At 39.5% G+C, this 144,179-nt stretch overlaps 3 protein-coding genes and 1 long non-coding RNA gene across 5 annotated transcripts; 3 read left to right on the top strand and 1 right to left on the bottom strand.

Moving 5' to 3' along the window:
- Nucleotides 1–308: 308 nt before the first annotated feature.
- Nucleotides 309–59,330, top strand: LOC131686011 (tyrosine-protein phosphatase 69D-like). Of its 2 annotated transcripts, none has more exons than XM_058970110.1 (12): nt 309–736; nt 1,414–1,522; nt 36,615–38,509; nt 38,569–38,811; nt 55,532–55,799; nt 55,867–56,452; nt 56,516–56,836; nt 56,900–57,052; nt 57,118–57,408; nt 57,471–57,769; nt 57,827–57,962; nt 58,035–59,330. In XM_058970110.1, exons 1-12 carry the CDS (start codon nt 625–627, stop codon nt 58,116–58,118), a joined length of 4,497 nt encoding a protein of 1,498 aa, XP_058826093.1. In that variant the 5' UTR covers nt 309–624; the 3' UTR covers nt 58,119–59,330. The 2 variants fall into 2 exon arrangements, with proteins under 2 accessions (XP_058826093.1, XP_058826094.1); XM_058970111.1 differs by having other exon boundaries at nt 310–736; nt 55,541–55,799.
- On the bottom strand, nt 10,940–11,548 carry LOC131686021 (uncharacterized). The gene is made up of 3 exons (XR_009304906.1): nt 11,201–11,548; nt 11,070–11,134; nt 10,940–11,009 (listed from the first exon to the last, which is right to left on the bottom strand). It is a non-coding gene; the product is annotated as an uncharacterized LOC131686021 (long non-coding RNA).
- A 4,374-nt stretch (nt 59,331–63,704) lies between the features above and the next one.
- Nucleotides 63,705–64,871, top strand: LOC131681181 (uncharacterized). The gene has a single exon (XM_058961892.1). It carries the CDS (start codon nt 63,705–63,707, stop codon nt 64,869–64,871), a length of 1,167 nt encoding a protein of 388 aa, XP_058817875.1.
- Nucleotides 64,872–65,241: 370 nt separating this feature from the next.
- Nucleotides 65,242–66,108, top strand: LOC131681182 (uncharacterized). Its single transcript, XM_058961893.1, has one exon. It carries the CDS (start codon nt 65,242–65,244, stop codon nt 66,106–66,108), a length of 867 nt encoding a protein of 288 aa, XP_058817876.1.
- Nucleotides 66,109–144,179: the final 78,071 nt, after the last annotated feature.

Genomic DNA, 144,179 nt, shown 5'->3' on the forward strand with positions numbered 1-144,179 from the left:
GACAGACAGTCGCGATACATGACATTTTGAAACATTGCTAATGAAACGTGACGTTTTCTTGATTTTTCTTACCATCTGCTGTAGGACGCACACAGAAAGACTTTTCTATCTATAGTCTACTATCTACAGAAAATCTATAAAAATTTTGGAGTATTTTTTCGATGATAGTAAAATTCATCTTTGCATCATTTCCGTTCTGATCAATCAGGTGCCTTTGATGTCAGTCTCTTTCTGACAGTACAACAAACGTCAACCAAAAGGCCTTTTCCTTTTGTCAGCAGCACTTTCCGACAGGGTCGCCGTTTGCCGTCGTACGAAGAGTATCCCGAAGAAAGACTGAAAAAGTGTACCCAGCAGCAGAACTGCGAGAGAGTGTCCATTATTCTTTTCGACAAACCTCCTTCGTTTTTGTTTTCCATTATTTTGTCGCGCAAATAGTTCGATTAGATTCGATCCGGCATGAGTGGAAGTGTGTAGTTCCGGTGCGGTACAAGTGCGAGAATGATGTAAACTAGCGAAACCGGCTTTTTTCGGCTTTGCAATCGGTGCAAAACGCAATCTTATAATCGTCAAAAGGGAGGGTAGCCCTTCGCGAAAAGACGGGACAGGATCTTCACACTTCTTATGGCAAGAGGGAGAGCAATGTGGAAGAACCAAGCCCACTTGTGCTTTCTGGTTGTTTGTGTTTACTTGCTGAGCCATCGAATCAGCGAAATCGACGCTGCCGTTAGTAAAGGTACGTTTTCCGGTGAAAATTGCTGGTTTGACAACGAAAATCTCTGGAAAAATCGAGCAACTACTCGCTATCGGAATCCCATTTTTCACCCATCCTGTACCTACATGCTCCTCCCGCAACATCAACATGATACAGTGTCGTTTGCCTCTCTTTCTCGCGCTCATTCATGACCTGCTGTCTATATGCACACGGGCATTCAAGCTGGTAGTAGGTATTTATATATGCACAGAAAGCATCGAAGGCGGCGACGTCGTCGTCGCTGGCGACTCCAGACGAGACGGGTCAGTCGTACTACTGTTCTCATGTTCGTTTTGCTAACTGCATTCATAGCGGTGTGCGCGATGCTCTAATGACGATAGTATAATTTCTCCGTTGGCTAGCCAATCTTCTACCGGTCACTAGCCTTCGGATTAATTAAATTTATGACACTACCCACTTTGGCTGGTCAATTTATCCTGGCGAGTCGTTCAGTTTAGAGTCGATCAGTATGCTCGATCCGCCGGTTTGAAAAGACTGCCAAATGTTTTTGTTTATTTAACCCTTTTGGTCAGGCTACCTAGAAATCCTGTATCATTCACCGCTCCCAATCGTCCTAGCATACCATAGTTAGTATTGTTATGTCTAAGTTAGTATTGCCTCATCGTTTGGTTGATCTAACGTTTTGCTTTTGTTTTTAGTTGAGCCGCGATATTTCCTGGCAGGCCGCAATGGAACACTGGCATGTAAATTTACCGGTGCGGAGAATCCAACGTGGCGAAAGAATGGGAAAAACCTAACCGACAGCAGGTGAGTCATCGTCAGGAATAAATACTCCCATCCCACTACGCTCGGGACAGAGAAATCGATATTTAAACGTCTTGTTAAAGTTAAGAAAGTTCCCACCGAAACCCTTTGGCACTCGATAGATTTTGTTACATGCTTTTCCATGGTCGTGGGAAGTTTCAATATTGTCTTAATTGCAACATGTTTTCCTAACAAGATTTTAACAAAATGTAAAACATCTGTTCAGTGGTGTTAATCAATGAAGTTGAACTCTTAGTTTGAGCTCATGCTATTTAACGGTCCAATGAATAGCTTTTTTCACAGGACACTGGACATAACAGAAAAGGACACCACGTATTCCTAAAACTGTAGTAATCAATAGGTTGCTTATGGATCTTATTTCGTCGGCTCCTCTTCACATTTTGTCTAAGTTGCATTAAGCTTTTTGGTTCCAGACAGCGTGATTGTTATAGTCCGTTTATTTTAGCATTTTAGAACATTCACGAACAATAAGAAGTATGTTCAGACTGGTTTTGCTTGATAAACCTAGTCAATACCCCAGTAGAGAGATATTCACAGAGTCAATGAAATTGAAAATACATGGAAACTGTTCGAGCAACTCAACTGTTTGAATGAATGATGCAACTAACAACTGCGAATTGAACAGTAGGGCATGATTTGAGATTTGTTCATCTTTCAAGTTTAAACAAACTTGTTGAAAAAGATTTTGAACTTCCAACAATATTACGTACAAAACTGAGAGGAAACGTCGCAAACAAGAATAATGGTGTTATCTACTTTATTCAGAGTTGTTATGATCAGCTATGGACTGATACATTGGACACACGCAAAAGCAGCATTGCCATAAGTTGATTTAATTATTTTAAAAAGAATGTGCGAATTAGTGTTCGGTCTGTGCTGAAAATGTCTTCTTGGCTAGATGGTGGATCAGGGTCGCCAACCCTCTGGGTTTGATCCGGAGACTCCGGTTTTTGGGGGCGACCTCCGGTCCTCCGGGTTTCACCTCAATTTATCCGGGTCTGGTGAGACGGCAAATTTTCAAAACTTTTATAGTATTGAATGTATTTGTTTCAAACAAATACTTCTGGTCTGATGCTGCCCGGTCCTGCAGCGGTCCTGACCTGTTGATCAGTAAGGAGAGATTCACCTATTTGTTGGAACAACCCGCAAAGAATTCGGGAAGACGCTGCAGTGTCTTTCACGCTTCCCTTCCGTTGTGGCGAAGAGCAACGCTCGGTTTATCCACCACAGCGAGTGTGGCTGATGTTCTAGGGTTCTTTGCTGTTAGCCGGGGAAGTGAAATTCTACACCCATCTAAACCATCAGAATTGTGTACTAACGCAAAAAAAAATGAGTGTTAACAAAGCTTAATGTGAATGGAACAGAACAGTGGTACGCATTATTTATTTATTTATTATTATTTTCATCTGACCGACACGGTCTATATGAAATAGAATGTGGAAAAGCCCATTTGAAGTTCATGTTAAAAACGCCCTCCAAATGCGCGTAAAAACTTCATCATCTTTTCGCATATACATATTATACATTTTTTCAGATTACATTGGGTTTAACTTAATTGTATATCTTACCAATTAAAACAATTATCTACATCACATCTTAAGCACTAAGTAATTGTTTAAGTCTATTTCTAAAAACATCACACGGTACAGAGAAATAAAAAAAACTCGTAGACACTATTAAAAACACTACACATCGCCCTAATGGGTTCGTTCTGTCCATATTAAGTACACTAAGGTTTTTTTTACACGGTTTTTTTTGTACGGTTTTTACACGGCTTTTTTTTACAAGGTTTTCGCAATTAGCACGGTTTTTTTTGCACGGTTTTCGCAATTAACACGGTTTTTCGCAAAAATATTCTAAGTCCTTTTAAAGGCAAAAGACTTAGACGATTTCTCAACAACTTTTTTTGCACGGGTTTCGCAAAAATGTTCTAAGTCCTTTTGGAGGCAAAAAACTTAGACGATTTTTGATCAATTTTTTTTTGCGCGGATTTCGCAATTAACACGGTTTTAGCAAAAATCCTTATGAAGGCAAAGGACTTAGACGGTTTTTGACCAAGTTTTTTTGCACGGATTTTGAAATTTACACGGTTTCTGCTTTTCCATTTTGAATGCAAAGAATTTCGAAGATCTTTGGAAAAGTGGAAGTGATTGCTTTTGGAACAGCATTAACGAGTAGATGCCAAATGTTCATATCTGAGGCCATTTAGAAAACCAAGATGGCGACTTCCGGTTCAGTGGAATTCTCTGAAACCCCATCAATATGGGTATTTTTGGAACAAAATTGATGAGTGAACGTCAGATATCGATGTTTAAGGCCATTTTGAAAACCAAGATGGCGATTTCCGGTCCGGTGGAAGTCTCTGAAACCCCATCAATATGGGTATTTTTGGAACGAGATTGATGAGTGGACGTCAGATATCGATGGCCATATTGAAAACCAAGATGGCGACTTCTGATTCGGTGGAATTCTCTGAAACCCCATCAACATGGATATTTTTGGAACGGGATTGATGAGTGGACGTCAGATATCGATGTTTAAGGCCATTTTGAAAACCAAGATGGCGATTTCCGGTCCGGTGGAAGTCTCTGAAACCCCATCAATATGGGTATTTTTGGAACGGGATTGATGAGTGGACGTCAGATATCGATGTTTAAGGCCATTTTGAAAACCAAGATGGCGACTTCTGATTCGGTGGAATTCTCTGAAACCCCATCAACATGGATATTTTTGGAACGGGATTGATGAGTGGACGTCAGATATCGATGTTTAAGGCCATTTTGAAAACCAAGAAGGCGACTTCCGGTTCAGTGGAATTCTCTATAACCCAATCAGCATGCATATTTTCAGAGCGGGCCTAATAGAGCGCATGATAGAGATCAGTGTCAGAGGCCATTTGGAAAACCAAGATGGCGACTTCAGGTTCATTGGAATTCTCTAAAATCGAATCAATATGGGTATTTTTGGAATGGAATTGAGGAATAGACGCTAGATATCGATGTCTGGTGCCATATTGAAATTCAAGATGGCGACTTCCGGTTCTGTGGAATTCTCCAAAGCCCAATCAATATGAGTATTTTTGGAACGGGATTGACGAGTAGGTGCCAAATATCAATGTCTGAGACCATTTCGAAAATCAAGATGGCTACTTCGGTTTAGTAAAATTTTCAATTACCACAATAATGTGAGAATTTTTGTAATAGTGTTAATGAATAGATACCGGATGTCAATTCCGGAAGTCATGTTTTCATCTAAGATGGTGACTTCTATTTTAGTGCCAAGACGATGTTTTAAATATAAAGACACGCGGCGAGAAAAACAGTAAATTTGGCTGCACGGTTTTACAAATTATTTGTCTGCTAGTTTTGGCAACCAGGAATATTGTGTAAACAGCGAGTGACTTGTAGTTTTAATGAATGCTTGGCGTATTCCTTTTTTGAAATATTACCCACAATACTCAATCATGTAACTTGGAAACGCATTGATTTACGTTACTGAGCCTGTCTACATGTTTTTCGTTGCACTAGAAAAAATGTGTCGAGGATGCAGGATGCAGACATGCATTTCTCGATACTCCCCACGCATTACTTCCTAAATCCGCCATATTTGTTTACATTGCTAGTTTGGAACCGTTGCTTTGGGTTCGATTGGAACTTTTGGCTTCAGTCTTCGCGCATCTCTATAAGCATCATCTCTGCTTTAGTGTACATCTCATTCATCTTAAGGGGGCGTCTCGTGTAGTGGGCACAAAAATCGACTTCTTTTTTATCCGCTTAATTGTTAGTATTGAGCCTCTAGAATAGTCTCCCGCAATCTCGGTGACCACGCTGAACTTCTTTTGTTTTAAACAGCCATGCATTCCTCGCGCGTATTTGCTGTGACACACGCAGATTTCAATCTATCGGTAACAATTTTCTTAAGACTGACAGCGATAAAAATACAGTGTGAACAATACACTTTAAACTACTTCCACCCAAATTTTTAAGAGAAAATACCAAATGGATTGTTTTCTACGTCATTTTTTCCGTGATGCAATTTGATATGGAGTATCCTTTAATAGCGTTTTTTCGAAACCGCGTTTTTCAAATTGGTGAACACGATAACTCAAAAACTAATCAATGAATTGACTTGATTTTTTTTTATGAAAATGCACAATATGTGTAGCCTGTCGGTGAACCACAGAAAACAGAATGAAAAAATTGTTCTCTCTATTATTTTGAAGAAAAGTGCACGAATTTTACAGAAAAATATGAGATTTTTCGGTTTACATGAAGCCATTTTCCTAAACTCGAACTTTTTTTTTGGTTCATCGAGTAACTACAAGTCTAAGCTTTACAAATTTTACTTAATTTCCTGTGTCAAACAATTTTATCAAGAGTCATCGTGTTAGCCGCGGCGCTCCTCGACGTGGAAATGGTTGGACGTCTACTCTTGGAACGCTCGTATGTGTGGCTCTGCGTGGCTGCCGACCCTATTCTGCGCGGCGTGTGACGTGAGACGACTAATCTCACCTCACTCTACGTGACTTCACCCAATTCTGAAGAGTCACTTCGGATGACGTGAGACTCCCATTTAACCGCAATGAGGAATCACCACCTTTGTTCCATGGCTAGTGACGTTCACCCAAAGTTGTTCGAGACCATTGTTGTGACTTATTTTGTGCTTAGACGATAGCCGATTTGAAACAGCGATCAGAACACCACCACCCCTTGTTTTGCCGGAAGTAATTTTATCGCGATCGTTGCGATATACCGTGTACCTAGGACCGAATAACTGTAGCGAGTTTGTATCGTCGTTCAGCCATGTTTCTGTTAGCACAATAATATCCTGATCCGCATCATATGTAGCCACAAACAGCTCGTCGATCTTCGTGTGCAGTCCTCTCACATTTTGGTAATATATTCCTAGCTGTTGAGATAAGTCACCAACGGACAGTCGGGCAGTCGAAACAGTCATGGTGACATCAGGGTTTGAGTTGCCGATTGCTAAACGAGTGGCATTGGTAGAACCGGAGCTTTATCGTACATTGGATAACTGGAAGCGAAGATTTCTTTGAGGGGGAGCAGTATCGAGTGTAGCTTCGGGGGACTATACCCTCCTTGGCATTACCTGGAGAAGCAGTCGTGGTGTCATCAGGATTTCGGTTGCTCATCGCTAGACGAGGGACGATAGTGGAACTGAAATTCGCTGTCAATCCATCACAATTGAGAGAGAATATTGGGGACTCCTGATCAGACAAATGTAATTGCTATAGACCTTGATGTTGCCGTCTTCTATCTACCATTTGTTTGTATACTGTGCACTCGCTACTATAAGCACAGTGACTCGTAACAAGGCCCACCCCACGAGTCTTGTTCATTCTGTCACAGTTGATACAGCACATAAAGGCAGAATCACATTCATATGCCCTATGATTTCCTGCACATTTGGAACATGTCTGGTCTTTTTTACATTCAGTGCTTTTGTGGCCATAATTGCAGCACTTGAAGCAGCGTATAATACCGAAGCATTCCGCAATCCTACATCTTTCCCAATCAATATTTACCCAACCATCTTCCACGAAGGCATCATGTGCGTTTTGGTCAACTTCCACAATGAAGTTGTGTGAGGTAAATTCTGTGCGCTTATTTGTAAAACAGGTAATCATTTTGAATTCATTCACTTTCACACTATTTTGTTCTACTAGGCGCTCTAAAAGTTCTTTCTCTTCCAGTTTTTCAGCTACACCCAGAATTTACAATCGCGGTCGATTCGATTTCGGAACAGCAACTTCATAGCCCTCCCCACACTTTTCCTTCACTGACTCCATCACAGATTGAATTGCTTCAACATTTTTCAGCCCCAGAATCACCGAACCTCCGTTTCCGTTTCGCACTGTTTGAATTTGGCTGGCAACGCGGTCAAGCTTTGCCTTTAGAATGTCTTTAGTTTCCCTTGCAGATTTGCCACTTTCTTTTGGACGAACAATTAAAACTGACTTCGTTTCCTTTCTCGGCAAGTCACTTTTTTTCCTCTTTTCAGTATATCGGCAAACGTTTCACGCTCAGAAGCGAGAGTTTCGAGGCACAATTTCTTCTGTTTCACATTCATCACTTCTAACATCAATACTTTCCAATTTACGTTTTTTCCTCGACCGTGTATTAGGGCCATCGGTGGTCGGTACTAGACTACATTTCTTTCCAATACAAAATACTCAACGGTGAATGTGAGTTAAATTGGTAGTTTTCCAGCCAACCAATTCTGATCAGTTACTGATGGAATGAATAAGTTTGTACTTGTTTCTTTTCATCTCAGTAGGTAATAATAGTCTGATTCATATTTCTGTCTGATTTCAGCCTAGACTCATGTTTTTGCAGCCTATTCTAGGTTGGCAAAAATCTCCGGCTGAAAGCCTCACTGGAGATGGCAAACCTAGGTGGATGTGTTTTTTCAATGACAAATGAATTGATCAGTTCGTTTGAGTGTTTGGGGCCTGTTAGTTGTCGACTCTTAAGCTTGGGTTCAGATGGATATATTTATTGTACGTTGTGACACCTATTGCTAAAAACGTGTGTTAGTTATCTTTTTCGTATGATTGTGTACGCTATAGATGTCATCGAATAAGGTTCCGTAACGGACATCAAACCACATCGATGGTAGAGCAGTGACTGTTGCTGCATCATTTGTTTTCCCAACGCTCTGATTGTCCCTTCCTTTTGCATCTCCCACGAACAACATTTTCTCTGATTTAATGGAGTTATCAAATTAATAGCCAAACGCAAGTCGACATATCCAATGCTCTTCGGTTTAAGCAATATCCACCGTTCAACTGGTCCATTCATGGTCTTTCTGCTTCAAAACAAGCAGTACACGACCATAACCGATACGACAAATGTTCGGTTAGATAAACTGAGAGTGATTGTGAGTGATCTTGCGCAGACAGATTAATGTTGCTTGTTTTTTACGCAGGACTATCATGTCTACGTTCCCGCGTCGGTAGTTGAAATCGATGCTGTAATCACCAATGCGGTCCAAAATCCGATGATTTTCGGATGCAAAGAATTGTGTTCAGTTAAATTCGTTTACGTCAAAGAAATATTTTATTCTTCGTTGATCTGGTTTCTGGTGAGCTACTGTTGGTCAGCTCTGCCGAACTTTTTTGGACCGGACTCGTTGACCTTTTGGGCCGGCTTCATCTACCTGGTCGCCTTTTTGTGTTGCAGGTCATGCACTGATTCTTTTTTTTTCAATTCGTTTATTTGATAAGGCAGGTTTGCGTTAGCTTAAAGGTGCCAATTTTGTTTTGTTTTACATTTGAAATTACTTAAAACTAGGGGCTTACATATTGATTTTTGAAATTAAACTAAGGCTAATTTATAGCTATACATATACACAAGGGGGTAGTATATTTTCGTAAGATTAGAGGGGTCATTTAGTTTTTATGGCAATATGGTTTGACATTTTTAGCAATGAGATTATTGGAGCAAATAATGTTTAACTAAGGGGGAAAATTTTGACGACTATCTTAAAGGTAGAAATAATTAGAGGGCGTGATTAAATTTTGTAAAGATTCGGAGACATTAATTAGAGTTATTTTATGTGGTAGTAGAGTTGGGCATTTTCAACGAGATCATATAATATAATAGTTAAAACTAGAAAAGGCAAGAAGAGCTAAATGCTTCATGAAGATATTTGGTGGGGGGGAAGGGGTGTTACTTCTGTGTATAAGAGTCAGGGGAAGTAGGGTGGACAAACATGGCAGGGGGAGAACATTATTTCAGTTTCAGACTTCGGGAGATCAACGGATGGATTACAGAATCAGGGTGGTCTTCATCAGGAAGAATCATGTACTGGGACGCCGGGTGGTCGTTCTCGAGATGGCAGGGGTTTCTCCAGACGATTTCGTAGTGCGGCTCAGATGTTGATCGGCTACATTTCGAGTTGTGCGTGTGATGTTCGTGCTTTAGGTCCCGTGTTTGTTGGCTCATTCGACAGGGATGTTTTGTGTCGCCTTGGAGTCGCATCAAACCATCGTGGGTGTATGGTACAGGTGGAAGAGAGCGCTTCTGAGAATGATAAGGAAAAAGGGGCAGTTAAAGTTGGATATTGATGGTTTTTATGAAGGTGTATATAAGGGACATATAGAGGACATCGCGGCTTGCCAACACATCTCGAACCGGGACGTTGGGTGGTCTTCCTCGGGCCCGGAGGGTGTCCATAAGCCGAGACCTGGCGGAACTGTACTCGGTGCACGCCCAGACTATGTGCTCTATATCGTGATAACCGTCGCCACAAGCGCAGATACCACTCTCCACGAGCCCAATACGTCGGAGATGTGCATCCAGCGTGTAATGGTTCGCCATGAGTCGGGACATCACACGAATGAAGTCACGACCCACATCCATCCCCTTGAACCAAGGTTTCGTCGATACCTTAGGGACTATCGAATGTAGCCACCTTCCTAGCTCCCCATTGCTCCACGAGGTTTGCCAACTTTCGAGGGTTCTCTGATGAGTAATACTGAAAAATTCGTGGAAGCAAATTGGTCTTTCAAAAACGTCACCTTCAATGGCACCCACCTTAGCTAAGGAGTCCGCCTTCTCATTGCCCGGAATGGAGCAATGAGAAGGGACCCACACCAAGGTAATCTGGAAAGAATTGTCAGATAAAGCACTCAGTAGCTCCCGTATTTTCCCCAAAAAATACGAGGAATGCTTTCCATGTTTCATCGAGCGAATAGCGTCAATAGAACTCAGACTATCCGAGACGATGAAGTAATGGTCTGCGGGTAATGTGTCAATGACTCCAAGGGTATACTGAATAGCAGCTAGTTCTGCGGCGTAAACTGAAGCAGGGTCACTGAGTTTGTAGGAGGCGGTGAACTTTTGATTGAAAATACCGAAGCCAGTGGACCCTTCGAGGTTTGATCCGTCAGTATAAAACATCTTAGAACAGTCGACTTCTCGGAATTTATTATAAAAAATATTTGGAACCACTTGTGGGCGTATGTGGTCCGGAATTCCAATAATCTCATCTTTCATGGATGTGTCGAAGAAAACAGTAGATTCAGAAGTATTTATGAAATGCACACGGTTGGGATTGTAAGAAGAAGGATTAATATTTTGCGCCATGTAGTCAAAGTACAGGGACATAAAACGGGTCTGAGAATTGAGCTCAACAAGCCTTTCGAAATTTTCAATCACCAACGGGTTCAAGATATCGCATCGAATGAGCAATCGATATGAGAGTTCCCAAAATCGATTTTTCAACGGGAGAACGCCCGACAGCACTTCGAGACTCATCGTATGGGTCGACTGCATGCACCCTAAGGCGATACGCAAACAACGATACTGAATTCTTTCGAGTTTGATGAAATGTATGTTCGCGGCGGATCGAAAGCAGAAGCATCCGTGTTGCCGGACAGCAGTGAAAACTAGCAAATCTATGAATCTTCTTTATTCGTTGTGAATCAAGGTTGGATTATAAATTCCTGCATGGAGGATAATCTTGTGTTAGGATTAAGTTTTAGGGTATAAGTACAAATTCTTACTGTTAATGTTTTCGCTGCCGTACAGAGCTGTCTAAATCGTACCCGTACAGTAATCAGTCTGTGTCCTAGCATTTAAGTATAATAGTATTAGAGATTCACGGTAATCAAATAAGCTAGGTTGGACTACTAACCTTAATGACCTGTTCGGTTTCGAAGTCTATTTAAATTGTAATTTAAATGTGCTCCTAATGGTATTGTTCGCACAGTCTTCGATCCGTACTGTTTCTCCGTATAAATTGTATCCGTACTGTTTCCTACCCGCACTAACTCTGTCCGTACCGTAGCTTTAATTCCTGTTAGGTTCAATTTTAGGTATTTATAAACATCTAATATAATTAAACTTACCACAGTACAGTTAGGGTAGATTTAGTTAGAAATGGGAACAATTATTTAACTTGAGAATTGGGTTAATTTATAACAATTGTGAAAATGTGTTCTAGCTTACGCTACTTTTTACCGAATGACTTGACTTTTTTTCTTTCTTCCTATCTGTCTGTCTTGTCCGTGACCGATATTCGTGCCAATCCCTCGAGAAGGCGAAGGGCGCGGTTTGTTGATGTTGATTTGCTGTATGGGCGCCGAGGGGCTCGCTGAACTGTATGGCGCTATTAACACTCCCCCCGGAATGCGGTTAGGGTCTTCCTGAAGAGCATTCTTCTCAACGCCTACGTCCAGGATAGCGAGTTTAACGGCAGGTCTCTCGTAGATTCCGTTGGCTGTCTGCACCGTCGCCCATCTCACTTGTCCATCTGCACCAGGTTTGACACAGATAACTCGACCCTTCGGCCAGCAGTTCCGCCGTAGGTTTGGGTCCACGATGACGACGACGTCGCCGACTGCAATGGGTTTTACTGGTGTGAGCCACTTCGGTTTCCGAGTTAGTGTTGGAAGATAGTCTCTAACCCACAGCTTCCAGAACCGGTTAGCCATGGTCTGCGAACGTTGCCAGCTGTTTCGTAGAGCTGCAGAGCTGTCATCGAACGGCACCCATGGTTGTAGGCCATTTTGACTACCCAGCAGAAAGTGGTTGGGCGTCAGCACTGGAGATTCGTCATCCTCCAGCGGGACGCTAGTGAGTGGCCGCGAGTTGAGAACGTTCTCAACTTCCACCAACGCGTTCTGGAGCACCTCGTGAGTTGGCGTAGCATTCGATTGCAGCACAGTTAGGTTCCGTTTCACGGACTGAACCAGACGCTCCCAAGCTCCCCCCATGTGGGGAGAGGCTGGCGGATTGAAAGTCCATTCCGTTCGAGCCGTAGTGAACTCCCGCATCAGCCGGTCGTCGTCGAGTTCCTGTAGCGCTAGCTGCAGCTCCTTACTGGCGCCCTGGATGTTTGTGCCACGGTCGCTGTAGATCACTGCCGGAACTCCCCTTCTAGCAAAGATGTTCCGTATAGCCATCATACAGGAATCTGTCGTCAGTGTGTGAGCGAGTTCTAAGTGTACGGCGCGAATGGTAAGACATGTTGCCAGTACCCCCCAACGTTTCTCTGTGCGTCGTCCGACGGATACCGTCATTGGGCCAAAATAGTCTATCCCCATGTACGTAAATGGTCGAGCAAAGGCAGCCAGGCGAGCGAGTGGTAGATCGGCCATCGCAGGTGGTTGCGGGGCAGCCTGGTTATTTTTACACTGTTGGCACTCTTTCCGGATCGCACGGTACGTTGCCTTCAGACGTGGACTGCGGAATCGCTGGCGAAGCTCGTTGATGATCGTCTCATGGTTCTGGTGGTTAAACTGCTTGTGTGCGTTGGACACGATAAGCCTAGTGATGTGGTGATTCCGTGGAAGAATAACCGGATTAGCGGCGTCGTAATCTGTGAATTTACATTCTTGGGTTCGGCCGCGGGCCCTTAGAACGCCGTTCTTGTCAAGAAAGGCGCACATCTTGCTTAGCGAACTGTTGTTTTTTATAAACTTGCGTTGCTGGGTGGTTGATAACGGTTCATTCAGGACTGCTATCTCATCGGGATACGCACTGCGCTGTGCAAGACGAAACAGGTAATTTTCCGCTTTTCTTAGCTCGTCACGAGTCAGAGGGCCACTCTGCCTTGGTTTTTTCATCTTAGCTTGCCTCAGGTTGTCCACGAAACGGGTCACATAAGCCATTCGGCGCAGTAGAGAAGACCATTCCGAGAAATCATGTGGCTGAACCACTGGGTCCAACGGCATGGTATGAAGCAGAAGATGAGGCCGTAACTCCTCTTTAGTCGATCCAAATGAGTGCGGGGAAACAGGCCATGCTTTCTTCGGTTGCCAGAGAAAATTGGGACCGCAAAACCATCGACTAGAGGCAGTCATATCTGGAGCTCGTGTCCATTTTGTTCCCTCGTCTGCCACGTTCAGCTTCGTTGGCACCCACTGCCATTCGTTGACGTTCGTCGTTTCCAGGATCTCGCTAACACGGAAGGCCACGAATTGGCTATACCGACGGTGATCCGAGTTGAGCCAGCAGAGGACATCTCTGGAGTCAGTCCAGAAGAAACGTTGATTGATTTTGACGGATAGCGATTTGGCAATGGTTCCCGCTAATCTCACGCCTATCACGGGGGCTTGCAGTTCGGACTTCGGAATGGAGAGAAACTTTAGCGGCGCGACTCTCGTCTTTGCTCCGGCCAGTCTGCATTCGATGGTTTCTCCTTCCTGAAAACGCAAATACACTGCAGCTGCGAAACCGTTCTCGCTTGCGTCGACGAACGTGTGCAGTTGTACCACCGTTCCGTCTGTCGCGGATGTGAGTGTTCGGTAGCATCGAGGTATTTCGATAGACGATACCTGCGGCAACACTGTCAGCCATGACAACCACTTTTGAAACAACGACTCATCGATGGGGTCATCCCAGCCGACTGAATTTCTCCAGATTTCTTGCAGCAAGGATTTTAGTTGCATTAGGAAGTGTGCTATGAGTCCTAAGGGATCGAATATCATCATTAACGTACGAAGCACTTCGCGTTTTGTCGGTCGTCGCTGCCCACTGATCAGTAGCTGCTCGTACCGCGGTGACATTTTATATGTGAAGCAGTCTGTTGAGGTGTTCCACCACATTCCGAGAACCCGTTCTGACACGTGTTTGTCGCCGATACTGAGGCTTTTCTCATCGGAGCCTGTTTCGCTCATAGCTGCCACAACTCTGGGTGAGTTGGAGATCCAGTTCCGCATTTCGAAGCCTGCTGACCTGTGCACTGTCTGTACTTCTCGAACCACTTGTATTGCTTCCTCCTCAGATTCCACACTCAGAAGCATATCGTCAACGTAGTGTTGCTTTACGATTGCGTGAACTGCTTCTGGGTGTTCTTGTTCGAATCTCTTTGCATTGTCATTTTTTACGTATTGTGCCGTACTCGGCGAGCAGCATGCGCCGAACGTCATTACCTGCACTACGTAGACGCTAGGGTCGATATCTGTCTCGCAGGCCTTCCAGAAGAAGCGTTGGCAATGTTGGTCGTCCTCCCGCATCCTTACTTGGTGGTACATCTCACGGATGTCGCCGCATACCGCTGTCCGAAACTCCCGGAACTGGATCAGAACAGATAGAAGAGATGTCAGTTGGTCTGGGCCTTTTAACAGAACTGAGTTGAGTGAAACTCCAAAGGCGGTGGCAGCTGCATCCCATACGAGTCTCGTTTTGCCCGGCTTGTTCGGATTGACGATTGGAAATATCGGAAGGTACCAAACTCGTGGGCGGTTTACTTCCAGCTCTTCCGCGGACAACTTGCGAATGTAGCCTTTGTTGATATGATCCTGAATTTTCGCGTTCAATTCGCCCGCCAGAAGTGGATCCTTCTTCATGCGGTTATCTAGGCATCGCCATCTTCGCAGTGCCATCGCTGCACTATCCGGAAGTCGGACCGAATCGTACTTCCATAGAAGCCCGGATTCAAAACGGCTGTCTACGGGCCGAGTGAGTGATTCCAGCATTGACTGTGCTCGTTGGTCCTCGTGTGACAGAAGTAGTTTACTTTGCTTAGATATGCCCAAGCTGTCGAGGGCAAAATAACCTTTGACGAGTTCGTGAAGATCTTCACTGGTCTCTCTGTTGCACTGGCAAATCTGTAGCGCATGATAGTTTACGTAGTGCCCTGCATTCTTCTCTCCCACACAACTGCCGAAAACAATCCAGCCGAGACGTGTTTTGATTGCAATCGGCTCATTTAACTGTCCTTCGCGACTTTTCATTGCATATCCGAGACTGGCATTATCCAGACCGATTAAGATTCGCGGATTGGCCTCGTTATACGACTCAATCGGTAGTCCCATGAGGTGCTGGTATCTCTGCTTCAACTCCGCGGTAAGGAGAGTCTGTGGTCGGATCTGCAAGTTTCCAATCGTTCGCACGCTGGATAGGTCATACCTTTTGATCGGGTTCGTTACGCTGGAGATTTGAAGACTAACGTTTTGTGATTTGTTTTCGATCTTGGTGGTTTCGCCTGTCCACTTCAGGCACAGTGGATTCTTTGGTCCCTTCAACCCGAGCTCGTCTGCTAAACTCTGTTCTAGAAGCGTGAGTTCCGAGCCGTCGTCCAGGAATGCGTAGGTCCGAACTGCCTTCGATGGACCGTATAAAGTGACCGGAACTACTCTGAACAAGATCTCCGACTGCACTTGGTGCACGTTGCAGCTTTTCCCGTAAACGGCGGCTGCGGTAGGAGATTCACCAGATCGAGGGTTTTCGTAACCGTGAAGCAGAGGATGGTGCAGATATGTACAGCCGTTCGTTCCGCATGGTTTTTCTTGTTTACATGACCCGTTGTGCTTACGCAGGCATTTGCGACAAAGTTTGTAAGTTCTTACTGTCGCCCACTTCGAATCGTAGCTTAAGGCCACGAACTGTTTGCATTTGGCCAGCATTGTACAATCCCCTTTGCACGCCACGCACTTCTTGATGTCAACGATGGTTGGTTTCTGTGGAGAGTTGGCTGTTTTCGAACCCTTAGAGTCTATTTCCGAGTGAACATTCAAGAAACCATCCCGCTTAGTACCGCGAAACCGTTGATCGCAGTATACGGTATCTACGACCGCACTTGCATCCTCTGCTGTCTCGTACAGCCACGTACTGAAATCCAATAGGTTCGGTGTAGGGTTATTCCTTGAGAACCTGGCCCAGCTCAGCTTCAACGTTGGTGGCAACCTCCCTACTAACTCGTATCGGAGCGATGCATTGTAGACGAAGTCGCTAACCTCACACGCTTGAATGGTAGCGACCAAATTCTCAACTGTCAGCGCGAAGTTCACCACTGTCTCCAACTTCTCTATGCTCGGTGACGGCAATGATCGTATCTTCTTGATAACCGCCTGCACGATTGCTTCCGGTCGTCCATAGAGCATCTTGAGAGTTGAAAGGACTCCCGCAACGTTCGATGGGTGGAGCAGGCGACATCTTACTGCTTCCAATGCTCTTCCTTTCAAGCACTTACGCAACCGTAACATATTTTCCTCATTGGAGAATCCGCACATCTGAGTCGACGAGTTAAACATCGAGAAGAACAGCGGCCAATCTTCCGGATTACCACTGAAGTCCGGTAAATCCTTCGAAACTGCCTGGCGTGCGGCGATTTGACTTCGATTCAACACACAAGCCGTGTCGTCACTGAGCCCATGCGCTGGGAGGGATGGTCGTCCAACGGGGGTGGAACGCTGACCTGGTACAAACGCATTCGCTTCGACCCATGATCCAGCCTCCGGTGCGAGAGCGACTGATTGTCGCATATGGGAGCTGCCGAAGATTGGCCGAGTCTCTTGTTGGCCGAAAACACGTTGTGGGGGTCGTCGGAGTTGGATATTAACTTGAGTCGCACGCTGCTGATCTGGAACTGGAGCATGGTGCTCTATAGACGCAGTCGAGTTCCTCGGTGGACGTTTCTCTAGTTCCTCGGCTTCAGATCCGCAGTCAACCTTCTCGCCGTATCCATCCGTGTCGTCTATCCACTTCTTCACCTTCGACATTGATACTGATTGGGGTTCACTAACAATCGACGAGCAGTCGCTACCGCCCTCTAACAGAATCTTGTACTTGAGTTCTAAATATCGTCGTTCCAACTCCTTTTCCTCCTCTAACCATTGTAGTTCCAAAGCTTGTCTCCGTTTGGCCTGACTTCCGATGCTGCTTGCCTTGCTCTTTGACCGTACAGTGGATGTGGTACTGCTTACGTTGGGGGTATGCAGAGGGGAAGGGGTTAGATCCTTTGCGTGTTCGCAGTTCATGCAGATCCAGCTCACGTCAGCAATCCCTTCTGACACTTCTACACACGAGAAATGATACCACTCATTGCAACCGTCACACTGAACCATTCGACTATTATCACGCTCATCACACACTTGACAATGACCGACCCGATTCTTTCGTACGCGGCGGAACGGATTACGTTTAACTACGTTCGTTTTATTTTTCTCGGCGGTATCCTTTTCCTTAGGATTTGCTCCCGGCCGGTTGGATTCATTGATAACTTTATCATTTACCTGTTCGCTAGGGGGAGGATGGACAAACACTTTAATCGCCGAATCCTTAGCGTTCGTTTCGTCCTTCTGCAGCTCAGTCGTAGTCGCTTGGACGTTGTGACCGTCAACTGCCGCGTCACCACCTGGGGTGACCTTATCGACCGTCTTCTTGCTGGATCCGGATTTGGCTTTCCTGGATGACATCCTTCCTCCGTGAAGCAATTCTCGTAACAGAATTTATAAGATGTTGCCGGACAGCAGTGAAAACTAGCAAATCTATGAATCTTCTTTATTCGTTGTGAATCAAGGTTGGATTATAAATTCCTGCATGGAGGATAATCTTGTGTTAGGATTAAGTTTTAGGGTATAAGTACAAATTCTTACTGTTAATGTTTTCGCTGCCGTACAGAGCTGTCTAAATCGTACCCGTACAGTAATCAGTCTGTGTCCTAGCATTTAAGTATAATAGTATTAGAGATTCACGGTAATCAAATAAGCTAGGTTGGACTACTAACCTTAATGACCTGTTCGGTTTCGAAGTCTATTTAAATTGTAATTTAAATGTGCTCCTAATGGTATTGTTCGCACAGTCTTCGATCCGTACTGTTTCTCCGTATAAATTGTATCCGTACTGTTTCCTACCCGCACTAACTCTGTCCGTACCGTAGCTTTAATTCCTGTTAGGTTCAATTTTAGGTATTTATAAACATCTAATATAATTAAACTTACCACAGTACAGTTAGGGTAGATTTAGTTAGAAATGGGAACAATTATTTAACTTGAGAATTGGGTTAATTTATAACAATTGTGAAAATGTGTTCTAGCTTACGCTACTTTTTACCGAATGACTTGACTTTTTTTCTTTCTTCCTATCTGTCTGTCTTGTCCGTGACCGATATTCGTGCCAATCCCTCGAGAAGGCGAAGGGCGCGGTTTGTTGATGTTGATTTGCTGTATGGGCGCCGAGGGGCTCGCTGAACTGTATGGCGCTATTAACAATCCGTATTCCAGTGCCGACAGTATCGTTGTTTGATACAACCTAATTAGGTCTCCTGGGTGGGCACCCCACCACGTTCCGGTTATTGTACGAAGAAAGTTGATCCTTTGCTGGCATTTCTGTTTCAGATACCGAATATGGCATCCCCAAGTACCTTTCGAGTCGAACCAGACCCCTAGATATTTTACTGTGAAGACCTGAGCTATAGTTTGACCCATTAATAGAAGCTGTAGTTGTGCTGGTTCACGCTTCCTAGAAAATACAACCAACTCAGTTTTCTCCGTGGAGAATTCGATACCCAGCTTAATAGCCCATGCAGACAAATTGTCCAAGGTATTCTGTAATGGTCCTTGTAGATCGACAGCTTTGGGTCCCGTAACAGACACCACGCCATCGTCTGCAAGTTGCCTTAACGTGCAGGAATTGTCAAGACATTCATCAATGTCGTTGACGTAGAAATTGTATAACAGGGGGCTTAGACATGATCCCTGGGGAAGGCCCATGTAGCTAAATCGTGATGTCGATAAGTCACCATGCGAAAAATGCATGTGCTTTTCCGACAACAAGTTTAGTAAAAAGTTGTTTAAAGTCGCTGAAAGACCATGCTGGTGCAGCTTCTCTGAAAGAATGTTGATAGAAACTGAATCAAAAGCCCCCTTTATATCTAGGAACACTGATGCCATCTGCTCTTTACTAGCATAGGCCATTTGAATTTCGGTTGAGAGCAACGCAAGACAATCATTCGTCCCTTTGCCTTTGCGAAAGCCAAATTGTGTATCTGACAGTAAGCCATTTGCTTCGACCCAATTGTCGAGGCGGGATAGGATCATTTTCTCGAACAACTTCCGGATACAAGATAGCATTGCAATCGGTCGATACGAATTGTGGTCGGAGGCTGGTTTTCCTGGTTTTTGGATGGCGATGACCTTCACTTGCCTCCAATCGTGTGGGACAATGTTAGCCTCAAGAAACTTATTAAATAAGTTCAACAAGCGTCTCTTGGCAGAGTCTGGCAGATTCTTCAACAAGTTGAATTTGATTCTGTCTGGCCCCGGAGCTTTATTGTTACACGACAAGAGAGCAAGTGAGAACTCCACCATCGAAAAAGGTGTTTCGTTCGCGCTATCGTGAGGAGACGCGGCGCGGTAAATCTTCTGTGCCGGGGCGGAATCCGGACAAACCTTCTTGGCGAAATCGAATATCCAACGGTTTGAATATTCCACGCTCTCATTAGTACTGTTTCGATTTCGCATACGTCGGGCTGTTCCCCAAAGAGTGCTCATCGATGTTTCTCTCGTTAATCCGTCGACGAACCGGCGCCAATAACCGCGTTTTTTGGCTTTCATCAAACTCTTCATTCGCTTGTCTAACGTCGCGTACTGTCAAAAACTAGCGGGTAACCCGTCGTTCCGGAAGGTCTTAAACGCGGCGGCCTTCTCTGCGTACACGTCTGAGCACTCTTTATCCCACCAGGGATTGGGAGAACGTTTTTGTATGTTCGCGCCGGGTACTGGCTTAGTCTGAGCTTGATTCGCGCTGTCGAGAATCAAGCCAGCCAAAAAGCTGTACTCTTCCTCCGGAGGAAGTTCTTGAGTAGATTCGATGTTGTGGATATCGCGGCAGCATAGCTCTTCCAATCGATATTTCGTGTGAGGTCATACGAAATATTGATTGTTTCCAATGGCCTTGAACCGTTATTGATTGAGACTACGATCGGCAGATGGTCGCTACCGTGGGGATCAGGGATTACCTTCCACGCGCATTCTAACTTTAGCGAGGTCGAGCAAAGGGATAAATCTAATGCGCTTGGGCGCGCTGGTGGGGGAGGAATCCGTGTCATTTCACCCGTGTTTAGAATTGTCATGTTGAAGTTGTCGCAAATATTGTGAATTAAAGAGGAACGGTTATCATCATAAAGGCAACCCCATTCCGTACCGTGAGAGTTAAAGTCGCCTAAAACTAGTCGCGGTGCAGGCAGGGATTCTATGATGTCATGTAGCCGGCGATGCCCAATCGCGGTGTTGGGGGGAATATATATGGAAGCTATGCAAAGATCTTTGCCTTTGATTGTTACTTGACAAGCGACAACTTCAATACCTGTTATCGAGGGAAGGTTACTTCTGTAGAAGGAATAACGCTTTTTGATCCCCAAAAGCACTCCTCCATAGGGGGTGTCTCGATCCAGGCGAATAATATTAAAGTCGTGGAAGTTGAGATCTATGTCGGAAGTTAACCAAGTTTCACATAATGCAAATGCATCGCAACTCAAATTATTTATTAAAATTTTGAAGGAATCGATTTTCGGGATGATACTTCTGCAATTCCACTGTAGAACAGTGATCAAATCCGTGACCTCGTTCGATGAGTTAGCCATCGAAGGATACAATCGCTGAAAGGAGGGGCCATTTAGCAGTCAACTGCTTCAAAAATGTTCTTACTGTAGGGAGAAAAGCTAACAACAGACTTTTAATAGGATCAGTTATATTGAAAGTTTTTATTATCCAGTCCACAATGTCCGAGAGTTTGATAATTCCAGTGCCGCGATTATTCTCGAACTGAAACAGAGGAACACTTGGGATTTTTGATGTTCCGGGAAGTGCTGGGAACTCCTTCTCTGAGTTTAATCCTCCGAGACCAGGAGCTAATTGCTTCGGTTTGGTTGCAACACTTCCAATAGATGTGACTTTCTGAGTCCCGTCAAGGGATACCTTCTGGCCTTTACAACGAACTTTAGGAGAGGAAATGTTCCTCCTCTTCCTATAACTTCTAGGCGCCCTAGTAGATGTTCCCTCTTGTGGGTCATCAGCCTCGCCCTCGTTAGGAGGCAAGTGAGCATAGATGTTTGTTGAGGTTGGTGGTGTAGCTTTCTTTAGCATTTCTGCAAAAGAACGTTCGGATCGTCCAGCAAGGGAACGTTTTAGTTTATCCCCGCGTAGTTTGTACGCGGGACATGCCGAGATATCATGCAGATTCTCTGCACAGTAAGGACACTTCTCAGCATTCTTACTGCACGAATCATCTAGATGATTCTCCCCGCATTTTCCACAGCGGGCCTTATTGCTACAATGGGTGGCTGTGTGACCCAATTGTTTACACTTTGTGCAATTCATGACCCGCGGCACAAACAGACGCACAGGCAGACGAACCTTGTGCAAGAGGACGTAATTTGGCAAAGCGGTACCAGCGAAGGTCAACCGATAAGAGTTTGATTGGGGGTACGTTTTTGAACCATCCCCCGCAACTACTACTGAGTGCAAACGCTTGCACTCGAGTATTTTCACTGGCTGAAGTAAGCGGTCTCTGAAACGGCCAACCCCGTACTGCAGCAGATCCTCGCATGTCAAACTGTCATCGGTGACAACGCCTTCAGACTGTACTTTCACAGCTGGAATATACACGTGATAGTCCTTCGTAAAGTGCTCGCAGCAAGCAATATCGTTTGCCTGCTTTGAGTTAGTCAGCACGACCCTCAGCCTGTCTGAGCGGACCTTTTTTATTTCGATCACAGCCGAGAACCGTTCCGTCAGGTCTTTTGAAATCTGTAATAGATTCAGCGATTTTGTTTTGGGCCGAAAGAAGACCACAAAGGGACCGGTCGAGAGCTCTGGATATTGTTTGGGTCGGGGGAGAGCCTTAGGAGTCGACTCGATCTCCATTTGGCCATCCGGGGAGGAAGCCATCGACACCGTCAACGCACGGGGTCAGCACCCGCGCAGACGGGAAAAAGCCGTAAATGTATCAAAAAGGTAGATTTCACTTATCTGTATACTCGTTTCCCACGACGCACCAGTCCAGCTTAAATAGCTGGTTATTGTTCAATCCTCGCTTTACGAACAAAAGGTTGAGGAATGTGGCCTAACGGTTAACACACGCACAAAAGAAAATAAAAGTCCAAACCTCGAAGAGGCAGAGAATGGCAAAATAACCTTGAACGCGGATTACTGCACTGTTCTTTTTCCAACAGACCGAAAACAAAACACTTCTATCTCGATCGAGCGATGCGTAGAGACTGATGATGCACTGATTCTTGTAGTAGGACAACTGAAAATTACTGAAACCGATTAAGAGAACATGTACTGTGATCAGAAGTTTTCTAAAGAGGAAAATTATTTTTCTATTCTAAGTTTTCTCATGAAGCCCCTAGGATGTCCATTGACAGTTTACCAAATATTTGACACAAGAAAGTGCTGTTACAAATCCGTAGGCTTTTGGTCTCGGAAATCTTAAAAACAAAGGTCGTATCATTCGATGATTATTTTATCGAATGAGAATTTCAACTTTTTCGACATAGTGTGATTCATTGTACAGCAATAAAGCCTCGGTTACGAACAGAATGTAATTCATTGTGTTGGACAATACCTGACTGCGAAAAGGTACCTTTCGAATTTATTGAACAAGTTCCTCGAAGATAACGTTATCTTTCAAGATTGAAGACAAGTTAAGGGTCAAAACTTTCTCAAATCCTGGAAAACCAGCATCCGATCATAACCCGTATCGGCCGATTGAAATGATGTTCTGTCCAAAATTGTTCGAGAAAATGATTCTGGTTCGTCTCGACAATCGGGTCGAGGAAAATAGCTTTCTCTCAGATACAAAATTTACCTTCCGCAACGTTCGGAAGGACGGACGTTTGCCATGGATTGCTTCGAACAGAAATTCAAATGGCATACGGTTGCAATCAGATTTCTTGGCTTGGACCTTTGTCTGAAAAGTATATGCCCCTCCTCTAGGTTGACGGATTTGACGGTATTGCAAACATCGTCAAGCATATTTGTGCATCAGTTTTGAAGAACCTCTGACAGTCGCTCCGATAGTGGTGCATCGAAGGGACCGAGAGGGCTTATGTGCTTTTTTGATGCTTTGTGTTTTTTTTCGTACTATGCCCAAACTAACAATCAATCTTTAACCTGTGCGCAATGGCGTGACCGACTGTCGGGTCGATTGGACTTCTGTTGTGGACCGTGTTTGCAAATATTCTTTCACAGCCTAATGGCAGTGTTGGTGAATAGGGCTCGCAGTGGGGTCAATTGAGTGTTGACTTGTCGGTCGACTTCGGCATCGTGCACAGGCTAATTAAAGAAATGTAAAAGTAGAAGCCTATTAGTGTTAGTGTAGTAATAATTGTAGTTTTAGGTACTAGCGTACAATTGTTATGTGCTGGTTGTATGTTCATCAATGTATGTGTCTGAGTATTTGTGAAAGTTCGGCCAGGGAATGGATTCAGAACTGGCGTATATGACAGAATAGAATTCCTAGGATTCGTTGATCACTTTTTCCCGATGCTCAATTTGTACAAATAAAATTACGCTTATATCAACTAAACAAGACGTTCCATGGCATGACATGACCGGGAATTGTAGTCACATGGGAGAGCTCACTCTCTTCTAGTATCTGAGCCGCACACTGAAAATGAAGTATTAGATTCACGGTCCGCGCAATTATCTAAAAACACGCGAATATATGAATGGCCACACAGTTACAAGAGCGAATTTATACACACGAAGTTGCATACACGCGATAAACACGTTAACATACGAACGCTTAAGCCATTCGCGATCATTCACGTCACCACTAAGATCCATACATTCGGGTTCTGATGAGACGATGCCGAAACGCAAATTCCATAACTAATTTAGTTATAGGTCTTGCGTCCCTAATTGAAGAAATTTTCTCCTTAGTGAAGAATTTTTTTCTCCACTAAGGAGAAATATAGCATAGTGCAAAATATTCACCGAATCGGCACTTTCGAACTATACACTGTAAGATGAGGTGAGAAATCAGACCTGGAGAACCTACAGATTTTTGGCACCACTCTGCTTTGGAATCGAGACATGGATTAGGAGGAGTTTGTGTCTATGTAGATGAATTCGATATGGGACATAATACATTTGCACATTGATCGAAAGCTGGATGTTTACGGACTTTCTAGAAGAAACTGAACAATCTATACTTTATTTAAAAAAGTTATCATCAAACCCTTGAATAAAGTACAGCGCAAATTCGTTAGTTCGGTGTTTGCTAGTTAGGCAGTGTTCCAACAAGATGCCAAAATCGAACATTCAAGTAAACCTTTGGTGTGTTGGCTGGTTCAGAAAGGGATATAGAGGGGGCACCTAAGAGAATGTTGATTAATGTGGGATTTTTCTAATCCTAAAAAAGAGGCTGATGACGCTAAGGTTAAATACTCCTGGAGATCTACGATGACGAGAAGAAAGAATTTCAAAAAAACGGCGGGATGCAAAGCAAATGACTTTCAATGGCCGCACAGTTACCCAATCCCAAGATATGTGCAGACATTTTTCGGAGAAATTCGCGAATGTGTTCACAGATGAGGCCTTAACAGTAGATCAAATTGAAATCGCTGTTAGTCCAGTTCCGGTTGTGAGCCAAACTCTAATCGCTATCGATGTTAATGAAACGACGATTACCAGAGCTTGTTTTCGGTTAAAATCGTCTTTCAATCCGGGACCCGATGGCTTCCCTTCAGTACTTTTGAAAAGGCAAATCGACGTTTTAGCGACTCCACTTCTTCGCATCTTTAGAGCATCTATTGCCAGTCGCATCTTTCCATCCTGCTGGAAGTCCGCGAATATGTTCCCAGTCCATAAAAAAGGTAATAAGCGAATCGTCAATGATTACCGGGGAATTACTTCATTGAGTGCTGTCTCGAAGTTGTTCGAGCTGGTGATTATGGAACCTCTTCAGGCTCACTGCAAGCAGTACCTAAGTGACGATCAACATGGTTTCACGTCTGGGCGTTCGACAACGAATAATCTGCTTTGCCTAACATACCACAGAGAAAGATGGAACGTCGCGCTTAAACCGATGTTATCTATACAGACCTATCTGCCGCTTTTGACAAAGTTAACCACGGGATAACAATCGCTGAAATGGAGAGATTTGGAATTAGCGGTAGTCTGTTGCAGTTGTTTCGATCCTACCTTTCAGGTCGAGAAATAGTGGTTGTCATAGGAGATTGTCAGACACCCACATTTACTTCTACGTCAGGAGCACCCCAGGGAAGTCACTTGGGATCGTTGATGTTTCTGCTTTACTTCAACGACGTTCATCTAGTTCTGAAGATTTCGCGCCTGTTCTTTGCAGACGATCTCAAGATGTTTCTTCTCATCCGCTCTACTGAAGATTGTAGATTACTCCAACGACAGTTTGAAAACTTCGCGGACTGGTGTAACACGAACCGTATGTGTGTAAATCCAAAGAAGTGCTCGGTGATATCGTTTTCACGAAAAAAAGAACCGGTTTGTTTTAACTGCGAGAAGCCGAAAATATGAAGGTTCTATTTTTGAGAATTAAGTGACTTTAGGAAGAACTCACATCAGCATATTTACGATCTTTCGAAAATAATAGATCAGAAACATGAACGGCAGATCCCGGCTGGCCAAGATATCACGAATATGGACACTGAGTAAAGGGTGAACACAAAATTATTGCGACACATTAAACAGGGCATAACTTTTTTACCATTGGGTAAAAATCAATCAAATTTTGCACACTTTCTCAATGATGTGTATTGCTTACATGCTGTCAAACTCGAAGTCGTGTTTTTCGATTCAACGAAAATGGAGGTGAACCAACGCAAGTCGAGAAAACAAATTCTTTCCAAACACCTGGAATTTCCTGACCTGTCGCACCGGCAGTTGGGAAAAATGTTGAACATTCACCATTCAACCGTCTCCAGAGTGTTGAAGCGGTTCCAGGAGCGGTTGACGTTGGACCACGGCAAAGGAGCTGGAAGAAAACCGGGACCGGAGAACAAAAAGACGGAGGGAAAGGTGAAGCGGATGATTAAAGCAAAACCCAACGTCTCAAGCCGTGATTTGTCTAAAAAGATCGTCCAGAATGCAGAGAAAAGAGCTGGACTACATACATACAAGGTACAGAACTTCCCAAACCGCGATGAGCGGCAACAATCGACGGCTAAAACTCGGGCACAGAAGCTCTACGAGAAGATGCTGACAAAATATGGCTGCTGTGTGATGGACGACGAAACGTATATAAAAGCCGATTTTAAGCAAATTCCGGGGTTGGAGTTTTTCACCGGCAAGAGCAAGTTCTATGTGGACGACAAATTTAAGAAGAAGAAAATGTCGAAGTTCGCCTCCAAATATCTCGTTTGGCAGGCCATCTGCTCTTGCGGACTGAGGAGGGAGCCTTTCGGGACAAAGGGCACAGTAAATGGCGAGATCTACAAATCTGAGTGCCTCGAGAAGCGCCTTTTGCCGGTCTTGCAGCAGCACGACGAAGCTCCGGTATTTTGGCCAGATTTGGCATCATGCCACTATTCTAAAAGTGTCCTGGAGTGGTATGAGGCCAATTCTGTCCATTTTGTTCCAAAGGACATGAATCCGCCAAACTGTCCGGAGCTGCGCCCGGTGGAGCAGTACTGGGCAATGATGAAGCGGGAACTTCGGAAGAGCAACAAAACAGTCAAAGACGAGAAGGACATGTTAAGAAAATGGAAAAAAACTGAGAAACTGGTACCGGATGACACTGTAAAGACTTTGATCGAGGGCATCAAGCGAAAATGCGTTCAATTTTGCACTCAAAACTCCATCGATTAACTTTTTTTTTTATTTTTGAAGTAAATATATGTATAAAACTACCCTAAAACTTTGGTTTGATTTTAAACATTATAAGAAAATTGGCATGACATTTTCGGTGTCGCAATAATTTCGTGTTCGCCCTTTAATCTAGCTCGTCTTTTAAGAAATCTTCTGACCAAACAACATACTTGATGTCTTGGTAACCCTTGCCCACGAATTTGAACCCGGAGTGCAAACATATTCAAAGATACCTTGCATTGATTTTTGCAAATCTGTAGCTCTGTGACAGAAACCGCTATCGAAAGCTATTGAAAACATCAAATTATACGAATAATTATTTAAAATTATATTAATGTATACGAATAGTTGCTTAGAATGAACGGTGAAGTTTATTTGAGAAAACAATTGCTACAGAATCGTGTGTTCCTTTATTGGCCACGAATACACCAGTTGCTCTTAAGAGCGTATGCCAGGTGAATTTTCGCCGAAAACAGCGTAGGAAAATCATTCGTACCCTTCGCCTTGCGAAAGGCAAATTGAAGTTTGATAACAAGCCGTTAACCTTCATCAAATTGGTGTTGTGTAATTCTATCGACCGATACGAATTGTGGTCGAAAGCTGGTTATATATGAATAACAATCAATGTTACTTGTCTCCAGCCCCATGGACCAATGCTCTTCTGCAGAAATAAGTTGTATGAATTCAACTATCGATTCTTTGTTGGATCAGCTGATAGTTTGATTGAGTTTGATTCTGTCTGTGCCAAGGGTATTGTTTTCGCATGACACTAGCACATCAACGAATTCGTCGTTAAATGTGAGTAAATTATGTACTTTCTCGATGACATGTCACGCGCAATTTTCTGCATATTGCCTTACATATTTTTGGGCCTTTACTTTTGGTGAATATACGCGAGTATATAATAGTGCCACCGCATTGGTGATCGTTTACAAAAATTTGAATCTGGGAACCAGTGATACCAAGCGATGCCAACCTTCCAGTTTAAACTGGATTCTTTCAGTTTTTTTACAACATCCAGTCAAACAGACAATCGGAAAAATCTTCCAGTTTTTTTAAATTTGAGCCAGTTTTCCAGTTTTTTTTAAATAAATGTTTATTTAGTTTTTTTCTCACAAATTGTAACTTGATTCATAGAATTTTCAAGCAAGCGAAGGGATGATGCCGAGTGCCCCAGAATAAGATTTTAATCCATGTCGTGGCAATATGTTTATGTTTATCTTTCTCCTTTGACTTCGGAAACCGAACGCCGCGCGTAGTTAGCTTGCAAGATCGCAATTTATTTTGCTTTTCGGCGCGTCTATCATAAAATTTCAGAAATGTGAATTTGCCGATATATTCGGGTACGGAAACATCATAATAAACGTCAGTCAGTGATGTCTCCGGCAAAAATCCTACTTATATAGACGTTGTTTTCATTCACTCACACGATTTACTCTAAAATGTCACAAATTGTTTATTCTTGATATTGCTTCTCGATCATTTCCCACTTTACTTAGTCTTTCTCCAATCACGCGCGATCGTACCGAATATCGAGTATAGATATATGATTAACTCACAGTTTTAGCAATACTCCTACGGCCGGCTGTTTGGAGTTCAAATTGCTGTAGTTTAGGGAAAAAGATAATTACTCTCGATGGCCGGCTATCCAGAGTTTAAACACAAGAAAAACATAAATAAATGTCTTTTTGCTTTGAGCATTCGTATACTCGAAGACTAACCAACCCACCGTATAAAAACATTCATTTCGTGGTCGCATTGCCTGCTTGTGGTGAATCCTAGACCTATACCTGTCCTTCAATCCAACTCCGTAATACCTATGGAAGCGTCGCTGAGTCGGGGGCCTTCTCTAAGTAGGTATTACATCAACATTTTCTACCCTATCCTAAGTATCGGTGAAGATGGTCGTGGCCGGCAATAATGATTCTCATGCTATTGGTTTACTGAACTCAAAAGAGATAAAGTTCATTCCCGATCATTTATCTCACAAGCAAGATGAGTTGAACTACCTTTAGGCAACATGATAATCGTTAGTAGGCAATGTACGAATAGCATCGTGCTTCGCAACGCAACGCAACATGTCACGCGCAATTTTCTGCATATAAACAGAGTACTGGCATACCTTTCATGCAAAGTTTATCGCGTCGAATTACCTCGTGTATTCGAAAGAAAACTAGTTCGAAAAAATTCAATCATCGTTTCGTTGGCATGACGGTTTCGTCTAGCCAAGTAAGCAATAAGCATTATAACGTAGTCTAATATCTGCTTTAGATCCACATATAAAGCTGTCTTAAAAGCCGTGAAGCCCTAAATACTAATGTAATGCTGGTAATGTGCCAAAAAAGGCGAAATATAGTGCTATTACTGTGCAGAGATTGACAGCTCGTCTCTGCAGTACTAATGCTATTATATAGCACCAGCGCACCAATGTCAAATTTGAAAGCCTTATATTGGCACTACTAATGCTATTAAAAAGCTTTAGTTGGCTGCCATTGTCCCCCATGGTTTTAAAACCACTTCTCATGTTTCCTTTCGGTATGATGAGCAAAAAGGAAAAAATGTAAAATAAAATGTTCTGTTTAATACCGTAATTGACTCTAATGCATTGTAATGAATATCCTTAATGGGGTTTCGCTCTAACATGCTATGAATGTTTTACGAAAATTACCTTTAGTAAGTCTCGAGCTGAGGTACCTTGCCTCTTCCTTCACGGCAAGTGCGCTGCGTTTGCTGCCTGGACTATATTGCATATGTTCGATTGAAATGAAATATGCCGAATATAATCTTCAAGAAGAGTTGCATAACAAATGAACCCACAGCATTAAAATAGCATTATATCAGCTTTTTATTAGCTCTATAATGCCATTAAATGCACTTGTAAAGCTTACATGCTTTAAAGATCCTTGAAGCATGTACGCGTTATATCAGCTTTATATGCGCATAAAGAGCAAGCGATAATGCTATATATCGGCTGCGAAGTTATGCATTATTGATGCTAATATAGAGCTTTATTGCGTTGCTAAAATGTGCAAATGTATAGCCAATATAGTGCAATGGTTTAATGCTTATGGTTAGTTGGGTAAGGGTTGTTCCAATTTTAAGCGAAAAGGACTTACCTATTTCTTGAGTGCGGGATCTGCGCCAACAGCATCCAGCTTCACAACTGAACAGAGCTGTAGGTATTTTCTTTTCCTGCAAACTATCTAGGCCGGTTAACTTTAGTCTGCCGTACTTTATAAGCCTTGCATGTTTGCATACCAGTTGATAATCTATTTCCTTCAACGACCGCACCTCATATCCGAACAGAGTAACAGCGATATGGATGGAGAAAGTATTGTGCGTGCTCGTAGGCTGCGGGACTTCAGTTGAATACGCAAATGTAGAAGATGCCATTTGCAGCCGCAAACCTCATGGCTGCATTCGTTATCCAATGTCACTAACGTCCGCAGTCTTCCAAGATATATGAACTCTTCGACAACCTATTGCCGCGTCAATTTCTATCTCGGAACCAACACCGTGCTAGCAACCTGGTTATCTTATCAACTATAATTTATTTTATTTTGTCAGAGTTTATACTCAGACTGATATTGGCAGCCTCCTTTTAAAAGGCACAAAAGCCTCTTCCACTGCTCTACGGTTGACTCCAATGGTGTCTAAGTCACCCAGAAAATAAAGAAGATTGCGTGACCTTTAAACGATAGTGCCGTTCCTTTGCACAGCAGTTTTTGGCATCGCAGTTTCAAGTTTTTTGAATTGGTTTCAGTAACTGCACAAATTTGAACAAAAATTTCTAGTTCCTCAAAATATCCCAATTTTTCACCTTCAGTCTTCTGTTCTAAAATACTATTTCAGACTTTTCTGATGCGAAGAAGCTGAGTTCATTGGTGATCTGTCACTCCAACGAACTTACGAACTTTAATTTAAATGTTCTAGATGGAATATCAGTCTAATTTGCAGAAATATAATTCAAAATTCTTGTCTATTCCTGTTCAAATGTATCAACCGATAACAATTCGATTGGTTTCGGAATCCTATTGAGCAAAGCATGCATGATTGTGTATGAAATGAAAAAGGAAACCATCTTGAGTAATTGAAAAAATCGAATACGTATTATTTTTACTAAACTTCCGTAGAATTCCGAAGAAATTTTGAAAATTCCGTAGATTTCACGAGTTAATCCGTAGATCCGCAGAAATGACTAAAATCCGTAGATCTACGGGAAAATCCATAGGGATGGCCACCTTGCTTCTGTTCCCTGTCCTATCAAGACTATGAAACAGTTGTTCCGCTGCTATTCATGCTGCTGAACAATAAGACGCAAGAAACATATGCATGCGCATTTGAGGCGCTGTTGGAAGTTTATGTAACTGTAAAACACCTACAAGTTGGTAAAATTAATAATTAAATTAAATTACTAGTAATGTTCGATTACCGTTTTTAGGCGCTCTCCTTTCCCCCACATTCGAGGATTGCAAGAGCGACCGACATACCGGCAAAACTAGCTGGCTGGCTACATCGAATATTTCAAAGTAACATATTACAGGGCGAAACAACAGCAAAGGGCCAATGTTTCATTCAACTCTCTGGTCAAACCACAAGCTGGTGATGGAAGGTTTGCCACTAACGACCAATGCTCTCGAGGCGTAGCATCGACGGTGGACTGAAATTGTTGGATGCAGTCATTTATCTATCGTCAAGATAATAGCGGAACTGCGATCGGAACATCATTAAATTGAAGGACGAATAATTTTTCAAGGAAGAGTTCCCCAAGGATCTCAAAATAGTTAGGATAAAATAAAAGATTTATGCCTGAAATGTGAAAATATCATTGATGAAAATTTTGTAAAAAGTGTAGCACTTGTTGTCCTCGAAACAAAAAAGGGTTTAATATAATTGTATGAAACTGTCGTGCTTTGTTCACATTCGCAATCACAATCTCATTCCAAACGTACGAACGCTCGTGGCCTTCGCGATAATACGAACACAATGGTCACAAACGTGAATATGTGATTGCGATCATCATCACATACTTACACCCGCGAGCACTTATAAATTGACAAATGCGAACTCAAGTATAAACCCACAAACGTCCTTGTTCGCGCAATCATGAATCGGTCACGTCCGAAGGTCCCTACCCGCGGTTCTAACAGCTTACTAGATTTATGCCTTCAGTTGGATCAATAAAAAAAGTTTCGCTCATGTCCACTAGACAACATGCTCCATGACGACATGGCCGGGAAATGCAGTGATATGAGAAATTTTCTAGTATCTGAACCGTACACTGAAAATTAAGTATCAAATTCATGGTTCGCGTAACCATTCAAGAACACACGCGAATGTGCGAATGGCCACTCGGTTATAAAAAAAAATAATATTCGCAAAGTTACATACATGCTAGCACACGTGACATACAAACGCCCTTCACGACCTAATACGTAAACATACAAACGCTCGAGCCTATCGCTATCATCTACGAACACTTGAGTCCGCCATCCCGCAAAAACCGGTTGATTAAATGAATGTTTTAGCCCTTCTAAAATTCAAACGCGATATCAAGCGTCAACCTACAAACATCCGTATTCACGCAATCATGGATCTATCACTTCCCTCTCCTAGGTTGACGGGTTTGACGGTATTGCAAACATCTTCAAGCATATTTAAGCAGACAACTGCTTTAAGATGGTTATTGCATTATGCTTCGATAGTGGTGCATCGAAGAGACCGAGAGGGCTTATGGGCCTTTTTTATGTTTTGTGTTATTTCATACCCTGCACCAGCCCAAACTAACAGTTCAACAGCTCAACGGCTGTCTTTTTGGAGCACGGCTCGCAGTGGGAGTCATTGTGTGTCGATTTATCGGTCGACCTCGTCAACGTGCACAGGCGCATTAAAAAATAACAGTTGAACCCTATTAGTTGTGTTGTGTTGTAATAATTGTAGTTTTTAGTACTAGTGTAAAATTGTTATGTGCTAGTCGTATGTCTATCTGTGTATGTGTTCGTCTGAGTATTCGTGACCTATGGGTCAGGGAATGGATGCAGAACTAGCTTATATGATAGAATAGTGGGTAATCCTTCTTGGGATCACTTTTTACCGGTGTTCAATTCGTGCATTCGATTCGATTCATTCGGATTGGATAAATGAAGGTACGATTAATTTACCGACGCACGTCAATCATTCATTCCCGGTCAGCATAGCATGAGAAACTTCTAACGGAATGCAATTGTCGTTAATGGTAAATATATATATATCATTTTCTGGCATTTAGACGATTCCAAGTAGTTTTATTGCATGTTACATGTGTGTTGTTCAATTAATACTCAATAACAATACTAACTCTTTTCCGTGGCCTTGGCGGTGGACTCCAGACTGCAAATTTTTATGCTAGGGATTTGTAGGATGGAGACCTTGAATTCTGTTTGTTCCTAGAATCTAATAGCAACACGGCGCGTGCTTCAGTTGGTGGATAGAAGCGAAGGGATACCCTGACGACTGAAAGATTGAATTATTTTTGCTATCTATTCAACTAGATCCAGACCGATGCAGTATCCTATAGTTGATTGTTCATTACAATTAATCTAAATTAAATATTCAATTTGCACACTGCATTAAAACTTAAGGCAATCAGCCAAAGTACTCGGATCATACCAATTTAAACTCAAATCTAAAGTAAACATTCAATTGCACAATGTATTGAATTTAAAATTTAAGTGAACTATCCAAACTATTGGGATCATATCAAGTCAAATGTTCAAAATGTGCCTAGTAATATTGAAGAACCATCATCCACGCAAACCAAACAATCAAATAAAGTGGCTATGTTCCCAAATATAAGCAACTTAGAATGCGTCCCTCCCGTTCTTTTCTTCTATTTCATTTGTCTGTTTTTGTTTTTCTTCTGTTAGTTAGCTTTTCCACTACTCATGTAAACCAAAAAATCAGTCAATTTATACGCATCTACTTAATGTCTTCATTTTTTTTCTTTTAATTCGGCATGTTCTTTTTCTTTTTATCACTATATCTTAATTTAGATTAATTATAGCACCAACACAACTAATTGCATATTCTCTCATATACACTCATAATATCTACTTCAAAACGTACAAACGCCACTAGCCTTCGCGATAACACAAACCGGGTCACAAACGCGAACATGCAATTATAATCATCCACACATACTCGCGATCTCGCCAACAACCCACTGCTCGCGCGATCATGAGTCGGTCACGTTAGGATGTCCCTGCCCTCGTTCTTAACAGCCTGTCTTCAGTTGGACCAATAAAAAATGAGGCTCATATTCATTAGACAACACATTCCATGGAAACGTGACAGGGAACTCTAGTGTTATGGGGGAATTATCTTCTAGTACCTGAACACTAAAAACTAAGCAAAAAACTCACGGTCCGCGCGATCATTTAAGAACACAGTTACAAAATCGAATTCATACACGCGAAATCACATACGTTCTGGCATATGCGACAAACACGTGAACATACAAGCGCTTGAGCATTTCGCGATCTTCCTCGCACATCACATGTGAATTGGCATTACATAATCACAAAATATATAGCTATCAAACCTTATGGAGAAACTTATTGTATGGTACAGCCAACAGTAGTACTGTTCAATGCACCTTTTCATCACATTCTGCAGCGCAATTATTCGTCAAGTATACATCAATCCATTAACCCTACCCCAACCCACACCCTGTTCCTCTCCCATGGCGTTTTGGTGGTCCGCATAGATTATTCTGCCGTTACCCCTCCTATCATCGGCCTTGGACTGACTTGCGCTCTCATTGCCTCACCAAACGCTGCAAAATGAAAATGAAATCATGGATCTGTCACTTCCGGGTGTCCCTATCCTCGATCATAGCAGCCTAGGTCCATGCTTCCAGTTGGACCCATAAAAACGATGCCCACATTCACTAGAAAACATTCCATGGCGACATAACCGGGAAACCTAATGATATGGAGTAACTCACTCTTTTCTAACATCTGAACTGCACACTGAAAATTAAATATCGGATTCACGGTCCGCGCAATTATTCAAGAGCGCACCAGAATACACAGCTATAAAATCGAATTAATACACGCGAAGTTACATATACGCTATTACATGCGACATACAAACGCCCATGTGACGGTTCAATTCGTATCTCGTTGCCAGCGAAATGCCGGTGAAAATGGGAGATAGTATCTCTGAAACAATTGCCGTTACCTCTGGTGTACCACAAGAAAGCCTCCTTGGACCTCTCCTATTTCGTCAATCTCTCCTACAATTTTCTCATTACACCTTTTGCTAGAACAAGTTATGGATTCAACGAAGCGATGGCAAGCATGTGACGTCCTGCAGTCCCTACTCTCGAGCCTACCAGCTTAAGTTCGTGCCTTCAGTTGGGCCAATGAAAAACGATGCTCAAATCCGCTAGACAATATTCCATGGAGACATGACCCGCAAACCTAACGATATGGGGAAACTCAAACTCTTCTAGTATCTGAACCGTACACTAGAAATTATGTATTAGATTCACGATCCGCGCAATCGTTCAATTCACACGCGAATATGCGGCTATAAAATCGAATTCATACTCGCGAAGTAACATACACGATGATGCACGCGATCGTGAATATCACATTCAGAATCACGGCCCGCTGCAATTGGCCTTAAGCAATGTTTTAATGGGTGACATTTCCCGTTTTGTCTGCAATTGTAGTGAGTGATTCTGACAGGGAGCCCTTTCAAGAACCCAGCTCTACAGCTCCAGTAGGACAATTCTCAAAAAAAAAAAATTAAAGGATGCGTGCCAGGATAACATTAATCGCTCTCACCAATACGCTGCTCTGAATGGGAGTGCTCTCATAATCTAAACACTGATGGCCGCCGGATTGCTTCCATGGTTAACTTGAGTTCTTTATTGCCAATTCGTTGCCTCGCGTTGGCCAAAAACTTATTCCATGGACGGAGCGCCATCCCGAGCAAATTCTCATGGATTCAGACACCATACAACCCCTTGAAAAAATCATAAATAAGTTTCACAACCATCAAAACACCATAAAATAATAACCAAAAAATACTTCAAAATATTGTTTTTATATGGGATCTACCGGACCATGGTGATGGTGTTTGCATGGGTTGATCCCATTTAAAACACTATCAAAACACACTGCAGTGGGGGTGAAATTAGACCATGACCATGGAAGTATTATGCGCTTTTCATTTGCCAGGGATAATGGTTTTATTCCGGCTTCCATAGTTTGATCCCACAGATGGAATCCGCTTTACAATTCATTGATGCATCTTCGTTTCGGTGTGAGTCTTGGAACGAGTAGGTAAAAGAATCGGAATTAACCTCTACCATCTGAATCGTACACTAACGATCAAACACGTTAACATACAACGCTCCAGCTTTTCGCGATAATACAAACCTAGTAGTCTACATAGTTTACCTTAGTAGAGATTAATATATAAATATTTTTATTGATGCATTCAATTGCCTTTTCATAAACACACCCCAAATTTCTCTTCCAGCGCCAAAATCACCTTCATGATCGTCGACACTGACGAAGACGTAGTGAAGGTCGCCGACGGCGACGATGGTAAACCACCGGACGAAAATCCAGCTACAACGGCAGTACCACCAGACGATGCCCAGATCGCTGCCACCGTCATTTCCACCCTGACGATACACAATTTTACGAAGGCAGACACGGGTAACTACACCTGCCACAGCCCATCAGAGGACAAGGGATCGAAAGGACTGCTCGCGAGTTACTCCGTCCGGGAAGTGCTGCTACCAAAGATTACTGCCACTAGTCCGGAACGGACCAAGACCAAGCAGGAGCGAAAGATCGAACTGTACTGTGTGATACGAATGTACCCGTTGGATTATTTTAACAATTCGATACAATGGTTCAAGGAAGACGATACCACCGAGAATAATTTTATGAAAAATACAACCGTGAGGGTACTGAATGGGACACACGTGAATGTAACACTTACGATAGCAGATGTAAGCAAAACGCACAACGGAACGTACTCCTGCAATGTTGGACCATCTGCAATGCTTGACGACAACACCGCAATAGATAGAAAATCAATGGCTCTGTTGGTGTTGGACAAACCGCAGGTCACGATCGACTACGCCAAAGCTGTTGGAGCAAGCAAGATCTATCTAAATTGGACGGTCAACGATGGAAATGATCCAGTCAAACATTATATGGCACAGTTTATGAAGAAAGACCACTCCACATTTACCTACTATGCTAATCGAATCGACGGACGAAATAGTTCTTTCGTGTTAGAAAACTTTGACCCCGGCACAGATTATGAGATTAAGTTAACGGCTCAGAACATGCAGGGAAGTGGTCAACCATCGCCAGCGGTTAAAGTTCGAACTTTAGATCATGATCCTAGTTTTACGCCCATAGTCGAAGTAAAGGGCAATACCCATTCGACCATTACGATAGGATGGGCACCGCCCCCAGCTGATCTGCTAGAGTACATCCAGTACTACGATTTGACGGTTTCAGTCGCTGGAGAAAATTCTTCCAAATGGGAGACCTACTACCCCCAAAATAGTCGAAATCTTCCATATATGTTTGATAATCTAGACACTGCCACTGAGTATAGCTTCCGAGTACGAGCTTGCAGCGAGCTGGCAAAGGCATGTGGAAACTGGTCCGAGGAAGTTAATGGAACCACTAGTGATGGTTTATCCTCGGAACCAATGAATCTTAACATCAGCTGCTTGCATTACAATATATCCCGTCGTAACACGGTTCGCATCCATTGGGATCAACCGAAAAAAACAAACGGCAAAATTGTTTCTTATCAAGTTATTTTGGATGGATTGTCACAGTATCGGAGCGAACATGGTACCCTGAAGAACGAAACTTGGGGACCGAAAATCAAGAACGTCCAACCGCAGTTCACGAAAACCGAGTACGATGGCATTCCACCGAACACGAACTATACTGTTCGAGTAGCAGCAGTAACCCGCACGAAACGACCCGGAGTCATGGCAAGTGCTACCTGCACGATGCCGGCTACGACTCCGGATAACATTGGTCGTTTGATGTGGGGTAAGCTACGCACCGAGGACAATCAGTGGATTTTTAAACTATTTCTTCCTCGTGTATCGGAGCGAAATGGTCCGATTTGCTGCTATAAAATCTATCTGACACGATTGGATCATCGGAATGGATCGCTGCCGGATCCAGAGAATCTAATGGTGACCAGTTACGCCGATGTACACTCTATCAACAACACTCACGGGGGAACGTACCTCGCGGAAATATTCTCCAGTCTGAACTACAGCTCCGAGGTGTTCCTTGGTGATGGGAAAAACAACGAGTATCACGATTTGGCGTTCTGTCCGCAGTGTTTGCATAAAACGAGATTTCTTCACAATGAGAAACCCAGTGGTAAGTTTGTGTGGATGTTTTTTGATTTATCGAGTACACTATTTCGCTTTTAATTTCAGCCATTAATAATAAAGATGATGAAGACGGTCCGGTACATAATTCTACTACCACCACTACAGCCAACCCATCTCGCACCGGTAACGAAGCTGTACCGGTAGAGGACCAATTGAAGTTATCTAGTCACGATAAGCGAGAGATCAGCGATTACAGCTACTACGACAGTGGTGGAACGCAATTCGAGACGGTTTACGATGGTATTCTGGACCCCTCTAGTAACTACACCGGGTTCGTTGAGGTTGTAGGTAAGTACATCGATTTTTATTCATTCGGTTTAACATTCATAGGTAATCATTTCTCCGTGAATTTGCATCTACAACTGTTCTCTCTAAACGCTTGACAATGTATAGTATCGACTATTGATGCGTTCCCTCCCGTCTCCCATGAATTGTTTTCTGTGCCGCTTGGCACCCGATTCCAAGTAGGGGTTGTAAGGCATTATGAGCTTAAACCTTTAATGTGTGATTTTCCACAATTCATTCAAGAAATTATTTGTGTTGCAATGATCAACTGCCAAAAACTTTTCCTCAGAAATTGCCATTCTCCAGAAAATTATTCTTTAAAGAAATTGGCATAGCACAGCGTTACTATTGTAATGTCTAAAAATAAAACTGAAGATCATAAGGCAAAGATTTCACAAGACCAAATTCATAAAGCAACAGAATCCAACTTTTTGGAAGATGAACGTTTCCAGGAATGTTGCTTAACTATTTATAAGGCAGTGGCAAATATATTACCAACAAAAATATATTTTTTATTGGCGTAGGGATTTATCATCAAACCGGCGCTAATCTATTCCGACAATAAGTTAGTGTCGGTTTCTGATGAGATGAAATCGAATCGCACCCATGTCTTTGTTAAGCTAGGATTTGTGCCCTTTACGTACAAAGAGCGGGTTCACCAAAAATGTTTGCTCTAGGGAGAAATTTTGGCGTAAACCCAATTTTTTCTCGTTGGAGGGAAATATAGCATAAAGTTTAGCAAATTTGCGGCGTGTGTGCTCACGGTGTTTGTATATTGATGAGCATGCCACGTGCTTTATGCGATGGAAGAGGGAATGTCGTACAGTTTAGTTTACGAACTGCACATAAAAGAAATTGTTTTTGGACTGATTCGATGCGTTCTTCGTTCAGGAAAGCGCATGAGTAGTATACTGCAATATTCCAAAATTAGTCTGACTTATGCATTGAATAAATTATAGCTGAAGCATTTAATAAAACTCCTAACATAACATACTAGTTTCTTGTGTTTCGAATTCATCTCGTCAGTAACTAGCACCATCTGGTGTCTGGTGTCTTGTTAGACGTTGTATCTAAACCAACCCAAGGACAATTTGACAGATTGTGCTTGTTTCATATATGTACCACCGATTTAACGGTAGCGCTAATATGCCTTCCCTGTACGAGCACCATGAACAACGGAACAAAAAAGTTTCAAGAGAAAAGCGTGTTTCGTTACGTGTGTTATGAACGCTGTCAATGCGGCTAGAGGAACATTTAGAAAAAAGCGCATGCCAAAATGTGAATAAAGAAAACTGTTATTAGAGAATAAATTTATCCCTAACTGGAAACCGCCAGCAAAGTTACATAAATCTTATTATAAATTTAGCTGACAGTCATTGTTTTTAGCAACCGACTCTCTTCCTTCCTGAAAATGTTTTTGTATGAAGTTTGTAATCGGTAAACCATTGGTGCTTTTTTTCTCGAGAAATATAAATGAAAAGCATTTTGGCCAATGAAAGTAAATCACCAACCTTAACAATTCTTCAACCTATGATATCTTGTTTCAAGTTCATTAAGAACGTCAAGCAGGGGTGGATCCAGAAAAAAAATTCGGAGGGGGTCCAAAATTTCGACTTTGAAATGTTCATTGTACAATACGTAATATGTAATACCATAATTTAATTAAAATCGGTTTTAGTAATCGAATCTGGTTTGGAATGATTTTGAACTATTTCAAACTATGCTATATTTCACCCTAAGGAGGAAAATTGGGTAAACACCAAAATTTTCTCACTAGGGCGAAAATTAATTTAAACTATTTTAAAAATTTTCAAGAAGTTAAAAAATTTTGGGGGGTCCGAACCCCCAAGACCCTCCCCCTAGATCCGCCACTGACGTCAAGAATTCTAGTATTTTGATCGGGAAAATAAACAATATATGTAGGATTTTCTACACATTTAGCAAAATTGGTTTTCAATTTAATTTGTGTTCTTTTATCGGAATTCTGGCAGCAGCCCGGTAGTGCTCAGTTTCAGCAAGAATGCTGCCATGAATGTACAATTTTGTTCGACTCCCGCCAGAGTTTGGTTTGACTTTCAGTTTAATTCTGTCCGGAAGATATTGTGATAGTTTTGGTTTTGGGATCCCTGTAGAATTATTCTGGCATTTTACTCAGCTCCAGTCTGATAGCAACCTAACGGAACGGCATCTACCAGATAATTCAAAGCTTGCGGAGATGTTGATTCGATCCGGAAGATTTCCAATATAAGAGGAAGTGGCTTGATTTTGAAAGTCATCCTCTTGTATTTACGAAAATCGATTCATTTTATTTTGGATTTTTTAAATTCAAAATGGAATCTATGTTTCTGTTTAGGTATGGTGGAATAAGGACAGTCTAATTTGTACAGCGAAATAAATTTGATATAAATGCTTAAATTGTTTATTTTTAACAGATATGGAAAATATTAAGTGGGATGCGCTTTTTTCAAATTTTGCTCCATTCGAGCCGCCATGACATCACCAAATCGCCACAAAATTTTCTTATGAGTTCAATATATGGGATCTGTCAAGTTGTCCCCGGGCTGATCTTAACTAGCACCAAAATTAAAACTAATTAGATACAACAAAAAAATCCAAGCATTTCACACGACATATTGTGAACGTCAAAAGCAACTGACTTGTCCCGAGTGATGTCCCGGAAAGCAAATTCAGAAGCTCTGGTTTGCTGACGAGAAAGCGAAAACGAGCTCTTGTCTTATGGCTAGGGAGCCAAACGCCTGTCATTATGCAATATCGATTTCCAAAGGGAAAATTGGATTAAACCAATTTGCGCATCAGGGGCACAACACCTAACTTAAAATAGGGATCTTTAGGGGTGTGCGGAATACGACATTCTCGTATGCAGATTAGTACTGTAAGTTGATATCTCAATCCTTTTTCTATTTCTAAGCCCGAAACTATTGAAAAAACATTTTTTAGTTTGTTTTCTGTTAGGACAATAATACATCCAAACCCATGAGACTTGCACGCCTCATCATATCTACCATAGTTTGCAGATGAAACTTGGGATTGCAAGCTGCTAGCGGATTGCAAAAGTGCCAGATCATCCTGTGTGGGGTGCTGTCCCGGTTTACAATAAGGCGAACGAGATATTTACAGATACGTCATTTAGTAGGACAAGTGTCAGTTTGTTGGCTGAATTTAATTTAGTTTTTTTTTTAATTTGAAAGTCAGAAAGCAACAATTAAAATTTAAAAATAATATGAGTGTACTCGTAAGGGCACCCACTATCAATACATATGAAATACTGAAACAATTTTTCCAAATTAAAGATCCATATTAAGATTGATTTTCTTGTGTTTCGAATTTATCTCGTCAGTAACTAGCACCATCTGGGTATCTAGTTAGACAATGTTTGGAATTTGTGTCTAACTAGTGCTAATTTGGGTACTAGGTTAGTTCAATCGTCTAGCTAGACACGTAGATGGTGCTAGTTACTGACGAGATGAATTCGAAACACAAGAAAATTAAACTTAATTTTAGGTTAGGTTTTGTGACCTTAATGCGCAGAATGATTTAATTCAATTTTCCTTTTGGAAATTAATATTGCAAATTTGCTTTATTTATTATTATTATTATTATTATTATTATTATTATTATTGAGGTCGCTAGCCGTGCATTGAAGAATGCCTAAAACTCTGAACTAGGCCCCGTCGAGTCCAGTCCGTTATCTGTCCATCTCGTCCTGTCGTGTCTGGGCCTTCCAGGTTACATGCAATCACCAGACGAGACTAGCTTATGTCAATTTAATTGTGCACTGGTTTCGTAGAATTGAGGCGATCATCGAAATGATAGATCCTACGAGTGAATGCACTTGGCCCAGTCACCTGTCGAGCATTTGTATATTTGCGTGTGTGAATGTTTACGTGTGTATGGGAAGTGTTGCGTGTTGAGATATGTGTTGTACCTGTAAATAATATGTTAATACAAATATGCATGATGTTAAAATAAGACATGTGTAATATGCTATTTGCAGTTTGTTGTTCGTTCCTACTTATCTGATTCAATTGAGTATGAAAGTACATCTCAATTTTTCTAAAACCTGGCGACGTCTGATGGCAGCGAATAGTCATTGTTGACAGCAATGTTGCCCTTTTATGTTAAATTAACTCGGAGAAGTCATCAGAGGAATATGACGCATGAGACCGAAAATAAATAGAATAAAATGAAATAAAGAGCAGGGTTGGTACTGTTATTGAATATTAATTGAACAACACACATGTACCATGCAATAAAACTACTTGGAATCGTCTAAATGCCAGAAAATGATATATATTTACCATTAACGACAATTGCATTCCGTTAGAAGTTTCTCATGCTATGCTGGACGGGAATGGATCATTGACGTGCGTCGGTAAATTAATCGTTCCTCCATTTATCCAATCCGAATGAATCGAATCGAATGCACGAATTGAACACCAGTAAAAAGTGACCAACGAATCCCAAGAAGGATCACCCACTATTCCATCATATAAGCCAGTTCTGCATTCATTCCCTGGTCCATATGTCACAAATAATCAGACGCCCACATACACAGATAGACACACGACTAGCACAAAATTGTACACTAGTACCAAAAACTACAATTATTACAACACAACACAACTAATAGGGTTCTACTGTTATTTTTTTTAATGCGCCTGTGCACGTTGACGAGGTCGACCGATAAATCGACACACAATGACTTCCACTGCGAGCCGTGCTCACAAAGACAGCCGTTAAGCTGTTGAACAATGTCTGCAAACACAGCCCACAGAAAAAGTCAATCCACGGTGACCCGCCAATCGGCCACGCCAGTGTGCACAGGCTCTTAGTTGACTGTTAGTTTGGGCTGGTGCAGAGTATTAAAAACACAAAACATAAATAACAAAGGTCCATAAGCCCTCTCGGTCTCCTCGATGCACCACTATGCAATAACCATCTGAAAGCAGTTGTCTGCCAGAGCTTCTTTAAAACTGACGCTGAAATATGCTTGAAGATGTTTGCAATACCGTCAAACCCGTCAACCTAGGGGAGGGAATATTGCAAATTTGCTTTATTTATTATTGTATTGTAATGTTCCACAAGTGTGAGCTTAGAATCTAAAATTACGCCTAGATCTTGTAAAATTTTGCCTTTTTCTACTAATTGGTTTCTAAAGTGTGTTTTCATGGAGATATTTGTTGTTTTTATACTGAAGGTTATTAAGTTACATTTCTTTACGTTAAGTTGGAGCTCACTTTCGCTACACAATGTGTGGAATGGATTGATTTCATTTTGAAATACTTCAGTGTCATTTCTTTTTTTTTGCGGGCTGATTGGACTGCAGCTTATAGCTTAGTTTAGGAGATCTCGGTCCGTACCGCGAGACAAAATTTGCAAAATCAGACGAATTAGTTGTCTGCCAAGTAAACACTCGGGGGGAGGACCAAATTTTGCGCCTATTTGCGAAGTCTAACGTCAAGTGCTCTATTTTTTTAGTCCAATGTATCAAGCTCTTAACAACGCGTGTTAAATCGCCAGTGATCCAATTAAAACTTCGCATTGATTCCACTTCTGTCTTGTTCCTGATCTCCTCTTGGTACCCCTTTACACGAAAAAAATCTGAATTTTATCGTTGATGTAATTGCAAACATGACTCAATTCAACAACTAGTAATTCACGAAATGACGAAACATTACCGTGTTCCGTTTAATTTTACATGCTACATATACTTTACATGCGCAATGACATAAAATTACACTTCCTACCATTCAGAACAAACGCTGTATGTGGAGTAATTTTACATGATTTACGAAATTAAACGTCATGTAAAATTAAAGTCAAACGTAGAATTAAGTCATTTTTGATGCTCGTATATGTCATGGTCAGGAGACGTAAATTTACATTATTTTTTCTAGGTGTGTAGGTCTGAATCGACTATTAACTAGACCAGAGAGCGCTGATAACCGTAATGTCCACGAATACTAATTTCCCTGTAACTATGTATTCTGCCATTTATTATTCCTATTTTAGTGTATACTAATGATTGTTTAGTTTAATAATCAAAAATAAATTAAGATTTTATTTGTTACAACAAAGTCACAGAGCAAAGACATCTAGTTTCGAACGAACAAGTTTAAAATATTTGTTTTGTCATTTGAACAAATATTTGCTAGACCATGACAACCACCGTGCAAGCATATCCCATAATTATAATGATCACTTGGATATCAATTCAGTAAAACTCACGCACTAAACGGAATGACGACAGAACCACCTTTGGTGGTAACATCTCAATTGCCTTTGGATGTGCCTTTTACTCAACATTCACGTTTGAGATGGCAGTCTGTTCTCTGTGCCGAAATTTATGTTGCATCTCAGTTTTGCACGACCCATGGGGATTTTGGCCTTAATCCCACTGCTCTGTCATTGATGTTACGTGATATTCGTGATGGAATATTGTTTGTTTGGGGTCCATTCATAAACACGCAGAAAAAAGTCTAAATATTGTTGCTGGTTTTATTATCTCCGTTCCAGCAGTACGTCTCAATTTTTTAGTTTTTCTCCGTAATTCATGGCTTTTCCCCAACTGTCAATACACAGGATTGACAGGGTTTTTGTGCGTTTTTAGCACCTTGTGTCATATCTTTATGTTTGTTATACATACTAAGAATACTATTTACAGTAAATAATCCAAATTCTAAAAGGTTTGATGTTATTGAGCGGCCTTTATACAAGCAATTCTGTTTACTTGTTTGATGTTTAATTTTCTGAAATATTTTGCCATTTTCTAGTTTTACGAATAATTTTGGAATGTATGAGGCAATCCCACTTGGTTTCGGATGTCCGATTCAGCGCCTGATTTAAAAAAATGACACTTAAAAGGTTGATTGCCATATTTCTGGGAATGTTGCATTTTTCAGTGACATGTTGAGAATATGTAGTAATGGTAGAGTGAATTCTTCTGCCAAATTTTATAAAAATACTGCTGCACTTCCGTCAGGTCTAGGCCCTTTTGACGCGTCTATGTTTTTTAGAGTAATAGTAATTTCGAGTTCCGATAGTTCGTGGACGAAAATATTATTTGAAAATTCACGTATAAATGAAAAGTAATCACAGTCACAGTCTGTTTCGTAATGTGGAGTATAGACTTCTTGAAAGAATTTTCCAAATAAATAGAAAATTTCAGTACTGTTATTTCCTACATGTCCATCATAATATTATTTTATTTTGTCATCTGACCTTTCTGTTCTTAATGAAATATTAAGTAATAAATATTAGGATGGGGAAAAGCTAGTTTGAGTGAAACCTCATGTAAACTCTTCTCAAATTGGCGTAAAAACCTCATATCTTTTCGGTCCAATAATCAGTACAATACAATGCCATACACTACAATAAAATACAACACAAATTCTAAAAAAAGATGACTAAAAATTAAAAATTACAACACAATACAAACAGAATAATAAGGATTCTAATAATAAATCTAAAGTTCAGCCAAATCAAAAACTCTTTAAAAGCCGGTTCTTGAAGGTAGTAGATGACACGTTGAAGTCGAAATCCGCCAACACTTCGTTGAATGTGGCAGACATGAAGCGAATAGGGTCATGACCACCATACAAAGTTTCTATGTTCCAAAAGCAAAAGGTTTCGTTGACGGAGTACAGCAAGCATATATGTGTTGTTGGCTCAAAAGCCCTGGAGAATATGTCTCACCATGAAGTATTTTAGCGACGAAAACAGCCTGGGCTACTCCTCTCCTTTTTTCCAGCGAGTGTAGACCTAATGATCTGCTGCGATCTTCGTATGGCGGAAGATTGATAGCGTCTTGCCACGGAAGGTGTCTCAGTGCATAACGAACGAATTTCCTTTACATTGCTTCAATCCTGGCTACCCATGTTGATTGATACGGACACCATACCATGGAGTTAGTCTAGGATCGACCGTACGAATGCACAGTATAGTGAACGGAGACAGAGAGGGTCGTTAAATTCATTGGAGATTTTGAACATGAATCCCATCTGGCGGTTTGCTTTGTTAATGATATGATCGTAATGAGGTCGTAACGTGAGTGCCGAGTCCAAAGTGACTTCAAGGTTGCGCACTTGTAAAACACGCTCAAGGTTCTGATCTCAAATACAGTTGTGATACGAAATTGACTTATGCTTGCGGTGATACGATATTACAGTGCATTTGTGAATACTGATTGTTAGCAAGTTTATGGAACACCAGTCATCGAATCTGTCCAAGAGCTGATGTAAAACTAAGCAATCCCGGATGCACTTGACTACCATGTATGATTTGACGTCATCAGCATAAAATATGCGACACACAGGTGGTAATATTGTAGCTAGATCATTAATAAATAGTGTAATCAAAAGTGGGCCCAAATTACTTCCCTGAGGAAAGCCCGATTTGTTTGAAAACGAGGCGGAGGATGCGCATCCAATTTTCACTATAAGTTCGAGCCAACGAATCAGATCAACAAAAACGCCTATTAGTTTCAATCTTTCCAAAAGTATTCCGTGGTCAACTCTGTCAAACGCTGATTTCAAGTATACCGTATCGATCTGAGCATCAGCGTTCATATTTCGTAAGCAGAGTGAGACGAATTGAACGAGATTCTTTTTGGGATGAATCCATGTTGGTCAGGGGAAATGTAGCTTGATTGGATTCAAAGAGTAAATCGTTCACCACGATCTCAAAAACTTTGAAACAAGTGCACAACGATGTAATTCCTCGAAAATTTTCAACATTTCGGCGATCTCCTTTTTTAAAAACAGAAAACATAATTGACTTTTTCCAACTGGCGGGATAACAACACTGTCTGAGAGAACTGTTGAATAGGATTGTCAACGGGGCAATTAATACGTTAGCGCATTTCTTGAGAACACATGAAGGTATGCCGTCAAGATCAGGAGTGACGGAATATTTTAATTTGCTGACTGCTGATATAACCTGCTGCTCTGTAATCGTGAATCTTCTCTTAGGACTGGTGTTTGTCTGCAAGCACGTGGAATTTGATCAGCAGACGAGGTAGTATCACTAAATGCGCTTTTGAAATGAGTGGCGAATAGGTCACATTTTTCCGAAGCCAGACTAGCAGTCTGATCTTTCAAAATCATATCAGTAGGTAATCCGTTCTCCTTCCGCTTACAGTTCACAAATTTTCAAAACTGTCGGGGATTGTTGCACAGGTTTGCTTATGTTCGAATGGAGTAGCATTTGAAAAGGGCGAACACGAAATTATTGCGACACCGAAAATGTCATGCCAATTTTCTTATAATGTTTAAAATCAAACCAAAATTTAGGGAAGTTTTATAAATATATTTACTTCAAAAATCAAAAGAAAAGTTAATCGATCGAGCCTTGAGTGTAAGATTGAGCGCATTTTTACTTGATCCCCTTCATCAAAGTCTTTACAGTGTCATCCGGTACCAGTTTCTCAGTTTTTTTTTTTCCATTTCCTTAACATGTCCTTCTCGTCTTTGACTGTCTTCTTGCTCTTCCGAAGTTCCCGCTTCATCATTGCCCAGTACTGCTCCACCGGGCGCAACTCCGGACAGTTTGGCGGATTCATGTCCTTTGGAACAAAATGGACAGAATTGGCCTCATACCACACCAGGACACTTTTAGAATAGTGGCATGATGCCAAATCTGGCCAAAATAGCGGAGCTTCGTCGTGCTGCTGCAAGAACGGCAAAAGGCGCTTCTCGAGGCACTCAGATTTGTAGATCTCGCCATTTACTGTGCCCTTTGTCACGAAAGGCTCACTCCTCAGTCCGCAAGAGCAGATGGCCTGTCAAATGGGATATTTGGAGGCGAACTTCGACATTTTCTTCTTCTTAAATTTGTCGTCCACATAGAACTTGCTCTTGCCGGTGAAAAACTCTAACCCCTGAATTTGCTTAAAATCGGCTTTTATATACGTTTCGTCGTCCATCACACAGCAGCCATATTTTGTCAGCATCTTCTCGTAGAGCTTCCGTGCCCGAGTTTTAGCAGTCGATTGTTGCCGCTCATCGCGGTTTGGGAAGTTCTGTACCTTGTATGTATGTAGTCCAGCTCTCTTCTTTGCATTCTGGACGTAGCTCTGCGACATGCCGATCTTTTTAGCCAAATCACGGCTTGAGACGTTGGGATTTGCTTTAATCATCCGCATCACCTTTCCCTCCGTCTTTTTGTTCTTCGGTCCCGGTTTTCTTCCATCTCCTTTGCCGTGGTCCAACGTCAACCGCTTCTGGAACCGCTTCAACACTCTGGAGACGGTTGAATGGTGAATGTTCAACATTTTTCCCAACTGCCGGTGCGACAGGTCAGGAAATTCCAGGTGTTCGGAAAGAATTTTTTCTCTCGACTCGCGTTGGTTCACCTCCATTTTCGTTGAATCGAAAACATGACTTCGAGTTTGACAGCTTGTAAACAATACACATCAATGAGAAAGTTTGCAAAATTTGGTTGATTTTTACCCAATGGTAAAAAAGTTATGCCTTGTTGAATGTGTCGCAATAATTTCGTGTTCCCCCTTAATTGCAGTATTTTCATTCTAAGGATCTGTATCTACTCATTTTTGCGAATTTTTGCGAAACCATTAGTTATTCGGCAGTTTTACATTAGGCACGAAAATACCATCTCAAATTATACCGCGAAAAGATAGGATCCATTGCTGTCTTGTCGAGAAAATTTGGAGAGCAAACAATGTTACATCGTATGTTAGCTTTTTTATTGCTGGTGAAGTAGGTGAAATATCGCCTTATTCTGTTCACGAATGCGAAAATTGTAAACTCTGATGGCTTGGACTATATACCTAAAAAAATCACGAAAACATATTAGTGAGCCTAAAAATATATTGTCTGTGGTGCTTCGGATTTGAGTGAAAGGAAATGCGTCCGTACACGTCAGACATTACTTTATTTCTCCCTTCTATATTTCCTATCTCGCAAAGCCTACTCATTTCATTTCCCACACTATCACATCTCTTTTTGTATAATTTTTTTTTTAATAATTATTAACTACATAATATAATCTTTGTATTTGTTTGGAAGTTCACGAACTCGTGGTTTCCTTTTTATGGATTGTCTTGAATCTCTGTCTTCATGATGAAATCCAGAAAAATTTTCTTCGAGATCTAGACTTGTGTTAATGGCAATCAATTCTACTTCCTTATCTAGTGTTTTTGAGGTTGTTGGTTCATTGTGTTGAGTTGTAGAGGTTGTTGCCAATTGTGGAATTTTCTTTACATGTGCCACATTCCTTTCGTATTGTTTCTTTGATCCTGAATCTTCAACTATTACCCTTGGACCTGATCTTCTAACAACCGTATATCTGTTTTGGTCAAATGTTGTTTGCATTTTGTTGGATGGTGTTAAATGTTGTAATAAAACGGTGTCACCCGTCTGGACATCCGATTCCGTTGCGCGTCGCCTGGTGTCCTCGCGTTCTTTTCCATTGTGTTTTTTTATACAATCACGATCACGGTAATCCGAAGTAAGTGGAGCAGTCTCTACGTCTTCAATACACGGAAGCTTAGAGCGTATGGTTGGACCGTAACACAGTTCTGTTGGTGTTTTCCCTGTAGATGAATGAGGCGTCGTATAGTACATGATGAGATAATCGTTTAAATCTTTCTTCCAATTTCTTCCTAAAGCGTGACTTATCTGAAGTCTTTTTAAAAGTGAACGGTTCTGGCGTTCTACAAGTCTATTTTCCTGTGGCCAATAAGGAGCAGAATGATTTAGGCTTACTCCATGTACTTTACAATATTCTTCAAATTCTCTTCCTGTGAACTGCTTCGCATTGTCCAACGTTATTGTTCTGGGATATCCGAGTCTGGTGAATATTTTATTTAGTCTATCCACCTTTTCTCGAGATGTTATTCGTGTCATGATTTCTACCTCTTTGTACCTGCTGAAATAATCGATTATTACCAACAAATATTCTCCTGACGGTAGTGGACCCATAAAATCTATCGCCACGTCGACCCACGCTTTCAATGGCAATTCACGACGACTCATTGGAACCGGCTTGCTAGGCAGTCCGACCAGTTGGCATCCTTCACATTTAACTACAAATTCTTTCGTTTATCGATCCATCAGTGGCCACCATGCGCGATCCCTCAACCGTTTTTTCATGAGGGACTCTCCCGGATGTCCCTCATGTGCTAGTTGTATTATCCTATTTCGTAGAGACTTCGGAACTACCAATTTATCACCTCTCACCATCGTTTCTCCTACAAATCCGAGCTCATTTTTGAAGGGTTCAAAAGGTTTTACTGTATGGCTGTTCCAAATTCCAGATTTGAGACTTTCTTTCACTGCTAATATCTCTTGATCATTGCGTGCTGCATTTTCGATTTCTTCCACGTCTACAGCAACCGACCCTTGAATTGCCAACACAAGAAAATGATTATCTTTTTCGAAATCTTCACGATTTTCCGGAGGTACCAAACGTGATAGGGTGTCAGCAACATTTCCTGATCCTTTTCGGCATTTCACTGTGAACTTCTATCCTCAAAACCCATCTTTCTATCCGAGCGCAGGGAGTGGATGTTGGATCAAAAATAATTTCTAGTGGCTTGTGGTCAATTTCCAGTTCGAATGTTCTTCCGACTAGATATACAGCAAAATCAGTGTTCGTTAGGCTTTTGCTGGCATAGCAAATAATATGGTATTCATCGTCATATTCGCTTGGATTTGAACCAAAACTGCTCCTAACGCATCGGCTATTACTCTGGTACGTAATGAATTGTCAAAAAATGAAAGAGTTTTCACATCCGAGATCATAAGCTTCAAATCCTCAAAACAACGTTGGTGTTCACAATTCCATTCGAATTTACTGTCGTTACAAGTCAGTTGTCTTAGCAGAGCAGTCTTAGTAGCAAGATCGGGAAGAAATCGTCCGACATAAGTTACCAATCCTAAAAAACTTCTAACTTCCTCCGAAGTTTTTGGTTCACGGAACTTTTGTAGTGAGGAAATTTTGTTTGTAGCTGGGCGAATACCTTCATGTGACATTAAGTGACCGAGAAATTCAATCTCCTGGACCTTGTATATGCACTTTTCATGATTCAACAAAATATCCTGGCTTTTTCAAACTGACAAAACCTTTTGTAACGCCTTATCATGTTCTTCTTCATCAGCACCAAAAATCATGTCATCTATAAAATTTACGACATTTTCACATTCAGCTAAAATTTGTTCCATGATCCGCTGAAACATTTCTGGCGCGCATAATACTCAGAACATCAGTCTTTTATACCTGAATAATCCTTTATGTAACCCATAAAGTTGTTATATATCTTGAAGATTCGTCTAATTCAATCTATTTAACAAAAATAATTTGTAAAATGAATCCAATGTTGCAAACATTATTTACTATTTATAATAATTGAATCCGTTTACCTGATGGAAGGCATCTTTTATATCTAAACGGCTAAAAAATCTGGACGAAGTTAGACGGGGCAAGAAATCTTCGAACGTTGGCATCATGTGACGTTTGGATAGCTTGGTTGGCGTAACGTGTCGACACAAAGGCGCAAATCTCCATTATCCTTGACAATTGTAACTAATGGTGAGACCCAAGGAACTGCTCCAGTAACTGGTTCTATAATGTCCGTAGCTACCAGCTGAAACAGCTTGTCTTCTATTCTGGTCAGTAGTACAATCGGCGGCCTTTTTACACGTTGTGCTACTGGAACAACGCTGGTATCTACCGGAAGTCGAAGCTGTACATTTTTCATCTTCGGAAATGGTCGATTTTCAATTGTACCCAGCACGTTAATCGTCGTATCTGAGCTAGAAAGTCCAATTGTGAGTACACCCAGCTGTTTCGCGGTCTCCTTTCTGAGTAAAGTTTGTGATCCACCAACGACTACAAAAAATGTGGCAGCTAACTCACAATTCCTAGTAGCACCTTCCACGTTCACCATTGATACAAACACCTTTGACACAGTTAACGGTTTAGCATTCCGTCTGTACCCACGCAGAGTCGTATTAGGCATATGACCTGGTGATCACGTTTTTACTCCTTGCTTCTGCATATATTCCCATGTAGTATCGTCAATAATATTTTTGCTGCTACCAGAATCAATCAACACTTGAACAAGCACACCGCCTATTTTCACCCATAAAAATTCATCGCCGTCTCCAATGTTATAGATGAAACTGGGTTGTTCTTCGTTGTGCTCAGTTACATCTATTGTCCTCACATTTTCAAATCTACCCCTCTTTGATGGTGGAACGAAGCTTGTGTTTCCATGTTGTTTTCGTTTTAAAACAGAGCGACAAACCTTCGAAAAGTGACCAATTTTATTGCACTTCTCACACTTCCTTCCTCGAGTTGGGCACTGTTGATCATTGCCATAGTGATTTTTCTGTCCGCATCTGTAACATGTTCCAGTAAGGTGTTTCGTGTTTCCTTGAATTCGATTCACGTGGAATGAGTTCGATATCATTGCTTTGGTAGCTGTCTCGTTCCCTGTGATCATAATTAGTTGAGCTTGATGTTTGATCGATTCAAACGAGTTTACCATCTTCGTGATTTTTGTCAATGTTAGTTCTTCTTCTTGTAGCAGTTTTTCCTTTAATTCCATCGGTGCGTAGAACATAATTTATCAATGATCCTTAACTCGCGACTCTCGGCCTCGGTTTTTCCAAATTCGCATTTCTTGGCCTGTTCGGTGCACCGCATTAAATATTTTACTAATGGCTCACGTGTTCCATCTTGGCAAGTAAACGGCATTAATTTACAAAATTCGCTTCGCTCGAAAGAATCATGCTGCTTGGGAGATAAATACTCGTTCAGCTTTTCGATCGCTATTTTATATGGATCGATTTCATTCTCTCGATCTTCCACTACGTCGGCACCATCTAGAGAGTAAAACAGATCCTGTAGCTCCAACCCGCCTTTCGCTAATAGCATGTTCCTCAGTTTTATACTGTTCTTCTCGTCACTTGAAGCGGCCACAACATCGAAATTTCGCTTCCATCTTAACCATTCCTTGCGGATTTCCGTTTCTGGTAGACGGTTAAATTTAAATGAAGCTATGTTCTAACCTTCCATAATTTTTTTCTGCAATTTTTTTTATTTATATTTTAAAATAATTTTCGTTGCTATGGTATCGTTCTTACCTATTTTCTGCTTTTAACAGCGGCTGTTGCCTAGTTTCTACCTAATGGTAGCGGCTTTACGCCTATTTCCTGTTCCGGGACAGCGGCTATCGCCTTATTTCTGCCGATAACAGCGGTTATAACCTTCTTTCTGTCGGTCGCAGCGGCTGTCGCCTTGCTTATGAGCTTTTTAATAAACGTCCTTCCGATCCGGAAGTGACTGGATTATCTTGTTAAGAAAAGTTTATATATCTAAACGCATCATTTTAAATTAGTTAATATCTACCCGATGGAAAGAAATAATCCTAGCCTCGTCGCCAGATGTGGTGCTTCGGATTTGAGTGAAAGTAAATACGTCCTTACACGTCAGACATTACTTTATTTCTCCCCTCTATATTTCCTATCTCGCAAAGCCTACTCATTTCATTTCCCACACTATCACATTGTCCATTCACTACTCACTCCAAATGTTTGCCGGTAAAAATATTTCCTACAGATTTTCGTTCGCAGAACCTAAGTCTTTTGGATTAAATTAAAATTCTTTTTTCCCGGGATTCCCGAATCCCGGGAATGAGAAAACGCAATTTCCCGGGAATCGCGAATCCCGGAAAATCCAAGAATTCCTGGGAAATAAATTCCCGGGATGGAAGCTCTAGTCATCACGGTACTGCGTCTCACCCGCACATGCGGCATCTCACCCAAATTGACTTTTATTTTTAAAATGTTCGTGGAAATTTGATGATTTCTTTTTTCATGACGAAAAATCAGCGCTTTTTAGATACTTGTCGCAACTCATAAAAAAGATTTCATGATCTATTGTATTGTTTACTCGCAGGATTAATTCTTAGAAATGTGCGACATATCTCCCGAAATTACCCTAAGCCTGCTTTTTCTGTGCTATATTTGAGTAAATCATTAACATGTCTGGCTTACCCCCAGTACTACTGCTTATATCCTCAAGCATCAGCAGACTCTTACACCACTCGAAAACACCACTTGATCCTGAACTTGTAATATCTTCGTGTTGGATTCTGGCAAAACAAATTGCGACAGAAAAACAACAGTAATGAACAATCTACTGAAAGGTGCTTTCGACAAATTTTTAATCTTCTAGTAGACCCGTAACTTATTGAAAGTAGGAATTACTGTCGATCGTAGGAATAACTAAAACACGTGTGTTCAACAACGTGCTGACAATAGTGAAAAAATCAATTGATGATTGGTATCTATAGTAACTAGCTTACTATGATTGTTCATTCATCGATATTGTCTATGAGCTTCACATTAGATCATCTATATACCGCATCGTATATCACGTGGGTGATTTAGGAGGAATGAGGGGGTATGAAGAAGTTTACATTTGCCGATAGGATAAGCTATAAAAACAACTTTTAACTACAATTTACAGCAAATATGCGGTCGCCACCAATTTTTTTAAAAGTTTCTCAATCAATCTATCGGTTTTGATTTGAATATCCGCGTAGAAAAATTTTTCCTCGCTAAACAGGATCTTCTATCAAATTTCAACAAATCCATAATGATGAGCAAAACACCCTATATAAACTTCACGTTTCATTCATAATATAACATTCACTCCATTGAAATATCTAACAAAGTTCTTTCAGTAAAATCCGACAGCGACCAGGGAGATCGTTACATCTCCACCTTCAGCGAGTACTTCCAAGAGATGAATGCAGGAGCCCCGTTGGCCAGTGACCTGAATGGAAGAGACCTCTCCTTCATACTCAACATTGTCATCCAAGTTCTATGCGGACTGATACTGATTGTCCTACTAGTTTTGCTCTCGCTGTGCTTACTCCACAAACACTTCAGCAAAACGATTGCCCAGGAGGGCGAAACCATTAGCTTAGGGGATTCCCTACGGTAAGTTGAAACTATTGGTGATAAATCCATAATATCTTACTAATTATTATACGTTCACAAATTTCAGACGAGCTCTTTGCCACGGACGCAACAATAATGCCCATCATCGGCACCTGCTAGGTTCGAACAGTGTCAAACCACCCGTCATTCCGCCGATTTCAAAAGAAGATTTATCGAAATCCTACTTCGACAAGCACAAGGATTCCGACTATGGTTTTCAGCATGAGTTTGAACTTTTGCCGGATAAGTTTGCCGACCGGACGACGAAGAATTCCGATTTGAAAGAGAACATTCACAAGAATCGCTACCCGGATATAAAGTCTTACGATCAAACGCGCGTAAAGCTGTCGACGATGAACGGACTGTCCGGGTCGGATTATATCAATGCGAATTTCGTCATTGGTTACAAGGAGCGTAAGAAGTTTATCTGCGCGCAGGGACCAATGGATAGCACTATTGTGGATTTCTGGCGTATGATTTGGGAGCAGCATTTGGAGATTATTGTGATGCTGACCAACCTGGAGGAGTACAATAAAACGAAGTGCGCCAAATATTGGCCGGAGAATATCAACGATTCTACCCAGTACGGAGACATTATGATAACGTTCATGTCGGATAACTATTACGCGGATTATATCATTAGGAATTTGAAGGTTGGTTGCGAATAACTATAGATTTTGTAGTAAATGGATTTAATAAATTATTCTACATTGCAGGTCACGAAACGAAACGTCAATTCAGCCGGCGAAGAAGTCGAAGAGACACGATTCATTTCCCAGTACCATTATCTCACCTGGAAGGATTTCATGGCTCCTGAGCACCCACAGGGCATCACCAAATTCATCAAGCGCATCAACTCCGAATACTCATTACAGCGTGGGCCAATACTAGTTCACTGCAGTGCCGGTGTCGGCCGGACGGGTACGTTCGTAGCGTTGGATACCCTAACGCAGCAGCTGAACGAGGAGGGTCAAGTGTCCATTTTCAACACAATTTGTGATATGCGATATCAAAGAAATTTTCTCGTACAGTCATTGGTAAGTTTCGGTCGGGCAGTAAATAAAAATGGTCAGTGAACTAAACTTTCTCCATTCGCGCAGAAACAATACATATTTTTATATCGAGCCCTCACCGAATTAGCGTACTTTGGAGACACCGAAATTGACCAAAAATCATTAGCCACAGCAGTAGACAGTTTGAAACAGCCATCAGCGGATAATCCGGATATTTGCAAGTTGGAAGCACAATACCAGGTGGGTGGTGAAATATTTCCTCGACATAGGTGAAATATTTCACTGAGGATGCTTGATTTTTTCAGCGAATCAAAACCTTCCAAGAGGATACTCGAAGGACGACTGCCATCGGTGGAAGTGAGGACAATAAGCCGAAAAACCGTTCCGACACGTGTGCTCCTTACGACAAGAATCGGGTAATATTGGCCCCGATTCCTGGTCATGACAATTGCACCTACATCAACGCGTCGTTCATCGATGGGTACGACGACGAGAATAATTTTATCATAACGCAGGACCCGATGGAGAACACTATTTTCGACTTTTGGCGAATGATATTCGAGCAGCGAATAAAGACGATAGTGATGTTCTCGGAGGTAGGTGGTTGGTTTGCGTGGAAGTAGGAGAGTATTTTTTGAACGATGATCCACTTTTTCAGATTGGAGATGGGCCCAACAAATGCCCTCGGTACTGGGCCGACGAGGAGATGCAGTACGAGAATTTGCTGGTCACGTACATCCAAAGCGAGAGTGGTCCGTACTATACGAAGCGGGAGTTTACGGTGACCAACTGCAAATCGAAGGACACCATTCAGGTAACACAGTTCCAGTACAACGGGTGGCCGACGGTTGAAGGTGAAGTGCCCGAGGTCACCCGAGGTATGATTGAAATAGTCAACCAGGCGCAAAAGCATAGCTCCCAGCAGGAGGATATGTTCACGATTGCCGTTCACTGCAGGTGAGGTCACTTTAACATTCATTTTTGTCCGTCGGTGATAATTTTGTTCGATTTCAGTTTGGGAACAGATAAAAGTTCCCTTTTTGTTGCCATGTGCATACTAGTTATGCAACTCAAAACCGAAAAACGAATCGATATTTGTTCGGTTGTGAGAAAGCTTCGAGCACAACGTAGTTTAATGATTGAAACATATGTAAGTATTTGCGCCGGGTGAGCTGTTAAATATAGATAGTTAATCTTGTTTTCTTTTCCCCCTTCCAAATAGGCACAATACGAATTTTTGCATAGGGCTATTGTAAATTTTGCTGACTTATACAAAATTTCGTTAGGCATAGCTTCCGACTGTTGATAAGCTGATATAGTGATAAACAAACTCAACAAAAAAAACCAACAACAACATACTAAGGTTACATACGTCGCGAATCTCAACCCTAAGATAATCTTTACACGACACAACAACAAACAACACTTGTTTACAAGGATAATTTCGCCGCTAGCAAATGACTCGATTTGCTTGCAGACAGCGCTGCGCTTCAAGTGTGTACGCGCTTGCATGTATGTAATTATTAGCTTATTTTTAAGTAAAACAAAAAAAATCTAGTGCATGGGTCGGGTCAACCACCACTCTCCGTAAACAAAACGAATCAAACGAGACGCGCCGGACGGACAATGAGATTAGTCTATCAAGCAACCATTCTCTGTAGTTTAAGAGAGCAAAGATTTGTTTTTAATTCTAATTTTAAACCTAACATGAAAAGCTACATTCTTTTAGCAATAGAAACAAAAAAAAAAACAATCTTCCCAACTTCTTTCGCTTAGCAAACAAAAACTCTGGAAACTTGTCATGTTTAGTTGTTGAGACATCCTAACAAAAAATAGTTATCATAAAACCATCAACTACTGGAGGAAAAGCAGGTACTTTTTATACTAACCCAGATAGTAGACCGGAAGGAATAGAGTCCTTACCCTCCCTCCGCAAAAGCTATAGAAATAGTCAAACGAACGTTGAGGACGTCACACTTGACTAGTAGCAGATCAAAACGGAAAAAGACAACAAATGAAAGAAGGTAATCAAGAGCGAACAGCAACAAAAGAGTGTGATCAAAAAAAAAAGTGTAGAAAATTGCGGATGGCGAAACGTTAGGAGCTAATATTAAAAAAAAAAACTAGTTATTTTTCATGTTGAAAAATGCAACAGGGGTAAAACGCGGAAGCCCAAATTATAAGAGAGAAATAAAACAATATGACACTAAACATAAGGCAGAAGATGCAAAATATACCTCTATCTGTGTGTAAAAGTCAATAACTATAAAGGTATCTGTACCAGTATGATATTTCTATGAGTAACAAATTACATGCAGAAAACGAAACAAAACAAAACACTGTTAGGTGAACGGTGAAAGTGCATGCAGAAACGAAACAGTTGAGCGAACCATAGGGGAAACCAGTTTGTACTGAAACTACAATTTACTACACACTATAATGTTTGTATTTATCAAAACAAAAAAAAAACAAATCTATCGACAATGATAAGTGAAGATTAAACTTGTGTATAAAATGAGCACTGTAGTTACAGCCGTCTCTGTATCCGAATATCCAGTTGTGTTTGAGCATACGTGGAATGACGACGTTTTAATCTTTGGACGATGTGCCCGATTTCAAGGTCCGACCGACAGGGAGTGGCAGATGGCCAGACCAGCCCCTATTTCGCATATCCCCCACAACAAATCGCTCTTCCAGTTTGGACACATCAGTGTAGATCCGGGTGCGTGTAATGTTGATTGAAAGGCTAGCTGACCCACAAACGAATAGCAAAATGTAGCGAATGCAGTGGTCTTAATCATATATCGAAGCAAAACATATACAAGAATCGAAAATAGTTTTATGGATGGACTTAGATGCATTTTTTGCAGCGATTTTTTGAGTAACAGTGCATCCTTTCTTAAATAGACTTTGTAGTACCTATGTATTGATAGAATCAAAGTGGGATAGGTTGAGTGGAAATGAATCTCGTGGAATCAATAAATTGATGAAACGTAAATAATAAACCTTCATTGCACTTTCTTCTATCCATTCGCGTGAATTTGTTGCTAAGAAAGTTTTCGTCCCCTTAGCCTGTCGTGGAGACGACAACGCAAAGAAAAACCGAAAGCTTTCGCTTCGCGCAACGAAAGCTCAGATTTCTATCATACACGCAACACTTGGATATACCTACACATTCGCCTCAAACAATAAACCCAAGTGAACGGTGTACCGTGCTTCAATCAAAAAGCTGTGCCAGTATATCGTGTCCGTACATGAATGGAAGATACGCACCAAGCAAAATGAGTCAACGCTGGTGATGATGGGTGGTGCGAAAGAGACAACTAGTACCACGACGCTGGCTGTGGGAGCATGCATCGCAGTGCTCTGCTCTGCCTGCTGTCCAAGAGTTAACTGAGCTTTCCCGACCAAATCTGCTCTTAAAATAGTCGATGGTGACGTCATTTATAGAAGCGTTGCGCGTTAGGTACATAAATCTGTCGTGCCAGACTAGGGAAGCGCAGCCTTCTGTGTGCGAATGAGTGGTATTTTAACTATGTTGAACATTATTTAAAATTTTAATGCCATGATATCAAAAATCTTTGGGTTTATCTTTTGGAATCTATTCTTAGAAGTATTTCTGAGCGATATGCGCAAAAAATTGAAAATTTATCGTAAGATGGCTGAATTATAAGCGTTTAAAATTGGACCACTTTTCGTTACATACCATTTTTGTTAAATTTGCAATGTGCACCGCCATATCGAAAACAAAGACGTAGTCCTACATCAAAATGCCTAACGGATTAGATCATAACAGTCACTGGCGTAGGACGTGATACTTTTTTTCTCCTGTCAAGTTTTTTTGGTTGTTCGGTTATTTTGTTTTCTACCATCAGTCCCTGTATATTCAAGTATTTTTATTTGATATTATTCCTTGAGCGATGTTGACCATCGCATTGGTATCCTTTTGGTCCAATCGAGACTTTTCAATCTTGATGGAGTCGACGCTGGAAACCTCCAGGATTAATAGTTTGGTGTGTAGATTACCAGCACAGGGATCGACGGAAAACAGTCTGATGCTGAACTACAGAAGCCCGGCATCGCGGTCGGTCATTGCTTGGTCGTGAAAACAGGAAAGAAATACGTAAGGATTGCGAAGGCGAAATTTTTTGCGATTATTCGTACTTCTGAAGAAGCAGCGCATTGCATGGTCGGATGGAACATTTTCTCGATGTGAGTGTTTCTACAAAGCAGTGTAGCTGCGTACCGACGTCACGAGAACATAACCAGACGAAGGAGCTGTCATGAATTGTTGGGCAAACCATCAAGCCTATTAATCACGTAAAAAGCTTCACAATCATCAATCGTCCTGATCACGGAAGAAAGGGAACTGATCGCACTTTCGATACCATGGTGAGACAGGATTTCGGAACAACTTTAGCGTCATTGGACTGATGAGGACTGATTGAATTGGCGGTTGGTTCCAACGAGCGCATAAGACACTATCCAGCAGCACTCTCGTCGACAGCTGGCGATCACTTAATACCGTACCGGATCCACAATTTATCCTGGACATCAGTCCACATTGCATAAAGCCGGACACATTCCCGCGCTTCGGACTCCGGACACACCAAGTATCACCAACGACGCGCTCAACTGGAGGTAATTCACGTAAGTCGCCATTTTGCTTTCCCTCGATCACAAGTGTGACCCGTGCGATTGTAGTTAGACATAATGGAGGGTTCTAAAAGTGAAAATGATATTGCCATTCCTAATCCCGCGACTGCAGCGAATAGTCAGGAAATAAAAAAGCACGTATTTGCCTGCAACCGTGCTCGAGATGCTTTAGAGCGTATGCACAAATTCATTGACTCTTTCGAACCGTCTAGACTGGCAGAAGCTCAGCTACGTTTAGCTCGATTAGATCAAATTTATACTACTTATCAAGATAGCTCTTCGGCTCTAGAAATCCTGACTGATGGTATAGTCACGGAGTATGAAATGGATTTACAGAAAGATTTAGAGGAGTTTGAAAATGACTTTTTCGCTCTCCAAGCTTGGCTCAAAACCCATTGCTCGAGTCAGGCTGAGCAGCTTCCTGATACTACACCGGGAACCACCTGTGGGACACTTCGCCTTCCTAGCATCTCAGTTCCCGAATTCAATGGGGACATCGATAAATGGTATTCGTTTTACGACACCTTTCGCTCCTTGATACACAATAATCCAGAGCTCTCGGACATCCAGAAGTTCCATTACTTTAAAGCGTCCTTGAAGGGTACAGCAGCAAAGCTTATTGACGACATTACTCTGTGCGCAGATAATTATACGGTAGCCCTTAAAATTATCACTGATCGATTTGAGCAGATCCAAAGTCTATGCCAAAATTTGAGGAGCTTGTATATTTTTTGCAAAACCATATATTGCAATTGCAGTCCTTAGAAGTTGACTTTCAGCGGAATGCTAAAGCTCAAACCACCAGAGCCACATACGCTACCACATCTTCGTCTAATAGATCCTGCAGCCTCTGCAGTGGAAATCACTCCCTATTCTACTGCGGTAAATTTAAAGCACTTACCGTTCCGAAAAGAATTAAAGGACTTTGTGCGAACTGCATAAGTGAAAGGCACCATCCAAATCAATGCAAACAGCGTAGCTGTCGGGTTTGTGGAAAGAAACATAATAGTCTTCTGCATCGATCGTCTCCATATAACGCCAAAGGTACATCAACGCTGTCAAATCAACAAGAACCAACCAACATATCTCAATCGCTTGAGGCGCCGCTCCAAATTCCTAGTACCTCTCAGTCCTCGTTTGTGACGTCTCGATCTAACCGCTCACCCCAGGTACAAGTTTTCCTGTCAACTGCACTTGTAAAGGTAATTGGGCCCAAAGGAAACTGTTGCCAGAGTCTTGCTAGACAATGCTTCGCAGCCCAACCTGATGACTGAACGATTTCGACAAATATTGAATCTTCGAAAAAGTTCAGCTAGTACGGAGCTCTACGGTGTTGGGCCTGAACGGAAAGTGGTTGCATTTTCAACGGTAGCAACAGTATGTTCGCGGTTCAACAACTATCGAGCGGTGTTGGAATTCTTAGTCTTGCCGAAAGTTACCACTGACCTGCCCACTTCGTCGGTGGACACTACAGGGTGGATTATTCCAGACCACATCCAACTTGCTGATCCTACTTTTGCCACTTCAGGTGCTATTGATATGGTAATCGGTAGTGAGGTCCTTTTCGATCTCCTTCGGAGAGGTCACATGCGGATCGACGACGATAAACCTACACTACACAACTCCGTATTTGGTTGGTTAGTTGCGGGAGCACATCGAAGCTCGTCAGCGCCAGTATGTTTGGTCACTCATGTTATTACTACTGAGAGTCTAAACAAGCAGGTAGCAAAATTTTGGGAAATTGAATCCTGTCAGTCAGAATCAATCTGGTCAGTAGAAGAGCGTCTTTGTGAGGAAATCTTCAAGTCAACAACTGAACGGGACTCGGATGGTCGCTACATCGTTACCTTACCTAAACGCATAGAATTCATAGGGCATCTTGGAGATTCACGATCTATAGCTACGAAACGATTCCACGCCATGGAGCGACGCCTTGCAAAGGATTCGGCGTTGCACCGCCTTTATGAACGAATATCTCTCATTGGGCCATATGAAGCTGGTTGATGTGGTGTCAGATTTGCCAGGACAACATTATTATCTCCCTCATCATGCGATCATTAAGCCCGAGAGCACTACCACCAAACTACGTGTGGTGTTCGACGGCTCATGTAGAACGACGTCTGGGTTTGCTTTAAATGATCTACTTCTCAAAGGCCCCACAGTTCAGGATGACATGCTCTCTCTAATTTTTCGTTTTCGCATGAAGCCAATCGTCATTAAAGCGGACATTCAAAAAATGTATCGCCAGATCAAAATAGCAGAAAAAGATCTACCGTATCAGCAAATCCTGTGGCGAAACGCTCCCGAGAAACCCCTACACACATACCAGCTCACTACTGTCACGTATGGTACCACGACAGCTCCCTTTGTTGCTACACGATGCCTACAGCAACTTTCTGACGACGAAGCAGTTAATTTTCCAGCGGCTGCACGTGTGGTGAAAAAGGGATTTTATGTTGACGACCTGTTATATGGATTCGACACCCTCAAAGAGGCGTTAGAAGCAACGGAGCAGTTACACCTCATGATGGCATCAGCTGGTCTATCATTACGCAAGTGGTCGTCGAATTGCCCTAATGTTCTCAATGAAATCCCACGCGACTACTGGGAGACTGAAAGGGTGTTGGAGTTAGACAGTTCGGCTCCAGTTCAAGCTCTTGGGCTGTTGTGGGAACCAATGTCAGACGATTTTTTGTTCAAAATTCCACAATGGACCAAACAAACCTTTTCTACAAAGCGAAGCGTACTGTCACAAACAGCTAGCTTATTTGACCCGTTAGGATTGGTCGGACCAGTGATTGTCATCGTCAAAATATTCATTCAAGCGCTGTGGGAGTTAAATCTTGAATGGGATCAACACTTGCCTTCGGAGCTTCACGAGCAGTGGATGAACTTCGTAAGCCGTTTACCGATCCTTAAACAGCTTCGTATTCCCCGATTTGTTTTAACGGACAACATCGTATCTCTTCAACTGCACGGGTTTGCCGATGCATCTCTACGAGCATATGGTGCATGCGTGTACTTCAGAGCTGTGTCTGCATCGGGTGGTGTATCGATACGTCTCATGACAGCAAACTCTCGTGTTGCTCCTCCGGAACGAAGACGACCTACGCTAGCTCGGTTGGAGCTGTGTGCAGCTCTCCTTCTGGCCAATCTACAGAAAAAGGTGCTAGAAAGTGTGGAAGTGCACTGCCCATGTTATTTTTGGTCGGATTCCACGATCGTCCTACACTGGCTAGCAAAGGAACCGTCAACATGGAAAATCTTCATCGCAAATAGAGTTGCTGAAATCCAACAGCTGACACAAGGCGGAATCTGGAACTATGTTTCGACCAATGATAACCCAGCCGATCATATATCACGCGGTTTGAATCCCAACGACATCATTTGCAATTCGTTGTGACGCTTTTATACCATTCGGTCAGAAACACCCTCTCCTACTTCCAAAGCATCATTATGCCGTCGAATTGCTCTTTCTTGATCTGCACCGGGAATCTTTGCACTCGGGTCCCTCACACTTGCTAACAGCAGTTCGCAGAAGGTTTTGGCCCATAGACGGATGGAATAAAGCCCGAGCTATCGTACGCAGCTGTATTACCTGCTTTCGCTATCGCCCAAAAGTAGCCGAACAGATCATGGCTGACCTACCATCTGTTCGTGTAAATCAAGACAGGGTTTTCCGCAACGTCGGGATTGATTATTGCGGCTCAATCGTCATTCAAGGCAAACGTAACCAGCCGCCAATTAAGTGCTACATATGTGTTTTTGTGTGCATGACAACGAAGGCTGCACATCTCGAGCTCGTTACCAACTTAACCACAGAGGCTTTCATCGGTGCGTTAAAAAGGTTTTGGGCAAAACGTGGATTCCCCCAGCACATCTATTGCGACAACGCAACAAACTTCACGGGTGCTGATCGTGAATTGAAACGGTTGAAACGGCAGTTCGAGTCTCAACAACATAAAACTGCAGTTATCAATGAGTCATCTCGTATTGGCATCGAATTTCATTTCATTCCTCCACGGTCATCGTCGTTTGGAGGACTTTGGGAAGCGTGCGTCAAGTCGACAAAGGAAATTCTGAATAAGGTGTCTATGGATGTTCGGATCACTTACGAGGAGATGCTAACTACACTAGCCCAGGTGGAAGCCTGCCTAAATTCGCGACCTCTCTCGCCGATGTCTAGCGATCCCAATGACATGCAGCCTCTAACTCCAGGCCACTTCCTCATTGGTGGTCCGCTTGAAGCAATACCTGAACCCGATCTCCAGCATATTCCTTGCAACCGCTTGTCACGGTGGCAGAGAATGCAGCGCATGTTCCAAAAATTTTGGTCCAGATGGTACAAGGAGTACTTGCCAACTCTTCAAAAACGCTACAAATGGCCAAGCCCCAAGTCCAACTTATCAGCTGGAGACATGGTGCTGTTACATGAGGATAATCAACCGCCATTCAAATGGCCAATCGCACGAGTCACAAAGGTCATTACAGGAGAAGATGAAAAGGTACGAGTTGCTGAAGTGATGCTTGACGGAAATGTCACTTACCGTCGCGGCATCCACAAACTATGTCCGTTACCCAAGCCACAGGTGGATGAACCTTGCACAGCGTCTAGTTCACTACACACTGAGTTATCATAAAATCCGAACTCAATCGCATCTGCAATCAACCACGCAGTCGTTTCCTGCATCAACGGTTTGAAAATTAGTCGCGGCCAGATGACGGATCGAACGACGACCTCGTGAACGGTTCGACTGGCTCCGCCACGTGGGACTGTAGGATGTCAACCCGATCGCCCGAAGATCCAACGCCTCACCGATACATTTCTATTATGTTGAAACCGGTTGTTTCAAGGGGAGCGGCATGTACGAGCGCAGAAGAAGAATTATTCGAAATCAAATTATATAATTAAATGAAATGTAAATTATTACACTTAGGTTAAGAACACCCCTACACCTAGCACTCACACTGAACTAGGCCTACCTAACATCACATTTACCTACCGGTACGAAGATCGATAGTGAAATAATAGATAATGGTGATATGTATTTATACCGATCAAGTGAAATAAACGGCAGTTAAAACCTAATCATCATACCGAGCACACGTATCTACGTTGTCGCTCTCGTTTGATCGCGTCGGTCACCGAAAGCCCGCCATCATCTCATCGTCCACCTTTCTTCGCATCGTCTGGATCAGTTTTTTTGTAGTGCATGCGGGGTTTCAAAACTATTTTTCCTTGAAAACAGTTGGCTTAAGAAACACGAAAGGCCTTTTTTCATAAAGATAGGTGCTCCCCTCGCAGTGCTACCAGCTGATCAATTTTTATTCTCCAATGCTCAATACAATTCTCCTAGAATATTTACAATAGTCCAATTGCATGAAAAATGTGGCCAAAAACAGTCTAAATTAATAAGTTTTATCAATTTTCAATAATATTGCAACATAACGAAGATATATGAAAAATTCATTTTCCCTCGTCAACGTAAACTATTCCTGGCAGCACTGCTCCATCGGAATCCAATCAGACTAATTGCAATAACTTTAGTTCTAGAGCTGGTCCCTGGAACTGTTAATATTCAAATGAAAGAGAATAGTCACATTTGTTAGCCTTACTTGTTTTTGTGAACAAATTTTGCCTTAATCAAAAGTTATAGCTGTTTAAAAACGTTACTGTCCACAAACAACATGGGCATGAATGGGTTAACAATAAGTGGACTGAACTTTTTGCCTTTCTCATATAAAGAAAGGCTATGCAATCACTGAAAAATCGACTTTTCAACAGAGGCCCGGAGGAGTGTCATATACTATTCGATTCAGTTCGTCGAGATCGGCAAATGTCTGTGTGTGTATGTGCGTCTGTGTATGTGTGTATCATTTAAACTCACACAATTTTCTCAGAGATGGCTGAACCGATTTTTACAAACTTAGTTTCACTTGAAAGGTATAACGCTCCCATAAGCTGCTATTGAATTTTTAGTTGATTCGACTTCTGGTTCCGGAGTTACGGGTTGAAGTGTACGGCCACACAGCAAATTCCCATATAAACTGGTACAACCATGATGTCCAAATGACGTAAAACATATTAAAATGGGTTCAACATTACTCTAGTTTGCGGGTCTGGATCACTAATCATAAATCAAAACAGCTTTGACCACATTGGCCACCTATGACGGTTCATGATTCCACTGGGGAACTCGCCAAGTTCCTAAGCTAATATCATACCTACTACCCAACGAATTCTCCACCGATTTTTACAAACTTGAATTCAAATGAAAGATACAGTAATGCCATTGACTGCTGCTGAATTTCATTTGGCTTTGACTCTTGGTTCCGGAGATACAGGTTGGTTAGTAAGGTTACACTGGAATTTTCCATATAAATCGGTACAATCGTAACACCGCAGAGGCTAAAAACTATTGAAATGGCCACCAAATTACTTCGATTCGCACGTCCAGATCACTGATTGCCAATCAAACATTCTTCGGATATATTGTCTACTATCGACGATTCCGGAAGTCCCGGATTCCGGGCATATTCCACAATTTAAGTCACATCGGTTCTTCGGTGCTGACTGAACCGATGTTTTCAAACCATGTCTCAAATGAAAGGAAACATATGCGGTTGAGTATTGTGTCGCCACTTAGCACCCCCCCCCCCCCCCTCCACCATTGCCCTCACACCTCGCTCCTTCATTACTCCTCTCCATTTGGACCACCCTCACATCCGCATTTCCTTCAACCACCCCGTATACCGAAATAAGATGTAGCATTTTTGACGCATCCTCCTACTAAACCCCCATCCGCTCCACTTCCACACCCATTCCACCAACATTTCAAATATTGGATCACATGAAGATAGCATTGAACTCAGTTTGATTAAGTTAATTAAATATTAGCCCGAGGCTAGTTGGTGGTTGGGGTAAATTGGCGGAATCCCTTTGTCTTGTGTCTTGGCGATATTGTGTTTTCGAGCATACCAAGTAAATGTTTTAAATTTTAAACACTTTGTGTTATTTAGGGTGATTTTAAATCTATTTCCCAATTGATTTTTTTTTCGATAGTGCGTAAAAAGAGCTTTCAGTATCAGTATAGATATTAAATCTATCCATGAATTAAAGTTATTTTTTAAATAGTTTTTTGTAAAATATGCGGTTGAAGTAAGTTGGCGGTGACGCACGCGAGGCAAGTTTACTATTTACAGTACAAATACAGTCATAAAATATTTTTATTTTTGGAATTCACTCCAAAGTACAACTTTGTGTACCTCGTCAATCCCCTGCATTATATATTTACTTCGACCAATCGCCTGAAGAATTTCGAAAATATGCTTTTGAATATGGAATATGCGTCAAAGTAAAATGCCGGGGTATTGAGACTGAAATATATTGGCAATTGTCGGTTAATATACAATTTTATTGAAAAGACATTCAGCACGAAATTGTTTCTTATAGTTTATCAGCTTTGAATGCACCACAGGTAAAGGGCGAACCCGAAATTATTGCGACACATTCAACAGGGCATAACATTTTTACCATTGGGTAAAAATCAACCAAATTTTGCACACTTTCTCATTGATGTGTATTGTTTACATGCTGTCAAACTAGAAGTCGTGTTTTTCGATTCAACGAAAATGGAGGTGAACCAACGCGAGTCGAGAGAACAAATTCTTTCCAAACACCTGGAATTTCCTGACCTGTCGCACCGGCAGTTGGGAAAAATGTTGAACATTCACCATTCAACCGTCTCCAGAGTGTTGAAGCGGTTCCAGTAGCGGTTGACGTTGGACCACGACAAAGGAGCTGGAAGAAAACCGGGACCGGAGAACAAAAAGACGGAGGGAAAGGTGAAGCGGATGATTAAAGCAAATCCCAACGTCTCATGCCGTGATTTGGCTAAAAAGATCGGCATGTCGCAGAGCTACGTCCAGAATGCAAAGAAGAGAGCTGGACTACATACATACAAGGTACAGAACTTTCCAAACCGGCAACAATCGACGGCTAAAACTCGGGCACGGAAGCTCTACGAGAAGATGCTGACAAAATATGGGATGCTGACAAAATATGGCTGCTGTGTGATGGACGACGAAACGTATATAAAAGCCGATTTTAAGCCAATTCCGGAGTTGGAGTTTTTCACCGGCAAGAGCAAGTTCTATGTGGACGATAAATTTAAGAAGAAGAAAATGTCGAAGTTCGCCTCCAAACATCTCATTTGGCAGGCCATCTGCTCTTGCGGACTGAGGAGTGAGCCTTTCGTGACAAAGGGCACAGTAAATGGCGAGATCTACAAATCTGAGTGCCTCGAGAAGCGCCTTTTGCCGTTCTTGCAGCAGCACGACGAAGCTCCGCTATTTTGGCCAGATTTGGCATCATGCCACTATTCTAAAAGTGTCCTGGAGTGGTATGAGGCCAATTCTGTCCATTTTGTGCCAAAGGACATGAATCCGCCAAACTGTCCGGAGCTGCGCCTTGAAAGTTAAAGTATAATTAAGTCTACTTGGGGGGAGGGGGGGCCATAAAATTTCAAATTTCGGTCTACGTGATTTATGAATTGTCTCTAATATGCTAGTCGAAATCAAAGATTTTCTATATATATATATATATATATATATATATATATATATATATATATATATATATATATATATATATATATATATATATATATATATATATATATATATATATATATATATATATATATATATATATATATATATATATATATATATATATATATATATATATATATATATATATATATATATATATATATATATATATATATATATATATATATATATATATATATATATATATATATATATATATATATATATATATATATATATATATATATATATATATATATATATATATATATATATATATATATATATATATATATTGACACATAATTGAAATGTTTCGTGATGACAAGCGCGGACATAGCCTAAACGGATAACTTTATTTAGTCGTCGGTATCGAATTTCCAGTCTTTTATTTCTTCTGCTGTAAATCTCATGCGTTGAACATATTCGGTCTATCCACCCATTGAATGCTTACAAGAAGTATATGCTATAAAATACATAAAAACCATAGCATAAAAAAGTTCCGGAAATAAAAACATGTAAACTTTACATATTTTTTCTCAGTATACATCGAACCATGATATATTTTTAAACAGTGAATTTTTGTGTAATTAATATTGCTAAGATGACCTATCTTACTATTTGCTGAATTTAATTGAGTTCTTCTTACTTGTGTAAAAGCTCAATGTTTTCACTAGCTCACCCACTCATTTCCATATATACAAAAAAAAAATAAAAACATGAACAACATTCAATAATCAATACGTATAAACTCCGCCCTCATTTGATGCATACTGCAAGGACATCAAAGAAAAAGTAACCGATGCGCAACGCGCTTCAAGCAGTTTGCAGTTAGGGTGACGGTGCAGCGAAACCTATCTGCCAGAACTTCATCATCCCTGACAACGGAAACAAGCCCTCTGTTACAGTTGACAGACTTGAGCGAAAAGAGCCAAAAATCGTTGTTTTTTAACGCAAACTGCGACATTGTTTCAGATTAGCACGTCATAATCATTTCTCTAACGAAGTGGAATTCGAAAAGAAAAATGGACATCGCAGCAACCCAGGTGGAGAAGTGAAAGTCCAATCTATCGGAATTGACCAATGGCGAAACGCTGGTCAGTGAGTAGAAAGAGGAAACAGCACAAGAGAGGGAGAATGGAAGAGAACGCAAGCTCCACCCTCTGCGTTCAGAGCTGTATGCGGCTCGATCCATTTTTCTGGCAAATGCCTACATTTTTTAAATGTTGCTTTGTTTAAGAGAAAAAAGATCGAGCGATGGGTTGTTGAAACAGTTAAAAACTGTCGGAAGCCTTTTCCGAGTACCTTAAAACCACGTGGTATATCTTGATTTGTTTAATTTAAAGTGCGCTAATTTAAATTATGGAACATTAGCAATTAACGAAAAGATAAAAGGAGCTTAATAAATATTGAAAAGTATTACAGATAGATTTCCAATTAAGTAAAGATTTTTCGATTACGCATTTGTTGCAAATAGTAATGGCATTTGAAAATGATTGTCCTTACTAATGCTCTGTGAATAACATCTCTAAGTACTTCAATAAATTAACTATTTTTGTAAAACTTGATTTTTTATTGATTTGTCCTAACAAACTTTGGTAAAAATCGTGGAGTATCCGATCAGCTGTATCTTTGAGTTTTGTTAACCATTTCACGGACATGAATTGGTCGGTGTTAAGTCAGACCGGACTAAGTCGCAAAATATCAAAAAATGATATAATGATAGCACTGGATAAAAGTCAGACCGGATTAAGTGCGTTGTGTTGATTTCGAAAAAAAAACGAGTTTGAATCGTAGCATCATTTACGTTATATTTTGAAATTAGTTTTCGCCATAATTCTTGCTTACTATAACATATTTCAAATCTGGATAGAATCGAATATAGCTGAAGAAATTCTTTATCCACTGCCATCATTATCTCATTTTTTGAGATTTTGCGACTTAGTCCGGTCTGACCTAATACCGACCAATATAAAATATATTTTGGTGTTCAGCGCAGTTTCATTTCATTCGTTATCGTTCGTTTTCAGAAGATGATTGACTGGACACTGATGACTTATGAGCATGTTGATAATAGAAAAATTAACCTAGAATGTTGGAATATATGAAATGGACTTTAATATTTCAAATGTTTATTAATTTCGTATAATGGTTTATTTTTCATGCATTTCTTGCTGAAAAACAAATAAATATATTTAGCTGCTACTACCTGCTACTCTACAAACCATAGCGCCTTAAAGTTAGCCCAAAACAACCAAAAAACCAGGCATACATCCTAAAAACGAAGGGATAGCGAGTTGGTCTATTCCGCTAAAAGATTTTTTTTGAAAGCATCTACAACTTTCTAGAACATCGAGAAACTGTAAAAACTCAAATAAAAACCTGTTTTAATCCACCTAGAGGTGCAATTGTGCCTTTCTCATTTCTCCAAACTATGATATAATAGCTGGTTCGTACAATATAACATTATGGGAATCTCTTTCATTCTTATTACACTTGGCAAGTACATATATAAGAGCACCTTTTTGCATTCATCGCGGTATCGGTTTGAATCGGAGTTTTCTATGTGATCGCACTCCACAACCCGTAACTCCGGAGCCGGAAGTCGGATGGAGATGGAATTTAATATCAGTTTCCGGGGACGCGACACCTTTCATTTGAGACTAAGTTGATCAAATCGGTCTAGCCATTTTAGAGAAACCAATATAACCGTTATTCTGAATTTGGATACTTCAGGATCCGTCGATGGTGGCCAGTGTGACCAAAGAGCCTTTGAATGACTGTTGGGGACCTAGATCTACAAATTCAACAGTTGTGCACATTTTGGAAAAAAATCACCTTTTTACATTCATCGCAAAATTCGTTACAATCGGAATTTGCTGCGTGATCGTACGTATCACCCTGTAATTCAGGAACCAGAACTCGGATCCACACAAAATTTAACAGCAGCTGATGGACCTTTCATTTAAAATCAAGTTTGTCAAAATCGGTTCAGAAAATTCCGAGAAACCGATGTGGACAAATCAACAAATTTTGTTTTGTAACCATACTCTTCAACTCGTAATCCGGATCAAGATGTCGGTTGAAAATGAAATTCAATAGCAACCTAGGGAATATTATACCTTTCATTTGAATCTTAGTTTGTAAAAATCGGTTCAGCCATCTCAGAGAAACCGATGTGGACATTTTGTTAACAAATCCGCACATACACACATACATACATACATACATACATACATACGTACATACATACATACATACATACATACATACATACATACATGCATACATACATACATACATACACACATACATACACACAGATATTTTGCGATCTCGGCGAATTGAGTCGAATGTTATATGAGACTCGGCCCTCCGGGCCTCGGTTAGAAAGTCAGTTTTTGGAGCAATTGCATAACCTTTCTATATAAGAAAGGCAAAAGAATAATATTTAATTAGCTTAATAAGCATGAGTTCAATCCATACTATGTAGCATAATGAGTTCAATGTTATCTTCATGTGATTATAATTTGGAAAGGTTGGTGGAATGGGTTTGAACATGTAGGGAATGGGGGGTTAGTAGAGTGGGAGTGGAGGATGCGTCAGAAATCCTTCATCTTATTTTGGTATACGGGGTGGATGAAGGAAATGCGGGCGTGAGGGTAGTCCAAGAGGAGGGGAGTGATGAAGGAGGGAGGTGCAAGGGCAAGGCGGAGGGGGGGGGGAGGGCCGGCGACGCAATACTCAACTGCATATTTTGCCTTCCATTTGAGACTTGGTTTGAGAAAATCGGTTCAGTCATCACCGATGAACCGATGTGACTTTAATTGTGGAATATGCCCGAAATTCCGGACTTCCGGAATCGTCGATAGTGGACAATATATTCAAAGAATGTTTGATTGGCAATCAGTGATCTAGATCTGCGATTAGAAGTAATTTGGTGACCATTTCAATAGTTTTTAGCCTCTGAGGTATTACGATTGTACCGATTTATATGGAAAATTCCAGTGTATCCTTACTAACACCCCTGTAACTCCGGAAGCAAGAGTCAGAACCGAATGAAATTCAGCAGCAGTCAATGGCATTACTGTATCTTTCATTTGAAATCAAGTTTGTAAAAATCGGTAGTGAATTCGTTGTGGAATGGGTGTGATATTAGTTTTGGAACTTGGCGGGTTCCCCGGGGGTGTCATGAACCGTCATAGGTGGCCAATGTGGTCAAAGCTGCTTTGATTGATCATTAGTGATCCAGACCCGCAAACTAGAGTAATGTTACATCAATTTTGATATGTTTTACATCATTTGAACATCATGGTGGTACCAGTTTATATGGGAATTTGCTGTGTGACCGCACTTTTCAACCCGTAACTCCGGAACCGGAAGTCGGATCAACTAAAAATTCAATAGCAGCTTATGGGAACGTTATACCTTTCAGATGAAACTAAGTTTGCGAAAATCGGTTCAGCCATCTCTGAGAAAATTGTGTGAGTTTAAATGACACACACACACATACACACACACACACACACACACACACGCACATACACACACAGACATTTGCCGATCTCGACGAACTGAATCGAATGGTGTATGACACTCGGCCCTCCGGGCCTTGGTTAAAAAGTCGATTTTTACAGTGATTGCATAGCCTTTCTTTATATGAGAAAGGCAAAAAGGTGCGAAATCGGCAAAGTCCCAAAAAGTCGATTTTTACAAAAAAAAAATTTCGAGATAACATAAAATCTCGACGTTTCATGCCTTTTTAAGATGTATGGCATCAAAAATACGAATTCGATTTCTGAAATTTCATGTGGTCCCCCCTTTGAAAAAAAATTTGAGTTCCGGCTTATATGGGAATTTCATATGTGACCGGACGGTTTAGTCTATATTTCCGGAACCATATAAGCGATCCGTACGAAATTTTATAGACATCTATGGGGATATTATAGCTATCATTTGGGACTAAGTTTGTGAAAATTGGCCCAACCATTTCCGGGAAACTGATGTGAGTTCGTAAATTTTGAAAGATGGCCGCTTTTCCCGGGCACTATCGGAACCGTCTATGGTGGTTAATGTAGTCAACGAAAGTTTGGTTGGCCGTCGGTGACCTAGAACAGCAAATTTAAGTTGTTTGAGAGACATTTTAGCGAAATTTTTACCTTTTTTGCTTTCATCGGAGTATCGGTTTGAATCACAATTTGCTATGTGATCGCACGCCACAACCTGTAACTCCGGAACCGGAAGTCGGATCGGGATGAAATTAAATAGCCATTTACGGGGACGCAATACCTTTCATTTGAGGTCAAGTTTAGTCGAATCGGTCTAGCCATCTCCGAGAAACCGATGTGACTGTTATTCTGAATTTAGATACTTCCGCCGGGGCTTCCGGAACCGAGGATGGTGGCCAATGTGGCCAAATAGACTTTGAATGGATGTTAGTGACCTAATACTACAAATCGAAGCAGTTGTGGTCATATTTTGGAAAATTTTTCACCTTTATACATTCATTGCAGAATTTATTAAAATCGACATTTTCTGCGTGTTCGTACTTATCACCCTGTAATTCCGGAACGGGAAGTCGGATCCATTAGAAATTCAATAGCAGCCTATGGGAACGTTGCCCCTTTCATTTGAGACTAAGTTTGTCAAAATCGGTTCAGCCATCTCTGAGAAAAATGAGTGACATTTTTGGTCACATACACACACACATACACACACACATACATACATACACACATACATACACACACACAGACATTTGCCGAACTCGACGAACTGAATCGAATGGTATATGTCACTCGGCCCTCCGGGCCTCCGTTAAAAAGTCGGTTTTCAGAGCAATTGCAATACCTTTCTATTGAGAAAGGCAAAAAGCTAAAAACAACAAAATCAACCACATAAACAAATGTCAATTGTCAAAAAATGTTTAATCGAGAAAAACCAAAACAAAACCTATAAAAAATTTGTAAAGGAAAACAGTAAACTAGAAAAACATATTGCGAAGATTAAAAAAGTCGAACATTATTGAATAGATGGTGAACATAATGAAAAATCGATAGGAAATTAGGAAAAAAAAGAGAATCAATGAAAATGAAAAAAATTTAACTACTAAAAAGAATACAAACATTAATATAAAAATGCATAAAACTGGAAAGCTCGATAAATCAAGAATAATAAAATTTATTTCACATTAAAAACAAGAAATATTTCAAGCAATAGAAAAAATAAATAAAACGTTAAGAATGCATAAAACTAGAGGAGTATATAAAGAAGACAAGAATAAAATAACCATAGAAATTAAAAAAAAATGGACGAACCACAAAATTTTGAAAAACTAGAACAGTTTAAATGATGAAAAGACGAAAAAGTAAAGAAAATTGGAAATATTGAACAAAAACGGAGCAAACAGATAAAATAGAAAAAATAGTAGAAAAAAGCCATACTATACAAACACAAAAATGAAGATATTAACACGAAAAAAAAATAAAATGGATATTATTTAAAGAATAGAGAAAGCACTAGAAATGAAATTTGAAATAAATTCAAACAACGAACTAAATGTAAAATTAAGCAAAAATGCGCATAGTGTCAAGAAAAGATAAATCAAATGTTTTTTAGGAAAATAAAAAAAATATTGTTAACGTATGGGAAAAGTATTTTCGAAACAGGTTAAATGGAAAACATGAAGAAATAACAATAACAAACTAAATCTTAAGAAAAGGTATAAAACTACGATAAACGGAAAACTAAAAACTAGAAAATGTGGAGGAAAATAGGAGAAAGGTAAAAAATTAAACAATAAGACAAATTGGAATGAATTTGAATAAAAAAAACGCTTTCAGAAATGCAAAAAAATGTGAAAAAAAAGGAAAAGGCTATGACAAGTATAAATGTAGTAAATAAACAAATTCTAAAAATTGGATGGAATGACAAAAGGAAAAAATAAAAAAGCAGGGTATTAAAATATGAAACAATAAGAAAAAAATAAAGAAAACAGGATTTTCTCGAAAAATTGCGAATAAAATTAAATAACAGAGAAAAAACTATAAATTAAAGTAAGTGATAGTGATAGCAATAGAAAAAAGCAAAAGTAAGGAACGCAAAAGATGGATAAAATAAAATTATGCAAAAAGATAAAAAGGCAGAATCTTACAATTGTAGAATCCACAACTTGTATGTAATCCACAACTTGAAAAAATAGATCAATGAAATTTTAAGAAAATAAAAAAAAATCCGCGTAGGATTAAAAAAATGGAAAAAATATGAGAAACATGGATCAAATTTAAAATAAGGGTTTCGGATGGATTTTACGCTATGCTGGTTTCGAAAACATTCATAATCCTATAAAAACTTGAACTATTCTTTTATTTGTGTTGGTGTGTTAGCACACCTTAAAATATTTTACAAGAATGTTTTAACTGATTTCTAGAAAATAGTTCAAAAATAAAATAAAATCGTTACGTTCAGGAAGCGACGTTCAAAATCTCACGCTCACTCCTCCAAAACGAAAAGATTTTGTATGCGTAACTTGCTACATTAGTTAACTAATCTTGTTAACTAGTTGGTTTAGTTTGGAAGCAGAGTTAAATTTTCTCTTCGAACTCAATCAAACACAATTTAGCAATTTAGTTGCTTCTTAGAATCATTGGCAGCAGCAGGATTGTGAACTGAGAGATCTTCTCTTCATTCTCCATGACATATAAAATTTAAAACAAAACTATTAACACTATACTTGTCACGAAAGGGGCTTGTTGTGTACGCAATTTGCTGTTATAATAAAAATGTTGACAACAGGCCGTATTTGAAAGAATTGTAAAACGTATTTATTTGTTTTTCCGAAAAAGCTGCGTCATTTGAGTATGACCCCTTTACAAAAATGTTTCGGTATCATCTCGTATCTGAATATGATTTTTTATAGATTTTGTATCAATGAACGGCAAACCAAATATATTAAATTTCAAATTAAAAGTTTTGGATTAATTCCGAATTCTTTTGGTATATCAAGAGTTTTTGATGACTCATTTGACCAATTGAGCTCTCAAATAGAGGTAGGGTTACCACCTCTAGTGGTACTATGACCAGCAGAATTTTATTGAGCAGAGAATAGACTTCAAGAGACACATGGGTATGCGTTGAAATCAATTCGAATTTCGAATTAAAGTGATCACTTGACAGAATTTTGGAGCGCTTCCATTGCTTTTTATTGTATAAAACGCTTAAAAACAAATAAATATGCACTGTTTTATTTCTTATGTAGCTCGCAACACTACGAGGAAAAATATCTTATTTTCTTCCCATTCACCGTAGAGTGTAATATTTTGGTAAAGCACTCCACCTTTCTGTGACGTTCACATTAAGTTGTATGTTTTGCATTTGTTAACAGTTTTATTGATTTAGTTGGATGTAGTGATTCGCTTTCTCGGATATTCACAAAGAATCCAAAAGCACCAACCACTCTCGCTGTGAAGGATAACCCGAGCGAGCTTTGCTCTGCTCCTCAGTAAACAAACACGGGGTGTGAAATCACACTTCAGTTTCTTTCGAGAATCTTTGTGAGGAACATAGGGCCTGTAACCCGAGGATGATGTTTATGAGGGCTGGGTGCTGGGCGATTCCTGGTAAAGAAAAGGGCAACGCAAAATTGCAAAATAATCCAATGGATTCTTCCGGGCGAATTCAGATTTATCTGAAAGAAAAGACACGGAATTCGCCTCAAAAACCGGTGTGGCAACCCTAAGCAGGGTTTTTTTCTTTCAATAATTACTTTCGATACTAATCCAGCGCTTTCGAAGATTGGAAATTCAATAAATCAAAAAAATCGATTTCAAATTGGCGAAATTTGAAGACAACCTCATGACTTCTAATCAAACCATTTAATTGTTTAACCCTTACAAGTCTAATCATATTTTTGTTTCGATTATAGACATTTCAACCTTAAGGTCATTCGCTTCTTCATTCAGGTTAGGAATTTTCCTATAACAAATCTCTATTCTTGTGTGCGGGGTTGGGATTCGAACCCAGGTGAGCTGCGTACATGGCATTCAATGTACAAATTCCGCTATGCCCGCTCGAGTCTGATCTTGTTTCGATGCGAGATTTACGTTAATATAAACGTAGTTGATATCAAATATGCAGTAGTTTAGAATTTTCGCCATTCTAGTTACCTCATACACAAGATATTGAATTTTTCATTGTATTCTCAAATAAATTTTTGTCGAAAAAGTATTTGTCAAAATTTTAGTTTCTGTTAAAAATCCGGGCCCCCTTCAAAACTCCGGGCCCGGGGGGAAACACCCCGGTCCCCCCCCCCCCCCTCTCGGCAGCCCTGACCCTAGTTAATTGAGAGCAGGTGAAAATGTTTAATGTTATATTTTCAATGTTTATATATTTTATCCAAATAATTTTCTTATTGTAAATACGGGCTAAACGAGGTAAATTACATCCATTTTGCACTGAAATGTTGTTGAATAAGCTCCTCATAAATAACCTGCCATACTAACACAAACTCCTATTCCTGAAACATCTATGAAAGTAGTATGGGTTCCCTGCACTTTCGCAAGTAGATGTTGAACTAATATACCTTCCCTTCCTCGACGACTGTAAGGACGTGGCCAGGTGTACACTGTGATGCTTGTTCCACTATGGAGAAAAAGCGGTAATCCCAAATGTTTTTTTTCTTGCAACACGATATAGTGGATATCTTGGTAAATATTAGCTGATCATTGTACAGCCACCCACGATTTGTGCAATCGTATATACTATGCTATTGTGATCTCGTGAAAGCAGAGTAGGGTTTTCGAAGAAAAATGGGAGGATCGCACAAATATAGTTGCGGAGGTACTGGGTGTCCTTCGAGGAAGAAAAAAAATCGATTCAAGGGGAGTTCTTAGCAAGGCACAAATCTCCGATCAACGTGGTGAACGTGCCATTTGAGCCAAAAGCTACTAATTCCTGATTCGTCTTCACGTCAGCGAAGAAACTGAAAACAGCCGAGGACATGAAAGCTATCATCGACGTAAGCAGCAATCGTGTGATTTGTCACTTTTTGATGTTGTTCAACTTCCTAATTTAATATCTGGTGTACAAATCATGTGGCTCTAACGCGAAATTTACTCGTTCCGCCGTACCAGGACTAAACTTGGTGATCGAGTGTGCCTACGCAACCCGCCGTGTACCATCAAGTCCCCAAGTGAGTCACTATTTTGAAGTGAATAGACGTCTGATGTGTGAATACCAAGGTGGTTTTCGTGAAGGCCGATCAACAACAGATCAAATATTTATCCTGCGACAGATCCTAGATAACATCCAATTCCGGGAATACAACTTGCAGACACACAATCTGTTTATTGATTTCAAAGCGGCGTACGATTCAGTGAAAAGAAACGGCAGATAATGGTAGAACATCGTTTTCCGACGAAACTGATTAGGCTGATTCGTGCAACGCTGGATGGATCAAAATCAAGTGTTCGGGTTGCGGATGAGATTTCGACGTCCTTCGTAACCTTAGACGGATTGAAGCAGGGTGATGCGCTGTCAAACTTGCTGTTCGACATTGCTCTTGAAGGTGCCATCAGAAGAGCAGGCGTGCAAAGGAACGGTACCATCGTCACTCGGTCGCCTATGCTCCTAGGATTTGCGGACGATATTGATATCATTGGAATCGACCGCCGAGCCGTGGAAGAGGCATTCGTGCCTTTTAAAAGGGAGACAGCAAGAATTGGTCTCACAATCAATACCAGCAAGACGAAGTACATGATAGCTGGAAGAATACGTGGGTCCAATAGTGATGTTGGCGGTGAAGTGGTGTTAGGTGGTGATAAATTTGAAGTAGTGGAAAAATTTGTGTACCTTGGAACTCTAGTGACGTGCGATAATGATGTTATCCGCGAGGTGAAAAGGCGTCATGCAGCTGCAAATAGGGCTTTTTTAGGAACTTCGTAGCCAGCTGAAGTCTCGTAGTTTGCAGACGAAGACAAAATTCGCGTTGTACAAGACATTGATAGTTCCGGTTGCCTTGTACGGCCATGAAACGTGGACGTTAAAGGAAGTTGATCGTAGAGCGTTCGGTGTCTTTGAACGTAAGGTGCTGCGAACAATACTCGGCGGTAAAGAAGAAAATGGCATCTGGCGGCGTCGCATGAATCACGAGTTATACCAAGTATATAAAGGAGTAGATATTGTCAAGCTAATAAAAAACGGCAGGCTGCGGTGGGGTGGTCATGTGGCACGAATGCCGGAAGAACGACAGGCGAAGATAATATTCAGTAGAGAACCGGAAAGAGGCCACGACTCCGTGGCAGGCCGCGAACACGGTGGCTGTTTGCAGTGGAAGAGGACCTGAAAGCACTCAATGTTCAGGGTGACTGGAAGAGATTGGCCCAGGACCGGGTCCAGTGGAGGAGAATTCTTCACCCGGCGTAGATTCAACGAAGCGAATTGTTGCCCATCAAGTATCAAGTAAGACGTCTGATGTTTGTGATACGGCTTTTAGGACTTGGACTTCAAAGTGTCGAAACCTGTTCTGTAATGGACATTTCGCACACCTTCAGTAACACGATATATTCTGCATTTTAACAAAACACGTTGGTGGCGGCTGTGTTTGAGGTCAACCAGAAGCAGGCCGTCAAAGAAGACATCCGCGAAAATACTGTAGCCGGCAATAATCCATTGAATTTATTCGTATCCTAAGACGGCTCCTGAAAAAAACGGGCGTTTTCATTGCTTTTTAGGCTAACAACCTTGATTGAAAAATTAACCAGGAAAATCGTGGATGTTGTGGTCAAATATTCGTTTTGCCAGGCTTTGTATTACTTGGACGTTGAAGGAAGGCACCGCAAAATGTTTGGCATGCCAAACGCTACGGCTAACCACAAAGACAGCGCTGGAAAAATGGAGGTGGATTCGGTTAAAGAGATGTTTTGACGATCAGAGGAAAAACTGGGTGTACGATACAAGACTTACATCGGCGGCGGAGATACGAAGACCTTTAAAGCTGTACTCAATTTGGACCCTGGTCTAGTGTGCTGAAAGTAATTAACCCCTTCATGCCAATGTTGTTTGTGGACAACAAAGATTTTAAGCAGCTGTAACTTTTGATTGAGGTAAGATTTGCTCACAAAAACAAGTAAGGCTAATAAATGTGACTACTACCTTTCATTTGAGTATTAAAAGTTACAAGGATCAGCTCTAGAACTGAATTTATTGCAATTAGTCTGATTGGATTCCGATGGAGCAGTGTTGCCAGGGACAGTTACGGTAAATTAATATTTCATATATCTTCTTTATGTTGTAATATTAGTGAAAATTGATAAAACTTATCTATTTAGACAGTTTTTGGCAACGTTTTCCACTCAATTGAACAAGTGAACATATTCTAGGAGAATTGTATTGAGCATTGGAAGGTAAAAATTGAGCAGCTTCTTGCATTGCGAGGGAAGCACTTTTTTTACGAAAAAAAACTTCGTGTTTCTTGACCTCACTGTTTTAGAGGAAAAATAGTTTTAAAACCTTGCCTGCACTAGAAAAAAGTTGGGCATAGAAGGGTTAACACATTGAGAATTTCCATTGGTCGGACAGCTACAACTATGCTGAAACCATGAACAACTATCGAATCAAGAAGGCTGAACAACGTTTAAGCAGCGCCGCAAGAGCAGCGATCATTGCCAACCGAGAACAGCGAATCCATGAGAACCAATAATTTGAGGAAGTAGCACTCGTGTATGCAGCCGGAATGGCGGATTAATTGTAAGTTGATCATTTGTATTTTTTTTTATTTCGTTTATTTGACACGGCTCATAGCAGTAGCTTAACGGAGCCGTGGATCTTTTATGTGTTTACAATATGTAAAAAATAAAAATAAAAACAAATATTATTATTTGTCCGTTGGATCTCGTGCGCGCAACTTTTTATTGCGAGCGGAGACCTTCTTTCGCGGCTCGCCTAGTGCGTCATGGGGATCGTTTAATTCTCTCCTGCCCTCTGTATCAAGGTCATCATCGTTAAAAGTGCCTTGGTGCTCGCGACCAGATGTTCTTTCCTGCTTCTTGCACTTACGGGTGACCAATGTAAATCCGTCGTCATTCTTATTATCTTCATCACCGATGTTACTTACAGTTGTTTCAGGGGTGCTGGATGCTGCTTTGGCAGTTGTCAATATGGACTGAACAGCTCCCACAAATTTGGCAACCGTTTGTGGTTCAGGTATTGGTATTGAAAATTCTTTTTTGGGTTGGTTTTCCGTGGATTCGTTGGCAATCGGTAGCGATACATTCTCCTCTGTATCTTCCGCGCAAGGTTGTTCGTGGTGTGCTGTCTGATTACAATACTTGCACGTAGGAGTTTGCCCCTCATGGGTGCATAACGTAGTTTGATGAATAGTAGCTTCATGGATTTTAAGCTTTATAGTCAAGTGGGAGGGGATAGGTCTTTCGATCCGCATCCTCACCACAAGAACACCGTTAGGTGTACCCGGGAAGAAATTTCTCCACGTATCACGTGTAACGGATTCTACTTCTCCGTATTGCGACATGTATTTTGCGATTAGATCAGGATGGGTACGTGGTGATAGGTCATGTAATTTTACATCTACATAGTCTTTTTCTATATACACGGGAATCTTAATTCCAACTTTATCACTTTCAGCCACGTGCTTCAAGTTCGGCTTGTGCTAACGTGTTAAATGATATGAGCACTACATTGCGAAGATGATGATACTGTAGATACATAACCTCCTTGAGCTTTAGCTGCATCTTCACCTTCAGCAGGTATTCCACTTCACGAAAACTCAATCTTATTGCACAGAATTTAAAGTCAACGACCGCTGTATTGGGCCGGAGCAGAGATTTTTCGTCAACTTTACTCATGATGGCAAGAATAAATTAAAAGTTTCCTTTGTTCTCGAGACAATGCACACTAGATCGAGAGGTTACTAGTTGTTGTTCACTTGGTTCGATTGTACGTCTGACTTAGGCAGAAGTAGAAAGTAGACTGATCATTTGTATTCTTTAAAACTAATCTTAAAATGTTGTTCATTCTTCTCGAAAACACTTGTATTGATCAAAATTTCATGAACTTTTTGGCCGCAATATTGGATGCGACATTTAAAAACTTTCAAATCACATTTCAAATTCGTGTTCAGCGACCCCAAATATCCTTATATTCAAAGTTTCATTGATAATAATAAATATTTCACCTTTTTAATCCGCCAAATTGGCCGCCACTTTGAATTTTCCAAATCTAACCCCAAATTCGTCTTTAGTGACCTTAGAAAGTCAGTTATTCTTAGACAAATAGATCGAGTAACTTAAATTGTACACGAAAAACTGTTTTCAAACTTTGACACGCGTTTTCTCGAAACAAGATTTTTCGAATCTGCGGGCATTCTCGGCTTTGAACCATACAACTAATCAACTTAGCGTTTCGCCCGCCTAAAAGAGGACAAAATTTTCCGGCGCTGCGCTACAAAATCGCAATATTTTGATCATTAACGAATTTTTACAGCCGGCCACAGTGGAAAAATCATGCGAAAAAACGATAGGGTGAAAGAGCCAGTCGTGGCATATGAGTAGTTGTCCGCACTAGTAGTGGTTCCAACTAACCATTAACAAAAATAGGAGTGAATGCAGAGTATTTCGTAAACTAAAATCAACATATCTAAACTTGTTTCACATTGATTCCTAAAGTGTCACATTTCAAACATTTATGTTGAACGATCACATATCAGCAGTGTTTCTAACCGTAGAGCTAAAACTATACATTTTGTTTCACTTAATTTTAACGGAAATATGTAATTACTCAATACAACTAACACATATACATGACGTATAATGCATAGATATTACTATGAACTATTGTTTTCAATGTGTTTCGTATATTTTACTATTGTTTTTCATAGAGCGAAGAACTGACCAATTTAGTATGTGCATAATTCTAGCCCAATATGTCAAATGGTCCTAAGTGCAAATGACAGTTTCTCTTTAAGTACGGTTTTTTTGTTTTAGTGTTTCGGAGTGTCTAACTAGTGCTAATTTGGGTACTAGCTTAGATACATCGTCTAACTAGACACCCAGTTGGTGCTAGTTACTGACGAGGAGAATCCGAAACACTAAAACAAAAACCGTACTTACTGTAAGGTATGTGTCCTTATGCACAAAAAAATTTGGAATCGTCCAAAATTTTTCCATTTGGGAATTTACATAGTTTCTCTTTGTTTACTTTCTCTTTCGCTAATAACTCGTTTGTTCCTTAATTTTTAACATAATATGCTAGTCGAAATCAGAGTTTTTCGATATATTCTGAAACAGCATTGAAAAGTTTTATGATGACGCCGCAATAATCGAAAGAGAAAGTAAACAAAGAGAGGCTCTCATTTGCACTTAGGACCATTTGACATGTTTGTCGAGAATTAGGCTTGCGCAAATTTATTTTTCTGAAATTTTCACTCTATAGTGCGGTGTCCAGGCCCGATGAGAGGGGGAGGCAGCCAGGGCAATTACCCTGGGGCCCTGGTTATATTTGGGGTCCGCGTTTTTAACCTGAAGATGGGCGAACATGTCCGGTATTCATAGAAGAGCAAAAAATAGTAATAGTAATTTCTTTGTAATCATTCGCCTTATTAAATTGTTAGATAATGAAAGCGTAAAAAAATGAAAACTTTATTTGATAGTTGACATTTGTTAAACCAAATGTTCTTAACCTTTACAGTACCAAGCTAAAATTTTTCTGAAAATTTTGTTTAAATTTTGCTCTCAATGCGTCAATTTTTGACCGATTTGGATGGAACCGGCTTTAAAAGATCTGGAATTTAGTCCAGTTTCTATATACAGAGTAGTGTTCAAATCCGTGGACCGGTTCCGGAATTAATCCGAATTCCCTTGGGGTATATCCGGCATCCCAGTGGGGTGACGGGCGAGTTTTGAAGAAACATCCCATAAATTTAAGTAATTGTATTTTGAAATGTGCTACATATGACTATTTCCCATTGATCCTTCACAATAGACATGAATTGGACCAATCTTGGCCACCGGAGAACTGTTCCGGGAGAACCTATGAAAATGTATATATTTTTCTATCATTCCAGCGATTTGGGTTCATAGCTTTATACGAAATGCGAAGTTCTTCCAATCATACGGTTCTACAGCTCCCTCAAGGCCATTCCGGCACCGGTTCCGTACGGATGGACATTTGACGCCATTTTGAAAACCAAGATGGCGGCTTCCGGTTACCACAAAACAGTGAAAACCACCATCAATATGGGTGTTATTTGAAAGAGAACGGTCAACAAAAGCCGGAAATTGATAATTGACGCCATTTTGAAAAGAAATGGGGATTTCCGGTTACCACAAAACAGTGAAAAGCATCATCAATATGTGTGTCATTCGAAAGGGAGTGGTCAATAGAAGACAGAAATTGATTTTTGGCGCCATTTTCAAAACCAAGATGGCGGTTTCCGGTTATCACAGTGCAGTGCAAACCACCACCAATAATGGCGTCATTGTAAAGCGCTAGCGATCAGCAAAAGCCGGAAATTGGTTTTTGACGCCAATTCGAAAACCAAAATGGCGGGTTCATGTTCCAAAGAAACAGTGAAAACCGTCACCAATATGGGTGTCATTTGAAAGGAGTGTGTCAGCAGGAGACGGAAATTGATGATTGACGCCATTTGAAAACCAAGATGGCAGCTGCCGGTTTCCAAAAAGCAGTGAAAACTACCATCAATATAGGTGTTATTTGAAAGAGATTGGTGAGAAGAAGTACGAAATTGATTGTTTATGCAGTTTTGAAAACCAAGTTTGCGGTTTCCTGTTACTGCAAAACAGCGAAAACTATCATCAGTATAAGTATCAGAAAGGGGTAGTCATAGTTATTTTTGACGCCATTTTGAAAACCAATATGGTGGCTTCCAGTTACTACAAACAACAGTGAAAACCATAAGTATGGGTGTCATTTGAAAGGGGTGGTCAGTAGATGTAGTGGTGGCGGTGGTACTACCACCTTTGTAACAGGAACACTCTCCATAGCACTGAGCATTCTTTACACGACAAGCATGACGTGTTCAAGCATTACTCTCTGACCATACTCAGCATGCTACTGTACGAAGGGCCAAAAAGGAATTGCGTGGTCGGAAAGTGACTTCGTTTACATGTACTACGGAAGCTTTTGCTTCCAATAACAAGACCATATAAGCCAATTACAATGCAAGCCATTGTTATAAAAAGTAGCCTCAATAGGTGGGGAGAAAATCCTGCGCAATGTTCACGAAATGTTAGCAACAAGAATCTGGCTACTCCACTCTTCCTGCCCAAATCGTTTCAATCAGGTGGCTTGATGGTCCCTCTCAATTCCCATGTATTCTATGTAAGGGTCATTCCACGCGCAGTGATCAAGGCACGTGTAATCGACCTTCACGGATTTGAATCAAATTTGGAGGAATTGCTCATCTAGGGCCAATATATAAAAACCCAATTTTTTGTGTCTATTCAATCACCCCTCGGGCAATGGGAGCACCCCCCCCTCCCCCCCCCGTTTTGGTTAATTGTCAAAACCCTTGATTTCCTTTTGAACATATTTCCGGTTCTATTTACTCTAGAACCAAACCGTAAGATGGGTTTTGAAGAAAATTGTTCAAGGAGTTTAGAAAATATATTAGTTATTGGCGGCAGTGCTGCCAACTATCCAATTTCTTCAGCCAAATAGCAAATCAGCGATATTTTGAAGCAAAAAAACGCTATTTCCCATATAAAATCGCAGGCGCACAACAATAAAAAAACTAACTTGAGTATTCTAAGTTCACACATAATTTATCGTGAAGTAGACGAGAAATTATGAAAAATTACGTTTTTGGTTGCTTTTTAGCAGATCAGGGTCAATTTTTACGACTGTTTGAAGATTTTCTCAATTTTGGCCAATAAAAATGGATTTTTATATGAGAAAATTCGAGTTCTTCCCTTCAAAACAGTGCATCTCAGGATGCGCTCAAATTATATTGAGATTATAAGTGTTTTTTATGTAAAAATATCTACAGAACACGATGGCATTAGAATCTTCAAAATTAAAATATTTGTAATAAGAAAAAAACCTAATAATTAACTGAAACAAATCGCATAGTTGGCATCACTGCCGCGAAAAGTTAAACTCCTTGAGCAATTTTCTTCAAAAACCATTTTTCGAATGGATTCTATAGTAAATAGAACCGGTGATATTTGTAGAAGACACCTAATTTCTATCTCTCTCCGTTGAAAAGTTAGTGTTGGCGCCATCTATGCGGTCACAGGTGGCACTAAAATTTTCTAACCAAGACATAACTCGTATTATGTAGTGCAATTCTTCCGAACATACTATTCAGCTAAATCTAACCATTATTCTACAAAAATGTTTAGTTTGTTAGAACCTAGTACCGATACACTACCACGCACTGCTAGGCCCCATGCAAAACTGACTCAGACACCACTTCGCTAAAAGTTTAATAACTTCTTTTAACAAAGCCGAATTGACTAGCAGTCTTCGACAAAGTTGTACACAATTAAATTATATTTCTTATTTTCACTTACAGTGATAATTCGATGCATACTGTGCCACTTAGCGGTGAAAATGCGAGCTAGTGGGTTTTCTTCATAAAATTTGTCGAAAAATCCCATACAAACTTCAGGCACGTTGGTCCGGTAGCTAGACTTGTCCGATTTGCTTCAAATTTAGAGCAAGTACTCCTGGTGGGACTAGGAATCGACTCAGGGGTAGGCCGATAGGGGTCACGTCCTTACAATCGTCGAACGGTTTTGTGTAATCAGATAGGTGTACTAATTTTTGTTTTAAGTTTGTATACAAGAAACAAAGGGGTTGGATAGGCAACCGCTCTCCTCTTGCTGCAATAAGTGTGCTGGATATGCTACACATAGCTACGCGGCGGTACGGTTTTTTGGTGTTGGTGTTTGTTTTTTCGTGTCGTGGAGAAGGCTGCCATCGAGGTTTTTAGATAGTGACGGACCACAACATCGAACAGACGCCCCGAGTTTTTTTGTTTTTCCGGGACAGTTTCCAGCCACAATAACCAGTGCGGTGAAGTGCGCGTGACAATCCCGTTCGAAAAGTGCCGACCCGTGGTTCGGGTACTCAAGTGTTTTGGTGTCGGGTCGCCGGAAAAGGAAGCTAAGCGCCAAGGAGCAACTCGCTTCCCCGGCTAAGTATAAAGGACCCAGAAGACGCCTTTCCGCTCTCGCTGTGAAGGATCAGCCGAACGATCCTAGCTCTCCTTCACAGCTAAGCTTCAAGGAGAGCGAAGCAGGGTGGCCAAAGGTGCTCCCTGGGAAGTACACTGCGGTGACTTCTGGGATCTCTCGCGGGGATCGGTCATCGTCGCCAGGGAGGTTCCAACAAAGGAGCCAAGCTCACCTCCCTAGCTAAAAGTCAAGGACCGCTGCCGGCGCAGCCAACGACACCAGCAGGAGAACGCGGCCGTTGTGTTCCCGGCCGGTCGGAAGAAACCGCCCGCCTTCCCGCCATCGTCAGAAGCAGCTGATCAACTTCATCGACAGAGTGCAGCAAAGAGAAGATTTGGTGGAATAAAAGCCGGTAAATCTATTAGTTTATTTACCTTTTTTTTGTTGTGAAACGAAAATCCGTAATTCCGTAGAAACACCTAGGCCGCCCTGAAAAGAATGGTACGACGGGCAAACAAGAACCCGAGTAGTGGAAAACCCTTACTTACAAAATAAAGAAAAAAGTAGGCAACCGCGGCATCCCAGTCGCCGTCGTTCCCCCAGCACATTATTCGGCAGCGGCTCACGAGTCAAAACTTCTTGATATCATCCACTGCTTTAATTGAGGCCAGCAATCACTCCATAAACGATGAAGTCATCGAAGAAGCCCCACACACCTGCACGTATACCACACTATGAAGCCGACACCGACACCGACCACGAACGCGTGAATCAACAAATACATCTCCAATGCAACGCACGATCACGATCCGCAGTATTGAACGAGGAAAAATACATATGTCCAAATCGAAAATTATTATTATAATAATATTGCCGATTGATAGCCCATGTGAACATCGGCAAGAATGAACTAATCTTGTTGAGATCTGCGTTCAACATATTGACAACAATATGATTTAATTCGGTTATTCTCGCATAGTAATGACTACGAAACGGGAGCAAGTTTTAAAAGTTTCGCTGAACTATATTGAAAATTAGTCTAAATCTGTACCTTTTGAGTCACGAAGAAACTTAGTTGTCTGTCACAACAGCACATACTTATTGTTGGTGTGAAAAATTGCTACTTGGGTGACCGTTCATTTCTAAATAAAACCCATACCGATGATGATTTTGACTATTTTGTGGTACCACCATCTTGCTTTCCAAAATTGCGTCAATCAATATCCGTATCTGCCGACCATCCACTCGCAAATGACTTCCATCTTGATGATAGTCTTCACTGTTTTGTGGAAACCGGTAGCCGCCATCTTTGTTTTCAAAATGGCGTCAATCATCAATTCACGTCTTCTACTGATCAGCCCGTTTCAAATGCCACCCATACTGACAATGGTTTTCATTGTTTCCTTGGAACAGGTTTTCAAAATGGCGTAATCAACCAATTTTCGTCTTTTGCTGACCACCCGCTTTACAATGACACCATTATTAACGGTGGTTTTCACTGCCTTGTGGAAACCGGAAGCCGCTATCTTTGCTTAGAAAATGTCGAAAAAATCAATTTCTGTCTTCTATTAACCCCCCCCCCCTTTTGAATGACACTCATATTGACAATACTTTTGACTGTTGTGGTAACCGGAAACCGCCATCTTGGTTTTCAAGTGACCATCTCTTTTCTAATGACACCCATATTGATGACGGTTTTCACTGTTTCTTTGGAACAAGAACCCGCCATTTTTGTTTTCGAATTGGCGTCAAAAATCATTTTCCGGCTTTGGCTGATCGCTAGCGCTTTACAATGACGCCATTATTGGTGGCGGTTTGCACTGCACTGTGATAACCGGAAACCGCCATCTTGGTTTTGAAAATGGCGTCAAAAATCAATTTCTGTCTTCTATTGACCACTCCCTTTCGAATGACACCCATATTGATGATGCTTTTCACTGTTTTGTGGTAACCGGAAATCCCCATTTCTTTTCAAAATGGCGTCAATTATCAATTTCCGGCTTTTGCTGGCCGTTCTCTTTCAAATAACACCCATATTGATGGTGGTTTTCACTATTTTGTGGTAACCGGAAGCTGCCATCTTGGTTTTCAAAATGGCGTCAAATGTCCATCCGTACGGAACCGGTGCCGGAATGGCCTTGAGGTAGCTGTAGAACCGTATGATTGGAAGAACTTCGCATTTCGTATAAAGCTATGAACCCAAATCGCTGGAATGATAGAAAAATATATACATTTTCTTAGGTTCTCCCGGAACAGTTCTCCGGTGGCCAAGATTGGTCCAATTCATGTCTATTGTGAAGGATCAATGGGAAATAGTCGTATGTAGCACATTTCAAAATACAATTACTTAAATTTATGGGATGTTTCTTCAAAACTCGTCCGTCACCCCACTGGGATGCCGGATATACCCCAAGAGAATTCGGATTAGTTCCGGAACCGGTCCACAGATTTGAACACTACTCGGTATATAGAAACTGGACTAAATTCCAGATCTTTTAAAGCCAGTTCCATCCAATTCGGTCAAAAATTGACGAAATGAGAGCAAAATTTAAACAAAATTTTCAGAAAAATTTTAGCTTGGTACTGTAAAGGTTAAGGGAATTGTCTACTTAGTGTACAAGTTTTATTGCTTGAATCGATCAAACAGAAATGCGAGCCAACGGACAAACGCATCCGTCCTCTTCTACGTTCACTTCTTTGGTGGCGGTGCCGGTTGTTGGCTTGGAGTCACTGGGCGTGATTGTTATTGAGTGAATATTTGTTTCTGTCAGACCCGATGGTTTATTTTGTAGCCGTTTGTGGTTTAGCATAAGATAACGGTGTGCTGTTTACGTAAGTGGGCTTTTCTTAGTTGCTTTTTTTTTGGTTGGTTTATTTGACACGGCTCGTTGCGTGAGCTTAAAGGAGCCGTGGGTCTTTTATATATTTACAAGAAAATAAATAATAAAAAAATAACATTTTAATGTGATTCCATTGAATCCTTCGCACGCAATTTACCTTTGCGAGCGGAGATTCGTTTCCTAGGCGGTGGAGCATGTCAGGCGTCGCCTGACGACACCTGAGGATCATTTATTGTGCTACCTTGATCGTCGCTTTCGTCCATAGTATCATCGTTGCTGCTGTCTTGAAGGTTTCGGTCGATAGTTTTGTTATGCTTCTTCGTATTGCTGGCTGCGGTCGTGGAGATTTCATCCTTATTGACTGCTTTTTGACTGGCGGTGATATTTGTTGATACTGGAATACTAGATGTAGTCGTTGTGAATGGAATATTTGTTTGTTGTTTAACCGTCACTACTGGTTCGCGTTGAAGTCTGGATGGCTTTCTTGGTTGTAGGTGATGTTTTCTTCTTATGCGTTTCCACGCACGGTTTTCCATAATGTGCAAATTGTTCACAAAACTGACACGTGGCAGTTTGATGGTGCACAGGGTGGACTGTGCATAGAGGGTGCCATGTTCCAGGGTCACAAAGGAAGATATGGGGCGTTTTAGTCGCATTCTTACCACTCGAACACCGTTGAGAATGCCGGGGAAGAAATTCCTCCAAACGTCAGTCTTAATAGAAACCATTTCGCCATATTGCGACATGAATCTGCGAATTGTACTATCAGGTGTGCCAGGAGTCAAATCATGCAGTTTAACGTCAACTGCATTGTCCTTCATATAGACCTTAACGTTATCATGTTCTATGAAGTGACACATGTTGTTGCTATAGACAAATTTATCTAGTGAGACACGAGCACTGAACTGCACCAGTACCACATTACGAACATGATGGAATTGCACGAGTCTAACATCATATCTGCCAATGCACAAATAAAATGGTTACGTATGAAAAAGTTGGTTTATACGGAAGCATTCTCACCACAAATCTCTCTAGAGCCCTTGCCTATATATATATACGGGGATGATGTTAACGTGGGCGAGATGAGAAGGTAGACCGACCTTAATTAACCGTTGATTAAAATGGATAATTTTTGTATTTTTATAGTAAGCTCAAGGCGTTTTTCTTCCAAAAGTTCATTGTGTTGAAATAGAACGATGATTTTGGGCCTCGCCAAAAATGCGTGTGATGTCTATAAGAACCTAATTATTATGTGCGAAATAAAGAAATCAAATCAGTTCGGTTCATCCAATAGGAGCAGTACTCGGTAGCCCACTGCACTCGCAGTTCTTTAATTTGAGTTTTATTATTGTGTTCTGTGTCTATATTATTGTCAGGTCCTACATATTCTCACAGCATATGGTTTTCTTGGATTCAATATGAGATAAACTTATATAAATTGAAAATCTTTTGATTTAATAATTTTAAACGAGAATTTCGAACTGATTCTTCGACCTTCTCTTTTTGCTTACAACAAAAGCTAGAAACTGCTCCATTGCTACCAGCAAATAAATCAATCCGTGTGTCGCTATGTCTGCACCGTAGAAGCAAAATATCCGGCTCTATTCTGCGCGGCGTGTGACGTGAGACGACTAATCTCACTTCACTTTACGTGACTTTTCTCACCATATTCTGAAAGTCGACTCGGGTGAGTTGAGAATCACCATTGCGGTTAAATGGGCCTTTCACGTCACCCGAAGTGACTCTTCAGAATTGGGTGAGGAAAGTCACGTAGAGTGAGGTGAGATTAGTCGTCTCACGTCACACGCCGCGCAGAATAAGGGTGATCGTGTTCCAACCCACTATGTCGAAAAACATGAGTGACGATTACAAGCAGCAAGTGGCCTATTGTGGTCAAACTGTATTCCTGTTTACTTTTAGAGACGGTCTTTAAGATCTATTGTTAAAAGTACAAAGGGAGCTAAAGATGGCCAATGTTTACACCCTACAATTTCACCATGTTAGACATAGCGTGCTGATTATGTTCCAGACTAACAATCAAGCAGAAGTGTTTGTTTCTCGAAACGAAATATTTCCGCTCGCTGTTAAAATAAAATTTTAAATCCCTCCGGGAGTTGGAACTATTATTCCTGCTATTGCAGCACCTGCAGATCGTTCAGCATCCTTCCGGGGGTGCAGAATAGCCTGTTTTAATTGCCTTGTGTCGTTACCCAAGTAACCATAAGCACTAATTCAAATCTCTAGATAAGCTATAAGTTAACGATCCATTGCCTTATACAAGTACTTTTATTGCTTCAATGCACCTAAAATGTAAAGAATTAAATCTAGCACTACATCGATATACACAACATAGACATCGTGCTAAAAAGCTTTTGAAGATAAATGCTATGAAGCTTTTATAGAACACTCTAAGTGCAAATTTTTGGATGTTATCGGCTAAAACAGTTATAAAAATAGTCGACAACGACGTGTTGTCTCTTTATCCGACAGTTTCGGTGACTTTATTTAAACTTTATCAAGGAATAGAAACGGTTCGTTTTTTTTATTTCTTGGTAAAGGTGAAATAAAGTCACCGAAACTGTCGGATAAAGAGACAACATGTCGTTTTCAATTATTTTTATAACTGATTATGACATCCGAAACTTAAAGTTCTACAGTCGTCAAATAGCTTTAAATCTAAGTGCAAATATAGAATCTTCTTATACTGCTTTGAGACACCGAACAATAACAAATATACGTATACGTTACCAAAACTCGTCTGCCTTCATGTAATAAATGATGATGCAATAAACTTAAAATCAAAATGCAAATTCTGCGCGATTTTTCGAAAAAATCTAGGTAGCATTAAACCAAGTATACATGCAAATCTTTTTACAGATCAGTGATCAAACGCGTATACCAAATTAAGACGAGGTTTTCGACCGCGGATAGAATCTCATTTCCATAGGCACTAAATCGTCAATTTAAATAGTCGGCATGTCAAACGAGATAAGCGAGGAAGGGTGGGTACTAGACTGCCCACAAAAATTATGAATTTTTCTAATAATTCATTTTTTTGTCTTTTGGCTTAAGTGTCAATACCTTATTTAGGACTGGTGGTATCCAACGGGGAAAAAACGATCGGAAATGGTGAGTGAAACTAAGCAATCATGTGAAAAAAATTCCCCACCCAGAGGCGAGACTCGAACTCGCAACCTTTGAGACTCCGGCCCAATGCACTAACCCTTATGCTATCCCTGGGTATGGTGACATCCCAGAAAGAACATATGATTATCCCACTGGTGGCGGTGATCGTACCCTGCCTGCAATGGGGTGATCAGCTGCCGTTGTGTGTGATTCCTCGCTTGCCGGTTGTCACGGTAAAGATAGATACGTCTACCTTTATCAGGACACATGATAGTGAACTCGGGTGATTCGTAGTTATTCTGCCTAAACTCGACCCTCATTATCAGAAGGCAAAAATTAAGCCCGCATGATATTAAGCCTGTTCTAATGACCCTGCCACTTCTAGCTTTCCGATCTGTTTACTTCACATCCTTGCTCTCACTTGAGTACTATGGCTCTAAGTTTCATAACTTTCCCTACCCAGTAATCTCTAGCTAATTGAATGTCGTTAAAACGTAAAAAAGACAATTAAATTATCTTACTTATTTTCACTTACAGTGATAATACGATGCATACAGTGCCACCTAGCGGTGAAAATGCCAGCTAGTGGATTTTCTCCATGTAAATTGTCGAAAAATTCCATACAAACTTCAGGCACGTTGGTCCGGTAGCTAGACTTGTCAGATTTGCTTCAAATTTTGTGCAAGTACTTCTGGTGGGGCTAGGAATCGACTCAGAGGTGGGCCGATTGAGTGTTCAAAAATTTATTAGGACTGGTGGTATCCAACGGGGAAAAACGATCGGAAATGGTGAGTGAAGCTAAGCAATCATGTGAAAAAAATTCCCCACCCAGAGGCGAGATCGGAAAAAAGGAAATTTAATTGTCTACAACTTTGTCGAAAACTGCTAGTCAATCCGGCTTTGTTAAAAGAAGTTATTAAACTTTTAACGAAGTTATGTCTGAGTCAGTTTTGTATGGGGCCTAGCAGCGCTTGGATGTGTATCAGTACGCGATTCCCGTAAACTATACATTTTTGTGATATAATGGTTAGATTTAGCTGAATTGTATGTTCAGAAGAATTATAGTACATAATACGTATTATGTTTTGGTTAGAAAATTTTAGTTCCATCTGTGGCCGCATAGAGGGCGCCAACATTAACTTTTCATAAAAGAGAAATAGAATATCTAGATGTTCAAAAGAAATATTGCAAAATGCCTGCTCTACAACTTTGTGGAAGACCCCTAATTTCTATCTCACTTCGTTGAAAAGTTAGTGCTGGCGCCCTCTATGCGACCACAGGTGGAACTAAAATTTTCTAATTAAAATATAACTCGTATTATGTACTACAATTCTTCTGAACATACTATTGAGCTAAATCTAACCATTATTTCACAAAAACGTTTAGTTCATGCGAATCGAGTACTGATGCACAACCGTGCACTGCTAGGCCCCATGCAAAACTGACTCAGACATCACTTCGCTAAAAATTTAATAACTTCTTTTAACAAAGTCCGATTGACTAGCAGTTTTCGACAAAGTTGTAGACAATTAAATTATCTTTCTTATTTCCACTTACAGTTATAATACAATGCATACAGTGCCACCTACCTACGAAAATGTGGGCTAGTGGGTTTTCTCCATGTAAAATGTCGAAAAATCCCATACAAGCTTCAGGCACGTTGGTCTGGTAGCTAGACTTATCAGATTTGCTTCAAATTTGGTACAAGAACTCCTGATCGGACTAGGAATCGACTCAGGGGTGGGCCGAGAGGGGTCGTTTTTTTCTTGTACCCACTCTAGTGGGTACGTTATCGAAAGTAATTTTTTTCTTTTGCTGTGTCGATAAAGAAGGGAAGAGTTACTTTTAAAAAACACGGCTCTATGTTAACATTACTGACAGCCATTAAGGTGCTTCAGAACTAACTATATTCTGGCACACTATTTTGCCTTTGCCGACACTAAGTGTGCTTTAATGATCTCTATAGAACTATGAAGCTATAAAGAAGATGTTTTGTATGCGAATATTGAACATATCCAAAGCCATTAAATAATAGTTCGTGGTCTCTTGGGTACATCCTTACCCCTAACCGAACCACTTCCCCAATTCTTCCCATCAGGGAAATCATGAAAGTCGATTTTGTTGGTTATTTTCGGCAAATTTGAGACTAAGTGAAACGAAAGCAATGAAATTGAAAGACGGATAGGTATTCTAGAGCGAATCAGTTATAAACTTAGAACGGAAAACTAGGACTAGGCAGGCTCATATGGACATGATCGAAAGGAAATGTGAAGAATTCTTTGCCTTCTGCTAAGTAGGAGTTGGGCGTTGCACCCAAGTCTACCGCATGGTCTATGGTAGAACATAACTCATCATCATGTTTTACCGCCGACGCCGGCAAAAAATTCTTCACAAATCCTCGCCTAGAACGACCATGCGATCATTCTTTTCCCTTTCTGCTAGCATCAAGCCGTGACGTATGCATTCAATCGACACCAAGCTATCGGTGTCGCACCGATCCTATTGTGATTGAACTACTTAGTTTCTCTTAGTCTCAAATTTGCCGAAAATAACCAAGAAAATCGATACAGTAGAACTTTGCGGCAATTAAAACATAGTAACAAGACGATTCATTGCAAGGCACAAATCTCCGACCAACATGGGGAACGTATCATTTGAGCTAGACGCTACTGATTCCTGAGTATCCGCAAATTGAAAAACTCGTAGCTATGGCAGTTTTACTCGATTTGGATAAGAATCTGTCTGGCACGCTGTTTGTGGATGTGGCAATATGAGTCAACCGGAGACTAATAGAAACCACGGACTCACGAATTTTTCCATGGCTGAAGAGGTACTAACACATACTGAACTAGAGGGCTTAGGTTTAAAAGGGCCCGGCAGTAATACAAGCCTTGGGGCCCGACGCAGCTCTCGTCGTCCCTGGCGGTGTCATACTGGTAAAGCTTTGTAAGTTGTAAAGTTTCACACATTTGTTTGTTGCGGAAACTGCTTGGCATCAAATTCCGTTGTAAATTGTCGAGGTAAGTACCCAAACCACTATGTATCATTCCGTGGAAGGATCCTTATTTTACTCTTACAACAAAATGGAGAAGTGCGCTAAGATAAAAGCTGCGCAGTACCCGGAAGATGCGTTACAAATGTGCATAAAACGAATATACAATTGTATGACGAGGTATGCCGCAAGCAAAAAATACGACATTCCCGTTTCTAAGGTCTTGTACCGTCTCAGTGGCCACCGGCAGACGAAAAAGACTTTAGGGCCAAGATCTGTGCTAACTATAGAGGAGAAAGGAAAAATAGTTAAATGGTTGACTGACATGCAAGATAGGGGTTTTCCGGATTCTCGGATGACGTTGTTCCTTAAAGTCATCGAAGTTGTCGCATCAGTTCAACGTTCATTTAAAAACGATAGTCCAGGTCTGTATATATTGGAAAACTATGAGGGCAAAATATTCGGTTATTGGTTTTTAGGAAGGAAATGGTTTGAATCAGGTATGCGCAGGAATCCAGGATTTTCTCTGCGCACTCCGGAAGCTATAACAGCTGCCAGCGAATCTGATATTCGAAGTTGGTTCTCCACAACGAACCAATAACGCACCGCAGTGGAAAGCACAGAAATTACAAAAACCAATTTCATCCCGTTCAAACAGCTAAGGAGAGACGGTATGAAACACACTTTAAAGAAAAAGCAGAAGTATCAAAGAAAATGGGAGCAGCTCAACGCCAAAATTTGAAAATTCAACATGAAGATGAAAAAAACTAATACAGAAGAGCGCAAACGAAAGAGACAAGACATAAACAAGAAAAAAGAAGAGTGTAGATTGACAAATGTAATTAAATACACAATAAAACATGTCAAACAAATAAACTCTTTATAACGGAAAAATATTTTATTATACATTAAATTCGCTTCAAAGTCGTCCAGAACCGTCTGAAGTAGTCAATGTGACCTAGTTGTCCACTAATCAAGTAAAAATGAAAATCCCATGTCAATAGACTTTGAACCATTATTTTTTTGTAATATGTTTTGTTTTATGGAAATGTTATCCGTGTGTGAACTTATAAACCCGTATCTCCTAAACCTGAATTCAGATCCGTACAAACTTCATGTATTGCATATGAAAATACTACGATTTCTAGTATTGTAAACACCAACTAAGATATCTCCGAAATAGTAAGAGTATCAACAAATGGAGCACTACTAGGGTCAACGAAGGAACACTTGTTACCATAACTGGAGCAAGAGACAAAGTTTTGACTTTACATTAAAAACTTTTCCAAAGAAAAATCGGTTGAATCCAACACAGATTCTTGTTAAGAATTCTCAGATCTTTCTAAAAAGTTGTTGTAAATTAGCGAGGTATATTGACAAAAATGAAGGACCAAACTCGTTCTTTATGCTTAACTAGTGCCATAACTGGTTCACCCAGGGCCCGTAGCCAGGATTTTGTGTCGGGAGGGGCTTAAAACGTGTTGCATAAATGTGTTAATTCTGGTGACTTGAGATAGTCATTTGAAACTAAATGTAATTTTCAAAATTTCTTAGTGAAAACAGTTCCAAAATTAAGGCAATAGACAATATGTTGTCTGCTACAAGAAATGGTACAGTACATCGACGAATTCTTGCTTTTGAATTTGGTTTTTATTATTAATTTATAAGCTACCATTTTCACCGTTGGAATTTGCAAACGTGGTCTGGTGGCCCGATCAGAAACACATAACAAGAATATTTCAAAACTATATCTCCCGTTGTTACTTGTTATAATTTTCTGTTATTTTAACTACTAACGAGACCAAATTTATAACACGATATGTTACGAAAATTGCATTCTGTTATAATCTTGTTATTTCATTCTGATCGGGGGGTGCTCCCATCATACATCTGAAAGCCAACGAAGTGAAGCTGTCCAGCGCAGATTCATACGATATGCGTTACGTCAATTGCCTTGGAACGATCCGCTGAACCTGAACCATTCGAAGATCGTTGTCGACTTTTAGGACTACACACTTTAGAAGATCGTAGACCCGCGTCGTGAACTACCTTCGTGTCTAAGCTTCTTATGGATGAATATGATGTTCCCGATCTTCTATCACAAATTAACCTCTACGCACCAACCCGTGTCCTTTGTTCTCGAACATTGCTGCACTCCGAAATGCACAATACTAACTACGCTGCCAATAACCGATATTAGAAATGACCCGTCGCTTCAACGATTATAACGACATTTTCGACTTCGTCATTAGTTCCGCGCATGCCACTTTAGGTCATTTCTTTTTAAAGTAGTTCATTTAGACTCAATAATTTAAATACAAATACAAGATAATGTCGGAATTCGCTCCAAATCTTCTGATTAGGCAGGCGATTTGTAGATGCGCAGAAACGGTTCAACTCCTATTCAACTCAAATTTATAATAATTTTCAATTTAAATGATGAGTATTTTCAGACAAGTGAGAACAACTAATTATATATCTATTTAAGTATTCAGATTTTTCACAGATCCTATTCTTTTATGAAATTGATACTTTTTATATCATTAGACAGGCTTATTTTTCTAGGCAATTCTTTTACTAGATCCTTGAAACTAGGGCAAAAGACAGACCAGTGATTTTGTTTGTTGACATGTAAACGGTGTATAAAAAATGCTACTGATTTCACAACAAAGCATAAATAAGAACTATAGCTGTATTTACCTGGATTAAGCAAATATTATAGTTGAGCACACGAAGCTAACAGGTTTCATTTCGGAATTCATGGATTTTTGGATAGTACAAAAGAGATGTTTCAATGAAATAATTTACTAAACTAGCTGGAATTTTATCTACTATAGGACTGTTCACTAATCGAAAGGAAATCCCCTGATTACTGTTATCTTGCAATTTACGTAAATTTTGATAAATGTAACCACGGCTTTAAAAAATTGATATCCCTGCGTGAACTTAAAAGAGAACCGAAAATCAATTCCTGCCCGCCGCGATGAATGAAATGTTTGGTTCGTTTCCCTCGTCATTCATTCTCCCGACATAGCGCATTCGAGTTCGTATATGTTCGGTTTTAGAAGCAAACTGATTTTTTTTCTATGCTAGCTCTGAGAAGGATTATTGAGCGAAAAGGCACTAGACATAGATTACGCAGCTCACTAATGCTCTAACTGTCCACATAATAACAAATTTGTCCGATTTTTTTGCAAATTTTCTTGTCAGCGGCAGTTTTCGTGATGCAAACATGCTTGCAGTTACACTTTCTAAGTCAATTCAAACAATCTGCTCAGTAATTGGTTCGTTTTTAATAAGCTAAAGTTTTTTGACAATCATCATCAAGATTGGAAGGGATGCATGGCTTCTTGAAGAAAGCTGTAATGCTTTTTAATTACAGGTTTGTCTTACCAAAATTTAAGAAACAATTTCAATCAATGTTGTTCCACCTAACGTTGAATGTTGTGCGGATAACGAAGACGTAATGTGTTTTCGAAAATGCTGTTTTATTCAAACCGAATTGAGAGGATCAGAGCGAAATTCCGAAAGCACTCGTTCTGAGTGCATAGAAAAGATAGAAGAGGTGCTCTTGAGGCTTCTTAGATTAGCTGATTCTTTTTTCTTCCTCCGTGATTTCTGATCATCTCTCATTTTAGTCCAAAACGAATAAAAAACAGATCGTGAGACTGCTATATACTGAAGACATAAAATCGAAAATATTGGACTAATAGATTCAACCAGTCACAACATTTTAGTCGCAACAGTGTTGCGAACTCGCTTGAACGGAACGAATGAAAGTGAAATTAAGTGCCAATGAAAATGATGATGCGTTAAAATGACGCGAAAGCAAAAACTGTCGCCTCAGCTATATCGTTCTCAGTAAATTGAAATATTTTTTGCCTAGTACACTTGAATGTGATGTCTAGTAATTATACTAAGAGTACAGAGAGTACAGACCTAACACAGTAATTCAAATTGGGTACAATTCAAAAACTTGACATTTAAATTTAAAATAAAGTTGCCAATATCGAGTATTACATCTGAGTTTTGTTAAACGGGACAATCACTTGCGATGATGCGTTTACTTTTGGAGAGTTTTAGTACTCAGTCGTCCATTAAACTTCTTCTACTATTTTTTTAAATAGTTCATAAGTGAACTCGGTTCAATGCTTTAGCCAATCGAAACAGTGGTTCTGTTATCTAGTTATATCTATTTCCAACAATAAAAATAATAAAATGAGTTTTACTTGTTATCCAACAGATCTCACGCAAGCTCTTAACCATTGCACGTAGATACTTGTTTACGAAGCAGGGAAATATTTTTTCCTTACCAACTGCGTATAGGGGGTCGTTCATAAGTATCTCGCTATTGAACACTTCCGTGTCATAATCGTGGTTGCTGCCTTTATGTTCGCAAACATGCTTGCTTGTTGCCTTTATGATTTTGAATTTCCTCAATGATTGTGCTGGCTGTAGATTTTGAGATGATGACGCAGCTTTTGCCGTTGTCAATATTACCTGAACAGGTGCCGCATATTTGGTAATTGTTTGTGTTCAGCGGTAAATAAATCGTAATGTGACGTTTTTTCACAGAACTGGAACGTAATAGTTGGCCTTTGATATGTGCACAGAATGCTATGTGTGATTGTACTATCGCATTATGTTTTGTACTGCATTTCTCCCATATGTGATATGTATCTGCAAGTAAGCGGTATCCGATCTTGTAACCGAACATTGCTTCTCTCACCGTCCATTTATATGAAGATCTTAATTACAGCATTGTCACACACAACCATTAAAATTTATTGGCTTTAAATCATTCAAAATAAATTATTTCGCCTGATCCATTTTGTTGAACGCTATAAGCGCAGAATACCTGAGGTGGTAAACTCAATAAATCGTAGGTATAGCCTCCATTTTCACCTCCAGAAAATGTTCCTCATCACAAATACTCGGTCTTATGCGAATCACCATTAATCACAGTATTTGGCCGGTGCACCACTTCTTGCTTCTGCGACTCACTCATCTCGACAGATTGCTAGGGCATAGTATAGTAGAAGTTTCCTTTGTTCTTCAGACAAGGAACACAATATAAAAGTAACTTTATTTGTCATTCGCTTCACATCGACTGGGACTGAAGCATAAACCACACTGAATTTCGTGACCATTGATTTTGGTTGTTGGAAACAGCCATCTTCTAACTTTATCTCAAACCAAACGAGCTACAAGCTAAAGTCGCTGATAATAATGTTTTTGAAATTTATTTTCAAAACATTTCGGGGGGGCTTTAGCCCCCTAGCCTCCCCCCGCCCCTCTAGCTACGTGCCTGTCACCCACCCTACTTTATTTTCAAGTGGCCGCCAATTTGTTTCTATAGCGAATTTTTTAAAGCTTTTTAAATTTGGGGCGCCTCTATGGAATGTAACCTTCAAAATCGTTTTGGTTTTCTGCTTGTAGACGACGAATTGCGACCTTTATCATGCCCGCAGATGAGGTCCGTTTTTAAAAAAAAACCTTTTGCTGGAGCCACCATATTGGACGCCATTTTTGACACCATGCGTTCGAAAATATTGATTTTATAGATGAAACCTTAATAAATATTTTGCAGAACAGCGCACATGTCTAAGTCATTTTACTTCTAAAAAAATATCACAGCACTCTTTGCACAATTATATAGGAGGACCCCCATAAAACGAAATAAATCACCTCATGATTAGAACACTTCTCAGTACTTATTTTAAAAATGCAAAAAACCACAGCTATTTCGTTTCTAGAAAGTTATTTGAACAAATTTTTAAAAATTATCAATGTTCCCCCGTTTTACTGTATTCGACTTTGGCTCTGTTTTGCAAATAGAAACCATCAAAATTACTGCTGCGAGGTACAGATATACAACTTTAAATGCTCATAAAAATGATAAGACGTAATTTAATGTGAGTTGACTAAATTTCCACGATTTTGATATATGATCAGTTGTTTCGTTTTTCAGTTTAACAACAAAAATTAAAAAATAAACCTTTTGTAATTCTCCCTTTTTATATTTTATTCGGAATCCAAGTGACACTTTATGATCCCCAAGTTAAATATAAATTTTAATTTGGTCGAATTCATTAAGTTCACAAAATTAGATAAAAAAAAACTGATAAAATCGGTGGCAGACTAACAAAATCGCATCTTCACTGTTTCATGGAATGGTTTCTCGATGTTTCAAATATTATGCATAGACAAACGAAATAATTTTATACTCTACCAAACATATACAAGCTATCAGATTGCAGTACTTCAACCCATCAAACTGGTTTAGAGTGAAAAGAAAACACTTCCTAACATATCGTACATTTCACGACAGCTGCGAGTGCAGCTCAACAAAAAAAACCTCTCCAAAGGGTTCCTCCCGTAAACACACGTCTCATCATGCAACGAGTTACAATTTATTTCAATTCACAGATTTGTCTGCGTGATCCGCCAATTTTAAAACCTCTCGCTTCAACTAAAAAAAACTACAATATCATTTCAACAAAGGCAAACGAGTTCCGTTTCCAACTGCACACACCATTCATCACACGGCGCACAAAACCGTTAAAAAATAAGAATTTACCCCGTAGGCAACTCGGAACAATATTGCGTTAATCCTAAGGTTTCACCCGGAGGGAAAAAGGGGTTTGCTCGGGGACCGACACACCGAAACCCGAACAGACAGTACTTTAAAATAAGGGTTTCGAACGAATGAGATGTGGAAGCGCAAAACAGCTATGCTATAGGTACCTACCTACCTTGCACAAAAAAGGGGGAAATGCTCGCGCGCAACCCGAGCCTAATCGTAATCCGCGCACCATTGAGACAGGCAGACACAGACCCCTTTGCAGAAGGACCACATGCAATACGGAAGTGGTGCCGCAGCTTCTCTGCCCGCCAGAACTGATTTTCTGCTGACGTCATGCGCCAGGGCCGAAAAGTATAAAATTTTCGAAAAAAAGCAATAAGATCAACTCAAAAAAAAACAGTTACCGCTTTTTACCCAACATTAGTGAAGGGTGTGCAAGGGGTGATCACGAAGTAGGTTATTTCATTATTTTGCACTAAACTTTTGGACCCTAGCGTGTTATTTTCGGCAGCTGTGCCAAAAAAAAAAATAGAAGAAAAGATGGGAGGATATCAGATCATCAACGATAAAGCGAAACGGATCGGGAAAAATTGAAGCTGGATCGAAAAGCGGCGCTTCAATTGTAAAATAAAAACAAAATCAACTACCGAAGACCACTTCAATCTTGAACCTGTGGGAAATAAAAACGCAGCCCCAGGTAGGAATCAAACAGTCCTCTCGAGATCAACGAACTTTGATGGCCAAACAAAACGCTACCGGATAGAATGAGTAAGTGATCTGCGCCAGAAAAAAATGCAGTCCGCCTAAAAATCGTTGAACCCAGCCAGCAGCAGCTGATGTAGTAGGGATGAGGTTCCTTTCTTTTTCTCTTTTTTTTTTAAAGAAGTCATCCCATACATCACCCGTCCTCGGTGCTTCTTAACCTATTCGATTTCAAAGAAGGGGAAATGCAGACCGATCCGACCTTGCATCATCTTTGTAAAGGCTCGTTTTTTTTTGCTCCTGTTGCTTGCTCCTGGCAATTGGTGCAACCAACAGTGGGAATATTGCGAACAAACAGATTCTCCCAAAGCAGGGGTTGGTGATTACACGAAATTATGCGGACTCTGAATGCGTATCTAGAAGTTCGGTTGGGAGGTTGGTTTTTTAAGGAAATTCTTAAATTTGATGCCTATTTTGATAAAACCGAAAATCAGATCATATGAGCACTATTGAGTTTATTATTATTTGATTCTAATACTTACACAACCATTAAGGATTGTATCAAAAATTAGTTGTCGACAATTTGTTCTTTCAAAACTTTCAAGGTTCATTCACACAAAAGTTTAGTTGTATGAGGTTGAAAATGAAATTTTTTAAGACCGAAGTATTTTCGGATTTCGGAAATTTCGGATTTTTGATCGAACACTTGTCATTAACTACCGGACAAGTGTTTCATCACGCTTTAATCTATTTTTTTCGATCTTCTGCATATTCTCAGCTGCTTTACTAGTCTTTCCTCACTACATTTGCCAAGAAACGTGTGATGAACCGAAGCTGGGAGCAACGAAATCTGTACTCTTTTCCGCTCGCCAGTTGAAAGTTGTTTTGGCGTAATGTGCCAACGCCACATCCGGTTATAACAAGGATCGATAAAATTTGTTCCATATTAATCGACCTGCATCGCTTAGGGGAACCGGGGGTAAGACGGACATGTTAAGGATATACTGAAATAAAACATAGTCAAAGCATGTTTTTGTCAACATGTAATACTCTATGTTGTAGCTCCATATGTTGGCTTTCGAGTGCCCAAAGGGATAATTTTACAAAAATCAACAAGTATCTTTTTTGAAAGAAATAGAAAACAAAGAAATATCTGCACTTTTTCCAGACTGCGGGTGAAACGGACATATGGTGGTGGTAAGACGGACATGTCGCCGAAAGAATGATCACAATACAAAACATTAAAATATACTGTTTCTAACGCATGTTTTGGATAGTTTGTGGTACTTCTTAATATATATATGTTCAATTCGAGGTGAAAAATAACGTTTTGATGTTCGATTTAAAGTTGAAGCAAATGATGTATTTTCTAATATCGTTTTTTGTCGTTGTCATAAAGAGAGCTATACAATCAGTTCCAATGATCAGTCACAATAATTTATATAAAACTGGAAAGGGTCATATTAAATACGCAATTGGTAACATCAGTTCATCGAGTACACACAACCAGAATACGGGACCTGCACAAAGTCGTCTACCTTTTCCAGGTCCTAGGAATTCCGTATTCAGCCTCGGTCACATTAACGTACATCCTGCGGTCTACTACATGTGAGATTTCAGCTAACAGGATGGTTCTCCACGTTTGGCTGCTAGAATTTCGTTTCTACACGCGAGACATTCATATAAGGATCAATCAATAGAATTAGTAAAAAGACTGGCCGTCTTGCCCCACCAGTACACATATTTTTTAAACGCTTGCACTTATTTACTCGTATATAAACATACCTGTTATTTTCCACGAAAATGTCATTTAAGAGTTACATTATCGAAATAAAAGAAAAAATCCGCGAAAAAATTGATTTTTTCCTAGATAAACCTTAAAATCAGAGACGTAAAAATTACATCCGCTCGAACATGCGCTACTGATTATCAATGATTGCTTAAATTTTTCGCCTTTAGCAATATTCAAGGCCTACTGAGTGCTTCATAATTCAAGGATAACCATAAAAAGAGGGTACTCATATAATGCAATGTTATATGCCTAAAATGACGATGTGTCCGTCGTACCCCACCTGTCCGTCATACCGACAGTTCCCCTACATCCTTCCCTTGCTACGAGATGGACTTTGGTGATTTTCTGCTTCTATATGTCAGGTTATTGAATCGTTCCGAGGCTCATTCCTACTTTATTAGCCAAATCGGCTTGATTTATTCTTCCTGATTAGAGATACGACTTTCTGGTCCAGTTACGGGTGGCACTCTTCCTGGCAGTTTCTCCAAAGAATGCTTTTGCCCAAACTTGTTTATGAAGTATTTTACACTCACGTGATGAATTTCAAAACTTTTCGCAAATATTCGCATAGTTGTAATCTTTTAAGGACATTATACATGCGAGCCACAACATAGCTCCTACGCCATACAAACCCCTCTCCCCTGCCTAACCATGTATCTGACATGAGCAAATATAAAAATACGTTTTTCAACACACTAACCTTGCCGGTGTGCCACGAAACTGCTACTTAAGGAAACTAGAACATTTTTCTATACAATCAATCCGAGTTTTTGATGGAATGCCATCTGTAGCTCCTATTTTGTGCGAAAATATCACCCCTCTTCACTTGGGGTTTCTGTTCGAAACACTCTTATTTTTCCTCTTCTCGTTTTCATTGCTCTTTTTCAAATGCACTTTTTTCACACATTACTGCAAAAACACTCGTGAAACTTTAATCGTTTACTAACAAAACTTCAAATTTTCTGCCAATGTGCAGATGACCAAAGGAAAATGTTCAGAAACTCTCATTTGTGCGTTTGAATTTTCACTTCAGATTTCGGTTTTTCTCAATGTAAACAAGCGAGTCGGTGCCTAGCAACGTAGCTTCCACATATCTGCACCTTAAAACCATGTGGTCTAAGACCTTAATTTTGACTTCATTTTGCATGCGCGATATTTTGGAAACGAACAATTTAAACCGCACAAACGAGTAAATAGCCAAAAGATGACGCTCAATTGCACAGCATGCTATGATGAGCCCCACTCAAATCATCACATTCGGTCGATGAAAGAATTTCGATGTCACTTCTGACTGATAATCGTTGCCTAGGGTGACCATATTAGACGAGTAAAAAACCAGGACAGTCGTAAGGGGCCCCGTCTTCCCGTTGATGCAAAGTTAATTTGACGATACCTCCTGATCATCGATACCTGGAAGTTTTTTCTCCAGGTTTTCGGTAGTAAAAAAATTTCGAGTTCAATTTCTGCAGATAGTTGAAACCAAACGGGTCTTTATTTTGTGAGAATGAGCTCACCGAACACTACTTCAGATTTACACACATGCGGCTCTTTCTATACCAATCAACGAAAACTGGATGCAGATGTTGGAGAAATCTATAATTGAACGAATCAGACGAAATATCTACGGATCATCCGCGAAGGACAGTCTTCAGCACTAAAAGTACATCATGGAAGTACAGCCTTCCATGAGGTATTTGTTGATGTTGAAGTACACTGAAACTTCCATTTACGAACCAAACCGGGGGTTCGTAAATTGGATTAGTTCGTAAAAAAAGTGTTCGTTATTTGGGATTTAGTTCGTAAAAAAAGTTTGCTTCACATTCTTATTAATATTCGTTGGTTGAGCAATATTCTCGATAACCCCAACAATATGGATATTTTTGGAATGGGCTTGCCAAGTAGATGCTGAAAATGGACAATTGGAAACTTTTCCAAGTTCAATATGACGATTGCCGGTTGAGCATTATTCTTGATAACGAACAATATGGGTTCTATTTCCGTCTTGCACTCGTCAACCCTATCCCGAAAATACCCATATTGTTGAAGTTATACAGAATTGGATTCCAAAATAGTTCAATACATCGAAGAATAAGAATAGATAAGTATATAACTTCATGCTGTAATATACAAAATCAAACTTTCCAGAAAGAGTTTGTTATTTCGAATTTAGTTCGTAAAAAAAGTTACGAAAATCGAATATTACGTAAAAAAAGAGTTCGTAAATGGAGGTTTCAGTGTACCTAAATGGTGGTACCCGGAAATCTCTCTTGTGAAAATGGATCGAAACAATTTCGAAAATTGTTTTTGATTAAAAATTTCAGAGTTTTAGAAACCATTGTATGTAGTCTACATATGCTTGAAGCAAATAAATAAATTTCTGATTGTTATATCATGCTTCGATTTATCAGAAGCGGCAGATTAGTTGTTGGTTGGTCACGACATTCCGTACTCTTTATTATGTAGAATATTGTAGGATGTTTGAAACAGAAGGTAAGTCGCTGTTAAACATCAAGATGTGACGCCATGTTGATCATCTTCAATGTATTGCTGTCAATGCCTTACGAGGTACCATAATTTAAAAAAAAAAATTGGAAGAATATTCTCTGACCGTGTTTTAAGCATCATGAGGACTTTTGGAAATTTTGGGAAGTGGGTTTTGTAATTTATCTATTAGCCGAAATCCCATAGTCGCAGGGCCGAGTGTCATATATCATTCGATTCAGTTCGTCGAGATCGGAAAATGTCTGTGTGTATGTATGTGTGTGTATGTGTGTGTCATTTAAACTCACACAATTTTCTAAGAGATGGCTGAATCGATTGTCACAAACTTAGTTTCATCTGAAAGGTATAACGCTCCCATAAGCTCCCATATTGAATTTTCAGTTGATCCGACTTCCGATTCCTGAGTTACGGGTTGAAGAGTGCGGTCACACAGCAAATTCCCATATAAACTGGTACCACCATGATGTCCATCTAATGTAATGCAAATTAAAAAGGTGCAACATTACTTTGATTTGATGGTCTAGATCACTAATGATCATTCAAAGTAGCTTTGACCACATTGGCCACCTATGACGGTTCATGATGCCCCTGGGGAACTCGCCAAGTTCCTAAGCTAATATCACACCTATTTCCCAGCGAATTCTTGACCAATTTTTACAAACTTCATATGAAAGATACAATAACCTTATTGACTACTGATAAAGTTCATTTGGTTCTGGATTCTGGTTCCGGAGTTACAGGTTGGTTAGTAAGGTCACACTGTAATTTCCCATACACACCGTTACAATCGCTTTACCTCAGAAGCTAAAAACTATTGAAATGGTCACCAAATTACTACGATTCGCAGCTCTAGATCACTGATTGCCAATGAAACATTCTTTGAATATATTGTCCATTACCGACGATTTTGGAAGTCCCGGATTCCTGGCATATTCCACAATTAAAGTCACATTGGTTCTTCGGTGATGACTAAACCGATTTTCACAAATCATGTCTCAAATGGAAGGCATAGTATGCAGTTGAATATTGCATCGCCTTCCTCCTCTTACCCTTACACCTCCTTACTTCACCACCTCCCCCCTCCCCGTGGACCACCCTCACACCCGCATTTTCTTCATCAATATCGCATACCGAAATAAAATGAAGTATTTCTGACGCATACTCCACTCTCATTCTGCTAACCTTTCCAGAGCCATTCTCCAAGCATTTCAAATTATGATCATATAAAGATAACATTAAACTCATGCTGATTAAGCTAATTAAGGTAATGAGCCTATTTTCGCCATATTTTTGTTTTCACCCTACCCATTTGAAGCCGTTTTGATTGGAGCAGCGTCTGCCATCTTTGTTCGACGCATTGAATCAAGTTGTAGGGCAATAATAGGGGTACTCGATTGATTGCAGGCCGAGTAATTAATGAATTTGTGTGGCACTCTCCCAAATAGGATGAAAATGGACACTTTACCATAATTATTACACTATTTTTTATTAAAGTGAGTCAGCGAGGACTTTCGTGGTAGTCGTGAGATACGTACTAAGTATAATAAGAATTTAATAGACATTCCACAATTATATTGAACATAACCACCTATTGAATCATAGTTTGGATAAATGAGAAAGGTTCAATTGCACCGCTAGGTGGATTAGAACAGGTTTTTTTAAACTTTCATACCACAATGTACTGTTTTTTTCCCTGAATCCCTTATTGCTCGGTGAAATTTCAATGTACAGACATGACACCTTCACTAGAATTTTCGAAATAAAATGCTCAATAATATACATTTGTGCAATAATTATATATTAGATAGCAAATAGCCATACATAGCAAGTGTATGAGTGGCACTTACCTTCAGGAACGACTAATTTCTTTGTTTGTTTAGTATTTATTTGACCAACTAGGAAACTAATCCACCAGATATTAAATGCGCGTGGGGAATACGCATGGTCTTGTCTGAGTGAATGATGGCTTTTAAGAATTGAATATTCGTAAGAAGAATTCAATACCAGCTACCAAATTTCGACAGTCATTCCAGCAGGAAGAACAAATTTTTTATTATATTATTCATTGGTTTATTTTTAGACCATTGAATCATCAATAAATTATATTAATTGACGCAAAGGTGACAAGTTAGTTTCTTTTCGTTTTTATTGTTTTCAATCTTGTTCTAGTATAAAAAAAATCGTGTAAATGTCATCGATTGTATATCCGACATACAAAGTTAGTCGTTTCGGGTCTTTCGGTAGATCTTATTTTATACCATTTAAAATGTGCCTTAGATAGCATAACAAGCGCGGTCATTAATAATAATACCAAAATTTATACACGATAAATAATGCGTGTATTATGAAACCTTTAACACAGATGTATCAACAAATGTCTCGAGGCACTAAAAGTAATCATTTGTCATTACATTTTATTGTTTTTGGAATGCCGTTTTTCACCGAAATGAAGGAGAATTGATTAATAAAATTGTTCTTCTGTCGTTCAATTCAATTAAACATAAGCAACACTCTTGACTGTCGGCTGTCCGGAGCTGAAATTACTCTTTAAACAAACCGCTCATTTCATAATTTATTCAATCAACAATAATTTTATCATAAATTCTTGGAAGCCAGCTGCTCAGAGCAATAAACACATAACACTTCTGAGAGTTGCATAGATCGTTTCACTTATCAAGGTGAATCCAGATAACGGCTTTAGATCATTTCTGTTTCAACAAAACCCTCACACAGTATTTGCGAAGAAAGTCACACAAACATAATCCTGAGAACTGATGCAATATACTCCGAACTTTTGCAAGTGTTGATTTTATGATTTCATGATCAACATCAATTCAACAAATCGACAGACTTTGCAGGGAAACATAACATAACACCAACATTGAACTTTGAGAGCATATTTCTGTCGCAATTGTCCAAGACTGCAGCTGTCGGTCACTTTTAAAATTTTTCGAATCTTCTAAATTTCTTTAACCCATTTATGCCCATATTTGTTTTATGCAAGATTTTCTCACCAAAATAGGTCAGGTCTAATACCTTTCATTCGAGCATATACAGTTATAAGTTTTCATAGAGCTGAAATTATTGCTGCTTGTTTGAAAGGAGTGCTGCCGGTATTATTTTCAGTTACCGGTGAAAAATAATATTTTGACATGTCTTCGGTATTTTGCATTATTATTAAAACTGATAAAACATATCACTTTTGAATGTTTTTGACTATCTGTTTCATGCATTTGGACTATTATAAATATTCCAGGAAAATTGGTTTGAGCATCAGAAGCCAAAATTACAACAATTTCTAGTACTGCGGTTGAAGAACCTATCTTGACCCACAAAGGTTTTTTGTGTTTCTCAACCCCAACGGTCTTGAAGATAAATTATTTTGGAATCGTATATGCGCTAGGAAAAAGTTGGGCATGAAAGCTTTAGATAATATTTCTGGTGGACAATGGACTATCTTTCCTTATGTATTACTTTTTGAGAACAGACTATTACAGCAAATGACAGCTTTCAACATACTTTTGAACGTGACCATAGTCCCTCACAGGTGTTAGAAAAGTCCCTGAAAAAGGAGAAATTTCGATTGTTGAAAGTCTTATTTTAACATTTATGAATAAAACGCTTTTAATCCACCTAACAGTGTGATGAAACATTTCTTATTAATCTTTCTTCTCTCTTCGGATACTATAACGATCAAATTAGCACGGGACAAATCAAAAGTAAAACCCAAAATTTAACATAGGTGGACAATCGACTTACTGCTAATGCTACGTGAATAAAATATTTAAATTTTTCATTCAATGCATTATTAACGGAAAAACTCAATTCTTTAAAGGGACTATATATGTTCTTCTCGGCCAAAAAATCAAAAAAATATTGCGTATATTTGAAGTATATATCCTTAAGAGCGTTTATTTAAATTTTCATGGCTATCTGAGAACTAGAACTGAAATTGCAATCCTTGATAACACGCTACCTTAACGTGATTATTTCGATACTGACTTTTTCTAAAAGTGACCTCGCAGTGAGTAACATATTACGGATATCGTTGGACTTACAATAGCTAGTGATTAAACAAAGGATTTTGATTTGCATTATTATTACTAATCCCAATGCCAAAAATCTAATTAGAAAACACTCAATACCTAATTTTTTTAGGAAAATCGTCACCAAACCACATTTTTTTGCGGTAGCAGGAAATATAACTCGAACAAATGATTTTCTATTGTTCTGAAATTTTCACAGTGTATTCAAAATTGCTTTCTCCAGTGGCGATAGCAAGATTTTTTTTAAATGAGCCATCTTGTGTTGATTTTTATGACATTTGCCGCGTTTTGCTATTTAAAAGTGTGCCATTTCATTTCTATCGTTCTAAGGAATCGAAAAAACTTTTTTTGGCTTTAGGTCAAAGCTTACGGGAGATAGATTTTTGGCCATGGACACTTTCCAAAAGAACTCACCTGCAGGAAAATACTGCCCAACCGCCATCTTTTGTTGAAACACTTGACAATTTTATTACCGGACAACAGAACTTGTATTATGAATCCCATTTCACGGAATTTCGATTCATTTTTACATTGCGTCAAGTATAATTCCCAAAACTATTGATATACAAATTCTAGTGATTAATTCTTCTAGACGTAATTGTGGAAAACTAACTCTTCAAGAATGGTGACTGGTGCCTTCAGCAATTTCATTTCAAACAATTTTGTTGAAAAAAAGAAGGCTACATGAATGCAGCATATCTAGAAATAAAATAATATTTAGGAAACAATTTTAAAGCCAGCTCTCTTCAATATAACTTTTTTGTAAGCTTCAGATACTCATACTTTGAATGCAATGTGAATATTATTGTTTGTAAACCGCAAATGAGATTTATCAAATACAGTAATATCAGAATAACTTGTTCAAAAAGTTTTCATTTACATAGTCTACTATATTTCGATACTCTGAATATATAAAGTATTCATGTCTTCAACAAAGCTGTTTACAATAGCATTCTCGAAAACTTTGCTGAAGACATCAAGTCTTGAGCTAAATTTTCGTGAAGATTAAATTCTCTACAATTACTTCTAGAAGGATTAACCATCAAATGTATTTTATCAGAAGATGTACTGCTTTACGTTGTAAAATTCTTCTTAACGTCGAAATTTGTTGGTGAGCAAGTTTATGTTGTATAGACAATCAACCTATTCAAACTTAGCTTCCCATTCGAAAAATTGTTCCTAATTCATATTTTGGAACATCTGTCTAAAAAAAAGCTAATGATAACTCAGCGACATGATTTTCAAAACTCGTCATGATGCTTAAAACAATTGGTTCTCAATGTAGTAATCAGACAATATCCTGTCGAATTTTTTTGTACAATGTTTAATTAAATTATTCAGCATCAATTAATTTTTGTTTTTCAATCCGTTTAATTTTAGTTTGGGGGGAAGGGTTTACAACTTTATCGAAGACTGCCAGCCAACCCGGCTTTGTTAAAAGAAATTATTAAGCTTTTAGCGAAATGATGTCTGAGTCAGTGCATGGGGCCTAGCAATACATGGTTGTGCATCAGTACTAGATTCCAACGAACTAAACATTTTTGTGAAATAATGGTTAGATTTAGCTGAATAGTAGTTTGGAATTATTGTAGTACATAATACGAGTTATGTTTTAAATATTTCGCCAACATTAACTTTTTATAGATTCAATAAATTGATCATCTGTATGTTCTGTAGATAACTTTGCCTTGCATAGTGAATTTCCTGACTAGAACAGGAAGAGCGAGGTCGTCCATGAAACATACGACAGGATCCGCACTGAAATTCCATGTATATTGTCGAAAAAGCCCATACAAACTTCAGGCACGCTGATCCGGTAGGATAGACTTGTCTGATTTGCTTCAAATTTGGAGCAAATACTCCTGGTGGGACTAGGAATCGACGAAAAGGTGGGTCGATAGGGGTCATTTTTTGTCACTTTAATATACATGCAATTGCAAATTGCTAGAACTTTTTCTTCCATTTCCAAAAATCATGAAAACAAGTTTCTTATAAACTACCCAAACAAACGAAGGAATGAGAGAAGGTTCACCATATTTTTGAAGAAACCGTTAAATTAATCTTTTTACAAACTACCAAAAAATTAGTGTAGCTCAATGCAATAGAAAAAAGATATTCTCAAAAATAATACTCAAGTAGACAGTATTTGAAGAAGTTTCTTGTGGACGAGTTTATAATGACTTTGTTTCCAGTTACTTGGAGTAATTTATTTCGCTTTTTGTTTTCCGAGATATGATCCAGATCGATCTAAAAGTCATATGAAAGTTTGCACACTGAAAAGCGATCAAGGTATATACAGACAACTTGAAATTGTTCGGTGCTTATTCCTAACGGTGGTATGTAGAAAGATGAAATACAAAATATGTCTTGATATCATCCTTTTCTTTTTTACGGAAAAAAATTCACGGGTACATTAAAGCGGATACAGTAATGATTGAACAATAAATAACACGCTAAAACTTTTAAAGCATACAAGATAGACGCTTGGTGTTTTCAATTAAATTGTTTGCAAAAAAAGAGGTTTAAGTTTGCTGAAGACATCATCCCAATATAATCACTTGAAAGAAAATAATGAAAATATCTCACTTATAGGAGGATTAATCTGTGAAAACACAGCATTAAAAGAAAAAGCATATTACATCCAACAATTTCTCCGAAGGTGATATTGCCATAAATTTAACAGTTTCGGCGATATTAATTGATTGCTTGTTTTTGGTCTTATTTCTAGATACTGGAAAATGGTAATAATCAGTCAAACGTATTAGATGTTAAATATCTCTTTCCATATTAGTCCGATTTCAACTATAGCTCGTTCGAAAGGTATTCGTATAAGCTATTTGCAAATATAAAATGTCTTTATCTATGTTGTCAACTTGGACCGTAATTTAAAAAAAAAAACTGCAAAAAGTCCCATTTTTAGGCATTCAAACATCCATATCTAAGAAACTAAACATCAGAATCAAAAACAAATTAATAGCGTTCTGTCTGGGTGGTAGGCGTTTCATTTGAAATTGGTTTGTATAAGATCGGCTCAGCCGTTGCTGAGAAACACGAATGAGAGTTTGTCCGTTACATACACACACAGACATTGTCCCAAATCGTCGAGCTGAGTCGATTGGTATATAAGGATCGGCCCCCCGGGCCTCGGAAAAAATCTTGAAAGTTTGAGCGAATTCTATACATTTATTTTACAAGAAATGTTAAAAATGTATTAAGCTACATAGACAGGTAGAATTGATTTTTTGGCTTGTTAATATAACGATTTTTTTTTATTTATTTTTTATATTGATCTGAACAAAAAATGATCTGTCTTAAAATTTACCTCGCACCATATACGTTATCTCCAACGTGTTTCTTAACATTACAATTGCTTTCAATTGGCACAAAATAACGAAGGTGGAGTTTTATTTTGTCTTTTATGGCACGCTTGTATGAAAAATAATCAACAGTTCGAAAGTGTAATCAGCTGCTACAAAGAAAAGAAAGAAGTGTGGAGTAGTAGATTTGGAATCTGTCAAGCGATCGCGACTAAACAGCTGAACAACTGATAACGGTATATTTATAACATAACTGACAGTGTACGGCGTTAACACTTGCACACAATTCAAATTGAATGCAAGTTTCCATTCTAATCTAGTTGCTAGGCACGATAGGAAACTTAGCTTACTAGATAGATAAATGAATCTTTCCTGATCACAGCAGAAATCAAGAAAAAGAAAGCAAATGGATTGACGGATCATTTCATCTAGTATTTAAATACTCAACCCTTTTAATAAATATTGACAATTCTTCAAAATTATCATAAAACCTTCAATTAAAAGAAATTTAAGTAAAAGAAAATTGTTAAGTCTATTGTTTTCAATAATTAAGCTTATTGTGAATAGTTCAATGGTACGTATATTTCTTCTTCATCGAACTTCGTAGTAACAGTCAGTATCTGAAAACCAAAAAAAACAACGTTTCCTAATTAAGGGCTACAATTCTCCCAGTTAGTTGTTAAAACCGGTCCCAATCGTCCGCGCTCGCACAGAGGGTAGCAATCGAGAGTAAAAACACTTCTCATTGAGTCTAACATCATCTGCACCAAAAAACACGGTACACATAGGGAGAGCACAGTGTAGACAGCAAAAAAAAATCGTTCAAAACTTTAAAACGCGCTGTGCGTAATACAGCTGCTGCAACCCGTTTCCATGCTTTTTAGGATGTTGCCTGATCGACCAGAGACCGAGCAGAGAAAGAGAGCGAGCAATGATTGCAGCACCACCGGTGGTAACCCGTCTCGCAGCGGCGGAAGGGATGATTCTTTCGATGAAAAATTCGCACCCCTTTGCAGACCGCACAACAGCAGTCAGTTCGATTAGAAGCAGTAGTGCGTGCGCATCTCTTTCCGTGTTTTCCTCGTACGCGGCACTAATGCCAACCAACAGTGTGTTTTTTTTTTCTTTCTTTCGCCAGTGTGCGTGCGGTTATCGTTGCAATATCAGAAACTACCGGCCGAGACCACCACCCACCCACCGCCCGTAGCCACCCACACCATCGCCGCCATACAGCAGAGCGAGCGGCAATCGGGAGAGCTGTTGACGAATGAAAGAGAAAGTGTATGTCGGATCCTCCACCCCCGGTGATTTTTCCGCACGGCAAGATGGCTCCAGCGCCGGTTGGCGAGGCAAAGAAATGACAACCATTTTTTGTAATTATCTTGATTGGTTAACTACTTTCTAAGATATGTTGCTTTGTGGTTACCATTTCCTTTTCGATGATGAAGCGTTATAAACAAAATAATTACCGACTAACAGTTATTGACCGTGAAAATTCTAAAAAAATAATTCCAACAAAAAGTGTGGAAAGCGTCCGCATTTCCTCCAGTATGGACGAGGTCCGAACGCGAAGACGCAGTAGGCGGTCAGCAGCCTGTGACACCTCATGCATAACACAGCTCGCACGACGAAGCGGCCACAGTGTACATTTACGTGGGAGAGTGAAGATGGCGTCCTCGGAAGTGGCAAACATTGTGTAATTAGTCGCAGTCTAATATGTGTGGCTTGTGGTGTAAACTTTCTGGATACTAATTCTGCTTGTGGACTAGTGAATTCGGCGGCAACATGTGCAACGATTGTGTCGATCGTGTGTCCTTTGTGGACGGAACAAGTGAAAATTTACCATTCCACGTGCTGCATTTGAAAGGTAAACAATTTTTTTCACTTGAAAGTATACGAAGAAAATTCGGAGCCTTTTGCATTGTTGCAAAACAAAAAAAGCATTGATGACTAGATTTATGTGTTTTAATGATTGTTTGAAAAGTGAATATGGTAAAATTACGTATTGATGACAGACAGCAATGCAGAGCTTTGGTATACGTGCAAATCTTGCTGTGAATTGTTGACCTTTAATTTCAACAAGTACACACAATTGTTCAGAATGTTGCAGAAAAATATCCCCAGGGTAGTTTTTATGTTGTTTTAAAGGATTAGTATATTATTATATGCGTTTTGGTTACAAAAATTTACAATAAAAATCAAACATTGCATTTTTTTGAAATCGCTTTTTTATAAAAGAAAGTTATAACTTAGTGCAAATTTCGAGTCACACGTTAATTATTTATGCCAGTGGTTTTTAACCTTTTCCGTTCAATGTACTTCTTTCCGAATATTGAACTCGCTCATCTTCTTTCTGAAAATTGTCTACCGCCAATAACTCGCCTGAAAATGATTTTTGTACTGATATTCTTTTTTACATTGCAATGCTTTTTCAATTGGAAAGCTGTCGCCGAAGACACTTGGCCTACTTTTCAATTCTTGGCACATTGAAACAGTATTTAATAACAAATATCCGACCGGAATGTTGGATAGTTAGGTAAAATTTACCCCGAATAATTTACCCCGTATAATCGTCTAATTCACCCTGGTTGAAAGCCACTGATTAATGCTTTCTAACACGAGTCCATCCAAACACATTTTTCTTTTTTTTTAACACAAGTCCGTCCAAACACAATATTCCTATAAATAATTTTACATTGATAGTTGCTAAAATAGACGAACTGCTTAAATTGACATTGGTTTGTCATATAGTAATAGGCAATTGAATTTTCTGCCATTCCAAATACCCGTTTATTTGAACGCTTTATTAGAATCAAACCAATAGTTCCGTCATTGACGCAGCATCAGTTTTCACTTACATCTCTTGGACGCACCAATAATATGAACAAAACTCTGATATTCCGTAGATGATCAATCTATCTGTTTGGATCTGAAGAAGCAACGCAGAATATGCAAAATAGCGAAAAAGAATATAAGAAATTGCAGCAATCTTTGACAATAGTGGTAAAATTTTGTTTTTAAAAAATTAAGGGCATTTGGTTCATTATGTAGATTTTGAAGTGCTTTACCCACTCTTACGAAACAACTCAAACGAAGAATTTTAGAATTGATACGTGTCTAAAAACCTCACAGCTCGATTTATATCATACTCCTAGGACTTATGAGAACCAGTAGGAGCTCGTCTCAATAAAACGTGAAAAATGATTCATAAACCTCTTTAATGTTATTGGAATGTAAAAATCAGCTGAAAACATTAAGCATAAAACTCGTACTGAACTCATTTGACGTAAGAATCGCTTGAAAAGTTCTCCCTCGAGAAAATGACCAACACAAGTGCAAAATTCGGATAAGTACAAATAATTCATGCTCCGGAAAATTCGTATAACGATACATTCAAGCGAATACCTGATTTGAAAGGGATTTTACGAAACGTGGGCTGCCCTTCCATTTTTACTGCCCCGGAGCCACCAATCCACCAGGCCTGCTCTCGATATGCAACTTTGTTGAACAAATCAAAGTATTATTCCTCACACTGTTCAAGATTCAGAGAGATTACCGCCTCATCACGTTCGTGTTTGCTCACTAGCATTGAAATTTTGGAATAATTGTATCACCTAAACGAAGGTCAATATGCATCGTGCCACGTTGAAAAAGATTCCATAGCTCTAGCTTGTTCACCCTCAGTTCTTTTACTACCTTGCATGAATTGACCACTAGCGCAGCCAGTTTCAAATCTTATGTACAGCATATTCGAAATTTCGTTCGATTTGAAAAGCCGTTCTAGTGTGTCTAGTACCTACCCTTTTAGGCGAATATCGGTTCTACAGTACTGATGCTCTCAGTACCGGTAGAACCAGTAAAATACCGGAAGAACCGGTAAAATACCGGAAGAACCGGTGAAATACCGGTACTGGAATATTTTTGTCAAAAAAATCTAAACAGCACTAGAGCAAAATAATAGGTTAAAAATATATTTGTTAGGGCCATACACAAATAAAATAGCTTTTTTCGGGGATTTTCGAAACGCCATCTTCACCCTCGTATAATTTCGACACAAATTTTTAATCTCGGAAACAACGTATACTCCACCAGTACCTCTTTCCTATCGACAGAACAATATATACATTTTGGTATATTTCGCTTAAATACATTTCTTACAAATTTGTAGAGTACGGCTTAGCTCAACATTTATCCTGGAGTCGTAAAATTGTATATAAAAACCGCCCTTTTGAGAGCAAAAACATTCAAACAAACAGTTTTTAGTTTGCCAAGTTTTTTTATTTCGTGGCATTTAATAAGTTTTTGTCTTCAGTCCATTGTCCCGCAGATTCTGATACGTTTATGCCTTGATCTTCAAAGACGAAAATTGTATTTTGCTACTAATCCAAGTTTACTAGATAAGAATATGAATTTTAGTCCATCTACACTAGAGTCTTTTTTGGCGCAGGACATGTGTCGAAAAAATTAATTTCTACTGCTTTGCTTCTTATCCACTGACTGCATAAATAGAACAGTACCGTCCCTCTGGCTGTGCAGTGAAATTAGAAAGCTGCAGAAGTGAAACGTGTCTCTACTGCGAGAATTACCATTGTGACTGGTTTTAAACAAGCTCGAATTAAATCAAATATGCGGTAGCTGGAACAGTTCCAAAAGGGTAGTAAGGACATCAGAAGTTTCCCCGAGACTAGGAAGCATCATTGTGAAAATGATTCCCGTGTTCATGAAGAAACTTTTTCCCATGTATTTCCAACAGTTCATATTGTGAGAATCTAGATAACGAAACATATTCCTTCTTACCTAACCTTGGTTGCAAATCACATATAATCAAACTACGCTGATCACAGACTCAGATCAGATCCATATGTGCCCTATCCGGATCGAGGTTAGGTATTAAATCGGCGTTCGTTCTTTTATAGTTTAACGTTTAACAGCTCATTTTACGGGCGTGACTTAGGCCACAAAACTATCTTATCATACATGGAATAATGGGAACCCGAATGTCGCCTATTGAAGATTCATTGTTATTTAATTTTACTAGTTCTAAAAACACAAATTTAATGTAAATAATTGTAAATAGTTAAAATATTCAGCTGCGGCCAACAGCAGTTATATTCGTTAATCTTCTGATGCTATCATGCAGGCTGACGTCCTAAAACAATCCCCTATAAATGCTAAAAGTTAGGTTAATTATAGTCGTCATAAAAAGCTTTGCGTAGTGCCGAAAATACCGGTACTTATCTTTATTCTGTACCGATATTTCGGTACCTATAATGGGTCGGTATTCCCGGGATTTTCGGTACCGGTACTACCGGTAACACAATCCTAAGTCGATCCTCTTGATGTTCAAAATTCCAGCACAGCCAGCGAGAGCGGGGTTTGCCCCGAAGTCGACGACCTCTTCCAGGTTCTCTGCTGGTCATAACTTTAACTATTTTCTCTTTCGTCATTCCGCACTACAAGCCCAGCTCACTGTAGTCTGCCTTGTTTTATCAGCCTTCCAATATCAGCATGGTTGTATACTTGGTACCGTTGGAGGTTCATTCGTCTGCGCCATTCTCCATTTTCTACTGTGCCGCAGAATTCTTCTCGCAAACAAACCGAGCACTCGATACCCTGCTTCCTTCAACATCTATGCCCCATGGCCGTACAGAGCAACAAGGGGTATCAGCGATTTGAATAGCGCAAGCATATATTCGCAGCAACAACATGTATTATTGCTTCGCGGATAAAATCGTTATTAGATGTCACTAGTGTTCTAAGAAACATGAATTTGTTGTACCGTACCCCATCGATTTCCACCTCGAACCCAACACGACTGCCACGTTCTCTACCAGCTACCAAGCACTTTGTCTTGTCAGTGTTTATAGTGAGCCCGATTCTTGCAGCTTCTCTTTTAAAAGGCAACAATGCCTCTTCCACTGCTCTGCGATCAACGGCAATAATGTCAATGTTGATCGCAAAGTCAATAAGCATGTGAGATCTCGTCTTAACCCGGCATAACTCCATGCAAACCAGTTCCATATAAATCGGATTTAAGCTTTGATACTCTCAGGTGATATGACTATTAATTATTTAATAAAAATTGATATTTTTAGAAAGATTTGGATAATTTCGCTCCCTTAATCGAAAAGGCAATTTGCATTATCTTATTATCTTTGAAATATTGAAATTTGTTCACAAAAACTGAAATTTGTGTGCATGTCCAGATAATACTAAACATCGACAGCATAATTTCAATTTGTTTCCTAAAGTTTATAAATTTTTAATTCTCCACTAAGGCTCAAAAAGTACTTGCTATTATGCACTGTTGGTGTAAGTGGTATTTTGGTTAAACATGAGTTAGTTATAGTAATATAACTTTTGAAATATTCTCGAGTGACTTATTTTGAAAAGAAGTATTGCGCTATACAAATATTTGAAAACACTTTTAAATCTACATATATCATCTTATTCCTTATGAAGTGGTGAAATGGTTTTTCATAAATCGGAACATTGGAATAGTTATTACTAACATTTGCACGACATTTTACGCAATAACTAATGTTGGGGAAACTTGACTAAGATTTTATGGTTTTATGACTCAAAATTCCTGATATTTACTGTGCTATGGTACTTACCGTTAGTGTTAAACACGTCATAAAAAATCCCACCTCAAACATCAATATCTTTTTGTACTAGTAAACAAAGTTAGCAGTAATATGGCTGATTTCGTGACGCGTAAACATGCAATGTAAGCAGGACAGTTAATCCTTAAAAGGAAATGCATAAAAAATCGAAATTTATGAAATGCATACATATTTTTTACTGGTACTTAAGGATCTCGACAACATGTAAAAATATGACGACAGCATGTTTTATGTTTTAATTTATTGTTTTGATGTTACAAAATTCTCTCGGTCAAGTCTTCCCAGGCCTTGGTCAAGTCACCCCACGGCGGGGAGACTTGACCCAAAAAACTTCTCTCTGCAAAACTTTTATAACTTTGGAAAAAGTAAACCAAAAATTCTGCAAAAAATCATGAAAATGCACAATACTGCTGCGCATTGTCTTTAAATGAGTTTTGAAGGATTGAAAACGTTTTTAGACATTTACGTGGGTGTAACTGTAAACCTGGTCAAGTCACCCCATGTTCCCCTACTTCTGAAAGGCAGTAGGGGCGCGTCTCAATAAAACGTGACAAATGATTCATAAAACCTGTATAAATTTATTAGAATGTAAAAGTCGGCTGAAAGCTATAAGTATAAAACTCGTACTTAGCTCCTTTGACGTAAGAATCGCTTGAAAAGTTCTCCCTCGAGAAAATTGACCATTATTAACCGCCATTGTAAAATCCGGATAAGAATTATTTGTGCTCCTGAAGAATTGTAAACCGAGGAGAGCTGAAACAATGCCCATTGCTAGCGAAACCGTGCCGTTAGAAATCTGGCCAAAGTACTTTTGTTGAATATATTTCCTACATGTTTAACATAACCATTTTTGCAAAATTCCTAACGTTATAGTTTTGCTAGAAATTGGCTTTGTTTGAACTCTCCTCTGTTTCAACTCTTCTCGGTTTCCCCGTATAATGTTACATTCAAGAGTTTATCTGTTAAAAACGCATTAAAAATTGATTTTTTTTATCTGATTGAAACGCTAGAAGGGATTTTACGAAACGTGGTCTGCCATTCCAATTTTGCTCCCTTAGGGCTACCAATCGGAAAAATTTGAAAAGAATCTCTTCGAACAGGTGAAAGCCTGCTCTCGATATGCAACTTTGTTGATCATCTCAAAGTATTCTTCCTCACGCTGTCCAAGATACTGAGAGAATACCATCTCATCACATGGCCATGTTTGCCATGTGTAATTTTTCCCTAAACCAGTTCCTAGCAAACTTATGAACAATCAGACGAAGAGATTTTTCCGAATTATTCTTCAATTTCGAGAAATTTGAGAAAACCCTACAAAGCTGGCGTTTTTAGCAGATTGTCTTGATTTGGGTATAGCTTCAACCATTTTTTATTTTGAATTTTTCGTGTTTATTCAATACAAACTTGGGGTTTTGGATCGATCGAGTTTAACAAATGCGTTATATAATAATTGAGTAAATTTGACCCCTAACGGTTTGAGCTGTTTATATTCAATATCTTTGAATCCCGCCAAGGGTATAGATTATTGTTTTTCTCATCATGTTTTCTGAAAATGTCTTCTATTTTGAAAACCCACCCTGCATCTTGAATCATAGGCTAAATAGTTCGTAACCGCAAAGTGGAAAAATCAATGTCTTTTTATTTAATTGAGAAGAGGTGAATCACCACATAGACTCGAATCCGATTTAAGGGGAACATGCCCGAGAATCGAAATTGTCTGCTTTTCGACCTCGTCTCATAATTACTGGCTTAGAGTCAGCTGAGTAGCTGTTGCAGCAGCTGAGCATCATTTTGACTCAAATTCTGAAGTGTAATTTAAAGGTGTCAGCGTACGGAAAGCTTTTAGCTTTTCAAAGAGAGATTGACGTCATTAATGAAGGTTATAAATAGAAGAGATCTAAGATAACTTCCTTTTGATACATCAGATGCAACGATTCAGAGATAGTATCTCCTATTTTCACTGACATTTCGTGACCAACAAAATGTGAGTTTAGCTGGTCAAGAAACTTTACATAAAACCAGAGATTCGTTATAGCGATTTTGAAATTAATTCTCTCAAATGCAGCAAACAGATCGCTATAAATTCATTCAGTTGACGTCCTTTCTCCGTCGCTTGAAGGACGAAGGAAATATAGGGTAATTTGGGGAGAGATGCAGCACATTTTTAAAAATCGACCCTGCATCAAAGTAAACCATTCAATAATTGATAAAATCATTTTTACCAATTGCGATAAGTTTCTAAAATACTGTGAAATGGTTTTTGTAATGAAAAAAAAAAAAATCACCAAAACTTTCATGAACATTTTACAAAAAAGGTCATTGCGGAAGAGATGCCGCACCGTGGTCACAAACTGAAAAATATTGCACAAAAGTATTTTTGGCTCTCATTGATGTTTTTGTGATTCAGTGTCTTCAGTTGAGTTTCATGAAGTTTGATTGCACCTATAAATCGGCTAGCACCTTCACTTTTCTTAAGGGGGTGCTACCATTTCCAGAATCATTTTTTATTCAATATATTAAAAATATTTGTCTTTCTCAACCTTGTTTAACGGTTAAGTTGGAGTAACGTAATTCGGGCACTATTCATCTATATGCTTGTACGATATACATGTCTATGTGTTAGTAGCAGTTCCTTAAAACACTGTTTGGCTGTTTCTCCCAATGAATTTATACAACTTAGGTTTGTTCTTGAAAGATTCATTTTGAAAAAACATCAATTCGTTCAAATTTTTGCTTTTATCTCAATATTGATATCACTACAAATCAATACGTTCACGAACATTAGTGCCTAAAACTTTAAAGAATAAACCGAAGTAACTAATACTTAGATACATGTCGCCCATTTAAATATATAGATAAACAGACTCATAATCCTATATGGCACTGTGTAAGGTCCGTTAGTTTGTGGATATACCTTATTAAGAACCTATACCTGACGCAAATGATCATTTCATGACATTCCGGGGTGAAAAAAATACATTTTAGCTATGCGTTCTCTTCCATTGAGTGCGGCAATTTTGATGCGGCATCTCTCCCAATTGTCGGGGAGAGATGCCGCACGACGCCATTTTCCTCTAAAATTATGGATGATCGTGCTCATGATCAGAATGCCTTCTAAAAGGTCCCAGCTATTCAACCGATACATAATTTACCAAAAAAATCGAAAAATTAAAAAAAAAAAAAAAGAAATTTTAATGCGGTGCTGAAAAATTTTCGGCACTCCGTGATGCAACTGAACGCACAAAATCATTAATAAAATTTTCGTGAGTAATTAAAAAGGATTATTTTACATCTCTAGAGTTAAAATTCTTGGAAAGACAAACTCACAATATCATATTACCTTATAAAAGTGACCCCATATACGAGATATAGAGAGTGCGGCATCTCTCCTGACGCAGCATCTCTCCCGAAATAACCCTAATTAACTAAATTAATGTTTGATAAACGCTCCGGAAAGACACTGGGAAAAGAAACGTTCGAGGATGTTTCCGAAGATAGCAAGCGGTTAATCCTCCGGAAGTCGCGCTTATGGCCCACTGAACGAGCAGCCGCTGGTGCCCTAAGACAATTTCGATAGATTTTCCTAGCAGCGTGCACTCAGTGCACTAGCGCGACTGCCGGAAGGTTAAGTATAATTACCAGTGCTGTGCAATCTCACGATGGTCTTTGAATTGTGACGGTAAATATAAAGTGACCGTATCACCACAAAAATGACCGTTATTTCATTTCCATTTTCCTCTGATAGTGTTTCGGTTAACTATCTCTCGCAGAAGCCGTGTGAGAGTGAACGCATTGAAATGATAGACAGGTTGAGTACCATTTATTTTGTATTGGTATGGTAAACGAAATAATATCAGTGTATTGCATTCAGGCAACATGCGGTGTTTTGTTGATTTTGTCTTCAACTTTCAGTTTCTTTTATGCATAGCTATTTATGCGAAACCGCCTGTTTGTTAATTCTAGCTTGTTGTTTGTAATAAGATGACCGTCATAACCGTAGTTATATTGGTAATAAAATGATGGTCAATTTGCCTTCCTCTCAATAATGATTCCAATGAGTGAGGGATTCAGAATAGAACCGTCTGACTGTTGTACATTCATTAAAATGAGAACCGTAACTCAATAAGCATCGCTTACTGTTTTAACTGCTAACCGTTTCACTCTCTTTTGTCTAGCTGGTTTGCCATCAGTACCATGATGGAGCTCAGCACTGATAATTACACAATATTTCAATATAATCGATGAAATACCATCTAGGTCGGGATTGGATGAGCATTTAAGAACTGAGCACTTCTAGAATCAATTCACCAAAGATAAGGGATGAAGATCCAGCAAAACAATGTTTGCCGAGTTTAAGATTGAACTGGTATCAAGGACTTCGTTGCGGAGACGCTGCTAGAGAGTTCACGAAAAAGGCTGCACCCTACTCAAGCCACCTTTTTGGCAGCCAGATTTGCGTCGCAATTAGCTAGCATATCTTTCCAATTGACACTTCCGAGAAATTGGTTCAGCGAAGAATAAGCTGCCCTACTAAAGTTGAATGAATTAGTTTCTGTAGCTTTGTGGAAGGTAAAAGGCTGGTTAAGACGATGGCAGATAAACAATGGGGGATGGTGGATACCTTTATTGACCAGGAGAAATTTAAAAAATTGTAGTAGCGTTAGAAACTTCGTTGCCAGAAAAGCAAAAGTCCAAGAGTCGGTAGTTTCCATTCACGTCTCTATTGAATTGCACTGTACTACCCAATGATCACATTGTTGTTCCGTTTTCTGTGGGATTTCCTATCTTTATGCGACTGATATGCGATCATAGGCAGTATACCAGCAGTGCAATAGTCGTCGATGTAAATGGTATTAATATCCCTGGGTATATGTCCAGAACCATGTTGTCAGTGATACAAAAAGCGCAGCCTTTAAAAATAGGGGACATGCAATTTATTTATGCATATTTATTTATTTGTCTATTATTTGTTTATTGATTTAAATATTTTTTTCATTCATTTGTTTATTTACTTGTTCATTTATTTATTTATTTATTTATTTATTTATTTATTTATTTATTTATTTATTTATTTATTTATTTATTTATTTATTTATTTATTTATTTATTTATTTATTTATTTATTTATTTATTTATTTATTTATTTATTTATTTATTTATTCTTTCATTTATTTCTATTTTTATTTACCTTTTTCATCTGATTTATGATGATCTATATAAAAATTTGTTGTGGGACTAAGCCCATAAGAACAATAGCGCAATGTGTGCATTTCCCAGAACTTCTTCGAATATTGATATTCTCTAGGTTCATGACATGGAAGGATCATGGTGCACTCCGTATTCGATCTGAGTGTAGTTAGCCGAAGATCCATCAAATGCATTGTCCGAGAAATGGTTTGCGAATCAATTGCAAATGTCACTAGATGATCTTGAGGTTTCATTAGTGTGAAACATGGTGGAAGGGAGTACCGCTCTCTTTGCAGTTGTCTAGTATTATTAATATATCTTCTATCTTCATTATGAAACACCTGTCGAGGAGAGGACTGCGTTATTAATAGAGCGGGGTGAAGTAAATCAATTTCCACTAAAGGATCGTGTGATTTCGGAACACTGCAATTATTTGAAGGACAAACAAAAGGTCCATTTTTCGATCCAGCACATTTTTAGCATGTTTAACAAAAATATCCCATCGAGTAGGGAACAGCGCTGCTGAAATGCTATAAATGGGGCGGTGCTACTCCTAACGGTGGTACAGACGTTGGAGTTAGGTTCCCAATTAGAAGCTTCCGAAATGTTTGGATACCATACTCCGCAAATTGACGAAACATAATTTAAACAAAGAACTGAGAGGATTTCAAGGCTCATATAGCGAATGTTGATATTCATCAATTCGTTTTCAGTCAGGTACTGTAATTACAGCAACGGTCTAAAATGGCTGACTTTACAAAATACCTGTGTCATTTTGGAGGGGGCTCGTAATTTTTTCATAAACAAAACTAATACTACGCTTACACTACGAGTGAAAACATGTTTTAACGCTATCTTGAACATTTTTCTTGTTGCTAATTATTTTGACGTGTTTTAATTCTGTAGTGTGAACATAGTATAAATCGAAAAAAAATTCATACAAGCTTGTATTCAAAGAACCTTCGAAATGCGGAATCTCACCCTATATTTACAACTGTATTTATCATCTTTTTCACCTTTCGCACTAAAGTGTCCAAGTAAATTTCATCACCTAATCAAAAGGTGGGATCTGCCTGTGGCACGATCTGTTGAATATTATTTTGCACAACCTATTTGCTCCGGATCCACAAACTTGATGGCATAAAACTTTTTAAATTGTGCATTATTATGCCGTAAATTCACAGAGTTGCATTATTGAAACGTTAGATCTAGCTCCATATCAAGAAAAATGCACTTCTCTAATAATAGTGTGTTAGCATGTGAACAATAGAACGGGTTTAAAATTTCAACCTAAACTAGTTTCAAGCACCAGTTCCTAAACTCGACTCTACCTGAAAAATGAGAAAATAATAAAAAAACGCATCAGGCAGAACCCTCTTCTTTTTGCGTTGCAATCAACCGAAGCGCATATAGACTAATGCACGCCATGCACAACTGAATCCCTTTGCAACCCCAATTTAGTTAAAAAACGGTAAAATAAATCAGAGGCTCAAAAGTGTAGAGTTGAGAAAGGTGTGCGCCTCAGTCCCGAAGGTCGCACCAATGTAGGGCATTCCACCCTTTTTGCATTCTATACACTTCGGATGCAACTCCCGGCGATGGTTGACATTAGGTAAAAAACGAGCCGACAGCCTACTGCTCTGTGCACACACGCAAGCCACGTTCAAAGCAATTGCGCGCCAGACAAGAGTCCATGAATGTGCGTCGTGATGTGCAAGCGATATTAAATCCAAGAAGGCGAAGCTAAAAATGAAACGATGTTGCTCTTGTCCTCTGTCCTGACTCACCTGGATTGTTAGTGTGGCTGACTGACTAGGTACGCGAGACACCGCAGTTCGCGTTCGGTGGGTTTGGGTAAGTGAAACTAAAACAACAGTTGATTGATGGTACACCAACTTCCGAATATGTACATTGTATTCGGAATTAAAGTGAAAAGGGTTGAATTATTAATCTTCTAGTCGTCGTGCTTCCGATCGTGGCCGAATTGCGCTCCTGTGCTATGCTACATATTATCAATACCGTATAGTAGGGTGAATTTGTTTCTATTTAATAAAGGTTAATGTTTTGGATGATGAGTCTATATTAAGTTGTTCAATATTCCATTGTAGGAGAAGCCGAAAGATGCACCAAATCTACAAAGCCTACACTGAAGCAGCTCAGTATGATGATCGATGACCGACTGTACTCCAATACCCAATGCTAAGCTAGCAAATTTTTAGTTAGAATTATGTATACCCGTGGGCCAAGCAGTAGAAAGAGGCGTCTACTGGGTAGTGAATCATCGTCGATGCTGAGGTACGGAGGTTTTGTATGGGTTGAGAGCGGGTGACACAACGTAATCGAGTGAAGTAGTCCACTATCTTCAGGCTTATGGCCGGGCGAGTCACCACTACGAGAACCACCTTATCGAAGGCATAGTTATTGCTGGACACGCTGAGCGCTGACTCGATGGTCCGGCAGTAGGATTGGGATTTGGCGGAAAAAGGAAGATGAACACACTCATACCGGTTCTCTTGCTCTGGGTGAACATGAAACGCGGAGAAGTAACCATCTACCTGACGCAGCTTTCGTCTGGTCATGCTTCAGACACTATCCTTATCGGTTCGGATACGCTTCTAGGTGTCCAAAGTGTGGAAATTTCGGATAATATGGATGGTTCTTGTTTATCATACAATCACAGCAGCGCGAAGGGAGATGCTTCCGATTAGTGTAGAAAATATCGTCTCTAATGTGTGTCGAAACAAGGTCACATCGAGTGCCATTAGCAGAGCAGTTACAGAAATACCGTCGGAACTCCATCGAAAGCTATGCAACGATCAGTGAGAAAATATTGACGATTAATATCAAGTCGCTAAAGAAACTCTGTGAGGAATGCTGTGAAGGGATATATGTTGGTCCAGAAAAAATATTGATGAATAACTAAAACAAAGCTATAGACAAAATCATTGTGGCGGACTTTGTGTTGGCCGGATACAGCCAAGTGGTCATATGCAAGATCCTGGCACTCTTGAAGAAAGGTTGGAGCATCGAGCGCAAGCAGGGTTCCGACCATTCGTCGGTTTTGCATGACCGGAAAGTGTAGCAAACACTGAAGCGAAAGAAAGTGGAAGTCAACACCCAAAAACAGCGACAGATGGTGCTCATAAGATTATCTTATCTGCGAAATGCAACGTATTATGGACGATAAGACGTCGTCCGATGGCAACGACTAGCCTCGGCACATTTTGTGAAGCAGTCATTGGTGGATATGAAGCGTTTGATTATCCCTGTAGTTCCCAAGAAAGCCTCCCTCCGACGAGACCCAGCTGTACCTAATTGAAAATTTCTGGACGAACCGAAAGGACAAATTCGAACAATTTCGTGACGAAAATATACCACTATCCTTCTTTACAACTGGGCTAAAGTTTCGGTCAACTGTTGTAAGGTCGCCCGACAGAGAGTGGAGTCGGTTTTTGTGAAATCATGAATTAATACAGGACTCAATGACAATTTCAATTGTTTTGATACCGTTTATAGTTTCTTCCCACACATCCGGAAAATGACTTTTTTATTGCAAATGTTGGATCAAAGAGACACAAAATAAAAACACCGCCAACTAGGATCGTAGCATTCCAACAAACAATTTAGTTGTATAATGGCAGCTCTTGTGCACTAAAATCGGTAGCAAATTCCGTCAAAACAGAAAACCAATATTCCACAAAGAGTTTGTAGTACCAAGGCGAGGATAATCTGACTAAATGCCCGAAATATGAACTGTGTGGCATCTCTCCCGAGATTACTATATAGCTGAAGATTGTGATAAATTCCATAATCGCAAAGATCGTTTTAAAAATTTAATGTCTTCAGTGAAAAATGTGTATATGCTGAACACATTCTCGCTTATGTGGAAGCGAATACGATTGAGGATTCATACCGTTACAAATCATGCATTACACGGAAAAAATTGTTCCCAAAATCGTGAATATTGTGCAATGAACTCTGGAACCATCACGTTTCTACGTTGCGAAAACAGGACCATGAACAAAAAACATGTATTTTATAATTATGCTCAATTTCCCTTCAGAAATTCCCGCATAACACTTTTATTACTGGATACAGTTGTTTTTAGTTTTGTGAACTTCTGTCACGGTTTCCGCGATGTCATACCAATTAAATTTTCAGTACGTGAACTATTTCACAACTTTATGACTATTAGTCATAGAATCAAAGATTGACTCATGATGTTATTTATAGATTTAGGAGCATTAGTTCACTAAATCAAAACATTCTGGATATTTTCTCGTGAATTATTGCACGAAACTCAGACTTTTGTTCGTGAATCCATTCAATCCTCGTGAACTAATTTATGATTCCAAATACATTAGTCGCAATATCCATGCTCGTGACATAGTTCACACAATCACGAAATATTATTCATGTATTTGTGAGCTTATTCATGAATTCTAGTATAATAGTCACGACTTACCATTCATGCTCGTGAAATAGTTCATTCAATCATGAAATATGGTTCTTGATTCTAGTACAATAGTCACGTCTAACCATTCGTGCTCGACAAATAGTCCACAAAATCATGAAAAATTATTCATTGATTCGTAAACTAGTTCATAATTCCTAGTACATGATTTACGATCCATTTTGTGTGCTTATAATATTTAGAATATATTCCTATACATTTTCAATTTCATGCAACATGGTAATGAAATTTTCACGTGAACTCTTCCACACAAATTAGGGTATTATTTGTGAAATCATATTTGTTCCATGCACGTTTTCATGAAAAGTCCAGCTGCTAGCGACCAGTAATCGGCACGAGCAGTAGAAATAAGAAAACTATTCATCGAAAACCGTTATTTAGGTTCGTGATATAGTTCACAAAATAAAACTGCTGATGTCATCAACATGAGTCACATGTTCACTCCACGTGTCAAATTCGAAAGTAAGCTTTAGAATAAAATATCACGATAACGTGAACAGAAATTACGAAAATCATGACTAATATCTTGAAATCGTGAACCTAAATCACACAACTCGTGACAGAAAGGTCAAAAATCGTAACAAGATCCTAAAATCAAGAACGTAAATAAACATAAATCTTTACTTGTGACTAAAATATCACGACAACGTGAATAGAAATTACGAAAATCATGACAAAGTTCCTGAAATCATGAACTTAAATCACATTACCCCAGATTATCAAGAACTAAGCAGCTAAGATCCTAAGATCATGAACATGAATCACTCTACTCATGACTAAAATATGACGATAACGCGAATAGATATTACGAAATTCGCCACAATGATCCTGAAATCATGAACATAGTTTGACTCGTTTGTCGGCTGTGTATTCCTAAATTATGAACGAGAATCACCACAAAAACTAAACGTGTCCAGGGAACAATAGCAGTAACCCAACCAAATTCACCAGGCATTCGAATGTAACGCCATGTATATATTTGGGGCGAACTATTTTCTTGGAAACACAAAAAGTTTCATGAATAGAAGGTTTATTCCTCACAATTGCAGGAACTTGATCATGATTTTCGTAAATCGTTCAGTTCACGAAATCGTGATCTTTTGTTCATGAATTTATGAATGGACTTTTTTCCGTATGTTACGGTAAAATAATTTAATTTTACAAATTCTATCTATCTTTTCATTTTTTCATTCTGGTATTACTAGAAATGAATTTGGTGGACAAATTGGCTAGAGCAGGTGCTGCAGCTGACTTCGTTAGCCCAGAACCAGTTCTACCACCGTCGTTAAGTTGGATAAAGCACAAGATTCAACCCTTGAGCAGCATCTGAATATGCGTGTGTCAGAAAATGTGAAAGAATTTGTCGCATTTTTTTTTTCAAGCGCAATTACAGTTTCTAGTGCAAGACTGGACCTTGCAAACTCAATTATCACATGGCTACTATTCAGTGTGTTGAATATTATTTCTGCGTTCTTTGTGAGCTGCCTTACAATAATGTTATTCCATATCCGGATTTTTAGTTCTTCATACATAGAAGTTCCTATGTGCAGGGAGCTATAACTCAAGGAATGCCTATTGTTCCTAAACCAGTGTGGTATAGAGCTAAAGGCTTTATCAGCAGGGTTAATTAATGCTTCGGGAGTGAAGAATCTAGGCTGTTCATTGTTTTGTTTTGTCATTTACCATTTCTCAACCTTTTTTCTTTCACATCAGGAAAGTGATGTGACGACATGGCAAGGTACAAATCTCCGAATAACACGTGCCGATTGAGCCAATATATTCTGACTCCTGATTCCTCAATTACGGACCAACTTTAAAAAATGATTATGGAAGGAAAGTTCTTAAAGAGAAATGGTACTCAGCATAATTTGGCCAATACTTAAACAATTTCCGGAACCACTGCATCCACGATTTTCTCTCAAAACCAAATTTTGAAGGTTAGCATTTGTCAGCATTCTATAATACAATATAACGCTTTTAGACAATGCACATCAACGAATTCTCTTGTAACACGAAAAATAAATCCTAAAAGTTTGGATGTTTTGGATATGGTGCATTCTAAGTGTTCTTTAAAATTCAGTTTTGAATCTAGTAGAACTCCTAAGTCCTCCACGGACGATTCACGACGAAGAACACCCTGAGAAATATTGTAGTCAAATTTTATTATGGAATGTTTGCGGGTGAAAGAGATGACCGAGCATATAGAAGCATTCAGTTGCATCCTGTTGACATGACACCAATTAACGAATTAATCGGACTGGAACTGTAAGAATTCAGCATCGGTGGATGCTTTAATAAGGTGGAATAGTTTAAAGTCATCGGCAAATGATAATTTCATACATTTTATCGAGAGATTCAAGTCGTTGAGATAGAGCAAGAATATAAAAGGTCCTAGATGACTACCCTGAGGAACCCCAGAGCTGGCAGCAAATGGAGAGGTCGTGAAGTCTCTAAATTTTACAACCATTTCACGTCCAGGAAAAAAAGCCGCCGAATCCAAGCCTGTCTAGTTTAGAAACAGTTATCTGGTGGTTGATCTTGTCGAAGGCTGCCGAAAAGTCGGTATATATGGCGTCTACTTGTAGTCTTGTTTGCAAGGAACGGATGATGAAGGATGTGTATGATATTTAGTTAGTCGAAGTTGATCGTTTGGGCATGGAACCGTGTTGGGTCTCGGATATGTAATCGGAGCAGTTATGGGTGATGAAATCCAGAACAATCTTTTCAAATAGCTGCACGTAAAGAAGCTATTCCGCGATAGTTCGAGACAGCGCCTTTGTCTCCTTTTTTGAAAACGGGGAAGATATGAGATTTTTTCCATAAATCCGGAAAAGTTCCTGAATGAAGAGAGATATTGAATAGCACTGATAAAGAAACCAGGAAACTATTAGCACAGTTTTCCAGAACTGCAGAAGATATACCATCTAGTCCAGTATTAGATGAGGACTTCAGCTTAGTGCATGCTGAACTAATTGTAGTAGTCGTAATGACAGGGTGACAACCAATTGGAGGGGGTAGAGGAACGTTGGTGGCAGCGTCAGAAATTTGCTGGCTGGTTAAAATTTCATCGGAAAAAAACACTACTAAAGTGCTTACGAAATAGGTTGCAAATGTCGAACGAGTTAGACGCTTGAATGTCATCAAGTGACATATGAGTGGGAAGTCCTTTCTCTGTTCGTTGACGTGGTCCCAGAAACTTTTCGGGTTGGTTCTGAGCTTGTACTGGATGCGACGTTGGAACGCAGAGTGAAGGGATTTATTCAATCGTTTGTATCGATTGTTTAGGTATAAGTAGTGCGATCTGAGTTTTAAAGAGTTGTAAGTGTTTGTCGCTTAGCGCATTTACAGCGTTTTAAAGTGGAGTTCGACCAAGGAGGGTAAATTGATTCCCTGACTGTTTTCCTCGGAATTATTTGGTCTATAGCATATGCCACAATGTGCGTCCACAACATCGTAGCCGAGTTAGCATCTTTATTGAACAATAAAGAGCTCCAGTCCAAGGTTAAAAAATTGATTCATTGCGATAAAATTCCTATTTTTGAAATCGTAGAATGTTGTTTCACCAATTGGTTAAAAAACGGCGGCTTCGCATTCATAAACAGTAATGTACAATGGAGGATGGTGGCGACAAATTTTGACAAGTGGAGCATGAGCAACAGTAAGCGAGCAGACCGGTTCCGAGAGTTCCGGTGGGACTTAGTGGTTATGTCAAGAACAGGCACGTAGTCAGAGGGAAAGAAACATGTTTTTCGGTGATTCTTAACAAATTTGTACCTTGTTTGGTTTGAACAAATTAATGAGAGAATGTTGAGGAAAATTGCTATTTTGAACTACCAAAGACACCGGCCACGATACGTACTCCGTATGCTGAGTGTGACAAAAACAGTTCCTTTCATAGAGTGTTAATCGTCGGAACGACAAATGAAACTGTTATAATCCTTCTTTTTCTTCTGTCGAGATGAGTGAGTCGCAGAAGCAAGAAGTGGAGATCCAGCCAAATGCGGAGGTTATTAACTTCCGGCCTTTTCGCTTAAGATGCATAAGGCATTCGTGATGTGAAACATTTGCTGACGATGAAAAAGGAGGATATGCTGATGGAAGTCGCCTTTATCAAGTTGTACCATGTCAGGCAGTCAGTGCTGTTAGCGTTCAACAAATTAGCCCAGGCAAAACCAGTCATTTTGCGTAATAACTTGCAGCACGTGGTTTCTGTAACGCCGCTATAATTTAGATCCTCATATATATATGGACGACGAGAAAATCAATGCTCGGCTTCAAAAACTGATTTAGAAAGTATTTCAAATGGTGTTTTTTGTGATGAGAATACAGGTGGACCGACCCATTACATACTACCTGGCCCTGCAAGTACAATGCATAGTATGATGCAATAGTATCACTACACACATTACATTATTGCATATCCATAGTCTCCAATACTAATACCTGAACCTCAAACAATTGCCAAGTTTGTGGCTGCTGTTCAGGGAATATTGACGGCAAAAGCTGCGCCAAGTATCTTAATATTAAACCATGCGCAATCGATAGTCCCTCGCACAAGATCTGTTGGACAACCATTAACTTCATGTAAATTCATGAAAGACCCACAGCTCCATTTAGCTAACTCATTGAACCGAACCGAATAAACAAATCATATAATAATTTTTTTTAGAGAAAACTGAGCACAAAACTCTTCGAAAATGAGCACTTTATCGCTACTGATTGCTACGTTTAACAAAACTCAGATGCTAGATGTTGGCCAGAATGAAGTTATTTAAATTATACGTAAATTGAATTTCTGTAATAGGTTAATGCACTGCACGTTAAGTATAAGCACCAGGTATCTCACTCAAGTGTGCTAGGCAAAAAACATTTCAATTTACTGATAACAATACAGCCAAGAAGACAGTTTTTGTTTCGTGCCATTTTAATGCAATAGTATTTCTATTGACACTCAATTTCAGGTTTATGCCGGGAATACGTTCCGCGCTAAAAACACTGCTAATCCGGAAAACCGTGATATTTTTAACAATCGAACAACAAGCAAGGAAAACATGTAAAAGTAAACAAGCCAAAAAGTGGTTTAACAGCTGTTTTACTGAGATGCTCATATACCCACGAATTATATACACCTGTTTACTACCAACCTCGCTGATATGCAGTAACGTACACAGTAGGCGTAGGACTAACTGTCGTGATTTTATCTTTACTTTCCATCGGATGTCAATTGATGCTATACCACATATTAGTTAATCGGTCGTAATAAACTTAATGTTGCAACTAGCAGCAGCATTTTAGTCGCCTTCGATGGTTTCCAATGGGGACGTCAATAATCCGTCGATGTATCATAGCCATTCAATTGACATAGAACAGGTTTTTTAGGATTTTTAGTTTCTTTTGTCTTACATTTGAAATTGTTTTCATCAGATCAGAATTAAAGATTCATGCAATAATTTTTAAGCCGCTCCCGAAACAAAATCCTAAATTATGGGGTCTAGTGAAGGAGATGTACTTGCAAATGATCAAGAAAGATCAGCACTGTATTAGGGTGTTCGAGTGCCACGACAAAGCTGGATAACCGAGTACCTACCTGCAGAGCCGTAGCGAGGTCTTCTGGCGCCCTTGGTGGAGTCTCAGTTTTGCGCCCCTTTTGTGTTTGTTTTGGCGTTCTTTTTCAGTTCGACCTTCAAACAATAATTTGTGTACATGGAAATGACACACCTACTGCATTCTTAAGGGGTTATATACAAAGTTGGAACTCATAAAATCGAAAAAATCTCGAAATCGTACATACTATTAAAAATATCTGTACGAAATTTCATCCAGACCGGAGTACTTAACGGATGAAGTTAACACAAAACTTTAGACGCAATTATCTCGGAATGAATTTATTTAAAAAGTACCGTTGCGGTGAACGTGATGTCTCAAAAACTATTCATTCGATCCTCAAAATTTTTTTTTTGAAAAGTTGGTATTTAGATTTTCGTGTACTTGAACGGTTCATTTTTCATCAAAAAATTTTCGATCATTTGCAATGAATTTTTGTTTAAGATTTTGAACGCAACAAAACTCAATTTTTTGGTCAAAATGTTTTATTTGCAAGAAATTTTTTTTCTGGGAAACCGATCTGTTCAAGTACATCACAATATATATTTCTTCAATAACATTTTTAGGTTTTCAGTTGAGCGGATCGGCTTGGAGAGTGTTCACCGCAAACCGCGCCAAAAACACGCTTTTGCTATATACAGGGTGTTTGGTTCATGGTTAAGAATCTCTCGGAGGGTGATAGACTGCCATATTTGGAGAAAAAAATTGTTCTACACATACCATCAAATCTCAACCGTTACAGAGTTATTGAACTTTTTGTGTAAAAACTTATTTGTCTTAAAATACCTCTAACTTTAAAAGTATACTTTGTATTTTAAATATTTCAGTTCCATTCGAAAGGTGAGAAAATTTTGCATTGAGTGATGCCCTTACATGTTTCAGCTAATGAGTTTAAGTAGCCTTTTCAAAGTAATTTATTGAAAATTAAACAATTTTGAACGATTTTTCGTTCATTTCTTGAAAATCCTTATAGTTAACCTCATCATTTTAATAATTCAGATTGTTAGTCTTGACGAGCTGCTTAATTCGTTCTTTGACATGATACACTTACCTTTTCTTATTTTCATGATTTTGGGTTACTCAACTTTGATATTTTTATCTCATTTTCACTAGTACCAGCTCTAATTGAAAAATTATGGCACTTATTGTACTGTTTTTCTTTTTATTCGAAAGCCAGGAAAATTTTACAGTGAAAAATGTAGTAATACCTTTCAGTTAAGTGAATTTAGTATTCTTTTAAAAGTAAATTAGTTTAAAGTTTGTTCTATTATTAGCATTTTCGTTAATTTTCTTAAAATAGTAAATAATAAACATCACCATTATTATCATGGAAATAATGCATCTCAGCAAGTTCTACAGTTCTTTCTTTGACTCCATTCAATTATCTCTTTTGGTTTCGACGCAAAATCGTTTTTATCACATCGTTTCATATGGAAAAATAACGATTTCGAACCCACTACATTTGTGGCGAGCTCATGCTGTGTTAACTATTAAATAGCAGCAAAATGAAAAGAGATATAGACAAAGTGTCAAATAAAAAGTTATAGAGAACATTAAGGGGCATCAAATGAACAATAGTAACGATTAATTTTGTTGATTAATAATTAGAATAATTAAAAAACTCCAAAAAACACAAATTTTGAGTTATTTCGTTAGTAAAAAATCATTTAGTACACTTAACTAAAAGATATTTGTACATACACTGATAGGACATTTTCTCAGCTTTCCAATGAAATCTTGTAAATAACGATATAAAGCATATTTTTTAGATTAGTGTCTTTTAAGCACTTGCAAGTCGGTTACAGGAAAAGTATAGTAATGAAATTACAAAGAAATGAGAAGAGATAGAAATAAGACGTCCAAGAACAAATTATGAATCGTCCTAAAACCCAACTTTTGGATAATGGATATTGCTATAATCATACTTCATTATTTCGAGAAAATTAGCAAAAACCTCCTCAAAAACACTAGCTTTTAACTACTTTACAGCTAAAAGGTAATTAAAACCAATTACTTAAAAGATATGAGAAAACCATTCAATAGGAAATTTTCTCACCTTTCGAATGGAACTGCAATATTTAAAATACATAGTATACTTTTAAAGTTAGAGGTATTTTAAGACAAATAAGTTTTTTACACAAAAAGTTCAATAACTCTGTAACGGTTGAGATTTGATGGTATGTGTAGAACAATTTTTTTCTCCAAATATGACCATCTATCACCCCCCGAGAGATTCTTAACCATGAACCAAACACCCTGTATATATATATATATATATATATATATATATATATATATATATATATATATATATATATATATATATATATATATATATATATATATATATATATATATATATATATATATATATATATATATATATATATATATATATATATATATATATATATATATATATATATATATATATATATATATATATATATATATATATATATATATATATATATATATGAAATCAGTTATAGGTGTTAGGATAAGGTGATCGTCGAATTTAATAACCGGCCGCATCACAACAGCACCTCGAAAAAAATCTCTTTGCAAAAGTTTAGTTTATTCGGACACTATTAAGAGGTTGCGCAAAACGACCAAAGTGCAAAAAAATTCACCAATCAAAGAACACAAAAGGACCCTTAGAATATTCAAAAATTTAATTTTTGATGCTAATTGGCTTAGGATGTAATGAAACGTCGAGATCTTCTACCACCCTGATTTTTTTTATAAATAGTCTTTATGGAAATTTTGGATTTGCGTAGATGCTGGTATTTTGCTACTTTTATTTTTTTTCTACGCCAACCGTCTTAGAAAAGCAAGAACGGATCCTCTATCTTCCCGTAAAAAATGTTTTAACAAAAGTTACCCCAGTGGTACTTTTAATCTTTAAACTGAGATTTTCAAATGAAAATCTTCGTTTTTTTCGAATTGACACCAGATTTCGGCATTTCATGGATTTCTAAAACATTTGGCATACAAAAAAAAATAAAAGATGCATTTCCAAACTCAAGTCGCATCTTAATTCAAGAATTATCCTTGTACCACAAATGCATTTTTCCAACATTTCACCAGATCTCACCGCTTTAATGTTTTTCGATTGCGCTCAAATTTTGCATGGGGTCTTTCGAGGTACCTATACTTTTAAGGTGTCTCCGGTTTCAAATTTCCATGAATATGTGCACTCTGCCGTAAATCAAGTATACTGCGAAGACAATTTTAGGAACTTTGAACTGATTGGTGGATGTTTAATTACGGTGCACATTATTGGATTTGATTTACGAGTCCAAGGACCGTTACGGTGTTCTGGTTATATTCCTCACAGCACCCACCCATCGTTTTGTACAAGCACAAGGTGCTTTTATGATCTATTGTTGATTAAGTTTTTCACGTATGTTTCGTTCCAGTTTCTAATAAAATAGGTTGTATCCAGCCATATATCGTATGAAGATGGATAACCACGTAATTCCTTTACTATCAAATTCAGATTTATCTTTCGAATTATATTCATCAGTTTTCACTTTGCATCTAGATCCAGGTCCGCGCATAAATAAATTCTCCTGAATTGACCCAAGTGACCCTAAAATAGACTCGTTTAACTAGATTCGTCGCCAAAGACAAAGGTTCCATCTAAAATCCAACAAATTAACCATATCCGAGTTTCTTTCGGGTCAAAGATAGTCCGCGACGGATTCTAATATTCCACAAGACGCAGAAATATTCAGCTGTACCGCATATCTCGAATGTTCGCCTAGATAAGCTCAGAATTGTGATGTTTTGTCTAAAGCATACAAATGACGTTACTGGCGACAAGACATTCAGGAAAAACTAACGCATTTACATGCTCGCTCACGAAGTTGAGATCGATGGTGTAGTTATCGATTCGCACTTGGCTTGTGTGGGTCTACTGAAGCACGGAAGTGGCTGTTTCAATGATCCCTTGCTGCAATGAACAAAGATTTGGAGTGACAATCGCACCGTATGGGAAAAAATGGTGTATCCCTTGAAACTAGTGTCGGGTGACCTTTGGCGAGACTACTTTGCGTCTTCTTCGACAAGGATCGTCTGCATGCTCGGTTGTTTGTGCCGCGCACCATGCATGCAGTATTGCACTAATTACAAGCAATTGGGTCATTGTAACCATATTTTTTTTCTCTCTTGAAAGGTTGCCAAATATATCAGCAAAGAGAAACCTCTGCCACAAATCTGAAGCAAACAACACCTGGTCTTAGACAATTGAGAAAAACAAAGAGTTATTTTATAAAGCACATCAAAATGTTAGCCCCCCGTGATGCCGGTTATGTCGATCGTAATGTTAATGCATAATTCTTGAACGCTCCGGATGGATCTGACATGCGATAGTGCATTTCTAACTCCTCTATTTACAGTTGTGATAGCCACAAAGAAGAATAACACTGACGAAATCATCCTCAACATTGAATGACGACCGAGAAGGTTTTAGGAATGTGATGACACACGGCTTCCTTCACCTACCAACTGTCAGCGAAATATGACCGTGTTATTGATCTGCGACGCAGTTGGGTCCGAAATAGAACAACCAGTTGGCCTGTCTGATTTGGAGGTAGTCATCTACTCACGCTGTGAACAGGTCAGCACTATGGAGCTGCAGTTCTGATAACGAACCACTTTCTTCCTGTTAATCAAGTGGACAGTCATTACGGTTACCACAAACAACCCAAGTAACCATAAGCATTAAGCCATTGCACTATATTGGCTATATATTTGAACTAATGTTGCATTGAAACTCCATTACAGCATTAACAATGTAATGAAGGTTTATATTAGCATCAATAATGCATAACTGCACAGCCGGCAAATAGCATTATCGCTTGCTCTATATGCGTATATAAAGCTGATATAACGCGTACATGCTTCAAGGATCTTTAAAGCAGGTAAGCTTTACAAGTGCATTTAGTGCTATTATAGAGCAAATAAAAATCCGATATAATGCTATTGTAATGCTGTGGGTTTATTTGTTATGCAACTCTTTTTGAAGATTATATTCGGCATATTTCATTTCAATCGAACATGTGCAATATAGTCTAGGGAGGATGAGGCAAGCTACCTCAGTTTGAGACTGACTAAAGGTAATTTTCGTAAAACATTCATAT

The sequence above is a fragment of the Topomyia yanbarensis genome, chromosome 2, assembly GCF_030247195.1.
Source record: "Topomyia yanbarensis strain Yona2022 chromosome 2, ASM3024719v1, whole genome shotgun sequence".
NCBI classification, from domain to species: Eukaryota; Metazoa; Arthropoda; class Insecta; order Diptera; family Culicidae; genus Topomyia; species Topomyia yanbarensis.

Bases quoted from the DNA above. Each gene is read 5' to 3' on its own strand.
- LOC131681181 (XM_058961892.1), top strand. From the start codon at position 63,705: ATGTATCGCCAGATCAAAATAGCAGAAAAAGATCTACCGTATCAGCAA.
- LOC131681182 (XM_058961893.1), top strand. From the start codon at position 65,242: ATGACAACGAAGGCTGCACATCTCGAGCTCGTTACCAACTTAACCACA.
- LOC131686011 (XM_058970110.1), top strand. From the start codon at position 625: ATGGCAAGAGGGAGAGCAATGTGGAAGAACCAAGCCCACTTGTGCTTT. The intron at 1,523-36,614 runs GTGAGTCATCGT...TTTCTCTTCCAG, and splicing joins AAAAACCTAACCGACAGCAG to CGCCAAAATCACCTTCATGA. The intron at 56,837-56,899 runs GTAAGTTTCGGT...CCATTCGCGCAG, and splicing joins ATTTTCTCGTACAGTCATTG to AAACAATACATATTTTTATA.